The sequence below is a fragment of the Polyodon spathula genome, chromosome 3 (genome assembly GCF_017654505.1).
Source record: "Polyodon spathula isolate WHYD16114869_AA chromosome 3, ASM1765450v1, whole genome shotgun sequence".
NCBI lineage: Eukaryota > Metazoa > Chordata > Actinopteri > Acipenseriformes > Polyodontidae > Polyodon > Polyodon spathula.
This window is the reverse complement of record NC_054536.1, coordinates 87,680,921-87,825,099: the sequence shown is the minus strand read 5'-3', so window position 1 is coordinate 87,825,099 and position 144,179 is coordinate 87,680,921. Positions and strand designations below refer to the sequence as shown.

General features: G+C 37.4%; 3 protein-coding genes across 3 annotated transcripts; all 3 read right to left on the bottom strand.

Annotated features, from left to right (window-relative positions):
* Positions 1–69,205: 69,205 nt before the first annotated feature.
* On the bottom strand, positions 69,206–73,553 carry LOC121313583 (ADP-ribosylation factor-like protein 4A). Its single transcript, XM_041246269.1, has 2 exons — positions 73,251–73,553; positions 69,206–72,329 (listed from the first exon to the last, which is right to left on the bottom strand). Exon 2 carries the CDS (start codon positions 72,215–72,217, stop codon positions 71,615–71,617), a length of 603 nt encoding a protein of 200 aa, XP_041102203.1. The 5' UTR covers positions 72,218–72,329; positions 73,251–73,553; the 3' UTR covers positions 69,206–71,614.
* Positions 73,554–81,896: 8,343 nt separating this feature from the next.
* Positions 81,897–125,195, bottom strand: LOC121313578 (adseverin-like). The gene is made up of 16 exons (XM_041246264.1): positions 124,939–125,195; positions 119,478–119,632; positions 110,739–110,900; positions 108,152–108,301; positions 106,524–106,616; positions 105,788–105,920; positions 99,317–99,405; positions 93,165–93,380; positions 89,086–89,207; positions 87,135–87,225; positions 85,171–85,341; positions 84,588–84,762; positions 83,846–83,967; positions 83,578–83,655; positions 82,947–83,007; positions 81,897–82,544 (listed from the first exon to the last, which is right to left on the bottom strand). The coding sequence occupies exons 1-16, from the start codon at positions 125,129–125,131 to the stop codon at positions 82,372–82,374; spliced, it is 2,184 nt and encodes a 727-aa protein (XP_041102198.1). The 5' UTR covers positions 125,132–125,195; the 3' UTR covers positions 81,897–82,371.
* Positions 125,196–131,840: 6,645 nt separating this feature from the next.
* On the bottom strand, positions 131,841–140,763 carry LOC121313581. Its single transcript, XM_041246266.1, has 5 exons — positions 140,292–140,763; positions 140,078–140,162; positions 139,763–139,899; positions 132,323–132,400; positions 131,841–131,960 (listed from the first exon to the last, which is right to left on the bottom strand). The coding sequence occupies exons 1-5, from the start codon at positions 140,757–140,759 to the stop codon at positions 131,934–131,936; spliced, it is 795 nt and encodes a 264-aa protein (XP_041102200.1). The 5' UTR covers positions 140,760–140,763; the 3' UTR covers positions 131,841–131,933.
* Positions 140,764–144,179: the final 3,416 nt, after the last annotated feature.

Here is a 144,179-nt window from a genome sequence, read left to right as displayed (position 1 = left end):
TATTTAAAATGCCTGAGTAAAATCCATGCTGTAAAAAATATTTTTTATATTATATTTTTGTCATTATAATCAAATCAATCTACTAGGAGTTTGCTAGCTTTCCTAGATTCACGCCTCCACAGGTTAACTGTCAATTTTTAATTAATGCTGATAAAAAAAAAAAAAAAAAAAAACTTGAATCAACACTCAGTTCTCAGTCATTAAAAACTTAAAAGATAAGTTCTCAACATCTGTCAGATGATAACATTGATAACATTCACCTTAAGATGGCAGACTTCGGAAATATGTACTCAATTGAATGTCTCATCGCTATACCTGAGATTGAAAGGAAAGAGGTTTCCTCATTTCTGTAGAAAAGGACATTGTGCAATGCCCACAAAACAAAATGATTTCTTTTTATCCAGTGGCCATTAAGCAAGCGCCATCGCCATTCTTCTGGCTTATGTAATTTAGAAACCAATCCTTTAACCCTTCCGCTCCGGTGAACGTTCTGTTTGAGGCAAAACTTTTGTAGCAAACGTTTTGCTTTTTGTGGACGAGGAAAAAAATTACAAGAAATAGATGTCTTACAATTATTTATTTCAGCATTTTTTTTGCAAAACTCCAAAAATGTTATGAACTCAATCTCTAATCAAACAATCTGCTGGAGATACAACCTGTGGAAAATGCATAGCCAGTTCCAAAATGTATGATGCTTCCATTGATGTTTTGTTTGCCAGCTTCAATATTGCAGTAAGCTTCAAAACTCTGTCTCCAACTGGCATTCTCTTCTTGATTGCACTGATTGCATTTGAGTAGAATGTAGTAAAATCGACCATACACTCCTTGACAACTGATGAGTTATCCACTTTTTACAACTGTAGTCTAGTTTGAAACCTGTTAAATATGCTCTCCGTTGATTTAAAATTTAAACTGTCCAAGTGATCAAAACTCTGCAGTGAAAACTCTTCAACTGACAGAAGCACTTGTGGTCGTATGTAGCATCCCATTACAGTTTTCAACAGCTGATTTGCCTCTGAATACAAGTCAGGTAAAATTGGAGAATTTGACTGAAACAGTTTGTTAAATTGTGTAAACATTAGCAACACTGCTTGCAGAAATAAGAAATAACACTTCACTTCTGGATCTTGTAATTGAGTGCTAACTCTGTCCGCTGTAACCATGTGATCACCCTCATCACTTGACCGAAAATAGCTTGCAAGCGCATTGTATTGATTGACTATGCAATTGATACATTCAAGCAGTCTGAGTCATCTCGTTGAACACAACTGCAGAGTTCGTAGAGAGTTTGCTTCTATAAACTCCTGAAACTCTATGTACAGTCGCTTTCTTTTGCAACTGTGTACAATATGGTTGTGAATGTCTCTGCAAAGCTGCCCAATCAATTTTGGAAATGTCTTGCATGCATTAGCAGCACACAGAGCAGCAACGTGACAGATGCAATGTATATGAAAAATATTTGGTTGTGCATCCCTAAAATGTGAAAGCACGGAATTTCTGCCTCCAATCATTACATCAGCCCCATTTGGCTATTGGTATTCCACCCTCATCCAGGCATACCTTGATTGCAACAAAACTAGTTTCTGCTTTTGCTTCTTTCAAATCAAATAAACAATAAAATTTGTGTTGAACTTTACCAATATCACTGTTAAAATAAACTACAACCACGGCCATTTTCTCTCTTGTTGATATATCAGTTGACTTGACGACTAACAGTGCGAAGTTGCAGGATTTTGCCTTTGCGCACATGTCCTCTTTGTTCATTTTCCCTATAACATTCTTAATCATCATAGATCATTTTGTTCGCTAACAAATGAAATATTTCATGATTTTCGAATCAGGAAACCAATCTGCAACATTTTCTGAGATGTTGTCCATCAACCTTAATGGCAAGTTCTTTCTTGTGACAAAATTTGCCAGTTTCACTTCACATTCTCTAACCTTTTTGTTGTGAGCAGCTATTGCAGGATCTGTATTTTTGGCAAAAACTGCATAATTCCAAATGTAGATTTCCTCCCTGACAATATGCCGATATGTTTTGCGCTATTAGCGTGGCTGCAAATGTCTTGCACCCCACCAGATGCTATGCTAAACACCTCCTTACACAAACTTCATTTAGCATTGTGCATGCTTTCATTATCTATGCAAATCCAGCCTTTAAATTCAACATCTGTAGCCCAAAAGGACTGAAACATATGCTACTTTTGCTTTCCTAACAATAGGTTCATCCACCTTTTTGTCCACTTCGCGATTATCAGTATTATCACTTACATTTTTCTCAGTCGCCATTTTTGTGCACAATTACACAAGATGTGACTGATGTCGTTGAATGTTCATGGTTTTGTTTTGGCGAATTATTAAGGCGAAATAATTATGCATTCAACTGCTCTAGCAAAATAAACCATTATTTTAACGATGCGAAAACGCAGTTGGCATGACATGGCGGATAGTGCAATTTCCGGATTGATTAAAAGAAACACCAGATTTGAAACAGGATGTACCGTTTTTTAGCTTAATAATTTTGAGTGCGGTTTCTTAGTTTTTTTACGGCCATCTAAATATTTTTTCGCACTTTACAGACAAGTCATTTTGGACTGCTTTTTTATGGACTCTCTGTAAATTTACGGACTGTTGGTGACTCTGATTGCAAGAACAGAAAAACAGCACTTTAAAAGACGTTGTTGTGTTTACCATGTGTGGTGTGCAAAATTAAGTTTAACAAAGGACACCCGACAAACGTGTTTTCAAAATTAGTTTATTAATATGAACACTGGGGATGTTTAATATTCACCAACAAGTGACTCCAGACCCCTTTGAGAAACAAAGGTGGGCTGTACACTGAAACTAACTGGCAGTCTTTTCAGTTACCTGTAATATCCAGTGTTCTATACATACCTGGGAAACCTGTGGAAGGAAACAGCAGTTAATCCTGGGAATACAAAACACCTAAGGAAAGAAATAGAACTGAACTAGAACTCAACTGTGTGCAGTCCCCAGTGGTGAGGGATTGCAATACTTCTTCACCCAAAAGATCAGTGGATCAACAAAGTAGTTTCTTTTGCTCTATTTGAGAGCTGAATTAGCTAACCTCAAATGTTAGATAGATCTGAAGAAGTATAGATAGATATGTTTTCTTTAATGTTTTCTGCCTCCTTCCAGCCAGTCATTGTACACCACATCCTTATAAACATATATATTGTAACACAGACTCCCTGCTAAGGCTCGTTTGCACCTTTAAAATCAGCAGACACAGACACAGAATGATACTTTTTAGCACATTCGTGCACTTTTATTTTTACAGAAATAAAAGAAAAAAAACAAAACAAAAACCTAACTCCCACTGGAGTGCTAAGCTAATTTTTTCTCATGATCCTTGTACTATAAACCGAATGGCTAAGCCACTTACCAACTACACAAAAAACATTTTCACACAGTTTTCCAATTTATATAACACTAAGGTTCACACAGTACCTTTTATTTTGACCACACAGGTCTGTGATCCTTACACACAGAACTCAGCTTCACACAGACAGCCCTGAATAAACCTTTTGGCCTGTTTAAATACCTGCCTGCTAATCACAGGCAGGTGTCCCTCATTAAAATTAGAACCATGTGAACCTCCTCCTGCTCATTCCCATGGCATTCTGGGGAATGTAGTCCTGCAGCACCCTGCTGGACTACATCTAATTTCCTCTAACCCCTACTAACAACCCCTAAACAGGATTTTCATGTTCGGATATTCACTCATAATATAAATATTGGTTTGTTTTCGTAAAGTAATAAAAGCCATTATATTGCTTTGAACTCAGGCAGAGACAGTATAGCAGCAGGGGGCAGGGGCAGGGGGGCGTGGCCGTGGCCCCTGTGCGTGTGCCTTTATTTTACAGCAAGACATTACAATATGTAACAAGTTAAAATAGAAAAATATCCCAGGAGTAAACAATAAGCTGTGTAGGACTTACTTTACCCCAGTGAATTAACTACAAAACAAAGGATGCCAAATAGCAGTTCAAGTTAAACATTTTGTTTATTTTCGAAATAAATAGTACATTATATTGACACTGCATTTTTATATATATTATATATATATATATATATATATATATATATATATATATATATATATATATATATATATATTACTTTTTACAGTAAATAATAGCAAGACACGTTTTCATAAAGTAATAACAGGTTTACTTTGCGCACTGGTCTAGACAATCAAAAATCTTCATCTGCCACCAAAGTTATCACCTGAGCAGCCACTTGACTAATGCTTTTAAGGGCTGTCTCAACTTACTGAAGAACACATAAAAGCGAATACCTTAACAACTTTTTTGGACAGTATATTCATGATGTCATTTTTGCCATATGCCTTTTATTTTACAAACAGCAGAAACAGTGACATTATAAACATTACCAAAATTAAATAATTAGTTTGTGATTTTAGAAAATAAAAAGTTATTACATATTACATATTTATTAAAACCACAACACATCACAAATCACACATTGCTACAATATAAATGTGTGTAAAATCACATATACAGTATATTACATATATCTGTGACAGGTAACATGAATTGAAGAGCAGCTCCTGAAATCATAGCCAAAACACATTAACACAAAATCGACTAATAATGTACTAAAAAGTCAATTAGGTCCAAACAAGCCTTAGTTAATTATTGTGCTTTCCATCTTTCAACTCCGTTCATCATTTTATAAAAAAAGATTACATCAATTCACTTCTTCTTTTCCATAAAAAATAAGTCCTTAATTACTTTTCTTTAATACAAATCATGATGAAATTATAGATATTCAGGACCAGGTTTGCCAAACCTAAACTTTGAAACAAGGTTAACTTTTTTATTTTTTTTTCACAAGCATTGCAACTAAAACAAGGCTTAAATTTTCACACTAAACTTAGCTGACTCTCTAACAGAGGTCACAAAAGGTTAAACAAACCGATAATGTTACAGAATGATGATGAAAAATATGTTTTCATATCCGAGTGCTGCTTGGCTGCGTCATGCAAATCAGTTGTGCAGTTTGCATTTCAAACTGTTTTGTTCTACTTACAAATTGACAACCTCTACATTCAGCTCAGATGTTTAGTATACTTGACTGCTTGTAACATAGTGTTGCTCTATTCATGTTCTCTTAACACTCTGAAGTGCCAGACTTTACCTGCAAATCTGTAAACTGATCAGTATTCTAGTCACTGCATTTTGTAAGTCTTTTCTTTTTTCCCCCCACTAAGGTCTGATTAAATAATCATTTGAACTCCTTGGAGAGCCTATCTGAGATATTTCCCCAGATTTTCACCTTGGGGACATATTGTCCCTTGTCACTAAAACCTCAGGGACAGAAGGCTACGCCACAGGGTGGCACAGCAGGAAACTGAAATAGTGATGAAACAACACTCAGTTAATGAAGGCATGGCCCATGGCTCTCACTGCTATGCCATATGTTTCAAGAAATGCAAATTACCCAAATTCAAACAACTTTTTCATCTTGATATATGCAAATGTGTTTATAAATACTAGCTTATAAATATAGCATTACATAAAATAATTAAAAAAAAAATATTCAAACTCCCTATACTAATTTTTGGAACATATTAGTATAGCAGCTTTTGACCTACAGTTTTCCTAATTATACCCCATGAGAAACTGTGTAGTAATTTTTTGCAGGCATCAATACAATCAATTTGAAAGAGATTAAAATGGCTATTGCTTGATGCTACCTGTGTTGTGCAGCTACATTTGTAACTTGTTTTCCATTATATTTAAATTGTTAGTGTATGTGTTTACATTGTCTGTGCATCTGTGTATATTTGTATGTATTAATTTAGCAATTGTTTTTGCTATTTACATACACTTGTAAATAGATATACTTCACTTTAGGAACTATGTGAATGTCTTTGGACATTTTCCTGATGAAAACTCTAAAAATCTAAACATTATAATAATGGTGTGTATACTATTTATTTGAAATAATGAACTGCATTAAAATGTATTTTGATCAACTGAATAATTGCTTGTTTAAAGTCTCTATTACTGTAGTGTCTACTAGAGTAATATTTAATATAAAATATTGTACATGCATTCATAATTACATATATATATATATATATATATATATATATATATATATATATATAGAGAGAGAGAGAGAGAGAGAGAGAGAGAGAGAGAGAGAGAGAGAGAGAGAGGGAGAGAGAGTTGCATCTCATATTCAGCAAACCTTGCATGCTTGAAGTATGCTTTTTGTATTAAATGTTTTTTTTGTTGTTTTTTTCTAAACAACATCCATTAATGTTCAAGGTTCTAATTAATTCTGTACCATTTTATTTAAATCAGTGTAGTAAGCACATTTTTATTCTATGAAGATGTAACTGGAATTGGCCCACATATCACATTAGGGCTATAATTCATGCATATTTATCACGTCTCTTTCACTCTAGAGTTAATATTTAAAACCCCCAGCCATTTATTATGATGAAATGGGCATCAGTGCTGTTAAATGTTGAACTATTGTTATTATTACTATAAGGTTTATAGTAAGCTAATTAGCTCCTGAGATCCTGTAATAATTTCAAGGGCTATGAACTAGATGTTAATTAATCACACAGCTCCTAGATATTTGTAAAATACAGCGTGGCTGTGAGGTTGCATATAAATCAGGGTCAGACACAACGACTGAAGTGTTGTTTGTGGGAAAATACTGCACAGCAAGCAGCAAAGTGTTGCTGTAGTTATTGCCAAGGTCTAGGAAGATGTATTTTCACTTCTACAAACATTAAAAGGAGCCATGCATGTTTACATCATCATCTGTCTCAATACAGCAAGCCAGTGCGATGTTGTAAAACTATCTGTTGTTTAAACAGATGTACCGGTTAAATAGTCCAATATCACACTCATCATGTAAATAAGACAATTTTAAAACTTGTTGGCCCTCTGAACTTTATTTAATCTAAATCTAATATCAATATATATGGTTATATATATATAGATATATATATATATATAAATTATATAGTATATATATAGATATTCCGATATATATATATATATATATATATATAACTCTTACATGCCTGGTTTGATTGCCTTGCTTCCACTAGGTACGACAAAACTAGTCTTATTTCAATTTGAAATCACTTTTTAGCACACCGAGATGTTTCATCTTTTATTTTGTATTTCACGTTTATGGAGATGCCAGGCTGGTGGTTTATAATTCTGACATTTTTTATTTATGTATTTATTTTTTGTATAGGAATTATGGTTAGGAACTGATATATTCCTTTTATTGCTGTGAATATTGTGTTTGTCTGCAGCATGTGTTAGCAGTATAGCAGTTTCATGTAGATAAAAGTAGTAGGAAATGGCTACATCTTCATTCTAGAGTGGATATTTTGGTTGTCCTTGAACATTCAAATGAGCTGTTGTTAGTTTTCTAGAGCTTTTCACTTTTAATAAAATTATTATATAGGGCATATGGAAGTGTAAAATAAAACTGCTTAGCACTCACAACTATGAAGTAAAAAGTGCTGCTTCTACATTGCACTAGACAAGGGTTTAATTGACACTTTGGTTCATATTCAAGCCATGATATTTTTCTGAATTCCAATAGCATCCTCTGGTGGTAGAGAACGGTAAGTTTTCTACACTCAGCTAAATTAAATAGTCTGGGCAATTATGAACTTCCCAGACTGTACTTTCTGTATGTTCTTTTAATAATACTTTTTTGTATAAAAAATATTTTTTCTGCATTTTCTTTTAATAATACTTTTTGGACTAAAGTTTCTCAAGGTATTTGGATTAGTTTTATTATGGCACCAATATTCTTATAATATCTTTAAAAGACTACCATATGTTACAAAGTGGGAAATGTCTTTGGCTTACCAGTCACAGACTGTTGACTGTAGATTTCTGAACAGAGACCCAGACATTACAAGCACTCTCTTGTAATGAATCACCCAGTTTGAACCCTGTGGATTAAGTGGCTCAGTGTTCTAAATCCCTTAAATCAAAAGTGAAGTCACTGTGGTGATATCACTTCATTCCCTGGGGTGCAGCAGGCTATAATAAGCCATAACCTATTCTACAGTGCAGTACTTACTTGGGAACAACTTAAAATCAAGCTGCAGATGCCAGGTGACTAAATTATTATAAAACCTTGTATTTGTTGCATAAACAATTTTTGAAAAACGAAAAAGAAAACTGCTTATGTTACAGAACAAGCAATTTACAATTAAGGAAAGTGTAGGACTATTCCACTGTCGACAGTGGACAGGAGCTCCCAGGGGGGCAGCGCACAATTGTCTGAGCACCGCCTGGGGGGTGCTTAGGTCGGCCAGGGTGTCCTCGGCTCACTGTTCACCAGCAACCCTTGTACACAGGCAGGGCGCCTGCGAGCTTGCCTGTAAGCTGCCCAGAGTTGCATTGTCCTCCGACGCTGTAGCTCTGGATTGGCTGCATGGTGGGCCTGCAGAGTGAGAAGAAGTGGCCGGCTGATGGCACAGGCTTCGTGGCGGTTACTAAATTTCTTTAAAAAGAAAAGGAAAATAAAAATATATGTGTAGGAGCTCTTGAAAGAACCTGAGTGATTTATTTAAAGCTTTTTAACGTCTGTTTCGTTTCCTTTTGAGAGTAAAACTGGTATTAACTTTGCACTGTGGCAAATGCTTTGTTAGTGATTAGAAACAGAGTCCCAACACTGTGGTCCAGACTTCCAGACCAGCGGTGTGTTGCGGGTCTTTTTGATTGCAGCACTGATCTGAGTGCAGCTTCTGTGGGGACCAGTGGCAGTTGGTGGCCAAAAATAAAAATGCTGAGGCCAAAAAAAAGGCAGGGGGCTGCAGCAGTAGAATCCTATTACTGAGAGCACTTTTCATATCTTCTTAACATCTGTTTATATGACATTTGTCAGTACAAAATCTATTTTTTCTGCCAAGGATGAGCAGAGCCTGGGATACAAAAAACATTTGCATTACTTTGAGATATGCTCATGCATTGCCGTTTCCTATTCATTTATTCATCGCCATGATTTTATTGCAAACGTTCAGCATTATAAATGGAATGCACTTTTTAGACATCAAAACAGTATAAAACACCTAAACAAGAAACAGGTCAAATGAATATTTAATTAACAGAGTAGTTATTACTTTCCGTTCTGCCTACTTTTCATTGATATATTTGCTTATTGTTTAAATATGAGCTATATCCTTCCTCAAACGGTTCAAATGTAGAAGAATTTAAAATCATCAAAACATATAAATCCTTCACCGTTTTCCATACACTAGATATATGCATAATATGAATACAATACTAGTAATAATAATAGTATAAATTTGTAGGTCATTATATTTCAATATAAGATTTTTCAATTACATACTGTATTTCATTTTTTTTAAAAGCCCAATTACCTAAACACAACATACTTACTGTAATCTTCCTTAAAAAATGTCTGCACCAGACAAGCACCAAGGGTTAAAGACGATAAAACAGCTGTGTTTAAATATATTGTGTTTTGTATTATTCAAATATTCACTCATAATCGTGCATAGTAGGCCTACAGCAGTGTTTCAGCAGGAGGCGAGAGGGTTTGAGTTGCTCCTCCAATTAAAACCAGGGATCAGACTATGTCACATGCCATTGCTAGTACTGTAGGTGTTTATAATAGAGGCTTGTCTCCTTTGAGGAAAAAACTATCTCGCTCCTCCAGTTAAAACCCATGCTCAGATCACATAATCTGTTCCTGCTATAGCAGATAGGAGTTTATAACAGAGACTCGCCTCCTCTGAGGAGCCAGAACTGTTGTTAATATAGGAATGTTGAATCTAGGGTTTAGGTTCAAATGTAATTTTTTCTTGAATTTTAGACAATGTTTTTATTTTTTTGAACAATATTATATTATAATGCTACGCAACAAATTTTATATACAGTGTGTGTGTGTGTGTGTGTATATATATATATATATATATATATATATATATATATATATATATATATATATATATATATATATATATTTTTTTTTTTTTTCACTTTGAAATTTTGAGGAGGCACTGCCTCCCTTGCTTCCTCTAAGGAGCCTCCACTGGGGGTGATCTTGTCACAGAGGCTATGTACTCCAGTGGTTAAAGGAACGGGCTTGTTACCAAGAGATCCCCAGTTCAAATCCTGGCAAGTCACTTAACCTCCTTGTGTTCTGTCTTTTGGGTGAGACGTTGTTGTAAGTGACTCTGCAGCTGACACATAGTTCACACACCCTAGTCTATGTAAGTTGCCTTGGATAAGTAAACAAGTAATATAATATTTAATGGAGAACACCCTTTCTGTATGCATTAAGGTAGTCACTGTTATATAGGCAATATAGTTCCTGTAAAAATTGATGTATAGGTCGCATTGGCGTAAAAGTCACTCCCCCCTTTTGAAACTTCAAGTTTAGGAAAACACCTTTTTTTGTGTTTAAAATACTTTTTTTTTTTTTACAATTGATCATCTTTCCTACATGAACAATGCTGACAAATTAAAAGATACACAAGTTTAGTTTTGAAATAACCATTGTTTGAAATATTTTATTACATTAATAATTTTACAGTTCATGTTGTTCGTTTTTTGTTAAACTGCCACAAACTATTCAGTTTTTCAAAATTTCTACTATTGCTACTTAAACAATAGTTCCAGCTGCATTGGCTTTTACAAATTTGCTGTATTAATAACAGTTTAAAAGAAGGTATTAAACAGTGCTGCTTCCTCAATTAAAATGCAAATAAAAACAGGTATTTTTTAATTGACTTATACAATGTTTTTTAAGGTAATACCAATGTATACAATGTATGAGTGTGTCAGAGCGTGTGAGAGACATGAGGGAAGTTGGCACCACAGTACAATACAGTAAATAAATAAATAAATAAATAAATAAATTCAAAATAATTTGATGGTATATGCCATTAGACACTAAGGGGGTGATGTAAGTATAGGCGCAGTGAAAATAATTGTGGATGCAAAATTCTAGTTGGAGATTGCAAAAGCCTCAGCCAACATCAGTTGTGCTAGTATCTTTAAGAAATATGTATTGGCCTGCCCTTTTTAGCATGACATCCAGAAATTTGCCTAGCACTCTGGAAAAGGTGAATTAGGGTATCCCTCCAGATATTCCAACTGTGGTCTGAAAGGAACCAGAGACTAAATAGTGCAGAGAACACAGCACTTTCACATGTGCAGGGATAGCAGTCAATAGATTGATGCTGGGGTCTAGCTCATCCCTCAATACAGCTATGAGGTCAAGAATGACCTATTGAGTGAGACGATTTAGCACCGCATCCACCACCAACCCAAACAAAGTGACTCTGGGATTGAATATGAGGGTCTTCTTCGTCTTGCCCTTCGCCTCTGAACGTGTTCCTGCCTCTCCTCAACAAGAGCCAAGTGTGGCAGCATCAGGAAGTGTATCACAGCAGCCAAGCTGAAGCCAATGACAGGTAATTGCAGGTGTGTGCTTTTATACAGCTCTTAGTTGCTCACTTCTACAATGTTTTGCACCTTGTAGGAAGTGGTGTAAAGTTTTTGGATAGTCAGCAATTATAATGTTTGCGCTTGCTGAGTATCCTGCCCAATTCCAAGCTCTTTTCTTCATTTGAATGCATTTCAATGTCATTTTCATGGATTAATGATGGCAAAGTACAAATTTGATGGCGGTTGCAGAATGTCAGATGAAACCATTCTTTAGATGAGCCGCATTTTTAGCGTCCGGTAAAATCAAGCTTTATGGCTGCTAAACACAATTTACAGCTGGATTATGGGTAAATCTTTGAAGGAAATAAAATTCACAAAGCATAGCAGTTTGATCCATTACAGATTTTACTGGGAGCTTAATTAAACGCTTTTTACAGTATAGTTAAGCTTGGGCACTTTTTGAGTGATAACATACACTGAAGGGCACTCAGGTCAAATTATTTGTGGTTTAATAGACCAATATTGTTTTAGAAATTAAAAGGGTTTTTACATGTCATAACAGAATTAGAACAGCTGGGACAGAGCAGGTTTGTGTTGACACAGCACAGCAGTATCTTTTGCACATTATTCAAAAGTCAGTCCCTGAAATCTTCATTTACACTGCACAAATTAGCCTGCACACCAGGGTTGCCAGTTCTGCTTAAAACTAGCACAATTGGGTTTGGCTGTGCAGACAGTGACTGACAATTTTCCTTTGTCACTTTTAGCACATATTTTAGGTGGCTTCAGTTCCTGGTCGCTTATGTCAAAAAACCCCAAAAACATAACAAATGTTTGTTATCAATGCAGTGCAGCACAGACTATAGTCTTCCACGTCTGCACACTTATCAGCATCTGTCGCCTCCCCCAGTCCACTTCTCGTAGCACTGTCATGCCAACTTCTGTCCCTTGCTGAATTTTATACTGCTTTCAGATATGCGCATGCCTCATTGTTTTGTTGAAGTTTGACTGTGTGATTACTTAATTCATTCATTGTCGTGGTTTATGGTGAACTTCCGGTATTACAAATAACATTTACATTTTGGACGTTTCCATACAACAAACATTAATGTATTGATTAATCAACACCAACATCAGTGCACGTTATGTTTTATTATCATTATTATTAATGTATTTGCCTGATGCCTTAGTCCAATGCAACATAAATGAGTACAGTTTATACAATAGAAATACAAACACAGCATATTAAGTTACAAAACATATGCAAAAAGTAACAGGGCTTTAGGAAAAAGTAGAACATAACACACAATGTTCAGTTATATTTAATGTAACATATTTTGTACCTTCTAACATATTTATAGTTCTGAATATTGTTGGGGGACAAGAATCTGTACAAACGTTTTACCTGTGTCAGAGTCTTGGGTCTTCCAGCATAACACTGGGTTATTGTTAGTGTAGACTGCAAAAGGATTTCCCCACAAATTATCCTTAAACTTATCTACTATAGCCCATTTTAGCGCCAGTAGTTTCAACTTAAACAAGCTATAGTTAGAGTCGTTTTGTTCTGCAGGATGTAAGCTTTGGCTGGCATATGCAATTACCCTTTCTACACGCCTTTGCTTTTGCGCCAGTACTGCTCCCAGCCTTCCTTTGCTAGCATCAGTATACAGTATAAAAGGGGAAGACAAATCAGCATACGCTAGAACTGGTGCCTGGAGCAGTTCTTGTTTCAGCTGTTGGAATGCCCCCTCACATTTTTCTGTCCAGTCAACTGTCGGGAACTTCCGTCCTTGTCTGTGGCATGTGGAGTCGATTAAGGGGTTGAGCAATCTTTGCGAACCCTTCAATGAACCTCCTATAATAACCCACAAACCCCAGGAACATTCGTCCCTGTGTGATGGTCTTCGGGGTTTCCCAGTTCTGCACAGCCTTCAGCTTCTCTGGGTCGGTAGCTACCCCTCTGTTCCTGACCACATGTCCAAGGAACTTGACCTGGTGTTTGAACAACTGGCACTTATTAGGCTGGAGTTTCAGGCCATACTTCCACAACATCTCGATTACCGCCTCCAGATGGTTCGGGTGAGCTGTAAAATCAGGTGAATCAACAAATACATCATCAAGGTATATCAAGTCGGATTCGTTTACTTGTCCCCCCAAGCAATGCTGCATGAGTCTGAAATGTAGCTGGGGCATTGCATAACTCAAAGGGCATGTGTTCAAACTCGTACAGTCCAAGTGGTGTGGTAAAGGCGGTCTTTTCCCTGTCTCTGAGGTCGACTTCAACCTGCCAATAGCTGCTAGCCAAGTCCAGTGTATCATTGTGCTTGGGTCAGGCTGATCAGGGTTATCTCAATTAATGGGAGGGGGTGGGCATCTTTGTGGGTAACTCTGTTCAGCTTCCATTAGTCCACACAGAACCGCCAGCTTCCATTTTTCTTCTGAACTAAGACTATTGATGCGGCCTGTGGGCGACAGCTTTCCCGAACCACCTCTGCATCAAATATACCTTGCAGGAGTGTTCTGATCTCCTTATAAAGAGTCAGTGGGATAGCTCTGTACTTCTCTCAACCAGGTGGCACACATCCCATAGGGATTTGGTGTTGCACAGCCCCGGTCCATCCATAATCTTCCTCGTGGGTTGCAAACACTCGCTGCCATCGGTTCAAGAGCTCCTGTCACTCTTTCTGCTGCTCTGGAATCAATCCATCTCCCTGCAGAGACAGTTGGTGAAATGCACTCCCACTCCCTACAGCCTCTTCACCAGCTAAGCTGACTACCCCAACTTCGACCAAGTCTGGACCTACTTCATTTAGCCTCAGGTCTTGCTTCCCTTTCACGTCTTCAGGGTCAATCCTAGATATTTCAGCCAACTTCTGAAATCAATTTACAATAATTGGGCAAGTGCTCAAATTCTGCAGAAGAATCAGCACAAGTCCTTGACAGACCATACTTACTGACCAAGCCACCTCTATTCGTCCTTTTGTACCTTCAGGTTCCACCAGGGCACAATATTCAGCTACTTTTAAGTCATCTGCTACTCTAGCCCATACCAACTGTTCACTTCGTGCCGAAACAGTAACTGGCCGACGAGATGCTAGTCATGCGGTACTTGTATGGCCGACCCTTGGTATTGTGGCTTGGATCCTCTGGCAAAGGCAGTCTTCCATGCTTCTTCTATGAAGTGAAGCTAAGAAACAGAAGGGCAATCAGTAGCAGTTCTGGGAAATAAGAATTGCTCCCAACAAGCTTGAATTACATTAATTCCTAAAATTGTTTGCTGCGAACCCAAACAATCATCAAAATCATTAAAAGTAATCAATCACTAAAAGTTGCAGAGTTCACAACAATGAAGAAATAAATACAGAATTAAAATATAAAATAGTGTTAGTTCTGCCTCTAGTGCCACCATCTGGGATATACAGGCAGCCAGGATGTATTACCACTTTTTTTCCCACAATTTTGGTACCGTCCTAATTCAAACTTAAGTAGGATAGTAGAGCCAATTTCTTCCACAATGAGTTCTGGTTGTAAATCTCTCTTGACCTGTGAGGGTGCTAAATAGCAAAAGGAAAAGTATCTGGACAGGCTGGCCTGACAGTTAGTTTCCGAGGTCGGGAAGTCGGTCATCCTGGATGAAGCGAGTCTCTGTTGCAGGAACATATTGACCTGGAAGGTAAACCAGGTAGCAGCTGCAAGCAATAGATGCAGCTGGAATCTTTTACCAAGGGATCATGCAGGGTAGTATAAATATTTGTACATGTTAGTAATTGTCTTGTTTATTGTGTCACCAGACAGCTAAACACGTTCCGGAGCTGTCCTTGCCTTGTGTGTGTATGTGTATATATATATATATATATATATATAATAATATATATATATATATATATATATATATATATATATATAAAGGCAATATGAAGATAAGCACAAAAACAGATCATGTACCTGTAGCTAGTTCTAAGATACAAGTTGCTTTCCACTCCACACAAAATGGTTAAAAAGCAGGGCAACAGCTCTGACCACTCTCACCCTATGCAATATTCCAATTGCATCTGCAATACATCAGTAATACTTTTTCCCTCTTCATTTTGATTTACTACTGATGCAAGCCTTTTTTTTTTTTTTTTACTTTGTTCATATATCTTGCTTTCCACTAGATGGCAGTATATCAATCTGTTTCAACAGTTACTTTGTGCTTTTAAAAAACAAAATAGATCTTGGTGAGTCTTACTTTGGACTATACAGCAAAATTAGAGACAAATTGTCATAAATGTCATGCCATCATACTGGCCACCCAGGGTAAAGGTTCACACTACCTTACACAAAGAGCACAACAGAGCAGGCCATGAAGTGTATACTGTTACAGCTTAACAGTATTCACTCCCATCCATCCAGTGATTACTATTCATTGAACAAGCTAAATAAGTTAATTATAATAACATTCAAAATGTATGTATTTTCACAGTAGTACAATTATTGACAGCTGTATTTCCCTTTAACTAAAAAATGATGCAGTTCAGCCAGTTGTGGAAAACTGGTGAGATTCAAAGTTCCCAACGGTTGTGTTTTTCGGAGGTTCACGTTTCAAAAGAAGGGGCAACCCCATCACAGCTTTTTCCAAGGGGATGCTATCCCTAAGGGAATCATTTCTCCATTCAGCTGTGACCAGCCAATTTTCCAACTTAATCACTGGGTTACTAGGCCCCTTGGAGTAAATGCCTGTAAACCACATTTTACATTCCATAGCTTTAATATGACTGCTTTTGTTAGATTTAAATCAAAACATTGATTGGTTGAGACTTGCTTTGTCCAATTATGAATCTTAACCCACAGCGGCAGTTCATGCAGACAGCCTGGGTCAATAAAATTATCTAGGCCAGGAGGCAAATTTTTGCTTTTAACGATAGATCCAGCCCACCTGTCCCATTCAGTACGTTTATGAACCTGTCTTCCTGCCACTTGGGATGGGCATTAAACCACTGGTGCATGTGTGAGTTTGGTGTCCATTTAGTGTTGCTAAGCTACTGTTTCTCTGCTTTATTTGAGAGCCCCAAGGAGGAAAGAGTTTTTCAGCTTGCTGCTTAAGTTTTAAACAATATTAACTTAAACGATGAGTCATAGTGATTATCCAGGTATATTGAGTCCTAAGCAATTAAAAATAAAAACAGCAGCAACACTGAAATATATTGTATGATATACAGTTACAACTACTAAGATATACATGTTGATGTCATGAACAAATAAAACAAAAACTATGCAAAAAAATTAAAAAGAGCAGTGCCAAAGCAGGGTTATAAGTATATTATTTCAATTGAATTTACTTGAATTTAGAATTCAGGCCAGACAACCGTTTTAATGCTGACAAATATTCAAATGAACAAACATATGCTGAATGTGCAAATTTACACTTTATCATTTTATATTCTGAACTTGTCCAGCAAAAATGATTTTGTTTTTTTGGTAATTTGAAAATGTCCATGGTCTTAAAAAAAAAAAAAAAAAAAGCAAAATATACAAGATAAAGTAGGCTTTGGGCAATTAACTGTATTTTGAACCACATGTTTCTGTAGCACAAGCAATCATTGCTATTACTTGACTCATTCTCATTGGGTTAATTAATATATGGTCTAGTGAAACACATCACAAATTAGAAGTAATGATTAAAATATAATTTTTATAATCAAGTTTCCTTTAAATCTCACGACTCCATTGTAGTCATGCTCTGGTGATATTGTTTTTTTATTTCTGTGCTTATGTTCACTACTACATATGTTTGTTTTAAATGAAAATGTAATTTATATTTAATAAGGTCAATATCTTAGCCAAGAATAACTTCCATAAGATCAGAGAAGCAGGTCTTACAGAAGATTTAGGGCCGAATGTGGTTATTTTTTTTGTTTCCTGTTCTAAATTACATTTTAGGATGGCCAGATCTCTTTTACGCTATAGATTTGCATCAAGCATAGAGTGACTGCAAACATATGCATCTCTAAGGCCTGTTTTTCATTTTGAAAACATTTCATTTAAATTTTGAGTAGATGGCCAAAAATCTGTATTTATAGCATTTTCTTTAAGATCCAAATTTTATTTTTAGGTTTTTTTTTTTTGGTACTGACTAAAAGTAATAAAAATGGCATCCTGATAACTGATTAAAAAAAAAAAAAAACACTCACTCTCACTCACAATAGAAAGTTCCCTGTAAATACCCTTCATTAATAAGTATCACTGCAGGGCAAGTCCACAGCAATTGTGCACTTGTATGCTGACGGCGATGGCTGCGCTCCAGGAGACTAGCATTGACATCTTCAAGGGCCAGCACAATCACACATCCTTATCACAATGATTTTGAACAGCACATCCATCACCACTGTTCTTTGCCTACCACAAATTCCAATTGAAGTTGGAATTCTGGCACCTCTGGTTTCTATTCTAGATTTACAGAGCTGTGTCAATGGCCAGCAGCACTTTATTGAAATATGTTTAGATGTGTGGAAGGTGGACAAGAAACACACTGAGCAAAAACAGTGAAAAAAATTACAACTTGCCCTGAACAAGCTCCATTAAGCAGCTGCAGGCATCTTCTCAGTGCAAAATGTCACTATGTATTAAGACAAGGCACGCTTATTAAAACATGTTGTTTTATGAAGTGAGGCTTACATTTGTAATGTCATGCCTGTGCCTGACCAATGGAATACTTTCTTGTATATGCTGTGAAATGTGACCTCTCACTTTAATGTGAAGTTGTATAGAAAATTTCATTATGTCATTCTAGGCTAGCCATCCAGCACAGTTTGTTGGTGTTTAATAGCATAGGAGACTAAAGGAGATTGGAAAAGTTCTTGTTTCAGTCTGCTGGTAAACAAAACTTTACAGCATAAGGTCAGGCAAGGCAGACTTGCTGAATTGAGTTTCTAGTTTTTGAAACTTACTGCACTCTGCAATGGTTGATGGTTATGCAAGCTATTTCTTGTGGCTGGCATTCATGCCTTCACAAAGCTTGATTTTAACATTATAAGATGTTGTGTTTTCAGTTGGCTGTACTCTAGTTGTGGCTGTGAAGAGAAGCACAAGCGGAAACTATGTCAAAAATATGGAGGATATGCTGTGGCCCCCCAGAATCTTCCTTGTGTTGCATTTGAAAAACAATGACTTACATTCTTAATTACTGGACTGATACAGTACACCACATTAGGAAACATTACATTCAAATTCTGTGCAATAAAAAAAAAAAATATATACTATTTTGTATTACAATGATAAAATGTGATCCTGATGATTACCAATGAAACAAAGACTTACTTAATGTTCAACTTTTGGTATTTTTAATTTTTCAAGAATGCAAGTGCAACATGGCTGACAACAAGCTCCCAGATTAAGGTACAAATCAATGACAAATCATTAATAAAAGTAAACACAACAATCAAGTATGTCAAAATAAAGTAAAGCATTTACCAAATTCATCCTTTGAAAAAGTAGACTTCCAAAATCTGGAGTGGTGAAGCACAGACAGCTCACATACAAATGACCCATGTAAGTGACTTTTATAAAGTATGCCTGCTGCAGAGTCTTAAAATGTTTAGCATTTTCTAGGATTGTGAATAATTCATTATTCACAGCTGACCTTCTTTATATGATTAAAGAGACGTCCTGCTGCAATGCATTAACAACCATTTCTGCATGCTGCTTTAGAAGTCTCAGATAATTGTGTCTTAAACTGATTTGAAATGGGTACTGTATACTTTGACGGTATTTGGGTATCAATTCATTGCATATTGATGAATCGTGAAACTTTTTTTTTACATGATATGTTGTATCATAATAGTGGTATGTACAACATCGTTTGTACCATGATACAAGACCAGACGGACAACGTAGTTCATTGTCAATGTAGTTCAGTAAGTGGTTATTGAATGAAGAATAAGTGTGTTTTATAGCTGGCATGAATACATCCTCTACCTAAACTAATTTCACTCTTTGTCTTTTAACAAAATAGTGCATCTCTAAGTGATAATTTGATCTTATAATGCATCATGCAAGTAGTCCATCAGGCCCATCACAAGTATTGTGATACATCGTGGTGTGATGAAAACACAAAGTACATTAACCTTGAGTACAGAACAACAATTAGAAATGGATGCACTGTTCTATTATTCTCTTTTTTGTTCACTTGGTGTGCCTTGACTGTTTATCTAGTCATGCGGTATGTTTAATTTCATCAAACTTGCAGGAGAAGTATGAGAGACAGGAGTGCACATCAACAATTAACAAACTTTAACTGCAACATTGCCTTCAACATCTGTTTGAAGTTAAAAAGGACTTGCTATAAATATACTATTCAGCATTAAATCCATTTTACATAATGTTATAAGAAAAAGAATATTATGCTGTACTGGATATTATAATTCGCTGTGTTCCCATCGTTTACGTGGTATTGTATTTAAATGGTGCTGCTGAACATAAAGATGCAGGCCAGAGAAGTGTTGTCACATACTGTATATTCAAATTAAGATACCATATCTTATAGGTTGCCTGTGAGAGACACAATATCACGCTCACCTGGAAACCAAGCAAAATCTTAAGAGCCAAAGCTAAATTAAAAAAGTATAGCACTGTACACATAGTATACACCATAGTATAGATAAGTAGCAAGTACACGATTCCCATTCCCAGGAACATGCTGTGGCTCTGTGATAGCTTTGACACAATATGACATGCTTCCCTGTTTTCTTTCCAGATGCAAGTCAGTGTAACTCTTTGTTTTGGTTAAATACAGCATCCAAATAAATAAACAAATACTCTCACAAATATCAATAGGTTGCATTTGAAAATGTTTTAAATCAAATGTCTATTATGTCAATAGGAGTTTGTGATTTGCTTTTTTACTTTATGAAAATAAATATCAAACAAAGACTGATTAAAGAAAACAGACAGGCAGACCTAGTTTTGATGTCTCAGTTCATCCATAACCTGATTGCATGACCCCTAGGGCAGTACTGCACCTGCTTGAACGTCTTCCCATCCATCTGTAAATCCAGGACAAGCAGGACCCTGCTAGAAACTAATTGTAGCACATCAGCTGACCTACCTTGGATTAACAATGAAGATAAAATATTGGTTGGACTAGCGGTGGATCTAAATGCATTCATCGTTTAAATCCACCCCCCCCCCCCTGCCACTTTACATATTGTTTCAGACGGAAATGAACTAAGACTCACAGGCACGGTTGGATGTTTGATTTTCATAGCCTTTATATACACATTTTATTTATTTATTTTAATTTAGTGTGCCCCGAACATTGCCATTGCAGGATTTGTTTTGTGTGTTTTATTAACGCAAATGCTTTCACATCCTCATTCCCTAACTTTGATTTGGTCTGGCCCTAAGTTATAAAATGGCTCAATCGATGTCTTTCTTGTAATAATGTTAAACACCCAAATATAATGGAACAGATGATACTGCTTCTGTAAAGAAAAATTATGGGAAAATGGTCAGTAAAAAACATTCCTAAAAAAAAACACTTTACTGTGTTTAACAGCGTGAAGAATTTGTAAATGTATGGTATGCTATGGAATGTATGAGTAAATAATAGCTAATTACGACTAGGAAAACAACTCTGATAAAAACACATCCTCTGCTGTTTGGAAAGTTACATATCCTAATATTATTGAATCTGCTGTTGTGATGTGGAAATTCAGAGGTTCTCTGTACGTTATGTGTCAGCAAGCTGTTTGAAAAACAAATACAAACTTTTATCCTACAGCTGTGCCATGTACAGTGTGCCATCATTCCAATATCCCTGCAAATGAACTAGTGTAAACAAGAAGTACAAATTATTTCTGCCTTTACAATAATACAATTATATGTTTTAAGAAAGTTTTGTTATCACAATTACCAAAATTCTCTAAGATTATATAGAATTAGTGTTGAATTAGCGGATGAGGAATGAGAAGAAAATGTATATTAGTTTATGAATATTCAAAAGAAAAGAAATGTTTTGAAGTATACAAAAAGCAAAAATAGCAATCCATTTATGCAGCTTTTATACACGCTTTAATTAAAGAGACTGAAAAGCGCTGTGCTTTGCTGAACAGCCACTGTGTATTGCACTGTGTATTGCACTGTGTATTGGTGACTTTGTGCAACAGTACTGTCCATCGCTAAAACACGACCTAACGCCGACAATCTTAATCGTAAATATCTGACAGAAAATGGTAATGCTTTAGTTGGTAAACTTATAGAGCGCTTTGATGGAAATATCCAATGTGATTTTTGACGTGTCTCCCGATGGCTTGCACCACCCAGTTCTCTCAATTTTCTTTTCTTTTCATGATTTGAAGGCAAATAAACCTGGCTTTTGATGTAAAAGTACTAACTTCCGTTTTTTTGGACCGATGTCAAATACGACTACTGTACAAGTATGGAAGACATCTATGATAAAGGCAGTCGTGCACCAAACGGGTTTGTACCAGCGACTTTGAAAATGTTGCCTTGAACACTTTTACACCGGGGCACAGATTTTGCTAAAACGAAGTAATATGTAGGACATTAAACTTAATCAGAAACCAGAACTGCTACACATCATATTCAACTTGTAAAATGCGTATACTGAGATACTGGGAAAGTTTTTTATGGGTTGGGAGGGTTTCCCAAGTGTGTATATATATATATATATATATATATATATATATATATATATATATATATATATATATATATATATATATATATATATAGACTTCTGACTAATCACACTGCTCAGAGGAGAATAACCCCCCCCTCCCCTTGTGGAAGGAAACCTCTAGTGGTCCGGCGCAGAGATGGACCGCACTCCGGGCATACTAGCAATATTCTGTTTGAACGAATAGATATCAGAGAGTGACTGATATCTGATAAGGTACTAGTTACCATTTATGCTAGTTAAGATTTACATGATAAAACTCAGGTAATGACCCTGCCAAGGTTATTACTGCCGTTATAAACCAAAACTCAGATAATGACCCTGCCGAGGGTATTACTGCCGTTATAAACCAAAACTCAGATAATGACCCTGCCGAGGGTATTACTGCCGTTATAAACCAAAACTCAGATAATGACCCTGCTGAGGGTATTACTGCTGTTATAAACCAAAACTCAGATAAATACACTGCCGAGGGTATTACTGCTGTTATAAAACACACTTTTATAAAATTGCTTTCTTATCTTAGTGGGTTTAAATGTAACTTTAAAATTGCTGCTTTTGTATAAAATGTACAATGTTATTTATGTTATTTAAATATGCTCCACATTGGTATCCAACCCTAAAATCCGACAATGACTTCCCTTTTCTGGAGTTAAATAGAGCACATCTTGTATCTCGGGACTCCAGTAAACTGTCGTTATATACTGATCCTAACGGGGGTCCAACCATGTTCCCCCGTTACGTGTACTATAAAGTCACGGAAGCAATATGGAGTATTTGTATCGACAGCTGACGAACCTTTTTTTTTGGCTGATTTGCCATATCTGTTAACAACTATTGCTGCTCTTATTCTGGACAAAAATCCAGTTCATACAGGGTCAAATGGTCCCTTTTTTTTCTTTTAATCAATAGTTTATTATCTTGTTGTAGTGTTCTTGAATGCATGGGTGCGTCTACATCGACTGCGAACAATGCGAGCGGCCAGCCTGAGTGAAGCAAGCAAATCCACAGGAATAGAAATATGTTCTACTTTTCCCACCAGTTGTGAGTGACTGGAGTGAAATGGACCTAGCAGAATCACAGTCAGTTCCCAACCCACTCATCAAACCACATCTAGGATCATCTTCAGCCCTATTTCCAGGCACAGCCCATGGGTCAAGTCCCAAACCCTGTCCCAACTATAGTTCCAGGATAAGCCCCACCTGCAACAGCTTTAATGCAGTATGGACTGTTGGGACTGTGGGAGGGGGCAGACGAGAAAGGAAAATATAGTTGATTTTGTACTGTTTAAGAAAGTTTACAAACGAGAGGAGGCCATTCGGCCCATCTTGCTCGTTTGGTTGTTAGTAGCTTATTGATCCCAAAATCTCATCAAGCAGCTTCTTGAAGGATCCCAGGGTGTCAGCTTCAACAACATTACTGGGGAGTTGATTCCAGACCCTCACAATTCTCTGTGTAAAAAAGTGTCTCCTATTTTCTGTTCTGAATGCCCCTTTTACTAAACTCCATTTGTGACCCCTGGTCCTTGTTTCTTTTTTCAGGCTGAAAAAGTCCCTTGGGTCGACACTGTCAATACCTTTTAGAATTTTGAATGCTTGAATTAGGTCGCCACGTAGTCTTCTTTGTTCAAGACTGAACAGATTCAATTCTTTTAGCCTGTCTGCATATGACATGCCTTTTAAGCCCGGAATAATTCTGGTCGCTCTTCTTTGCACTCTTTCTAGAGCAGCAATATCTTTTTTATAGCGAGGTGACCAGAACTGCACACAATATTCAAGATGAGGTCTTACAAGTGCATTGTACAGTTTTAACATTACTTCCCTTGATTTAAATTCAACACTTTTCACAATGTATCCGAGCATCTTGTTAGCCTTTTTTATAGCTTCCCCACATTGCCTAGATGAAGACATTTCTGAGTCAACAAAAACTCCTAGGTCTTTTTCATAGATTCCTTCTCCAATTTCAATATCTCCCATATGATATTTATAATGTACATTTTTATTTCCTGCGTGCAGTACCTTACACTTTTCTCTATTAAATGTCATTTGCCATGTGTCTGCCCAGTTCTGAATCTTGTCTAGATCATTTTGAATGACCTTTGCTGCTGCAACAGTTGTTTGCCACTCCTCCTACTTTTGTGTCGTCTGCAAATTTAACAAGTTTGCTTACTATACCAGAATCTAAATCATTAATGTAGATTAGGAATAGCAGAGGACCTAATACTGATCCCTGTGGTACACCGCTGGTTACCACACTCCATTCTGAGGTTTTTCCTCTAATCAGTACTTTCTGTTTTCTACATGTTAACCACTCCCTAATCCATGTACATGTGTTTCCTTGAATCCCAACTGCGTTCAGTTTGAGAATTAATCTTTTGTGCGGGACTTTGTCAAAAGCTTTCTGGAAATCTAAATAAACCATGTCATATGCTTTGCAATTATCCATTATCGATGTTGCATCCTCAAAAAAATCAAGCAAGTTAGTTAGACACGATCTCCCTTTCCTAAAACCATGTTGACTGTCTCCCAGTACCCTGTTACCATATAGGTAATTTTCCATTTTGGATCTTATTATAGTTTCCATAAGTTTGCATATAATAGAAGTCAGGCTTACTGGTCTGTAGTTACCTGGTTCAGTTTTGTTTCCCTTTTTGTGGATCGGTATTACGTTTGCAATTTTCCAGTCTGTCGGTACCACCCCTGTGTCAAGAGACTGCTGCATGATCTTGGTTAGCGGTTTGTAAATTACTTCTTTCATTTCTTTGAGTACTACTGGGAGGATCTCATCCGGCCCAGGGGATTTGTTTATTTTAAGAGCTCCTAGTCCCTTTAACACTTCTGCCTCAGTTATGCTAAAGTTATTTAAAACTGGATAGGAACTGGATGACATGTGGGGCATGTTGTCAGTATCTTCCTTTGTAAAAACTTGTGAAAAGTAATCATTTAACATATTTGCTATTTTTTTTTCTTCCTCTATGATTTTGCCATTTGTATCTCTTAAACATTTAATCTCCTCTTTGAATGTTCTCTTGCTGTTGTAATATTGGAAAAACATTTTGGAATTGGTTTTAGCTCCCTTAGCAATGTTCATTTCTATTTCTCTCTTGGCCTTTCTAACTTCCTTTTTGACTTGCATTTGCAGTTCTGTGTACTCTTTCTGTGTACTTTCTTTTTGGTCCTTTTTTAATGCTCTGTAAAGTGCCTTTTTTCGCTGAATATTTTTTTTAATTGATCTATTAAACCATTTTGGCAATTTAGTTTTACATTTAGATTTGTCTACTTTAGGGATATAATTGTTTTGCGCCTCTAGTACTACGTTTTTGAAGAACAACCATCCTTCTTCTGTGGGTGTTTTCTCTATTTTACTCCAATCTACTTCTGTTAGTCTCTGTTTCATGCCTTCATAGTTTGCTTTTCTAAAATTGTAAACCTTAGCTTTAGTCTTTACTTTTGGGGATTTAAAAAACACTTCAAATGAGACCATGTTGTGGTCTGAGTTTGCCAGTGGTTCTCTGACCTCTGTTTTAGTTATTCTATCTTCGTTATTTGAAAAGACTAAATCAAGGCATGCCTCCCCTCTAGTGGGTGCCTTCACAAATTGTGTTAGGAAGCAGTCATTTGTCATTTCCACCATTTCTATTTCATCCTTCGCGCTACCCACCGGGTTTCCCCATTTTATTTGGGGGAAGTTGAAATCCCCCATTAGTATGGCTTCTCCTTTGCTACACACATTTCTAATGTCATTGTATAACAGATTATTGTGCTCACCGTCTGAATCTGGCGGTCTATAGCATGCTCCTATTATTATGCCTTTTGAATTTTTGTCTGTTATTCTGACCCATATTGATTCGGTTTTATTTTCTTTGTCCAGGTTTAACACCTGGGCTTCAAGACTGTTTCTTATGTATAGTGCTACCCCTCCTCCTCGTCTGTCCTGCCTGTCTTTCCTATACAGTGTATACCCACAAATATTATATTCGTCCCCATCACTCTCAGATAACCACGTTTCTGTAACACCTATCACATCATAGTTACCTGTTAGTGCAGTAGCTTCAAGTTCTAGAATTTTGTTTCTGATACTTCTAGCATTTAGATAAATACATTTAATGGTTGTCTTACCTGAGTTGTTGTTCTTGTTTTGATGCGGTCTCCCTTCTGTTTTTTTGTTGATTTCTCCCCCCTTCCTTTCTAGTTTAAATGGGTGTTTTGTGGGTGCCGGGTTTGTATTGTTCTATATTGCTTCGAGTGTGATTTACCTCTTTCCCCTGTCAGTGTGACCTCTCTCTCTCTGCTGGGTGTGTGATGACTTCGCTCTCCCTTTGCTTGCTTGTTCTGTAGTCTAAGTGCTGCATGAATGGTGCTGTGAATGGGCCACCTCTGTCTTGTGTGGGGTTATGTGGGAGAACAGCAAGAGGGATAAGGACAGGGTCACATGACAGTTTCTGCTAAAATATTCACTTTTAATGGAGATACAAAATTTGCTCGCATCACATCCATTGCTCGCTTCCAGTGTAGATCCACCTTTAAGGCTCCATTTAAAATGACAAGGACTCCATTCTCAGCAGATAAACTACAAAACAGATCCAAATCACTGTTGATGGAAAGCTGCTGTCGGTCTTTCTATGTGTCACCTAAATGGAAAGATGGTTAACTGGGGCAGAGGCTATCACTTCCTCCTGTAGTACTGCATCATTTCAGCATCATTTACACGTTACTGTATATCAAGCAGAACTGAAAATCAACATAGTATTTTTGTACACATTTTTTTAAACACATATAACGGTAAATATGTTGTATTATGTATTATAGAAACAATTTCATAGTTGTTTTTCAATTATCCAAACAATTCAATTATCTGAATACCCCCCTGGTCCCAGTTAGTTTGGATAACAGAGGTTTTACCGTAATGCAGTTTAAGAAAGGATAAGTTGTAAATGATCCTTAAAGCCTTGGAACGTATAATTGAAATTCTTCTTCATATGTTAATAAAAGGTAACCAATCAAATTGTTGAATCAGGCAGTGATTATTTTGTGTTTCCTGTCAGCGCTGATAAGGACTCATCAATGTTGGCTCAGTAAGTAGTGATTTGCTTATCTCTGCTCTCGGTCCAATTGGCAGAGGATCTTGTCACCTAACAATGTAAGCAATCTCTAACCAATTGAGAAAACAACCAAAACCCCAGATGTGATTGTTCATAGAAACCGAACTCAATTAAAGTTCCAGGAACCTACAAAAGTGAAATCACACTTCCTTTGTGAACAGCATTTTATGTCGTTCCCTTGCAACTTTATTGAAGGATCAGGATCTGACTGTGGGCGCCTGCTGAATTTTTACTTATCTACCCTATTGTAGATATGCCTTGACAAACTCGGACTGACAGTCTACTGTATTAGTTCATTCATGTTCCCTAGAGCATAACGAATAAGACATCAATTTCCATTTGACAATTAGTCCATCATTCAGTGGGAGCATGCCTTGGAAACCTCACTTTGATGTCACGGCCAGCAGGTGCACTGATACCCAAATTACATCTGAGTGCTCATTTCAACCTGAAGCTGACATTTCCTCAGCAACTCAGCAATCTGCTCTACAGTATGTGGACAGCTCTGTATAGGAATTAAGTAAGTGTTCTCTCAGAATAATAATAATAATAATAATAATAATAATAATAATAATAATAATAATAATAATAATAATTGTGCCAACTCTGTATTCTTTATCATCATAATCTTGAGACCCCAGCAGTAAACAAACAGAACAGAAAAGCTGTTCTTTAGGGTATAGGCTTTTGCAGTTTGGGCAAAAAGTGGGAAAAAGAATGGAGATACTGTTGTTTAAGAGCAAAACAAAATTCCCATAGATGAAAGAGGAAACATAAACAAATACTTCTCAAATTATTGCATGCATTATTATTATTATTATTATTATTATTATTATTATTATTATTATTATTATTATTATTATTATTAATAATAATAATAATAATAATAATAATAATAATAATAATAATAATAATAACAGGTGCATTAACTACACTACATCTAGTTACACTATAGTTACCATTTACTAATATTTACTACATGCACTTAACACACAATTTTGTGATTGTGAGGATGGAACATACATGCATTTAACAATGTGTAAGTGGACTGTAGCTGTATTTAATGTACCTGTATTTTGACACATATTCAAAAAACTATTCTACATATGTGAAAACAGACATAACTGCATATGGACACTGAGCAGACAGTCCTAAACCAGGATAAAGAGGAATGCTATAAAAAGTTGTATCATTTTGAAAAAATGTTCTGGTCAGCATTATATATTACAAGTTTTTTTTTTTATTTTTTATTATTATTATATGGTTGAACATTGAGCTCCAGAAATAATTTGGAATATTGTTTTAATTTAAGCCATCTTCAAGCCTCTTTAAAACCCATTATCCTACCTATAGTTAGCTTTGTTGACATTGTTACTGGTTACATATTTATGTATTACTTCCATCTCAGCTAGAGTCTGTCTCTAGTTGCACATACAGCTCCACTGCATTTCACACTTCACAGTATTATTATTATTCACCTGGATTTGAGACTCGAAGGTCACAGAGGTCCCATTCACCTTGCAACAGAGGAAATAATAAATACTATTGCATTAACAAAGAGAAGCTGAGTGCTAATGTATGTTAATGGAACACAACCCACAATCCCTTGTTATCCCACTTATAAAACTGACACAATAATACATATAAAAACAAATGTTTTTTTTTTTTTTTTTTTTTTATATATTTTATTTAAAATTAACAATTTTATTGTATATTCTTCCGCCTTTGGAGAAAAAAATAGTCCATCAGACATGGTTAAACTGGAGGTTTTCAACATTTCCAACAATAAATACAATACTAGAATAATATTTTATCCCAGCCGGGATCAAAATAATTAATTGTAGCTCTGACCAGCTACTAACCTCAAATGCCTGAAGCTAGTTAAAACGAGAGTACACGCAGCCGAGAACATGCTAGACCGTGACAGGGGATAACTAGCCAAAACTAGCCAAACGGCTAAAATAACATTAAAATCTGGCTAAAAACTTAGTGACTGTAAATATACTGTAAATATATATATAGAGAGAGAGACACACACACACACACACACATACAGTGCCCATAGAGAGTCTACACCCCCTTTCAAAATGTTCACCTTTTGTTGCCTTATAGCCTGGAATTAAAATGCATTAAAATATATATTTCTTTCAATTAATTAAAAATAAAAAACTCAAATAGCTTGGTTGGATAAGTGTCCACCCCGCTTGTAATAGCAATCCTACATTTGCTCAGGTGTAACCAATCGCCTTAAAAATCACACATCAAGTTAAGTGGCCTCCACCTGTGTTAAATTGTAATGATTCACATAATTTCAGGATAATTTCGCAGTTCTTGTAGCTTCCTCTGCTGGGTAGTGCATTTCGAAGCAAAGACTCAACCATGAGCACCAAAGCCCTTTGAAAAGAACTCCAGGACAAAGTTGTTGAAATCCACAGATCAGGGTATGGGTATAAAAAAATATCAATGTCCTTGAATATCCGGTGGAGGACGGTCAAGATGATTATTAAAAATTGGAAGGCGTATGGCACCACCAAGACCCTGCCTAGATCAGGCCGTCCCTCCAAACTGGATGACTGAGCAAGAAGGAGACTGATCAGAGAGGCTACCAAGAGGCCAATGGCAACTTTACAAGAGCTACAGGCTTTTATGGTGAAGACTGGTCAAAGTGTGCATGTGACAACAATATCTCAAGCACTTCACAAATCTGTCCTGTATTGTGGGGTGGCAAGAAGGAAGCCATTACTCAAGAAAGCCCACCTTGAACCCCGTTTGAAGTATGCAAAACAAAAAACCACTCAGGAGATTCTATAGCCATGTGGTAAAAAGTTCTGTGGTCTGACGAAACTAAAATGGAACTTTTTGGCCTAAATGCAAAGCGTTATGTTTGGTGCAAACCAAACAAAGCGCATCACCCAAAGAACACCATCCCTACTGTGAAGCATGGTGGTGGCAGCATCATGTTATGGGGATATTTCTCATTTACAGGAACTAGAACACTTGCCAGGATAGAAGGGAAAATGAATGGAGCAAAGTACAGAGAAGTCCTTGAGGAAAACCTGCTGCCCTCTGCAAGAAAGCTGAAATTGGAACATATGTTCACCTTTCAGCATGACCCAAAGCACATAGCCAGAGTTACGCTGGAGTGGCTAAGGGACAAAAAGGTAAATCTCCTTGAGTGGCCCAGTCAGAGCCCTGACCTAAATCCAATCAAAAATTTGTGGCATGACTTGAAGATTGCTGTCCATCATGCTCCCCAAGGAACGGTAAGTGGGAAAAAACCCTCATTTAAATCCATAAAACTCTGAGGCACTGACACAACAAAATGTGAAAAAAGTTCAAGGGGGTGTAGACTTTCTATAGGCACTGTACATTACCATTATTATATATTTTCATTCATCATTAGCTTTTTTGCTAACAAATATCTTATAAAGCAACTTTGGTATGGGACTGACATGTCAGAGGTATCTTCACTAATGTATTTCAATTGTTTAGATTCACTTTATATAGCATTTTCTGTTTCAGTCACTTCCTGTTGCTAAAACATGTCTTCTTGCTAAGTATTGGTTTACTAGCATGTATTTAGAAAGGAAAATATACAACTGGTATAATTACAGAAAGTGTGATCACTATAGCATAACACAGTGTAACAATTTTTTTTTTTTTTTGTTCCTGGGTTGATTATGCCTCAGAAGTATAGAAAATGGCTATTAATGGCATTTATTACAGTATAATCGTAAATTTCAAAAAACTACTCACTTCTAAATCTTTTGTAGTCATTTTTGTATTACTTTAGTATAAATACATGTTAATTTGGATTCATATGCCATTTTTTTCTGACTTTATGTGAACGAAAAGACACACATTTGCCCATTTTCCCATTGGAAATAGTGATATTTTGAAATATCACTGTCCTGGTCACAAAAGCAAAGTTTGTGGGGAATAATAGCCATTTTCTATACTTTTGAGGCATAAGCAATTAGGAAATAACACTTACTACCCAGGAACAAAAATTGTGTTCAAAGTGTAATTTGACCTTAAGTGATCATTGTAGCGCAGGTATTTCTTACATCTAATTGTGTTATCACAATGCAGGACAATTGCATCTTATCTCAAATGCAGATGTCAGCAAGCTACTAGATCCGGCATGTGTCTGCGTTGAGCTCACCAAGTTTCTAACCAGTAGAGACTACTGCCAGGGCACAGACCTCCCTGACTGAATGACTCACCCTGCACACCACACAGACCCTATGATTCATGTACTATTTGCATTATTTTATGTTTGCATTTTAGAAAACACAGTAGATAACAGTAAACACAGGCTAAAAGTGTTCTCACTGGTTATTTTGTGGTAACCAAAACTGGATAAAATGATTTACACCTGTTGCTGTTTAAGGTTTGTTGCACATACAGACAGTTTGTTTTTGTAACAGTTCACTGACACAACTGTTTATTGAACATTACACTGTATGCATTAATAATCATGTATTCCGTTGTCCTTGCCAGAGGTGCCAGTAATATCCTGTTAAGGAAGCACCTGCTTAAGTGGAAAACTGTTTGAATACAATGCAAGAAATAAAAACACTAGCAGTCCAGTCCAAATTTCATTTGGCACTTCTGATGTGTTTACCAGTTTACATTTTAAAATGAATTGTGCAAGAAGTGTACATAAAGGAGTGTTTTTTTATTCTGTATGTATGTTTGTGTATTTTATTCTAAAAAGCAGGTTCCTATTGACCTTTTAACATAACCAGCTCTCCTTTCATTAAACAAGAAATACAAATGTATTTGAAAATACAGTTACATAAGGTCCTAAGTAAGACAACTAGAAATAGGTCTTATTAAAAGCACTCCAGAAAGATTTTAAAAAATGTACAGAAATGAAATGGCAACTGAAGAATAAATCTAGACTGTTAAAATCTGCACATGATAGTTTGTAATTTCAAAGAAAGAACAACACAGGCTGGCCCTAGAGAATGTCTGAGTGGGTCAGACCGTATACATCCCATTGCATTGTATAAGTGAAAACGATGTATCTTGCTCAGTCTTGAAGTTATTTTGTTTTTTGTTTTTTTAGATTTTGGCTACTACAGCAAATCCTTTACCTATCTTGGTCAATCAATTAAAAAACAATAAATTATTATAATCGATTAAACAAATTAACAGTTTGTATTTAGGTAATATTGTTGTATGTTCATAACCTAAATCTGTATCATGTCACTGATATTCCCAGTGGCCGAATTTAACTTCAAAGCATCTGGTCTTGCAAAGTACCAGTGTCTTGAAGTGTGGATCAAATGACTGCTTAAAATGAAACAGAACATTTATAGTGAAAGTTTTGCTTTAAAGGATACTGTATCAAAAGAGGTAAACAAGTCCAGACTTTACATTTGTAAAAATAGATTTGTATTGTACTTGTTGTAGACGGTGTGCACATTTACTGTTTATATGAAAAGTCTTAAGAAATCAAAAGAACTGTAATATTCATAAATACAGTGTCCACAAAATTACAATGACATTCAGGAAGTGATAGTAAGCAAACGTTATAATCAAAAAAAGATGGGTTTTTGACCTTCCTTTATTAATCTGTGTTATGTTTAATGTCAATTAAAAGTAAAAGGAAAATATAAAAACAGGCATAAATAAAGTCGTTTCTTATACATCACTGTGTTTTATTTCCCCTGACACTAACACTTTGGCCTTGTCTATCCACAATGCCACAACTTTGTCATATTTGAAAACACTGCTGGTAGTTCTTTGAAATGTTTGAGCAGTCTGAGATGAAGGGAGATTCTTTTCATAACAAAGGACTTTTTTTTTTTTTTTTTTTTTTTTTTTTTTTACCATCCTACAGCAAGTAATTACTATACTTACATCCCTGAGAACATGGATCACGCTCTCTTGAATTTGATATAAACTCTGTATTTAAGAGGCAAGTTTGTATCTCATGCTTATGTCAGTCAAAGGTGCCGGAGCTGGCGACGGGGGATGGCAGGGGGGGCCATTCCCCCCTCACTTTTTGACAAAAAACATGTGCACAGTGGGGAAATAAAAGACATTTGTATAACTCACAATGTTTAGTTGTGGCTATACTCTGTGCCCTACATAAAAGCAAGGGGCTGATTAATTAAATCATACAAGAAACTACTGTACTATCCCAATGTCTAATGATAATGCTTAATGCATATTTCCGTGCCTTCGAAGGCTGAAAAAATACCTACGGTTATCCATGACTAAGGCTGGATTTTTTTCACGGTTATAGCAGTGTGGAAGAGGTGTGGGTAATTCACTGACTAGGAGACAGACAGGTGTACTTGAAAACACCACACGGGTGCCCAGTTTTATTTTCAGACAGTTTTTACTTTTTCCGGCAGAGGGCACTGTTGACCGTGGGCTGCCTATCAACGATGATAGACAGCACCACGGAAATACCACAGCTGGTACGTGAACAGGACGGGCACTCGCAGGTGCTCAAAGAAATAATAATGAAAACAGAAGGCGAAAAGAACAAGGGAAAATAAAACAGTAATAAAACTACAAATAAAAGGTGCTGCACTCGGCAGCGTTATCCCGGTCGCCGCTACCCGCACGACCCGGATCACCGTCCTACTCTATCGGCTATCTAGCCTGCTCTTTCACAATACGCCGGGGTCTGCCCAAGGATTCCTTGCTCTCTCTCTCTGTCTCGCTGTGATTCTTTATTTTTCTCCCGGCTGATTCCCGGTCCCGAATCAAAGCTTCCGCACTCTTAGCGTGTCTAAGTGGGCAGACCTGAGGAAACAACAGAGCGTTATTTTATAGGACCGACAATCACCCAAGACCCGCCTCTCGGCCATTCAGAGAGGGGGAAAGTCCACACACCCACTTTCCCACCTCCCCGTGTCACTGCCATGACTCACAGGCGGTTGTTGGGCGACTGCCGCCCTCTTCCTGCAGCCCGTGAACACGCCAGCAGAGTCAGCACAGATCTCTCCCTGTTACAAGCAGATTTCACAATTTCCATGAAGTTCCCAGTAAAAATTCCCATTTTTAAAATAATAGTGTAAATATACTGTAACAGGGGAGACCTGGACTAGCTGTCTGACGTATGCATGGTGCCGTGAGACAGAGAGGTGGGGAAGAGGGTGTGTGGGCTTTCCCTCTCTCTGAGTGGCTGGGAGGCGGGCCTTGGAGGGATTGCTGGGCCTATAAATCAATACCTTGTTGTTGCCTCAGATCTGCCCCTCTAAACGAATACGAGCCAGCGGAGGCGCTACGGATGGACCAAGAATGGCTGGAGAAAACCACCCATAAGGAGAAAAAGAAAGAAAAGATTCTTTTTTGCAGCGGGGAAAGAACTTGGGCAGACCCCGATTAGTGTATAAGGCAGTCAGGGAACTCAAGTGCGTAGGACGGAGACGTAGGCCGTGTGGGCAACGACGGTCGGGGTACACGTTGCAGAGTGCAGCACCTAGTTTTATTACTGTTTTATTTTCCCTTTTTCTTTCGCCTTTTGTCGTTTATGATTATTATTTCCAGAGCACCTGGGAGTACACCTGCACTGAACTGTGTACCTGGATTGGTATGTCTGTGGACTTGTTTACCGTCACCAGTACTCAAGCCACGGACTCAAGCCTCTGTGGGCTAAAGTAAGAATTAAAAAGAAGGAAAGCAATAAAACTGGGCACCTGTGTGGTGCTTTCAATTACATCTCCCATGTCAGTGAATACCCGCACCCTTCCACATATACAAATTTTTATCATTTAAAATAAATATAGCAAGCGTTTGCCTTACTGACACACTGCATGTTACACTGAATGTGTTAACCTGGCAGCTGGTTTAGTTTGCTTCATTGAAAGACACCAGTTGCAGCAATATTGGAAATATTTCTGCTAAAGATCGCTCTATCCAGTACAAAAAGGGGACATTTCTCATGTCTGTTGTTATTTTTACATTTTATGTTTTAATTTTGTCTGATAATTCACTGATGGTGAAAATAGAATGTCTTTAAAAGATGGACCTACACAACTAAACAGGTAATCATTTAAATATTTCAGAACAGTTGTTGTATAATAACTTTTTTTTGCTAACTATGTTTAGTCATGAAATATCTTGAAATCCCTGTATTTACACTGTGAAAGAAGCAATTTTTTATGGTCAAAATGAACAGCATTTAACCACCTCCTCTTCCTCCATATTCAGAACCATCTGACTCATTCTATAGATCTTATAAATCTTTTGCATAACTTTTCTGTTACCAGTGACACACGCCATAATCGTACAATCCAGTGTTAATGTTAAATTGTACATAGAGGCTTTACAAAAAAAGTGGTATTGTCAAAGCCTGTATACTGCAGATTACTGATAATAGGTTGTGCCTCTGTCTGTGTCTGAAGAGCAGAGTAAATTGTTTCAAGAGCAAACACTCCAAGATGAACTCTAGGGTTTCTCAAAACATTTCAGTGCTGTTTTTTTCTTATAAATATATTGGGAAAAAATCATTTTGGTTAATGACTCTTATCTGGAGAAAACATTCACCTCCTTAACGTTATTTCGGGATTTCCACCAAAGATTTGATTTGACCAATTCTTTATTGCATTTAACAGAAGGCCCATGAGAAACATAAGTTACTATTAGGCCTGGGCCTTGTCCATTGGAGCTTTAAAGCTGCCTTGTGTGCTGGCAGAGCTGTGGGGTAATAATTATTACTTGATGACAGCTATTGCCAGCGGGCAGGACAAGTGGCACTCTGGTTCACCTTCCCCTGCCACATGTGCTGGCTGAACTGTGAAGTAATGATTATTGATTGATGACAGTTATAGCCAGCGGTAGGATAAGTGGCACTCCGAGCAGATCCTCCTTTCAGGAACACAACACAGTTTCCATAGTACTACAGTACCAATAAGCATAATTTCTGGTAAAGTTTGAGGTTTTGTCTATTTATTCTTTTTTTTTTCTTTTTTACAAAATGAATATGTATGGATATGTGACAAAGTGGCGGCCCCGTGTCTATTTTTCTGTTATATGTTGCGTGTGATGTGTTAAATGTTGGTGTATAGGCATTGGAACATGGGATATAAACGGGTCTGTATTTCATGTGTGTTTAAAAATGTATAATTGTATTTAGGCACGGGATTATACATCACTTCACATGCATTTAAAGTAGTTAATATGTGAGCACGAGGTTGCACATCACGTGCTGGGATTCAAGTGAATAATTAATTGGTAATTGATATATATATAGATGCACGTTTTGGGACCAGCACGATACTTGTTTATTTAAAACTCAGTGTTTGTTAGTCTGTTCATCTGCTCACCGTGTTTGTTCAGTATAGTTTGTTTTGTGTGTCTTTTTGTTTTGGAGTAAAGTGCAGTGTCCTGCCTTTTTGTCTGTTTATACTGTTTATTTGCAATACACCGGCGCAAGCAAGAGTCCCCATCATTTCACTTCATCTGTTTTGTCTCAGTGTATTCCCTTCCTGGTTCTGACGTTTGGAGGTGCTGTTAGTCTCATGCAGGACACCACGTGTCACAAAGACGGTCGGAGTGGGTGACGTCAGAACCAGGAAGGGAATACAAAACAGATGACGAGAAATGATGGGGACTCTTGCTTGCTTTAAATGCACGTGAAGTGATGTACAATCCTGTGCCTAAATACAATTATACATTTTCTAAACACACGTGAAATACAGACTCGTTTATATCCCGTGTACCAATGCCTATACACCAACATTTAACACACCACAGGCAACATATAACAGAAAAATAAACACAGGGGCGGGCACTTTGTCACAGGATATTATTAACTCTTCATTATACTCTCCTCCAGCATAACCAAAGCTCGTCCTCAAGCGTAAACACAGGTGTGCATCCACCTCGGTTTAGGGAGTTTCAATGTTGGGCTCGTCACCTTGACCACCCGCCCTACCCCAGGATCCAGAGACACTTTAGAGAATCATCTGGTTCACAAGCCAACATATACTCTATAACGTATTGTAATGCAAAGAACATGGACATGTTTCCCGACTCAAGCCGTCACGACTCATCTCATCTCAACTGGCCGTACACAGTCTGGATTAATCGATATCTTCAGATTTGAAGACTGAACATGTTGAATCTTTTTCAGTCACAGTTTCGTTCAGATGTGATCAGTCTGTCTGTGTGCAGTGGTTGCCGACCAAGACTGAGTTAGACTGATTAGTCATAAGGGTGTCAACCAATGGTGAAGCTGGTTTAAGTGACGTGGCTTGTCATGTGACTTGTCATACAAGATGGTAGAATATTGGACAAAAGATCGTGAAGAAGAGCTTGTCCAAATGTGGATCAATAGTCCATGTTTGTACGATTGCAGTGCTAAAGCGTACTCGGATCGTAATTCCAAAACCTACGTGACAACAGAAATTGCAAAAGCGCTTGGAACTAGTAAGCTGGTATTTAGTTTTAATATCAGTGAAGTAGTAGCCTATATTTTTACTGCCCCACAGGGTCTAAAACAATAACTCAATAGAATCACAAAGCCCTAAGATAGAGCAACACAAAAAGCAATATAAGGCCAATGTCAAATAAAAATCAACAGGTTGAATTTTATTTACCACAGGCTAAAGTGTTGTAGACAAACTATACAAAAAGTCAAACACTGCCTGAAACATTTGCATGGTGTAAATGGTAAATAGCTAAATTAATAGGCTAAGTGCTTCTTTTTGGTAGCCTTGCAGTGCTCTCTCCGCTGTCAAATCAACATACGATGCCATGCATAATGTGAAGGTTGCTATGTTAGGCTAGCCTAATTGTAAACTTGGTTGCTTTTTTGCAAGGAGAATCTACCCCTTACCAATTGGTCATAAGCAAGCGCATAAAAGCTCTGTGTGTTATTCTTTCATGTCGCTTCTTTTTGTTTCCGCTGCTCAGTCAAGCGCTGGGAAGCAGAAACGAGTTGACCACTTAGAGCCTGGAGGAAGGGCTGCCCTTAGCCACAGATTTCCTGAGGTTTCCCCCTAAAAAAATAAAAATATATGTGAGTAGGGTTTTTTTCTTACTTGGGTGCTGCATGGTTTGTAATTAGTTCTGTGGGGTGAGTGGTCGGGTAGGAGAGGCTGGGCTCTCTCCCCCGGCGCAGTCATGCTCTGGGTGACGGACTGTATCTCAGCTGCTGATTTTCGATTAAATTCAATTTTGAGGAGATAGGTGGTAGGCGCCACTGTGGAGTGTGTTAATTATTTATTATTATTCTTCATTCATGGTTTGGTGGCCTCGTCTTTTTGAGGGGAGGTGGCCCATAGCCACTTCCTATCTGCAGCACTGGGATTGTTCATGTTTTTAACAGCCAGCTTTGCGCAGGTAGCTTTCGGGTACCCACGTATAAGCTCTCCGACCAAATCTATCGTTCTTTCGGGCCCTGAGTGCCCTTCACGGTCATCGGGCACTGAGTTCCCTCACAGTTCATAAATCATCTGCAATTGCAATCCTCATTATTCATTGCCATTCACTCATTGTGGATTCTGCATGCTTTATTGTAAACTTCGTTGCTTTTCTGCAAGGAGAATCCGCCCCTAACCAACACATCATCAGCTAGTGCATAAATGCTCTGCGTGTTATTCTTTCATATCGCTTCTTTTTGTTTCGGCCTCCATCCTTCCCAGCCACCACCTCGCAGTGTGCCTCATCCTGGTGGCCCATAGCCACTTCCTATCTGCTGCACTGGGATGCATGTAACTGTTCATGTTTTTTCTGGCCAGCCTTGCACAGGTAGCCATCGGGCACCCACAGACAAGGCCTTCGGCTAAATTTATCTTTCACTCAGGCCCTGAGTGCCCTCACAGTTCATAAATCCTCTGCAATTGCAATCCTCATCATTCAATCATTGTGGATTTTGCGTGCTGAATAAAGAAAATTGTACAGGGCAGTATTAATTAAATTTGCATACGTAGTAATCACCAGGATCTAGTTGTGGTCAGTCTACTTCAATCTTAGCAATGTACGACACCCAGTCGGGAAAAAATAAATTGTGACGTCAAACCAAAACTGAGCACAACTGATCACGGAATCCGTGCAAACTCAGTCGGGATGGCTTGAGTCGGACTGTGTGTGGCAGGCTTTATAAATATAAAGACATATATCCACCAGAAGCTTTGGTCATGTAAAACCAGGTTCTACCATTCCCTGCTGTGCTTCAGTGAATTATAATGTTTTGAATAAGCATTCAGTAACTTTTACTTCACTTATGTTTTTTTTGTTTGTTTTTTTTTTTATCACAGAATACAACACAATACTTTCTGTGTTAGACATAGCATAGTATTTGTCCAGTTGTACACATATAGAAACAATTAGATGGCAGGCTAATAATAAGACAAAGAAACACTCTTTGTTAGAGTTGAGGATAATGTTGCACAGTGTTTCCTTTGTACTTTACTTCAAGTACTGATTATCTTCCTGTCCCGGTACTGCACTCTTTCCTTCTATTCAGAAGTTTTCAATTACCTGCCAGACTATTGTGTTACTGCTAGCAACAGGGCCTTTTTTGTCCAGACTAGCATTTCCACATGAAACTGCTATAACATAAACAAGGCCTAATTCTTCAGTCCAAATTCTGTTCTGCGGAATTACAGACTGCAGAAATACTGAGATAAAATATTTCTGTGAAAATGGCAGAAAGTTCAATACTCAATATATTTTTCTTCTATTTAAATCTTTCAAAAGCAATGGGTACCAATTTGTTGGTTCTTCCTGGTACTTAATCACTTCGATCTGGCTGTGATCAACAGCAAGGGGTAGTCTTTATTCCCCCAGAAAATGTGATGCAGAAATTTCGCTTTTCCATGTGACTCATGTTATCAGTGGCATTATTTTATTAATTTCTTAAGTGCAAGCCAACATTTAATTTACTAAAATATACATGTATAAGCACACAGAAAGAAAAAAAAAAGTTCCCAGTATCACTGATATGATTGACTTGAAGGGGAATGTCTAAACTAGGATCTACTTATTAAATATACATCTTTGGAATTATTATTATTATTATTATTATTATTATTATTATTATTATTATTATTATTATTATTATTATTATTATTATTTTGTATTAAATATATTTAATAGGACTAAAGACTGACACATCTCAAGATATATACTGTACAACAAAAGGGTGATTCTTAGCTCTGATACTATGTGGATGGTATTAAGTTACAAGTCAGTTGACTAAATGCAGTAACTAATCTTTTGACAAAGACATCTCAAAAGGAACAAGTTTTTTTTTGATCTATCAATAGAGCCTCTCATTTTTGGAATGAGACCTAACAAGTTCCTTTATCTAAGAATGTTTTAGTCAAAAGCTGTTCTTGCAACGTGTAGTTTTGCATAATTATGGGCTTCATATTGTTTTGGTTCCACATCGGCTAGACAAAACAACAGATGCCCAAGCATGTATTTTGCCAGCCCTGTAAATATAAGAGTAAGAAAACCAGATGGTTAAGATAATCTGCATGTTCCTGGCTTTAAAAGCATTATCTGAAACTATAATTTAAACTCACTTCCCTGGACATGAACTTAATTCAGTTAGTTATAGTCCTAGAAAAAATATTGATTCAAATGAAGCTGCGTCATGTAAGAAATATCACTGAGCACAGCTGACTCCTGGCTACAGTCTCACAGTAATGATTTTGCCTGCGACTTTATATATGTCAACCTGGGAGACAAGTAACAACTGCTGAAATCAATACCTGCCATGTAATTTTTATTCCTTTAAACCACGTGGCACTGCACCTTCATTCTTCATCAGGTTTCTTTTGAGCTTCATTACACTAATTGTGCTAGTTGGATGTAGGCTTAGTAGAGATTCAAGCCAATTAAAATGTGTATTACTGTAGTAGAGAATACCGACTCCTTCTTTTTATGTTGTTGTACATACCAATTCTTACATAACAAACCAAAACCCATTTTAAATTAAAATGCATTCCTTGTTGAAGAAGAACCATACAATAGATTATGACCAATTATGCATGCAAATATAGGGTGTTTCATAAGCAAACTATTGTAAAACCAAAATCATTATTACTGATTTTTTCTTCATATGGTGCATTTATTAATTGCCCTATACAGAAATGAATTAATCTAGGAATGCACTTTTCAATAGAGGCTGTGTGTGTGTGTGTGTGTGTGTGTGTGTGTGTGTGTGTGTGTGTGTATATATACACACACACACACACACATACACACACACATATATATATATGATACTATGTGGATGATGTATATACACACACACACACACACACACACACACACACACACACACACACACACACACACACACACACACACACACTTCAGGTTTATCCCAGACATTTGTATTATTAATACTGAATCAAGAAGTGATCCTATGCTCTATATATCACATGTAAGGGATATCACTGTTTGGCAGAAAATATGCAACTCAACAGCAGTTGTGTTAATAAAAACAAAGCTGTTTTCTAGGTTATATATTACATCACTTTTGAGCAAATACTCAAAACCCACTGTTTATTTTCTTTAGTTTGTCTGTTTCTAAGTCATGTCATATCCAAACTGTATTTATCCACCTTTATTTACTCGTCTCTTTGATGTATGAGTTGTGTCGTGTGGCAAATGTCAAGTTTCTCTGGTGGTAGGCTGACTTTGTCTTTCCCATTCTCTCACATTTAATGTTTTCGCTTGGCTTTTCAAAGTAATACACTTCCTACTCTAACCACATTGGGGATTATAGACACATTGTTTCATTCTCTATTGCAGTGTCTTCTACAATCATTATTACTCATGTTTTATATCTACTAGTAATGGGTCTGTCTCAGAAGGGCAAGTTAGAATAGATCATCCTTTAGATTTGAAATACAACTTTGTCAAACGTTAACTAAAAAAGGTGTGTTGTTGCTTGGTATTTAACAGTTTTACTCTTTAAGCATTCTTTTACTTCTGTTACTAGTATGTAGTGTGAGATGGGTATATTGCAGAAAGGATTTATCTGTTATCCAGCACCCAGAAATCTAGTAGCCCTTGTAGGCATGTGTAACATGTGGTCCACAGATGCAGAATGACTGGCAATCAATTGTATCTCACTAATGAAAATGTACAGTCCAAGTCAAAAATGTTGAAAATAACAATTAGGATTATGTCATTTCCAATATGTTTTAGATGTGTGACATTTCTGCTGGTTAAAATGTAAGTTGTTTTCTTTGTTTAATAGTTTTATGATATACCAGTCCTGTACACAAACATCACACCAAGAAACATTTTCATTGTATTTGTTTCTTTCACCAGACTCAATTCACTGTTTTTGGTTGTTTTGTTTTTTAACAGGGAACTCACTGTATAGCACAGACAGAGTAAAAACAAAACTTTTGACTGCGTGACAAGCAACAAATGCTGTTCCTTAAACAATTGTGTTTACATTGCCTTCTTCCTGGTGTGCTGGTGACGTTCCTATAACACCAGCAGTGGAAACATTCCCTTCTCGGGTTTCACTCATATAAGAACAATAAATAAGCACATTACATGGAGGTTTCAATTTAAGCGTCTACCAGTCCAAAGTCCAAAAGATTATTCACCCATGGACAGGCATGGCTCCAAGTTCATAACGTGGGAGAGGGGGTATTTGTAGTCATTCCACAGTTAAGCAATGTCTTTCAGTATAACACAAACAAAATACAATAGACTCTAGAGGAGGGTGTTACACTTTCAACTGAAGTTCACCAGGTGGATAAACGTATGAGGTAGAGACCAACATACAGAGATGATTGTGATGGTGACGAAAGAGAGAGACAGAATGAAAAAACAACACAGACAAGAAAACTGAGCCATACTCCCTGGGTTTAGATAGGAAGATCAGTCAGTGGTGAAGGGGACAAAGAATCTAGGATATTGGCTTTGTGAGCATTTGAGCTGGTGATTACACCACAGTCTATAACAAATGTTCTTATTTTTTTTAAAGCAGCTATGAGGCACATCCTCATGTTTTATGGGCAGCTTAAAGAATAGATTGTTCCGTTGAGGGAAACCTGTTTGTTCACTAATGAAGCAATCAAAACAATTCTATTGCAGTTGTATTGTAGCCATTTTGTTTTAAAACACAAATGAGTTTGGTGACTATTCTGTTTTTTCAAAAAGAATAATGAGAAAAGTAAAAGACATTTGTGATTTAAATCATTTATAGAGCGTGGCCTAACCTATGAGCCTCGAGAACATCTCTTTCTCAGTCTTTTACCTTTGACGGTAAAAGGATTGTGATTAGTACTACGCCCAATGTTGAGAGCTAGGTCCTTGGGGTTGCGGTAGTGGACAAGGAGGTAATTGAGTACACGATTAGAAATATAACACAACATAGCTTATTTTATTTAAAGAACAGGGTAAAATAATCATAATGACAGTGCTGCCACAGACAATGAAATCTATTAGCAGCAGATATAAGTATTGCTACTCCTTATGGTGTTTACCCCCTGGTTAATGTCACTAAATAAAAATGTTATTAAGATCTGCCACAGAATAAATTATTACAATGGACCCCAATAACTTAATTTCTCCACTCCGTAAATTTATGTTCATTACTGTGTTTTCCCCTTGGGATTATTTATTGACCCACTTATTAACATTACTATGCTAAAAATAAACTGAAAAATCAGGTTTCAGGGGCAGCAGTATTTATATCCTCCACTGCTTTAGGCAAATAAATTAGTCAGTATCCTTAAGAACTGGTAGTCTTTCTTCTGACATTGAAGGGGGTGGGGTGGGGGGGGCATACAGTATACCGACTTTAAGAAATGTTTTTAAGCTGGTGAAAAAACATTCACAAACATGTAGTTATATGTATTTGCTAATTGAACTGGGTCCTAAATATGTCAATGTCTCTCTTGTTTCAAAATCCTTTGTTAGTGCCCTCTTTCATTCTCTACTGTAGTTTCTTCTCCAATCATTATCTAGCAGTAATGGATCTGTCTCAGCGAGGGCAAGTTAGAATAGATCATCCTTTAGATTTAAAATACAACTTTGTCAAATATTAACGAGAAAAGGTGTGTGTTCATATTAACAGCAATTTTGTGCCTTTGACGTGATATTTGTAGTCTCTGATAAACTGCTTTACACCATAGACAACCCATAGGATGTGGACCACTGGTGTGTGTTTTCATTAGTTACTGTTGTATATATTGTACCCAAATACTTGTGCCAATACAAGCCAATGCAAAACTATACAAATATTCACTTGAACTTTTAGGACTCAATATAGTTAAGAATTTAAGAAAACTAAAAGGTCACTGTGACAAAGTGGTTAATAGTGTGCAGGTGATCAAAAAAGAGACAGCCAATTGTAATCCAGGTGAAAAAGGTTTGTTTTATTTTATTCCTTATGTCCAGGGCCTGATGGCGAAATAAACAGTAAATAATAATGCTGGTAAGTAATACAGTGGCGTATATTACTTACATTTATAATCCCTGGGCTGGTCCCGAAATAATAATCCTGTTATTGTATCCCCACATTAAACACAAAACAAATACACAAGTCTGTTTAGTGTGTGGTATTAGTGATTGTGGTACAATACAGTTTACAGTGGTACAAGTAAAAAGCTGTCCCGGGTTTGTGCTGGCCTCTGGCGACAGCTTCAGAACGTGTTAGCCGTCTAGTGCTTACAAGCAACAATAGGCAGAACAAAACAAGCACTCACGATTATTCAGCACACAAATACAGGTCCTTCCAGGTCACTTATTAATAACCACAAACGAAGGAACAGATATCATTGCTTCGCCCCCTATTTATAACGTTACTCATGACGCCTTGGTAATCGATTGCAGCTGCTTTTTACGATTTGCAGCTGCCACATCATTTGCCCTCCGGGTCAATGAGTTAGTGTACCAAAGCGCCATCTCTTTTCTACATGACCGACTTCCTTTTAACCCTCAGAACGATGTGTCAGGTCACGTAGTCAGAGTATTCTGTTCCCGTTACTTAGCACAATCACAGGTCGAGAGGGAGATTTATCACCAAGAATCATTGTCTTTCTGTCACAGTCACACATAAAAACAACATGTGATGAGCAATATTATTATTGGGTTGGATTATTATTAGATTTAATTTACACATCATTACTGATGTCAACATCAGAAAAGTATGCACAAGAGGAGAGAAGTGAGCAAGTGGGAAATGCTGAGGAAGACATGCTGTGGGGACAGTGGCAACAGGAGGATCCGGTGCTAAGGGAGGAAAGGCCCTTCTTGATGACAAGGTAAAGAGAGCTGCTTCCTTACAGGTGCTACAGGAATGGAGCTGGTTGGCAAAGCAAGATGGAGACCTGGTGCAGGATGTGCTGCAGTCCAGGTGGAAGAGAGCCACCCCCAAATCTTGGTACCTCATGCCAAATATATGGGTGCGTGAAGAGTCGAACCACCCCTACCATCCACAGGCAAAGGGGCATGTGAGCGAATGAATCACACCTTGATCTCCCTGTTAAGTACATTGGAAGCTGATGAGCAACGGCACTGGGAAGACAGGTTGCCTGAGGTAATGCATGTCTACAATAATACAATACATAGTGGTACTGGATTGACCCCCTTTTTCATTGTGTTTGGTCGTCATGCTCGACTTCCAGTTGATTTGGCTTTAGGAGTGAAGTCGTAAATTGAGAAGGGGAACCTGTATCAATGGGTGCACGGGCATCAAAAGACACTGGCCCATGCTTATGACCAAGCGGGAAGGCAAACAAAAATTCATCAAGAAGCAGACAAGAGGCAATATGATCAGAATCAGAGTGCTGTCCCTCTCTTACCAGGAGAACGGGTCCTGGTCTGCAGTTTCCAGTGTATACACAAGGGAAGTTGGCAGATATATGGAGCAGGCTGCCCTATATAATTGTTGCCCCATTACCTTCTGGACATCCTGTGTACCACCTCTGCCCAGAAGGGAAGGTTGTACCAGAGCGCACCCTATATAGGAACCATCTTAAGATTTGTACCTTTGATCCGCAAATGCCTGAGTCTGTAAACTGCCCGGATTCCCAGAGGATTGAGTCAGAAGGAGGGGAATGGTTTGGTCAACCGTGGCAAATACAAATCCTTGCAACCAGAACTAGATGCCCCAGTAGGACCTGTCATTCCCCCACCCCTAGCTATTGCTAAAGTAGAAATAGCCCCACCCATGAATAACCTTTTTTCCGATGGTCACAGAGAGACAATTTGGGTAAGCCGGTCATCGATAGAGGGAATGAGAACTAGTCTATTATTGTCGGGACAAATGCAGTGTAATTATTATTATTATTATTATTATTATTATTATTATTATTATTATTATTATTATTATTATTATTATTATTATTGTAATTGGGTTGCTGTGTAAAACTTCACTGTATAATTTGTTATTAGATATATTTTTTGTGGTTTGTTGTGCATAATTCACTGTGTGATCTGTTGAAATACGTTTTATGCTTGAATTATTGTGCGGATTTGAGTGGTGCTTTATGTTTTTTTCTCTTTTTCACTGAGACATAGCTAATTGCCACTTGCTTTCCACATTGTTTGCAATGCAAATTCATCTGCGTTCGCCCTATTAACCTTATGAACCCTGATTGATATAAATATTGAATAGAAATCACAAACAATAGCCAGGGGAATGGAAGGAGATGGGACCTACATTTGCAAGCAGCGGCTGTTCGGAAAAGCTCCGGTAGTAGGATACCTGGAAATAGAAAGAAATTAACACAGACATGGACATTTGACAGCATCGACAAGCAAACAAAAAAGCACTGTCGCCCATGTTCATAGCATAATAACGGCAGAAATGTTTGTGCTATAGAGAAGTGCAGTTTTTTCTCTTTTCTGTTTGTTTACCTGTTCTCCAGTGGAACCTGATGCTATGGGATCATATTGCCAAAATATATATATATATTTTTTTTTAATTGTATTGTTGCACAAGTAGCTGAATAATTTAATGATGAAGAAGTACAATAAAGTGCACTTTTAAATAGCAACGTGAAACATAATGATGGCTGCTGCTTAGAATGGTTTCCTTGTTTTTTTTTTTTGCAAAGTGATTTTTTGAGATACACCAAGTGAATCAGGGAATGTTTTATCTATTTTTTTTTTTGAGGAGTGCTGCTGATTCGCTGACGGAGTCTGTTGGAAGGTGTGGTCATGGCTTATGGACTGGCTTGCTAGCCTGAATTACAAATTGCTCTGCTTTCTGAGCTGGAGGACACTGGAGACATGAGGGCTTCTGTGGACTGGCCTGAAGGGGGCAGACTTGGGACAGCTGAAAGTGACTTAAGTATCATATTCCGATAGAAAAACCTGAGTGGACTGTGTGTTTTATTATATATATATATATATATATATATATATATATATATATATATATATATATATATATATATATATATATATATATATATGTGTGTGTGTGTGTGTGTGTGTGTGTGTGTTTGGTGTATTTGTGCTTTGTTTGTTATGATTTTACATAAATTATTTGTTTTCTTATTTGGTGCCAGCTTAATTGTGATGTTTATTGTAGTAGGTAAAATAGGGACATTGTGAATGGAATTGGATTTCTCAAACAAATTATGAATATTTTTATACTTAGCGCCTGTGCTGATTTTGGGTGGTCCAGGTGGCAAATCTGAGTGGTAAGAACCTGTAAAGTGAAGTATAGGCGAAAGTTATTGGTGAATACTTACCTTAGATACTTATCTGTGTCATTATCATTCAAATTCCAGTGTGTGATACTTTAGCTGATGTGCTCTGTATTTTGTGCCAATTAAGCCAGGCATCATCTTGGTTTATCGTTATATTAAAATTCAAGTCAGCCTTGCTCAATAACACCAGAGTAATAAATATTAAAAAAGGGCCTGTACGTCAAAGCAGCATGTTTTATTAAACTTGAAGTGAAAAAAAAAAAAAAACTTGCTTTCTCCTAATAGTGTTAGTCTTACATAGGCTTATCTTTCCACTGAGGATTCAGTATGTATCCGCCCTCGTTGATAAACTACAGCTGACAAGTAGAACTAACAGAAGTACAAGATGTTCTTTTACAGGCTTCCTTTCCTCCTTCATAGTACAGTATGGATGTTTGGCACACAACAGCCAAAGGAAGTCCCTGAAGCAATGAGAATACCACGTGCATACAAGAGTGTAGGCCCCATATTACTAACAATAGGCATCGAAAAAAATGAATATATTTCTAATTAAAATCAATTGACATTTTGCACTGAAAAAAATTCTTAAGTACTTTTACACATTTTTAAAATACCTTCTTACCGCTATATGTTGTAATACATTAACTAACCCAACACACTGCATGTTTCAGTATAAATGTTTGTCCATAAGGAGAGAAGCAGACTGTGAAAATGGCAAAGCACATGAAACCCAAACTATTAAGAAATTCTGTAAATGTGTATGTTGCAATGTTGAACTGCATTGAATTTAGCCTGATAAAAAATTGCATAAAGCATGAGAACTGCCAGTGATTGAAAGGAACGGTAGTTCCTCGCACTGAAGCGCGAGAACTGCCAGTGACTGTCTATACCACACGGATACCATTTCCATTTTTAATTTGTAGTTCCAAATACACTCTGGTGAAATAGTAAAAAAAAAAACTATCATACAGTAATAGAAATAAGGTAAAAAAATGTCCTTCTCCTTTTTCTCCCAAGGTATTTTTTTTTCAGAACATGGGGGGAGGGGGGTAGTTAATAATGACCCCTCACAGCACTACACCACTGCTGAGAACAATGAACATATCCATGCGATGTCAACAATACAATTGAGGGGTTGCAGTCATGTGACCCTAGCAGGCTTCTTACTGGTGGTATTTGCAACCACAGAGTGTACTTCTTACCTCCAGTCACAGGAATTAGAAATATATAATTAATTATGTGCCAGATACTTGTAGAAGTGTTGATTGTAAAGCAAGATTGCAAACAAATCGAACTTGCATGAAAAACACAAGCAGTTAGTAGAAACAATCGGGACAACCTTGGCCCCCTTTGGTTTTACAGTTGTGCCTATTTGCATTGTGCTGGACTCAGTTACCCCAATGGGTTCTTGAAACTTGGCTTGTATTTTTGATAGCTCCACTTTAAATGGCTGCGCACTTTTGATAACTTGCAGTTTTATCACATTCCCAATGTGTTTTTGTTTCAGATTGATTATACAGGTCCATTCATATTCTCTTCTAAGTATTAAAAAGCCACCCGCTTTTTCTGAGCTCTAGTTTTGTGTTACTACATTCAATTGACTCTAAAGGGAGAAAAAATGTCTTCTACACCTGGCAATTATTGCAAGTCCTAGCGCAGATTATTTGCTACTCAGCCTAGTGTGAAAGTTAAAAGCAAGTCATTGCTCCCTTGCGTGTTTAAACCATCTAGAATGTATAGCATGCAGCACCACTACTGTGTTGAAAGGCACCTACATACTGAACCAACATGCCCTGAAGCAACTTTTACCTAGTTTTATACAAAACTATTTGCAAATGTGTGATACATCTCTGTTAATGTTTAACTAAAGTGCATATAGCATCCAAGCCAAACACGTAGCAGTTACTTTCAACTTAATATGAGCATTTTTCTGTTTAGTCTACGCTTGGCTTGTCAGCTATAAGTAAGAGCATGCCCATGAAACAATAAAAAAAGGGTCTGATTGTACATAAATCTGTATAAAGTTATAAATCTGTTTCTCTCAGTTCTCATTCATACATTTGTTGTGTGTTTAGTATAAACATAATGACATAGTTGATTTAACAAATGAAACCATGGGAGCATTTGGATTTTGCATGATCATATCTTTTTTGGAGACTGTAGTACTGAAAGATATAGAAACATGGGGGCAGTATATACATATACAGTATTGAGAGGAACAGTAGTTCCTCACACCAAGTTGTCAGCGAAAACTGCCAGACCCTTTATACAGCAAGGATAGTTTACATGTTTTCAGGGTATTGGCGCTGCAAAAGTAAATCAGCCAAAAGCACAATTTCCTGTTTAATTTGTAGTTCCCAACACTCTTCTGTGAAATGTAGAAAAACATGTCAATATCTGTCATACAGTAAGAGAAATAAGTCACCAAAGTAAGGTACAAATGTCCTTCTCTTTTTTTGCAGATTTTTGCAGACCCCAGGCACTTTTATCCACACATATGTATCTTAGAGGACAGCCGAGTTTAATGACAATTAACGTGTTTTGTCAACATGGAAATATACTAGGGAACACACTTATTGTGATGTCTATATAATGTATATTAAATTATTTATTTCTGTTTTAAAATGGAACATCTGCCTGCAAATTTTTTTTTATATATATAAGGTCTGGCATGCGTGGGATTTGAATGAAACCATAACAGTTTAATATACTCTCAGTGCTAGTTGAGAAAACAAGCAGTATGGCCAAAAAGGAACGTTAATTTCTGAGAATTTGCTACCCTGAAGGATAACCTATATATTTGGTAAAGGTCAAACCTAAATATATAAATACATGAATACATATTTAAATAAATGGACACATAAATCAATACACAGGTATTTCTTTCTTTCTTTATCTTGATGTTTACTATGAAACGAAAATAAATACTCAACAGAACTTGTTCAGTTGTGTATATAAGATTTTTGTACATAAAGGTCATCGTGCTTTTATATATATATTTACTTTCAAATTAAAAATATGTATTGTAATGACAATTGCTTTGTTGCAGGACTTGTTGTCTGGTCAGTTTGTCTCGTCTATCTTTTATGTTACATGTATTGTAAGGGAACGGGTCACAGCGTTACTTAGCATAGGAACGGGGTGCGAGTGAATGAGTCGGGAGAATGTGTTGCTGTTTTCGGGGGGTTGCAGAGGACGGATGTGACTGGTAGATGGGTCGGACAGCGGCGGGAAACGACGGGAGGTTACTTGAATGAGAAACTGTGGGTGCGACTGAGCGAGCGTGTGAATTGTGACCGGAGACAATATGCAGTGACAGTGTCAAGACAATGTAGGGTTTTTATCTTGGTGTCATGAATTCCAGCTCCTGACAGGAATTCTCTGTAGTTTCAAAGAAAAAAAAAAAAAAAAAAACATTTTGAGAATTAAACACCGTCTCCCTGAGTATTACTTCCTAAACATGAAAACCTTACAACATACTAAACGAACGGATTAAGCTTATTATGATAGTTTGCAAAATCAGATGAAAGCTTTCAATACAATCGGCATAATACATAATCATTACTTACAAAATTTTGTTTGTGTCGTTACGTAATAAAAACTGTAACTAAGTTACTGCTGTACTGCTTGCAAATACTGTAAGAAGGAAGTACAAACTTTTGGGCGTGAAAGCTAGGGGTCTGTATTACAAGCTACATTAGAAGCAGGTCTTGCTTGGGTTCGATTCCCATATAGGGTTTATATTGCAAACTTAAAAAAAAAAGTTAAATGTATTTTATTTATGTGTAATAAACACATTTTTAATGTAAACTTTCATTGAACATGCATACTTTTGCACACATAACTTTAACATGCACACACACACACACACACACACACACACACACACACACACATATATATATATATATATATATATATATATATATATATATATATATATATATATATATATATATATATATATAATTGTTTAGTTCTTGTACAATATCCCCCACTAAGTATTCGGGTATTCAAGTGTTCAGGCTTTAAAACAATTCAACCCCGGCAAAATTTTCTCAACCGCCTGGCTGGGCAAACAGACAAAAGTTTAAAAGCACTCAACAAGAACAGTGCATGTTTTTTATTGCTGTTCTGCTGCTGTCAAAGCATGACAGGATCTGTAAGAAGTTGTATATATATATATATATATATATATATATATATATATATATATATATATATATATATATATATATATAGTGCCTTGCAAAAGTATTCAAACCTTTCCTATTGTGTCCCGTTCTGTGAAATTACAAAATGATGTATACACTTTTTTTTATTTTTTTTTAAATAACATTTTATTCAAAACTTGAATGCTCAAACTGAAGACTTCTAAGGGTAAGATAAGTTACAATAAATGTCAGCAAAAACTAAAGAGAAAAAAAAACTGAAATATATTGATTGTATTCAGACCTGTCAACTCAATATTTGGTGGAAGCACCTTTGGCAGCAATTACAGCCGCAAGTCTTTCTGGGTTTCTACCAGCTTTGCACACCGGCTTGGTGCGTTCTGTGCTCATTCTTCTTGGCAGATTTGCTCAAGCTCTCTCAAGTTGCTTGGGGATCATTTATGGACAGCAGTTTCAAGTCTTTCCATCGATTCTCAATAGGATTCAAGTCAGGTCTTTGATTGGGCCAATCAACGACATTCATTTTCTTATTCTTAAGCCACTCCAATGTAGCTTTGGCCTTGTGCTTTGGATCATTGTCCTGCTGAAAGGTGAATTTTTGCCCCATTTTTAAGTCTTTAGCAGACTGAAACAAGTTTTACTCTAATATTTGCCTGCACTTTGCACCATTTTCCTTTAATCCTAACAAGTTTTCCAGTCCCTGCTGAGGAGAAGCATTCTCATAGCATGATGTTGCCACTACCATGCTTGACTGTAGGGATGGTGTTGACTGGGAGATGTGTTGTGTTGGGTCTGCGCCAAACGTATCATTTGGCATTTAGACCAAAAAGTTCCAATTTGGTCTCATCTGACCACAACACGTTTTGCCACATTTTTGCAGGATCACTCAGGTGCTTTGTTGCAAACTCCATGCAGGCTTTGAGATGACCTATTTTTAGTAATGGCTTCCTTCTTGCCACCCTGCCATACAGGCTACTTTTGTGACGTGTTCTGGAAATTGTTGACTGATGCACATTTTCTCCCATCTCAGCCATTGAACTCTGTAGCTCTTTCAAAGTTGCCGTTGGCTTCACAGTGGCATCCCTCACCAGTTTCCTCCTTGCCTGGTTGTTCTGTTTGGAGGTACGGCCTGATCTAGGCAGTGTCTGGGTGGTACATTGCACCTTCCATTTCTTGATGATTGGGTAGACTGTGCTCACAGGGATATTCAGAGACTTTGATATATTTGCACCCTTCTCCTGATCTGTGCTTTTCATTGACTTTATCCCTGACTTGCTTTGAAAGCTCCTTGGTCTTCATAGTTGAGTCTTTGCTCAAAATTCACCACCTGACCAAGAAAACTCACAGAGACAGGTGTTTTTATTCTGAAATCATGAGAACCACTAATATTGCACACAGACAGAGGCCATTCAACTAATTGTGTGGCTAGTTAAGGTGATTTTGTGCACCTGAATTAATTTAGGTTTGCCACAGCAAAGGGTTTGAATACTTATACAATCATGACTTTTCCATTTTTTTCATATTAATTATCTATTTACATTTTTCTTTTTCTTTTTGCTTTGAATGTGTGGAGTAGGTTGTCTATATAACACATATTAATTTCTACTTCAAAGTGTCATGACTGCAAGCTTTAAAGCAACAAAATGTGAACTGTGAGAGGGTCTGAATACTTTGGCAAGGCACTGTATATATATATAACTAATCATACTTTTACACCAACTACATAACCACTACTCTACACAGATTCACATCTTAACCCTTTCAACAGACGGCTGCTATCCTCTGTACGAATTAAAAAGGTGTGCTGATTTTTATATGAAAAATGAGAAAAAGCGGGTTGCTTAGTGGATTTATACTGGACCCTGACACACCCGATATATATCGAGTGTGTGTGTGTGTGTGTGTGTGTGTGTGTGTGTGTGTGTTTATATCACACTAAGCTGTTTTTCATTTACCATTTTTTGAAACTGTCACGCAAATAAAAAAAAAAAAAACTTGTTTATATTGTAAACAGTCAGAAGTAACTACCAACGCCTCAAAAGTGAGTGGGTGTTTGAAAGAAACTCATTATGTTACATGGTTATGTTACTACCTCACTTGTAAATATTGTCTCTTCTTCCTTATCTCACAAAGTGCTCAGGTGGACACTGTAGTTGGGTGGTGGAAGGAGTTTCCGTCACAAAACTTAATGTTTTAAAGTGGTCCAGTTGTACTTTTGTACTGTTAGCATTATTGTATAATTTAACTGAGTCACAAACTGAGTTTCAATGTTCTTTTCGTTTCAAATAATCAATAAATCCTCTGGCAGTCTGAATTTGTTACTTGGATAAAATAATTGGTTTAAATGAAATCTGTTACACTAAAGTAAATGTTATAAGCATAAATGTGTGTAATCAGCATTGACACCCATTCTTTATTATTTATTTATATAGCTTGGCTTGTTTTGACAAGCATTTACAATGTAAGCCTGGGGCATATGGTACTTTCTGCATTCATTGTGACAAATCTGTTTTAACAATTCAATACATTAAGACTTCAGTTATCAATAAACTGGAGTTTAGAGGTTTTCACCCCAGTCCAAAACATTTAATACAATTTGAATTACTTTTTTATTTTTTTAAACTCTATCATTTCTATTTAATCTTTTTGTATGTCACATATCTTATCACAGGAGATAAAGGGCCTGTCTATATGTCAGACTATAATGGAAAGTTTAATAAATAGCAAATTTTGTATGCTATTTTTCTAATCAGTTATTTCTAGACTTTACTTATTCTTAATATGTATACATTGTAGATCCTCTAAAAGTACATGAAGCAGAACCTAAGAGAAATACCAAACAGTAAAATTACAAAAACAAAATAGTCAATGTCTCATGTAAGCCAGCTGTAATCAGGAAGACAATAAGTGACACTTAATGACTTCTTATCATAGCCACAGTGTTACTTGGTCTAACAATATTCTTATTTGACCCTATCCAGGAGCAAAGCGTAATGATGGATTAGCAAGCCTCTAGGCAGGGTCACAACAAGGGTGGCCTTCCAAACCTAAACCCTTTCAGAAGAGCAACAGCTGTGGAAGAGGCTCTGACGTTATTATTATGATTTATCATCAAAGGCTATGGTCCCTATAGTTGGTTGTCTAGTTCAGTCAGGAAAGAAAATCAACAGATGAAGAAATCTGTAAATGAGGAATGTTCTTCCATTGTGAAGGTTTGTTTTTTCATAAGGCTGGATAAAAGGGCGTACCCATCGCTAAATTAAATAGGAGTATTCCAACAACAAAAAAGCATTTCAGACCATTTATATGGAGTTATCATTTACGACCTTTTGAAAATCCTGCCCACCTTGGCTTAAGTCATCCAGGAAGATCAACAATTATTATTATTACACTCAAAAAAAACATTGACATGTAAATATTTACACATTGACTTATTAGTACTCTATTGTGATGAGTATAACTGTATTAACATGTAGTTTATTTTATGTCAAACTAATTTTCATTTGATCTGCTCTGTCATCTATCATTCATAATATCATGACATGCTTAAATTCATGCATGTCTTGATATGCATTTTAGAGATAAATACTTACTATTGCACAAAAGTCAGATCTGTAGTAAATATCATTAGTTGCTGTCATTTTAACACACATGAAAACTACTTGAATTGATTTTGATTAATAAAATGAAGCATTGGTGTGTAAAGGCCAATACGGAATGTACATGTTGGTAAATTAATATTTGCACAATCATGCAATGCATTGCATTTCTACAAAGAAAAGGATACGGTGTGCAATGGCCATTACATTTGCTCTTAATAAAAACTATTTAACTTCAACTAAGTACATTTTTCAGAAATCTACTGCATTTTTCTCTCCTGTCACCCTGTGTAGTTTACTCTGTAACGATTCTGTGGATTGAAAGATGTATGGAATGTGAATGTATTGCAGTTCTAGGCCAGAGAGTGCAGAAGTTCTTCAAACAGGACAAGAGTTAATGAAAATGGTGCAGGCAACACAACCTACTCGTATTATAAAGATCCAGCACTGTGTTTCTCAACAATCTCAGCTACATTTTAGAATTCTTTTTTTTTTTTTTTAGAATTTTGTATTCCAAAAGGAAATTTTAATTTACACATGTGGCTTTTGCACGCAGGTCTTTTTTACACTTGAAAGAAAATATTCAAGACATTTGGTAATTAAAATAAGTCAATAGAAACTGCTAATTGTCACTGTTTAGGCACAGTAATCCTTGCAAAGGAAAAAGTCTCAAGTGAAAGTAAATGCTATTGTATTTTTCTAAAACTGAAACTTCATTCAAAGTCACTCAATAAGCCGATACTGCAGGGCATTGTTACATTTAGAATACGCTTTTTTTAAGCTAATTTAATTTGGCTGGCTTTTCTCTAAATGCAAATGTTTTACTGCTCAACGCAGAAGCATACAAACATTGATTATAATGCTAGCTTGCTACTAATTGCACTGTAACCATTAAAATGAAAGAGAAAATGCATGCCCTGTAACTGGCAGGCATCTGTAGCGGTAATTGGCATGTAAATTGAAACAGATTGGATGACCTGAACCATAGACTGCAATATAAATCCTACCCAATGTTAATCATTAAACTAATAAACATAGTTGCTTTTGTCTTTGCTTCTTTTGGGATTACCTCTATTATTCTTCCCAAAATATACTTTGTTCTTAATTGAATGCACACATGAGCCTCACTGAGGGATTGTGCCGCTCCTATACTGCTACCCTTGAAGAAAACATGCTGGTGGACAGGACAGTATGCCTCATGCTGTGTCCTAGGTTTAAATAAATCAAATGCAAGCCACCTATTGTTCTTGACTAACTTAATTTTAATTGAAATTTATATTAATGGTTTACATAGCCTGAGCTAGTGGAAAAGGTTCATTTGGCAATAAGGAATGATTTGTCACACACAGAAATGGGCTATGCTGTGTACTGACAGCCAACAATAACTCGAAATAATGTACTTACACTTTTGTTTTTTAAAGGGTTATGTGAAGTGTGAAATGTTTTTGTTTATATAAACTTCCTGAATATACAGACTTATCAATTTGTCCCAATTCCCCAGGAGAAGAGAAAGACACAAAGAGAAAGAAAGTGCAGTTTGAATTATTCATGTGTTCTGGAAATGTTTTTATTCAACAACCCTTAGCCTGACCCCCCTTAAAAACTACCTTGAAAGAGCCCTTTGGAATAAAACCTGTGTACCATTGTATAAGTAGTAATTGAGGTTTGATTGGAACCTTGTAAAGTTATAATTATTGATTGCTATAGGCAACATTAACTTATCAATAGGGGATGTATAATAAATATAAATAATCAGTAGCAGTTTTCTGATGCAATCAAAATGTCCCACATGGTATAAGGCTGGGGTGGCCAACCCTGGTCCTGGACAGCCACAATCCAGCCGGTTTCATAGCTAACCCTTAAATTATGAAGTTCTGAAGAATGTAAATTGCTGATCAATTTAGCAAGTTAATGTGTTCAATTAAATCAGGAGTGCTCAGCTCTGGTCCATGAGAGCTGCAGGGTGTTCAGGTTTTTGTTACAAATGATCTCTAAATTACTTAATTGAGCAAAGTACTGTAAAAACCGGAGTAGAAATCGCACCAGAATATGTCTACTCCCACCCTTTTTGAGATAACAATTACAGGAAAAAGCCTATAGGCCACACCGGTGTATAAGTTGCTCCTCCCTTTTTAGGACCCCTAAAATACCTAGAAAATAGACATTTTTTTTTACAGTTTTTACAGTACTACTTAAATTGAAAAGTAAAAACTGCTTAACTAGTCAAAATGAAATTGTTCCAAGTCTTTAGAAATTGATGATTAAGTAACCTATAAAACCTGCTGGATTGAGGCTCTTCAGGACCAGAATTGGCCACCACTGGTATAGGGTGTGCAATTTCAAATTTAAAGGATTCCTAATCTTGCTTTGAGCATAGCCAGGTGGCCAGGCAGTTTAATGGTATTTTTTTTTTACCAATTGCTTGACAGAAACTACAATTTAGGTCACAGGCACAGTTACAATCCTTGGTTTATCTCTGGTTTATGCCAGGATTGCTTATGCTAGTCATAAAATAATCTTCTATAGAAATGACATAGATTGCTTAGATGTCCATTAATAAATCAAGACACAGCCTAGCTTCCCCCATCTGACCTCGTACTTCAGGATTACCATCCATATGTTGGGCCTGCTCTTGCATACAGACAAAAGAGTCTTTAATTGACAAACACAAAAAAGCCTGGATTTATCAGCAATTGCAATCTAAATATGTTGTTTTGCATGAAAGTTGAATGCATCTGAGAAATGCAAATAGTTGATCTATCTGTCACTGTCTTCAAAATATTGTTTTCGATTACCTCATATTCTTTTATTCTGCAATTGTCATAATGGCCCAAATAATTTGTTGACTGTTTGGCTTTTCCTGAAAACCTGCAGTTGACGCTTTCACACTTACATGTCCAACCCGAGAACCTTTTCCAGGAGAAGCATCCAGATAAGCTGTAATGGAATTGTATCAGATGTCTGTCTATCAAACCCTCAGGGGGAAAACCCAACTCATCCAGTTAAGTCATCTGAAGATACTTTGCTTCAACCTTGGGTTTTCAGCAGCTAAGACATCAGAAAACAGACAGATTATATATAAACCAAACTCTGGCTTAGACTTTATTTCTGCATGTACGGCCTCCAAAGGTGTGTGTCTTTGTGGCTGTATGGAATCCAGTCAAGTTACATATTTGCATGCTGCAGCTGTGTGTTACAACGTCTGTTCCTGCAATGTCATCAGTGTTGCTTAGTTTAAATGCCTTAGTTGTGCCAATAATTGATCAAAAGTGCTGTCCATATATGTGAATTGCTTGCATGTGTGTGTGTGTGTCTATATATATATATATATATATATATATATATATATATATATATATATATATATATATATATATATATATATATATATAGTCATGTTCTTGAGCACTGCTGTGCATTTCACATATGTATTGTACATCCTGTCCCACCAAAATGTGTTTCAGCAGTAATTCTCTTGGGAAAGTATATGAGCACAGGAAACCAAATGGAAAAGCTAGTAACTGGCTTCCAGTAACATAATGGCATACCTGCTAGGATTATTCCTCTAAGATTATTAACAGAACAGGACAAGGATTCAAGTTTAAAACAGACTCATCCATCACAAAAACACAGTTTTATTCTTTAATTCTCAGCACATTTTTTAGGAGATTCCATTAACAGCTTTCTGTTTAAGTCCACTTTGTTTAATGATCAAGGTTTAACAAGATCAACTCCATTTAAGTAATATAATTATACTTGAATGATTCTGTGGTTTTAAACAGCAAACTTTGTAGTTCAACAAATGAAACAAATTGCACTGCTATCTGATTCCTTGTCATGGGAACACAGCAACTATCAGACTGGCATTACACTTGTTTTGTTTTGGTGTCTTTCCACCACTCAGAACTCAGATGTCTTGTTTAAGTGCAAATGCACTAATAGTTAATAGATAATAGGCCAGACCATAAGAAACAAAGTGATTTGGAACTTGCCCAAACAAACCCCTACCCCACCCAGCTATTCACAAATTCACCAATACAGCCACAGAAACAAAAGTTGTTTTTTCTTTTCTCAAATTGATCTGAACTACTCCCTGCCTCACAATGGTCAAAATAAGATAAGATCATATTATCAGTCTGAACTGAGTGTGACACATATCTGATTATTTTATTTTGGCCTGTGCTAGCCCTTGTCTGTTTTTCAGGGAACAGAAAAAAAGATACAGTTTCAAAAGTACATAGCTGTGATTTAAAATAAGTAGGCTTCAATTTAGATGCACTGCAGTTGGTTTTGCTGATACAGTACTAGATTTTCAATAGAGGATGTATTTTAATTCAGAACGATATGATTCTGAAAATATCACTTGCCAAAAGAGATGACACATGGACTGTGATATGGTACATACTTTAAAATTCAGTATGCATTGTAGCAGTATGTCAGATTCCCCATTAATGACCAAATAGCAAAATGAAATAAAAAAATGTTACCCATGCACAGAACTGCATAAAACATAAAAGGCAATGCAATTTAGCAAAAATGGAAAAAAAAAAAAAAAAAAACATTTTCCAGAATTAAATCAGTATCCAAAATCAGTATTCAAAATTGCAGAATATAGTGCTCGATAAGGCCCTAATGTTACAGTTCACTTGCAAATGAAAGCTCACAAAGACAACTAAAGATCACAATTTTGTTTTTGTTTTTTTTAAATACATCACAGTATGTAAAACTGTTTAATGATTAACTGTTTTACACTACAGTAGCTGGTCTAGTTCGCTTTGTTATTGCTGCATTTTTGTCAGGTGAAACTGGAGGAAGCACTGTCTAAGTGCACAATAAAGACAGACTGATTTGCACATGCAAGAAAAAAAAAAATGCGGGCCATGACGGATAATTTTTTTAGTACTTTTTAGTTTTTTTTTTTTTTCAATTTTATAGCAGTAAATGTATCACTAACAGCAGTGCTTCAGATCAACCCAAATCTTGCGTGTGTATAAATTACTGCACTGCTATCTGATTCCTTGTCATGGGAACACAGCAACTATCAGACTGGCATTACACTTGTTTTGTTTTGGTGTCTTTCCACCACTCAGAACTCAGATGTCTTGTTTAAGTGTAAATGCACTAATAGTTAATAGATAATAGGCCAGACCATAAGAAACAAAGTGATTTGGAACTTGCCCAAACAAACCCCTACCCCACCCAGCTATTCACAAATTCACCAATGCAGCCACAGAAACAAAAGTTGTTTTTTCTTTTCACAAATTGATCTGAACTACTCCCCGCCACACAATGGTCAAAATAAGATAATATTATCAGTCTGAACTGGAGCATTTTGTGGAAATTCCAATACTGGTTCAGTTCGATACTTTACTGTATAGATTTCACAGAGGGTAAAACAATGTGAGTGAATGTTATTCAGCTGTATGAACATGGGCTTAGTTTTTAAATAAATTCGATATTTTCTAAAAGGGAAAGATTATATATATATATATATATATATATATATATATATATATATATATATATATATATATATATATATATATATATTTCAAAAAACACACTGGAACTCTTTTAAAATAGGCTGTAGATATTTTATTTTAAATGTTTTTACATTTAGTTTTATGAGTTAATTTATGATTATATGTCCTGGTCATATCTTATAAAATAGCCACTTGTTCATATGGTGCTGTTCGTGTTTAATTTCTTTGGAACATTAGGAGTTCTATTCAGTTGTAATACAGAGGTAATGCAAAGTAATGCTAACCATGCTATACAAATGGTCTGTAAATGTAATGTTTTCTTTAGACACAAGACAGCAGTGACCAATGAAATCCTGCAGCTGCACGAGTGCTATGATTTTGCATATGGCCTAGAGATACAAAGACATTTTCAAAGATAAAAGTATCCCATTCAGTTAGCAGCTGGCACTGTTGAGGCTTGTTCAAAGATGCAAACAGAATCATCAATTGAATTAAACTGACTCTGTCTGAATGGACATCACCTTGACGATGAAGCTTCAAGTAATGATTCTTGGAACCATGCCACGGAGGGCTAGCAGGCACATACTAGCTGTCAACTCTGCAAGTCATAGACTTTGCAATTCAAGTTGGTATACACAGCTTTCCCCCTTGATACCCAGAAATAAAGCTTCAACTTCAGAATGTATAGATGAAACAAAATGTAAACATTTCACATGGCATTCCAAAGTACAGTGTATAGACCTCTGCCCCCATTGAGACAAGTACCTTATCACAGTGAGGTGGCTTGAAAGAAATCCAATGTTTTCTAAAATGAATGTGGTAATATATATATTTTCAATAAACACATTGGAAACAATGGAATATCATGGCAGAGAGAAAGAAGCTGGAAGGTAAGATTATGGAAAGCAAGTCACAGCACCTGACAGAAAGGTACAATGAGGCAAACCGGTGAGATCAGCAAGAACATACAAGAAGAAATACAAAGAGGACCTAACCACAGAAGCACGAGCAGCAGCTAAACAAAAAGAGCAGGATACTGTCTTTAAAGTCCCACGTCGACTCTGTGGAAGCCAATACACCACCTTTGCTCTAAGCAAGGTAAAGCATTAACATCAGAGAGGGAACAAGACAGAAGATGGTCTGAGCATTTCGAAGAAATCCTCAACAAAAAGGATCCAGAGGAACCTGAAGAAGTATAAGAGGCCTATGGTAATTTGAACATGAATACAGACTCTCCAACTAGGGAAGAGATTACAGGGTAATTTAAAAAGTACTGTAAAGAGCAACACCTGGTTAGAAAGCTAAATTATAGAATGATGTAAACATACAGAAATGTATGTTTTCCTGTAAAATTGACACTACAGCTTTAATACCCCAGAGTGTTCATAGCCTTGAAAACACTCCCCTGTTCTGTCCAACCGCAAGAGATCTACCTTAAAGTCATTCCATATTCCCACAGCAGTGGACTTGGATGAGGCTCCATCTGCCCTTCTTTTTAATTGTGGGGGTCAATTGTATTCAGACTGGGAGGATTATTTAGCTGTGGCTCTATACAATTATTGAAAAACATCAGTGACCTTTTTAAACAGGTCTCTCTGTGCTGCTCACCATAGGACTACTGGAATTCACATGCAAATAGCATGCCTTAGGAGTGACAGGAAGAGGGAAAATGGCTGTTGACACAACAGCCCCACATGTCTGCATAATCACAGCAATAGAAAAGGGGAGACTTACTGCACTATGCAGGGTCTGGCATTATTCATACCCATCACTTGTCACAGTTCTATTTAGACAGGGGGCTATCAATGATTCTGTCCAGCAACACCAAAGCATCATGAATAAGCAGTAGCACAGGAAGTTTTAGTTCAATAAGTAATTTCAATTAGCTGTTGCTTGCTGCTTTACAACAGGATTAGAGTTCGACACACTGCCTGTAAATTAGGCATTTGATAACCAAGATTCGTTTTTAGGAGATCTGTTATCTGTTATCTATATAAAAATAAGAATTACTGTATACTCAATTAAGAAACAGCTAATGCCGCATGACTTTTATTTAGGAAATATAATGTTATGCAAATGAAACAGACATCTAAATGTAAAATGGGATTATTTAAATATTGGGAATCATTGTTAAATACCATTGGTGCCATACCACTAAATACCATGAATGCCATTCATATTTTACAGTAATATATATATATATATATATATATATATATATATATATATATATATATATATATATATACATATATATATATATATATATTACAGCTATCAGAACTATAACATCCAGTCACTATTGTGCCATCTACAGTTTCTTTTTGTATTTAAATATTGCCAATAGTTAGCTTTTGACCATAATTTGATAATATATGAAGTACGCATAGGTTATCTAATGAAAATGAAATTGTGAGTTATGTAGTTTTTCCTGGACACTTCTCAGATGTAATGAACTGCGTTCCATTGATAACATAGCTATTGCTTAATCAGCTTTGAGCAAGTTATTTTTTTTCTCAGGAAATCTGAGGTGTGGTTAAAACAAATATCTATCGGCCCCTTCCTCTACAGACAAACCCACCCATCCTAGTTCAGCGAAAAAGGGAACAGAGAACCCTATCACTTATTTCAAGCTTGTCCTGCCACACCCCAGGTTATCGATAGGCATTTTGGGGGTATATGAAAACCTTTTCAAAATGTTCAAGTTGAAAGATACTCATTCACAAACTAAAAAGCAAAATGAATGCACACAGAAAGACTATTTTATCATTAAAACTATTTATTGTAGAATATATATATATATATAATATTATATATATATATATATATATATTATATATATATTATATCTATATAATATATATATTATATAACAATAACAAGATGTTTAACACTGAACATAGTGGGCTTCCAACCCCATAAGTATTCGGGTATTCAAGTGTTCAGGCTTTAAAACAATTCAACCCCGGCAAAATTTTCTCAACCGCCTGGCTGGGCAAACAGACAAAAGTTTAAAAGCACTCAACAAGAACAGTGCATGTTTTTTATTGCTGTTCTGCTGCTGTCAAAGCATGACAGGATCTGTAAGAAGTTATATTTAAAATTGTCCTTACTGGGAATGCTCTTCATTTAAACTGTAATAATATCTGCAGGAATATATATTATGTACTGACTTATATTCTCACCCAAACGACTTAAAAATAGCACTTGGAAAAAAAAAAAAAAAAAAAAAAAAAAAAAAAAACGATTAACAGCCAGATTGATTTAATGAGCCTTTTTTCTTTTTAATCCAGCAAATGAGGTGTTCTACACTTGAAATATTTGAACTCAAAGTTTTGTGTTCAAAGAGTCATATTTCTAACACTAAAACAGTAAGGAGAAACACAAGTAAATACATCACTTGTTCCTGCATCTCCCAATGAATGCTACAATGTGCGCGTGTATTTTACTGTCCCTTTCATATGTGATCGTCTTTTTCAAGTCATACAAAAGCACTAACAGGGTTATTTGACATCTCTATTGATAACCAATTTAATTCCCAATCAATACTCTGCAAACACAGTAAACCAGATGTATTTTTTTGAGTGTATAGCTAGAAAAATGGTTTAACAATGCTAATTACAGCTTTAAAAGAAGCAGAGGGCAGAAATAAATGTCGAATAAACTTTTATGTAGCTTACTAAAGTAGGTTATTTTGAAAAAAGTGCAAAGTTTCTAGTTTCATTTTAGACAAAACTGCAGACACTTAAATCTGAATCGATTAGTATTTGCTTCTCACAATAATATCAATTACATTAATTATAGAACTGTAAGGTCTACAGAAAAAAAAAATGTACATGATTAAATAAAATCTGGTGTTTTATTCATTTTCTGTTATGTAGATCGGTACTGGCCAAATCCACTTAAGAAACTGTCATGTTCCCTTCTGATACAGTTTAAAAAATCATTATATATATTAATCTTGATTTTTATATAGATACAAAGATACAAGACTAGGGTGTGAGAACTATGCATTTACTGCGGAGTCACTTACAAGAATGTCTCATCCAAAAGGACAGAGAACAAGGAGGGTAAGTGACTTGTTTGGGATCACACAATGAGTCAGTGCCTAAGCTAGGATTTGAACCAGGTACCTCCTAGTTCCAACCTATTTCTTTAACCACTGGACTACACATTCCACACTAATGGTACCATTTTGTGTTTATAAAATAAACTTACTATGAATCGTCGACATAGGAACCTCTAGCAGTTGGATCAGTGGAGTTTCACTATCCCTAGTGAATATAGATGACCTGGTCTATATATATATATATATATATATATATATATATATATATATATATATATATATATATATATATATATATATATAGAGAGAGAGAGAGAGAGAGAGAGAGAGAGAGAGAGAGAGAGAGAGAGAGAGAGAGAGAGAGAGAGATTTTTTTTTTGTATTTCAATTATACAGTTTCTTCCAATTGGGACCCAATACTGGTCCACAACTTTCTGAAAGGTTGTAAAGACATAGTAACAAAAAGATAAATACGAACAATTAAACTCAGAAAAATACAGCAAAAATACAATATATTACAAAAATAAACAAGAAGATATGTATTTAAAGCAGAGTTAAACAAAAAAAAAAAAACTATTAAAAACAAGTGTTTGACATTTGTTCTTGACACAATAGAAAGGGTTGTATCAACACATCATACACCACCATCATCAAAATGTGAGGAATGCCAATAGGGGAAATATATGTAGCAGGTTTGGGGATATTTCAGATAAGTGAAATAGGAAGCCTTTAACAATCTGCAGAAGTGGCTAAATTATTTGGCAATTAAAAATAGGCTATCTTTCCTGCTTTACAATCACGTAACCCTAGCATCATGGTGTAGGCTAAACCTTTCCTTCTTGACAAAAGAAACTTTAAAAAACAAAACACCTCTAGCATACCTTTGACTTGGAACGATCAGTGGGCAACTGTATTTAAAGAATTCAGTTTAAAGATCACAAAACAATGAAGAATTGTTTTAAAGTTCAAAGCACAGTCTTCTTCCTGAATACCTCCATTGGCATTTATGTTGTGAAAATAATGTGCAACACTCTCAGACCCATTAGCTACTGAGATGGGGGTGACTACAAAGGGAATATTGAATGAGTAGCCCTGCGTTAATCGGAGTTACATAAGACAATTGTGTCTCTACTCTCCCAGGTTTTCAAATAGATCCATACACAAGCTTTGAAGTAGATTTTTTCAAAAGTAAATCATTTGTATCGAAACTGATGTTCACATCTAAAACTAATATTAGGTTAAGGAGATAAAGAATCAAAAGACATACTGTAAGGTCTGCTGTTCACTGAGGTTCCGAATAGACACTGTAACTATTCAACTTGGCAATAAATCCACCTGAATGAAACAATCAGTTTTTAAAAAGGTAAACATTATTATTATTATTATTATTATTATTATATTATTATTATTATTATTATTATTATTACAATGTACAATACCTTGTTTTGTGTATATAAACATACTTCAGAGGTCATCCTCTAGTTGTAGCTGTATTCAATTATTACTTTACTTTCATTCATAACTTCAAACAACAAAAAAAAATACTTTTCAAACATTCCCAGTTATGCTTAATATTTAGATAGTAGCTTTAGAGATGATTCTTAGTGCTTCAGGAGTGTATTTTCTAAACCTTATACACTGGGTATGGATGGAACAAGGTCACTGCACTGTCACAGTACTTTGTATGCTTTGAGCTGATTAGCCATTGGAAATCAGGCCAAATCAGGACTGTAATGAAGACAGAGAGCGATGTACTTAATTTGTATCTCATAAATGTCATTACAGTAAAAGGCACTGTTTGCTTAGCTGTTTTTACTTTTTTTTCTTTTTTTTTTGGTCTTTTTTTACTGATAGAGTCATGCTAATTCATTTCAAAAACCTGCTTAACTGCATACAGTTTAACTTCTGTTGTGGTTTCAAGTTACTTATCTATACAGGAATCTGCACTGCCAAAGAGATCAGGGATGGACCAGACTTTCAGGGACCCTGGTATTAGAATTCTGGAAGGACTGGAAATGTTTTTTGGCAGCTTTTTCAGAAATTAATGGAATTAAGAAACACTTTGATTTATACCTAATGGAAACATGTACAACAAAACACTGAAGGGTGAATTCAATACAAATAATATAAATTATGTTATTTAACTTTTTATGGCACTATTCAAATAAACGTCAAGGAAAATAGTTATACAAAAACAAAAACTGTCACATTCTAGAACCCAGTACTTTAAAACACATGTATACCATGCATCTAGAATACAGCCAAATACAGTAAATGGAAAGGAGCTCGCTACTATATATATATATATATATATATATATATATATATATATATATATATAATATATATATCTTTATCTATATCTAGAGAGAGAGAGAGAGAGCCTTCCAAAAGTATTTGGGTCAGTGAAGTCTAAACTGTGATTTTCACTATGAACTCTAATAATAATAATTTCTCGTGAAAAAACATGACTGATAAGTACAACTCCTAAGTGTTTTATTTTTAATAAAGTCAATTCAGTTCTACCCCCTTGGCTCAATTAAACAAATTGAGTGTTGAACTTCTTTATTTTGAAGGAGCAAAAGTATTGGGAAAATTGGCTGACAGGTGTATCTTGTTGGGTAATTAGGCACTCATTAAAGAGCTGTGAACATCCTATCAACGTGACTCGCTTTGACATCAGTGTTTGCAGTCCGTAGTCGAAAATCAATATGAAAACCAAACAACTTTCTGTTAAAGAAACGCAGGCAATTAAAAAAAAAAGCTGAAAGAAAAATTCAATCAGAACCATAGCACGAAACTAGGCATACCAAAATCAACAATTTTGAATATACTGAAGAAGAAAGAAACCACAGGTATAATTGCCAATCAGCCAAGACCAGGTCGACCAAGAACAACATCTGCAGTTGATGACAGGAAAAATTATCAGAGCTGTCAAGGAAAAGCCTAAAACAACTGTCAGTGAAATCACCAACAACCTCCAGAGTGCAAGGGTGAAGAATTTAAGTAAAAACAAAAAAAACCCAAACAATTATTATTATTATTATTATTATTATTATTATTATTATTATTATTATTATTATATATAATAATAATAAATCGCTACCAACCTTTAGCCATCTAAAAAAAAAAAAAAAAAAAAAAGATTCCACTTAACTTTTTAACACCATGCTTCAATCATTTCTATTTCTGGTCTCTTAAAAAAAAAAAAAAAATTATAATCCTAATTATTATCCTAATTATTTGGAACTATTGAAAGGAAAAGTCTATAATACGATACAGTACAAGTATCACTCAATTCAAAGCAAACCACTGGTTTCTGAACCTCCTTCTGCACAATCCTAACCTATAAAAAGGCTGACAGACAGTACATCCATATGCATAAGCATCTTGTCCTAACCCTGCCGGGTGTCAGGTAAATACACATTCAATTGAATAAAGACAATCTGAAGGGTTTCGATGTCTGTCAGTAAGACCCGACACAAATATATAATGTGCACTATGGCTATCTAAGCACCTACAGTACATAAGTAAGCCACCCACTGCCAACACTCCCAACCCCATATGGAACTGAAGATTAACTACCTTTCACAATGTACCTGTTTTAAAGTTTTACAGTACATAATACTTGCTAATAAAAACTGCTAAAATGGATAGTACTTTATAGTAAAAATAAACCTTAATTTAATGACACTTCTTAGACATGTAAAGAAGATTGTGAGATAATTGGGTAAAACAGTAAATATTACACAGTTTTAACAATACCCTATGATTGCATGTGTGTGTTGCGGGTGCCAAGGGATGTGAAGAACTCAGTTCAGTGAGCCAACATTACATTTTTTGAAACTATGTAAAACAATAAATATAGCTACTTCCTATGTAGATTGTTACATGTTTGTAACATTACAAGAAAATGTCCAAATTGCATGTGTGTGAAATACATATTACATAGCAAGGCACATGACTGTATTTACTTGCCAAGAGTAAATTGTTCAATAATCAAAGGAAAACAGACATATCGTTCAGTTTATTTGTATAGTTGTTTATTAAGATTCAACTTTTTTTTTCTAATTTATATAAATATAAACATTACTCATTCAGTGACTTCAATGCCACTAGTGCAGGTGGTAGCAACATATAACTAATTTATACATCTTACACAAGCTCTTTAAATACAAATGATCATACTCTATATAAATGGTTACTATGGAGAAAACAGAGCACTAAGTGCATTGTTAATATCTTTGTAGAATGTGGAAGTAGGGATGGGTCAGTGTAGTCGCATACATGATTACACGAAAATAATAATAAAAATTAATTAAAAAAAAACTAATCGAATAGCACATTACATATTCAAGTACACACACAAAAAAAGACTTATGTTAGCTGCTAGTAGAAGCAAACACATTTTTTTGTTTTTTTTTTAATGCTGACGCTTGACTAGTGTTCAAAATCAGTGTTAAACCCTGTGAGTTCATGTGAATGAGGCGTATTAAACATAAGGACCCTAATTAATCATGCAATGCTTGTAACAGTAAAATTCTACAGAAAAACGTATTCTGTTTGAAATTATTGTAATTTTGGTGCCTTGCTTTCAGCTAATGTTAACAGATCCCGCGCTTGAGTTACCCTGTAATGGCTGTACACAGCCGCTGTTGCTAGGCAGTCGTGAAACAGCTTCCGGGAGCACGGCCCCGGCTAACTTTAAATTTGTAAACAAATAGAAGTAGCAAGTACTAAAAAGGAAGCCTAACTTTATTAAAATTGAAATTAGAACCCTAATTTAGCTATATGTTGAATATAAAGATATACTAAATGCTAAGCAGAACATCGCAACGACCAAGAAAACAGCGTGGAAGTAGTTTTATTTATTTATTTATTTTTTTTAACTCTGTGGACTGCAGTACAATGTACAACATCTGTTAACTTTCTGTGAATGGATGGAGTAACGTCAACATTTGCACTGACCATAAAAGTACAACCTGGTATGTTTACTTTTTTTATTATTATTTACAGGTTACTGAATAAACCAAGTAACTTGAACAAAGACATCTCATCTTGTACATTGTTTGCACTCTTCGTAAACCCGGGCAGCTCCTCCTAAGAGTGAAATTAAACTTTAGCGGCTTACACTTCTTGTCTGCTGTAGTACACATACGCATTTGCCTTGTATTCTTTATTTCGCGTATTGTCATCCTATGTGGAAGCATATTTACAATACAGCTGTTTTGAATGGGTACAGGCGTACAAATAAACCATCTTGAGAATGAGCAGTACAATACCCGTCCTAATCCATTTCTGAAGGAAGCAAGTGGAAATACACAGGGTGAAAGCATAAACAGAAAAGCAATTAGCACGTAAAGTATGTTTAAGTACAAATAAAACTTCATTAAGCACAATTTTCATGGCTCAACGTCAGGTAGTCAAATAGGAATAGATTTTTGTAAGCAAAAACCAAGTAGCTGTACTTTTGCTTTGCTTTTTAAAAAATAAGTATATTGATATGTTAATTGGTTAAGACTTACACCCCCTTTTATTGATCAGCTCAGTTAGAAAAGGATACAGCATGGAACTATTTTAGCTTTTTACACCCACAGTGGCCAAAAGTCCAGTTTAGTACAACTTTGTATTGCAAAAGACCAGTCTGTTACCTAGTAATCAGGAGAATGTATGCGCTTTATTTGCAGCTAGGAATATTGACCTTGTTAAAAATAAAATAGAACCATAAAAAAAAAAATAAATAAAAAATGTCTGCTGTTTTATCCCTTCAGATTTACCTTATACCTGTACCTTTAGCTTCAGAAAAATACGATTCTCATTCAAAGTTTTTATTATGGATTCATACAATTCCAAAAAAAATCTCACAACAGACACACAAATGTGTCAATATACTATCTATTTAAATGATCTAATGATCAATGGGTAGCAGCAAGGCTTTTTAATAATCAATAACGAGGGCTTCTGGTAGATACCAGTGCTCAGTGAGAAGTCAAAAGGCATATTAATTTGAAAGAGAATCAACACACACAAAAAAAAAAGTGTCAAGCTTTTTGTCCTCATAAAATAGGACCACTATACCTTCACCTTTTACTTTTTCAATTCGGCCTTATTTGAAAATAACATTCTTTCCATCTAATGAAACACTCAACAGGTATATTGTTTAATGCTTTCATGTATAACCTTCATATTTTCTAAAATGGTTCCTGACAGTATTTGTTCTATGAGCTAATGATAATGAGTAGAACTAACAGTTTCTGGACAGCTTTCATGCATCTATACAACTTGCACAGCACTGAACTGAGCTTTAGCTGCAACCATTAATTGCGGGCATGACTTCAGTCAACTGACAAAAACAGTGACCCTGGATCCACATTTGGCAAATAACACCATCAGAAATACAGCTTCACTTGCAAACTGCAGTTTGTTTCCTGGGAATCATCTCTTCTTTTTCTGCTGCCTTAACATCTTTCTCCGTTTTATAATCATTTCATAAAGTTTCTCCAGTCCTTCTCTGAGTCCATCCCCTATGATTGCACATGTGGGTTGCAGGTGCCAAGGGGTGGAGGAACTTAGTTCACGTAGTGCTAACATTTTTTCAATCTCTGAAAGAGTTAATGAATTCCTTAGGTCCTGTTTGTTCGCGATTACTAGAATGGGCACGCCTTGGTTTTCAGATATCTTTGTTATTTTATGCAATTCTGTTTTGACTTCTTCCATCCTTTCTGCATCCACAGAGTCTACTACAAAAATGATGCCATCAGTGCATCGTGTGTATGATTTCCACAGAGGTCTTAACTTCTCTTGGCCGCCCACATCCCAGAAGTGGAAAGTCACTGTTCTGGAACTTCCCAGTGTTACTTTGATCTTCTCCGTGTTAAATCCTTTTGTCGGGACAGTGTTAACAAATTCATTGAACTGTAGTCGATACAAAACTGTGGTTTTCCCTGCACAGTCCAAGCCCAGAATAGCAATATGAAAAGCCTGAAAAGATGGAAAACTTGACAAAATTGGACTCTGTTCTGATAATCCATTCCCCATATTGAAGATTCAGTTCAAACATGAGCAGTTTAAAACAGAAAAAGCAACTTCACACTCTTTTCTGTGCGTTCAATAATTCTCAAGAATCTTCAGTGGGTAAAAGCATCAATACCTACCCAGGCACAATGAGAAGAAAATCAAAACATAAATTAGTTTTATAAGCATCAAAGTGTAAGAAACTCACTAACTTTGTAATTAAATCAGTAATTAAATTGTACCTTAGGGTTTGTAAACAAATACTTTAAAATGTAATACAGGTGTATGTGAAATACATTTCCTTGTACATTTGCTCTTAATACAGTACTTGCAATACACACTACTACAACTCCTAGTAACACAAGTCACATACACATATTTCAGACTGTGCAGCAGTACGATACACATAGGTATACTGTAATGTCTGACGCCTTTTTTCTTTTTTTTTTTTTTTTAAATGGGCACAGACAGCCAACTACCCACGGTTTGTTATGCTAATTACGTTACATATCTCAAAATCTAAAACTCCTCCTTGCCCACCTAAATACTGAAAATAACTATTCATTCAACCTGAACTTAATAAGTTAATTTACGTACATTTGATTTGCTACTGAATGTTTTCGTACGCATACAGTAACTTTGAACATACCAAAACATGGCATTATTAATGTATAGCTTTAGTTTATAATTTACTTTATATAAATTGAAATGTTACAGTATCAACCAAAAGGAGCAGATACATGGCTATATTACATGTGTCATATAGTTTTAAAGCAATAGACCTACGTTATTCCAATACGTAACGTCAAATTGTCATTTTATGGAATACATATACTACGACATGATTGTACTGAAGAAGAAAAAAATATATAGAAAACCCAATGAAGTAAAATAGGGCATACATTTTTTTTTTTTTTTTTTTTAAATATAATTTTACTTTTACTGTATACTGTGGAAAACCAAAACTAAGCATGCAAACATCCCCTTTGCAGTTTCTGATAAACTCCAATTGCAGTGTAACATACAATGGTTACATCTAGCACTAGTTTAAACGTACCTTAACCCTGTTAAAATGAAGTGGGTTACATCCTAGTTTATTAGCATTACTTAAAATATCTGCAATAATTCATTATCCACTTGTCCACTCAGCGTTGCTACATCCATTACGATCCCCTTCAATGCGCTGTGTAAAAAAACAAAACTCGTTTCTGGTCATTTCCACCCGCAAGATCAGCCCCACCCCCAACAAATGCAAACGTCGATTGGCTGCCTTCTCAGACGAGGCTGCAGTTTTCCCCATGTCTGATTCGTAGATTTATCTGTCACACAAATGTGTCTTCACATTTACTCCACCTGTCGCCACAAGTAAAACAGACCTCTCCCTGTTTTCATCGTGTTATAAAATTCCAACCGCACTGGCACCGACTGGACAATTAGTACTTTATAATCAGAATTCGTTTTAATGTATCTGTTTCTTTTTTTACATTTTTTAAATGTTTTATTAGTGAGTTACGTGTGCAGCTATAGCATCATTTTTGCATGACCTAGAATTTTAGGATTGTGGCATAATTCAACAGTATATAAATATATGAACACAATTTAGATATTTTATTTAACAACGTGTAACAGGGGCATCACTTGCTATAGGACAGGGGGAGCAGTTTCAGTAGGCTCTTGTGTAGGATTGTGCTGCATAGCTGCTCCATAATGTATTTTTCACAGTGGATCGGAAAGTTATATTTAAATTAAGGTGGTACACTACATAAAGAACATAAGAAGGTTTACAAACGAGATGAGGCAATTTGGCCCATCTTGCTGGTTTGGTTGTTAGTAGTTTATTGATCCCAGAATCTCATCAAGCAGCTTCTTGAAAGATCCCAGGGTGTCAAATTCAACAACATTATTGGGGAGTTGGTTCCAGACAATCACAATTCTCTGTGTAAAAAAGTGCCTCCTATTTTTTTGTTCTGAATGCCCCTTTATTTAATCTCCATTTGTGACCCCTGGTCCTTGTTTCTTTTTTTCAGGTTGAAAAAGTCTCTTGGGTCGACATTGCCAGTACCTTTTAGCATTTTCACTACAATACACTCTTTTTCAAACGTACTGTTATAATTACTGTTTGAAAATGTTACATTGCTTAAATCTGCATTTATATGGAAATAAATTATTAGGCAATAATACATGAAAATCAAGGGATTTCTTTTTCTAACAGATTTTTGCCGTATGCAGATGTTAGTTCGGCAAATGAAAGGTTCTTTTCATGCATGAAAAGGGTCAAAACATATATGCGTACAGCAACTGGGGATGAGCAATTGAGCTACCTTTTGGTTATTGCGAGCTAATCCGACAAGCAAAAACATCAGACTTACAAACACAGGCTGCTGCTGATAAATTTACCAAGATGAAAGGGAGACACCACCCTGTTTTATTTTAGTTTATTCCTGATTATCTGTGTGAACATGTTTTTTAAAAAGTTGCTACATATTTCTGCTTTTGACATTCACAGGGATGTGGTGCTTATTTAGTAGTTAATATTCATTGGTTTAAGCAGGTGAAATGTATCAAACTTAATTCGTGGTTGTAAGCATTTATCAAATTGTGTGAGATGTATTAGGATGGACGCTCTAAAATAAAGAGTTAAACTGCATTCTTACCCCTGGCTATTTTTATAAAGCCCATGTATGACAATGATTTGAGAGTCACCTAATGTCTTTAGCTACTACTGTAAAATGATAATAAAAATAAAACGTTGTACCACTGTTTGTATAGCAATGTGGATGCCCTGTCCCGAGTGGGTAAGTTCCACCACTGCAGCTGTTTCACCTCTGCCCGGGGTTGAAAGCACTGGTAGCTACAAGTGTGCAGTACCACACATGGACAGACTCGGGGAGACCATTTTGAGAGGCCAGCTGAGCCGCTCCCATGCTCCGCTCCAACAGTGCAAGATGGGAGGGGCCAGACCAGAGCACCGCCACCTGTGCAGAGGTAATTCTGGATGACATATTCAGCTGGTTTGGGGTGCCCGAGGAGCTACATAAGTGACCAGGGTGTGCAACTTTGAGGCGCAGGTGTTCGGAGACGTCTGTCAACGAATGGGTATACGGAAAACCAGGACAACAAGCTCCACCAAGCCGTCACTCTGTCGATGGAGTGGTGTTGTTCAACCGGACCACTCGCCATTTGGACTTCCCAGCACTAGGGGGTGGGAGGTTACTTTGCATCAGGACCGGCTGGACCCCTATCGGCCTGTCCTGGGCAATACTGAGCCTGGTGGGGAACTTGTGACTGCAGAAAGGATGGGCTCTCTTTCATCTGCCACAGACACTGGGTCCCCAGGTGGAGCCAGCCTCCAACGGACACAGCCTTCACCTCAGCACACCAGCGTTCACGTCGCCTGCCCCAAGGTCTCAGTGACTTTGTTGCGGACACAGGACAGAAGGCCGACGGGACATTTGGACCTGAGGTAGGGGCATTGTAATGAGCACGGATGGTATTAATCTCTGCTTCCGCCTGTTGGCGTGAACCGGTGCTGCAGCCAATAGCTAATTTGTATATAGAGGCACAAAAGACACTGGGACTGCAGGATTTTGGGGAACATGTCTATTGTCTGTTAAATTACTGTTAATTATTGTGGTATTGTTATGGGTTTTTGCTGTTGTTATATTGAGTGTTCTTCATGCATTATTGAATGTTGTTCCTGGATTTGTTATGTCACCATCACAGGTGGTAGGGGCTGCAGGAGTGAGGGGAGTGGCTGGTTCCTGCAGTCTAGAGAGCTAGAGTGGGTATCGCTATTGGAAGAGCTATTGCCTATTGCCTGTTGCCTGTTGCTGTCTGTTTAGAAATAAACAGTTCTACATCCATGCATACATTGTCAGTTTCAATAATACATTGCATGTATGTTTTATGAATACATATAAAAACTTTAACATACTATGTTGAGGTGACAATGTCCACATTATGATTCAGCAGAACTCTGAATGTATTTTGAAGCTGTGAATTGTGAGAAATAATTTGTATCTGCACACTGTACTGTTTGGGTTTGGATATGGCAATGAAATAACTCATATCAATAATTCAGCTGGATGCAGATGTAGTCCAATCTTACAGTGTTACTGCAGCTCACACATTGTAAAGTGTTTCCAACTGCTCAACCCAGCTCTCTTCCTGGTTTGTCAATAAAGCTTGAATATAACCTTTCAATAACTTTATACAATCAATTAGAAGGCAAACACTACGCTACTGCAAAGCAGTACTGTACAGCAAGTTTAAAGTTAACAGGTGAGTTTAACCAATTCACTTCTTAGCCTTTTAACAGAAAGTATTTATTTATTATAATTATTATTTTATTAATCTTAATGCTGACGCTGTTTTAATATTTTTAATATTTTTTATGCAAATTACCAATTTTGTAAATTATAAAGGTTAACCTAACTTTAAAATGGTCCTGAATTCATTAGTCGTAAACAATAACACAAATAGTCTTACAACACTATAAAAGTTTTTTTTTCAGCACACTCCAGTCACAAGTCACTGAATGAGTGCATTCTATTATGTAGGTCCACATAATAGATGCTGAATGGTCAGTAGCAATATCTTTTCACACTGCCCTCCTTCTGAAAGATTTTTTCTATTTGTAGAAAAAGTAGTGAATGATTGACATTATTACAAAATATACTGCGGAAACCCAGGGTTAGGGTTACAAAGATAAATAAATAAATAGGTCATTCTGGGTGTTTTTTCAGTTGTTATCAGTTATATATTCTGGCAAAGTAGGGTCAGGAAATAATGAAAATGTAGTCCTGGAGAAATAGGTAACAGCACTACATTCTCCAAAATGCCTTGGGGTTAGAAATCGAGCCAGTATTGGAAGTACTTGGCTTTAATGAAATGAGGGACACCTGCCTGTGATTAAACAGGCAGGTATAAAAGCAGGTCAAATGTAGCCTGAATAGCGTGATATTTACATATTTTTTTTTTTTTTTTTTTTTTTTTTTTTTAAGTATAGTGGCATTAGCAAATACATATATAGAAATTGAAAACACAATTTAGTTCATATGACATATACTGCCGTACTGCAGGACTCATTAAGGATTGTTGTCCTTTTAATAAAATAACAATTAAATGGGTGTTACTTTTCCATCTGGCTTTTCAGATGGATGCTCAATATGTTTTTGATGTTCACTAATCTTACAAAACACATATGTTTCTTAATCCGCATAACAGATTACTTTGAGGCAGTAGTGAGTCTTAGATTGGGTCATCTTTGTGTGCACTTATAGGTCACTTACACCTATAAAAAACACTGAACATATGCAAAGCATGGCTTGTAAATAATTCAGACACCAATCAAAACCATGAGCTTGCTTACCGATTTACAGCTCTAGTTGCTAGCTGTAATCCTAATTAAATGTTTTAGTAGCACTTACTCCATCTAGTGATCATTTGGCTTACTTCAGTTTTTAAGCATTGTTTTTTATCTGCTGGTGTTATCTGTTTTCTGTTTCAGAATATTCAGTATTATTCAGTATATATTCAGTAAAATAATTTGAATATACAGTTGAATAATACTAAATGTGCTTGTTTTTTTTTCTTCTGAAATATAATAAATGTAATTTTATACAAATAATTATAATAACAATAATAATAATAATAATAATAATAATGTAAGTGTGTACACATGTTATTGATTCCATTTGAATCCATACTAGCAGGCAGCACCTTTGTTTTGTTTGTCAATATTACAAACCATAGAATGCAAAAATGAACCAAGACCAGGTTTACAATGTGTACCTTACTTCCAAGCCCCCTCTATTCAATATTTATTGGATTCTCACCTATGACTTTTTCTGCAAACAACTAAGGATTTCTGCACTATTTACTTGATCCAATAAAATGGAGTTAGCCACAAGTTGACAGCTTCAGCAAATGCATTATTGAAAAAGAACAGCCTTTGATGTGTGCATGAATTGAATGTATCTGACAACACCCCAGACTGAAGATTTAAACTTCAGTGCAATTTGTTCATAAATTTGAGAAATAAACACACGCACACACACACACAAAATGTTTCCAGTCAGGCCAATGATAACTCACATGTCAGTGTGCTGTGTAGTTACCTTTTTTATTACTAGTGCATTGTTTAGAAATACCCTATAAATTCATAATTTTTATTGATGAAGTTTTTTTTTTTTTTTTAGAAGTCAATTATTAAATACAAACATAAGTTAAGCAATCATCACCAGCCTATGTGGACTACTTACTACGTGCTTCTAAAGAATCATATAAAAGTTGAATGCATCTACTGACTGCATCGATAACTGTCCCAAAGACTCACTGATGTCTTTTAATTGGCTCACAACCAATCACCTTTGGCAGCCAGCCCCCCCCCCCCCTCCATTAGCTCATCACAAGCTGTGAAAAGTCTTATTTCATTCTACTCTTAGTTTTCAGCATCACATTTCAACTTATTATCACTTGCAGAATATATCTCAAGTCTGTTTGTATCTTGAAGAATCTGACGTAGAAATTTTAATTTCTACGTCAGTTTGTTTCACCCCGTCTGGACTACTGTAACTCCCTATCGGCTGGTCTACCTTGTAAACTTATCAATCGCTTACAGCAGGTTCAGAATACAGCTGCACGAATTCTGAGAGGTACAAAAACATTTGAACATATTACACCTGTTCTTGCCCGCTTGCATTGGCTTCCGGTGAAGTACAGTTATTTTTAAAATGTTATTAATGACATTTAAGGCTGTCTCTGGAAATGGCCTTGCTTACGTTAATGATATGCTTTTACCTTCTGTCCCTGGATGCCAGTTGAGATCTGCTGATGCTGGGCTCCTGGTGACTACAATGATAAAACGCAGCTCTTGTGGTGGAAGAGCCTTTAGTCATTATGCACCTGTATTATGGAACAATCTTCCAATTGAAATCTGTAAAACTGACTCAATAAATGCATTTAAATCAAAGCTTAAAACACATCTTTATGCAGAGGCCTTTTTGTAGATTGGGAGGGCCTATTTTAGAATTATGTTAAAGTATTTTATTTATTTATTTTTTCCATTTGTTTTTGATATTTTGTTGTATATTATACTATATTATTGTATAGTATATTTATTTGTAATGTAAAGCGCTTTGGGATGCCTTGGCATGAAAGGCGCTATACAAAATAAATTTGATTGATGATTAATAACACCGTGGGATCCTGTAAGAAGCTGCTTGATGAGATTTTGGGATCAATAAGCTACTAACAACCAAACGAGCAAGATGGGCCGAATGGCCTCCTCTTGTTTGTAAACTTTCTTATGTTCTTATGTTCTTATGATAACTTACTCTTAAATGGGTGCTTCCCATGATCGCAGAAGAACAATCATGATGTAGTAGACTGTACTGATTGCAAATACATGTTATTAATGAACATTGTAAACCTCATTGGTCACCTGAGTCAATCACGCTTCCTAAAAAACAGTCCAAAATATAACTTAAAAACACATAAAAATGTCTTCATACAAAAAATAGCATCAATATAATTTTAATAGCATCAATCTTCTCTGCTGCAGTCTTTGATTATGTGCCCTCTCCTCTGCAACTGCCACCCGAATGCACAACCAAGCGCAGTGCTTATGGGCCAAGCAATCCCCCAAAGCCCACCTCTCAGCCACTCAGAGAGAGGGAAAGTCCACACACCCTCTTCCCCACCTCTCCATGTCATCACCATGACTGGCAGGGGATCTTACAGGGGTGCCACTCTCGTCCTGCAGTACCAAGCATGCGCACGACAGTCAGCACAAATATCCCTGTTACAACTCCATTATTCACACAGTAACACAATACAATAAGTAATGAAGAAACTGAGATATACAATCATTAACGAAAGAGAACATTAGCATATTCATTCTAGTCCTCAAATATTAATACTGTCAAAGGATGTCTAAATTTCTGCTTTTCAGTGAACAGTGAAATATTGCACATACAGTACGAGTGCCTTCCAACCATATGATCATAAGGGGAAACCAAAGAAACAGGTTCCAGAGAGAAACCAGGTTAATTAAGTGTGCAATTGCCAATGCTGTCATTCTAAAGATCAGCATTATCTGGAAAAATAAGCAAGTAGGGCAGCAGCCTATTGTATTAATGTAGGTGTGGTTGCAGTGCCATCTGTTGGAGATGGGATGCACTATAGTTGCCTTTTAGTTACCTAATTTTCATGCAGTGTGATGGAACCAATACTGGTGGCTGATATTTAGAACATAAGAACATAAGAAAGTTTACAAACGAGATGAGGCCATTCGGCCCATCTTGCTCGTTTGGTTGTTTGTAGCTTATTGATTCCAGAATCTCATCAAGCAGCTTCTTGAAGGATCCCAGGGTGTCAGCTTCAATAACGTTACTGGGGAGTTGGTTCCAGACTCCCACAATTCTCTGTGTAAAAAAATGCCTCCTATTTTCTGTTCTGAATGCCCCTTTATCTAATCTCCATTTGTGACCCCTGGTCCTTGTTTCTTTTTTCTGGTCGAAAAAGTTTCTTGAGTCAATGTTGTCAACACCTTTTAGAATTTTGAATACTTGAATCAGATCATCGCATAGTCTTCTATGTTCAAGACTGAAGAGATTAAATTATTTTAGCCTGTCTGCATATGATATGCCTTTTAAACCAGGAATAATTCTGGTCCCTTTTCTTTGCACTCTTTCTAGAACAGCAAGATCCATTTTGTAGCGAGGTGACAACAACTAAACACAATATTCTAGATATCTAAATATTCTTACTAATGCATTGTAGAGTTTTAACATTGCTTCCCTTGATTTAAATTCAACACTTTTCACTATATGTCCGAGCACATTGTCTAGATGAAGAACTTTCTGTGTCAACATAAACTCCTAGATCTTTTTCATAGATTCCTTCTTAAATTTCAGTGTCTCCTTATGGTATTTATAATGCACACGTTATAGCCAGCTTGCAGTATTTCTATATTAAATGTAATTTGCCTTGTGTCTGCTGTTCTGAATGCTGTCTAGATCATTTTTTAATGACCTTTGCTGCTGCAACAGTGTTTGCCACTCCTATTTTTGTGTTGTCTATAAATTTAACAAGTTTGCTTACTATACCAGAATCCAACTCAATTAATGTAGATTAGGAAGAGCAGAGAACCTCGTACTCCATAGCAGCTCCATTTTGAAGTTTCTCCTCTAATCAGTACTTTCTGTTTTCTACATGTTAACCACTCCCTAATCCATGTCCATGCATTTCCTTGAATCCCTACTGTGTTGAGTTGGACAATTAATCTTTTATGCAGGACTTTGTCAGAAGCTTTCTAGAAATATAAATAAACCATGTCACATGCTTTGTCATTGTCGATGTTGCATCCTCAAAAAAATCAAGGTGGTTAGTTAGACACGACGTCCCTTTCCTAAAACCTGTCTCCCAGCATAACTATTGCCATATAGGTAATTTTCCATTTTGGATCTTATCATAGTTTCCATAAGATTACATGTAATAGAAGTCAGGCTTATTGGTCTGTAGTTATCTAGTTCGATTTTGTCTCCCTTTTGGTGATCGGTATTATACTTGCAAATCTCCAGTCTGTCGGTACAACCCGTGTCTCAAGAGACTTTTGCATGATCTTGGTCAGCGGTTTGTAAATAACTGCTTTCATTTCTTTGAGTTACAACTATACTATAATATAAGACAATACTAACCATTAAGTAATGCATTTACTTTTATTGTCAGATGTGCTTTTTGTCACATTACCTTCAAAATCAGCAGTTAAAAGCAGAGTGAAAACAAAATAAATAAATAAAATCTACTTGCTTGTTGGCAAAGGAAGCATTATATAACGCTTGTTACATGATTTTGTTTTATGCACACACATATTGTATTTTGTTTTATATTAAAGATCAGTATCTAGTATTTCTTATTGCTTTTAAGATAAACTAAATAAAATAAAAAAATAAAAAATAGAGCCTGCATTAAATCCTGTACAGAGACCTGCTCACATAGTTACAACCCTGTAATTCATATGTATATTTTTTCTTACCTCTGCACAGTTCACATAATATTTAATGATTTATATTTATTGCATTTTTATCTTTACCTAAAGAAGACATTCAATTCTAAAAAGCGTACACACAGCATGTTTATTTCCGCAGCCTACAGCAGTACCACCTAACAGTATTCTAGGCCACTCTTAGAGAAGTCATGGCTCTAGCAATGGGGTCGGTATCCCATTTGGAAGTGTCCCAAGCCAGGAACCAGCCAGTAAAGGTAGGTGGTTCATGTGCTTGTTTCACAATGACGACTGGGGTTCCCTCGTCTCTCTTGGTTGGATCGGTCTGTATGTAGCGCTTTGCTGGAATAATGAATAAGGACAATCATTGCATACAAACTTCTGCTGGACTAATTAAGATCACATTTGCCATCAGCAGTCTTCAAATCACATTAAGAAATGACACTTAACACTTCGGTAATTCCCAGTTGAATGGAATTCTAATGCCAATTAAATACATCATTTTTTTTTTTATCTCATATGAAATGTAATTCAATTACAAACCCAAAATACAACCACCGTTTGTAATATACTGTTCTACATTAGTTTTTATTTTACTAATCTGTGTCCATTATGTATTGAAAGACATTATGTTTTTAAATGATTGGTTTAGAATTGTGGTTATTTATTTTTATTTTTTTCATTGAAAAACTAAAAGTGGTAATAAATGTTGAAGTAAAAAAAAAAAAATGTGACTTTTCATACCTGATTTTATAGATTCTGTTTTCTCAACTTCATTTGCGTCTTTGCCAATCCAAATGAAGACCTTCAGAAATATAAAAGTGCTTTCATTACAAAAAGAAGATCAGCTTTAATAGATGGCAGGATCACTTTAAGGGTTTTGTAATTGCTTGCCACTGTAGCATGTCATTTGCTTGCATGTTGCATTGGCTCCCACTACCATGGCACCTTGTGAAGTCTATGACATCCTACTGCTTTTTCAGAATTGATGCAGAATAGTTGCACATAACACTTACCTCCTTTACTGTATACAGGTAGGTCTAGCCGATCACATAGCAGTTCACATGACCACATCAATTTGAAAACACTGCAGACTAGGAGATGTTAATATTTTACTTGTACTCAATTTTTGTGGTTGACCAGTCAGAGCATAAACATTATAGAGACCTACGTTATTACATTGTGCAATCTTGGCAAGAGAACTGCAAAGCAAAGCTGCTCAAACTGTGCAAGATTTCTAGTTTAACAAGAGACATACTGCACAGAACATATTTTATTATAAATCAATATGGTATTCATTAACAAGATAAGAAGTACTGGAATTTTGATTAACTCTTAAGGGGGTCATTTCTCAGACGTGATTTATAAATTGTACCTGATCCCAGACATCCAACAACATAACATCATCTTCAGCTAAATCATCCTGTGTGAATTCTCCGGGTACCTCTTCAATCTGTACAAAAAATGAAAACATGTTGGACATAAGCAATTAACATATATGGCATTATTGCAGAATTAAAAACATGTTTCTTTTATGCAAAATAACAAAAACAACATCTTAGAGACAAGTGTTCCTGTAAATAGAAAAGCCCTGGAGCGGTGAATCAGGATTGGTACACAGGTCTAGCGCCAGCATTACTCACAATAAATCTGCCAGTCTTATTGGAGCAGGCATACAGTCGTGGGGGATGCTCCATAGTTTTGCTTTCTAGCAGAACTGAAGTTTGGTAATCTTTCTTTCCACCCAGGGCATCCCAAAACTCAGCTGCAAAAAAAGAGGGGAAAATAATGGTCTGATCTTTCTTAGTGTGCTGATGCTCATTGTAATGCTCTGCAGTGGTGGTCTGTACAGTTCCTTGGAGCATATGTAATATTTTCCAAGATACTAGCTTATGTGTTATTGTATAGGTAATGGGAGATACACACCAACTTGTGTTAAATGTTCATTCTTATCCCCCACGCTTAAATCATCTTATAAATGTGCCATGTTACTTTGATTTACTATAGGAAAAGGTGATTTATTTTTTAAGATGGCATGGGAGCATTCTTTTGTGAATGCAGCCGTTTTGTTATACAGGATATTATTATTATTAATTTCTTAGCAGACACCCTTACAGTTGTATACAAAAAATACATATCAAGAATTACAATATAATTAAGAGCATATTACAGCCTTGTACAGACTGGTAATTTATTGATGTGATGCATTGAGCTATGCCATAGTTGATAATTGTGGACTTCACAAAGCAGTTAAAAAGAAAGGCATCCTTTACAAGGAAATGAAGAGATGAATGAAGACCATAAAATAACATTTTGCTGCTAGAAATAAGCTCAATAAATATCAATATAGTAATAGATGCTATGCTTAAATACATTTCAACAGACCTGGTTCTTCTCCTTCCACAATCCTGTTTGCTTTGAAGTGCAGTACTTCAGTCAAGTAGTTTGCTCCTTTCTCCTCCTCTCCACTTGCCCCCTTGCCTACCCAGATATATCCAATGTTTTTTAGTTTTAGAACATAGGCATCATTTGAGTTCAGAGACTTTGCATCCAAATCAACCTAGCAACAACAAAACACGCAAGCCTTTTACTAAACAGTGAATAAAAAAGCCCAGTTTGGACCGTTAGGGTTGATGAAACCAGAAACAACTCTGCCTGCTGTTGTTGTATGTTTTGGCTAAACTTGCATGTTTAAGTTCAGGTCTTGTAACTGAATGACATAGTGATGTCGTTAAACATGCTTTAAATACATATTAAATATAGGTGCCCAGCTTCACAGATCTTTTAGCACTATTATTGAATTACTTCATTTTGGAAACAAGCTGTTTATGTGATTCAATTTAACTCCAAGGCTACATGCCTCAGGTATGCAATTGTTCTTCATGAAATGTTCCAGTGGCGTTTAATTAGGAGAATGAAGAGAAGTAAACAAAGTGAATAAAAACGCCTTTTACTACTCCGTCTTTACCTCTGAAATTCGAGTGATGGTTTCTAGGTTTCTTCGCACTTGAAAAAGGCGCGTGGGGGGTGAAGGGGCCTGTCCCCCTTTTCTTGAGGTTCCATTTTTGTAAACAATGAGAGGTTTTTCTTGGAACAAACTTAGCAAGTGTGGTGGCTCCTTGCCTTGTGACACTCTGACCTTTAAAAACAAAATCAACAGAAAGCAATCCAATTAACTTTTTAGTTGAAGCCGTGGATTCCAAGCACATGCTATTTCTGAATCGTTAATATAAACCCAGGAAATCCTTAGGATCATAACAAAACAATGTCGATGAGGTTTAATCACTATTAGCATAAATTAGATGTGGTGCAGTACGATATAAGAAAAGTCATTTTAAGCTGTCACATTAACATATAACAAAGAATGAGTTTTGTAAATTACATTGCATCAAAAGTAATCCATATTCACACTACATAATTATGGAGGAAAAATATGAATATAATTTTAGAAAAACAGATGTCAACTACCATGTTTTTAAAATATTAAAGGATATACAGTGTTTATATATATATATATATATATATATATATATATATATATATATATATATATATATATATATATTATATATATATAATATATATAATATATATGAAATACATGGTCACACTGAAATACAGTCTGCTTCCAGCCTACTGTATGGTTAAAACTAGGACTTTTGACTAATGCTTTCTGCAGTTGATGTATTCTATTCTGTGCTATAGTCATTGTTCACGTGTTACAGTTGCAATTTAATCCATTCTAGATACCTGCATATTGGTGGCAACTATTATAAAGCAATGCATAATGATGTCTATAATTACCAGGGAGTGATATTAGTATACACATGCTGTAGGTGGCAGTATAACAACTTTATTAACCAGAGTGTTCATTTCACAAAGGAGCTGAGAATGTGCATCTTCTGATTTACAATTATTTGCAGTAGAAATTAATATGTTTTAGAACTGGTAAACATTCTGCTTCAAACTCATTACAATGTAGATAATCTGTTCAAATGGAATATTATACTGTACATATAAAAGATGCACTATTTCCTAAGAAAATGTTGTGCAATGCTTATCTTGCAGTTCACACAGCAGTTTAACAGATGACAGTCTATGATTGTATGTATTTATATAATGGTATTAATTTGCTTTTCATCTGCTCTAAAATAAAAGGTTGTCAATGTCAGAAATCAATTTGAAACATATTTCCACACATTCGACTTATTTTTCAGTATTGTTTTGTTTACCAAAATAGACCCCAAGTTTAACACTAGCACCGCCATAGCCGGTTTTTGAATGGCTTTTGCAATTCAAATTTAAATATCTCCATGTATGTGAATATATTGTGCATATCCGTTCTTAATTGTTACAAAATATTTGAATTAAATACCCTTACAGTGTTTCAGTTGCAGAATCGTAAAAAATGAATAAGTTATAAGCACCCTCTTCTGCAACCGCCAGACCTGCAGTTTATGCGGCACATTGAAATCAATACAATACAGCTGACAATTTAGTCTGGGCTTTGTAATAAAATCAAAGTCATTGTGAAAGAACGTATTATACACTCCTGTCGAGTGCTGAAACACTAATGAAAGTCATTCTACATATTATTATTATTATTATTATTATTTGATTATTATTATTATTATTATTATTATTATTATTATTATTTATTATTATATTATTATATAATAATAATAATAATAATAATAATAATAATAATAATAATAATAATAATAATATTTATTTTATTAGCTGTTGTTACATATTATACACATTGACTCACAATACAGTGTGATATACCTACGCTACTTTCTCATCTGCCTGTCCTCTGGATCAGCTCGCAAGTTTGTAACTGTCCCTCTGCACTCTACTTCACTCCTCAGGCAGAACGACTGTGCCACCCTGAGTGTGTACAGGTGCACAAATCATATCACAGAATCATACCTGAACTGCATGGCCACCAAGAGACCGATCAAGCTGAACTGTCATGAATGCTGACGCAGTGAGTTCATCTCTAGTTGCACTGGAACCTTGCCTGCAGAATGGATGTATGCTCAGAGTTAACACAGAAACAGACTTTGAATACATTCATCTCTGAAATTGGACATCATTACCAAAAAAGTACATCTTCAGGAAATGATATACCTATAGGGTGACTGTGATACTGTACATGGTCATCAAAGTTTTACATCTACAGAATGTAAAATTAGTACATCACAACAAATGCCCAACATGAGATGGTTCTTCAGTAACCCAGACAACACTAATACAGGTTTTGCATTGTTCATGTAAAACTTACATTACTAGCCATGTTCCACTTTTACAAGTTTACTGTGGTACACCACAGAGTTTGTTTTGTGGTTTTGTCTTTTGTAAATAAAATGTAGTGCATTTTTAATATTCTTTTGGATAATTTCTCAGAGAGAGGGTTAAGTAACACGAGACTACCTTCTGTTTTAACAGTGCTTGTTTTGCATTTTTTTTGTAAAACATTATGTGCAAGCCATAGCCCTGTTGAAGATCAACATGACCCTTTTTACACATGGTAAATACAAAGCAACCTTTAGTGAAGCATAATGAAAGCATGGTGAAGAAATATTACGATATAGCATAGTAAATAACTTGACAAGCTGCAAATGACACTTCGATATGCTTTAGAAGTACCGGTAATTTTACTTTTGCTTCATATAGATTTGTTTGCTTTTTGCTACACTGTTAGAGAAGTACTTCAACACTTATTTTAACCGTGGTTGAGAGATTTTATGCGTGATATTCTTCCTGTTAAAAAAAAACAAAAAACACACAATTGTTGTTGTTCTGATTGATACTTGTACAGTACATAACCTTTTACAGGGATATAAATAACTCATATTACATAGTAATTTAACCTATTCCAGGATTTACTATGAACTTGATTTAGCAGTGTTTAGGTATAAAACTCAGGCATGTCTTATTAGACTCATAGTAAAACCAAGAATGGAGCAAACTGCTATGCAATGGGAATCTTATTCCAATCTTGTTTTAGCCAGGTTTCTTTTTTAAATATCATGTCTATTATTAACTTAATTTTACAAAAACTACATTTAAAAATTAATGGTTTATCTTTTGGGAAAACAAAATAAACTTATTAAACACATTTGCAACAGCAACATTTTTCCATTGTGCCTCTGGCAGCATTTTTGTTACTTGGTAATAGTACCAAATGTTCAAATTATAGTAGCTGCTCCAAGCTATTTAGATATTTTAATGACACTGGCGATGGCATCGTCCTGGACATTGTGCTTGTCTTATGTGTATTGTAAGGGTACAGGGCATGCCATTAGTGTGTGTGTGTGTGCGTAGGGGGGGCGGGGGCATCACAGATAGCCATTCACTCTAGTTAAGTCTAAACGCGCCCCACTCAAGGCTCTTTCCCCTCCCCCTCCCCCGAGGCTATAAGTGTGTGGGAGGGGGAGGGAAGAGCCTCGAGTGGGGCGCGTTTAGACTTAAGTGGAGTGAATGGCTATCTGTTAAGCAGTAAGAGCCCAGAGTGAGTCAGAAGAACAGAGAACGAGAGCGAGTGAGAGTGTTGGAGAAAAGAAAGAGAAGAGGAAAGTGAGAGGAAGAGTAGTGGGGGGGGGGGATTTTTATTAATTGATTTGACTGGCCCAAACAGGGATTCGCTGTTATTTTATTTTGTGCAGTAATTAAAAGCAGCAAATTTGGAATTCCATCTGATCTCTCAGAGTATTGTTTCAATATCAAAGGAGCAGTTCATTACAATATTATAGTGACACAGATAAGCTTGGAAACTGGACCCTTTTAAAAATGCACTGTTTTAGTGAATAATGCTGCCTTTTAAATCACATGCAGTACACTACATTAAAAACAAGAGCTTAAAAAAAGGTCAACCTACCAGGTGTAGATGATCTGGCCATTTTTATAAGTATACAGGATGATGTAGCAATCCCCTCCATAGAACTGGCCATATGTATTTGGGTCAACAGGGGTCCTACCATTGCTTTCAACACGCCATATCTGTACATAGAAATATAAAGATATTCAATTATATCACTATTGGCTACTGTTCCATGAGAAACAGTGTGGGAGTATAAGAGTAGCACCCAAAGTCGCATAAAGACAATTCTGTTATAGTGTTTGTACAGCTCCTGGGCAAATGAAAGATTAAATACACTGCGCTTGATTAGATAAGCTTACTAAGGATATGCCAAAAATCAGCTTACAGTATGTGAAATTGTATACAGTATGTACTGTATGAATACTTTATTTTAGTGCCACTACTGCTGCATGGTTGCGGTTGTGGTTTTACTCCTGTTTGTCAAAAACATCCATGCAACGTTAACAGATGAGTGGAAAGTATTTTGTTGTGTAAAATGTGCCGTATTATGTATATAGTAAAAGGCATAGAAAAATTGATACTGTACCACTCACAATATAAAGTAAATATAGAAAGTTGTAATCAACAAACATACTGTATCAGTGGTGGGATGCATGCAGCCCATTGGGGGTGCAATGAAGGCCTTCACCACTGCCAAGCTTTATACTACTCCAAGCTTATACAATAAAAAACAGTGTATTTGAATACAGAGCCGCGTACTCTGTAGAGCTGTGGAACAGATCCGTACAGAAAATCAAGCTGTTGAAGGCAAACATTGTAACCTTTCAGTGGAAGAAAATGCTCCAATTCATGTGTTTCTGCCCTAGTCCCATTATAATTTATGCAGCAGAGTTGAACAAAAGAACCATGGGGGGAGGTCTCTTTTTAGCTCTGGGATTCAGAGGGTGTAACTTTACTATACCAAACCACTGTGGAAAAAAATGTAAATGTATTATATATATATATATATATAATATATATATATATATATATATATATATATATATTATAAGATTTTGACAACTGTTGTCCTCGTATTATGAATGGCGGTAACCATAAATTATAAAAACAGAACTACAAGGGCATCGCTGCTGCATTATCATTTTTAAATAATCACACACATTAACACAAAAAAATGTTGTGGACCATATGTTGTCTTAACTTCTTTGGTGGAAAAATGACGCTACGATATTCTGTTTTCTTATCAATTAGTGCAAGTGTGGTCAGATTATTAATATATAATATATAAACAAGTGTCCTTCTCTCAAGGAAATTCATGGTTAAATTTATTTTAATATAAGCATTTTCCAGATATTTAATTCAGACTCTTGTCTGTGTGTCATGCTGTGGGGAATCAATTGTTTCTTCAAAGCTGATTAGATAAGACAGAGGCCACAAACTGTATTAACTCTTTGAAGCTCCCCTTCCACAATGTTATATGATTGTCTCTCTTAAGGTGTCATAAAACTTGCGAAATACAGTGCAGTTGTTCCATTATTGTGTTAAAAGTTAGTTACAATGCTTTAAGAATAATTTTTAATTACATAACTTGTGTACACAAGTTTAATACTTATTTTAAGTAAGTTTCCCAATAAATCTGGTGTTTGTTGTGTTTTAAATGAATATTATAAACTAATAACTATTTTTAAATATTATCCTTTGTTTGTATTATGATGTGTTTCATATGCTTGTAATTATAATTTTGTATAAAGAATGCAACTGAAATGTGTATGCTTCTCCAATGAATGTAACAGAAGTTATATTGAATAGGAGGTTTAAATGATAAATGTAAAATCTTTTGATAACAAATTAGGTGGATACATTCCATTTCTAACACACCCTGTTTTTGTGACACGCAACTGTTTATCAAATACTGTGAACCAATGGAAGGACCGACAAGGACCTGTTTACAGTACAAGAGAACGCCTATACATCAAGTTATTTAAACTCAAAACAAGGATTTTCACTCTCTCAGCTAGTCTCTGCTCTTCTCTCTGGACACTGGAATCTCTCTGGACTCTCCCTAGACTTGCTCTTTCTTCAAAACATCTCATCGCACTCAACTCAAACTCTAAAGTTCTTCAACAAAGACGCAATAATGTAATCTTTATTTGTTATCTTTAAAACTACATGTTTTAATAGTCAAGTCTCACTGTGACAATGACTACCGTGTGATGGGTTGCTGCAACATCTGTTGCTAGGAGATGGACGTTTAATTTATGCAACACTTTTACTGCAATGAAAATGGGAAGAGAAGGAGTTAGCGATAGCAAAGAGATTTTAAAATGGATACTTTTGTTATGAGAGTCAAGCATGTCAGCTGCTTCAGAAAGTGATGAGGGCAACGTAATAAATAAGCGAAAAATTAGCAAAAGACTGACTGAGGGAAATCTCTTTGCTGAGGTACGATGTGCTTGCACCAGCCTTACGTCTGACTTTAAAAAGCTGGTGGAAACTATCGTCTCCCAAAAGTTACATTAATGGTACAAACTGTACATGTATTACCAATAATTAGGCTTCCAAGCTGGGTTGGAAAGCCTATTGTTGGCAGCCTGATGCATTTTTTGGAAAAGCATTTCAAAATCTTTTTCTTGGGAACTGTTGAACTAATTGATCTGAAACATTGCATGCTTCATCAGTAGCCAAACCCGCTGGCACCAAATTCTCCAAAACGCATCCAAACATCAAACTGCTTCTGTTTGCAAACCATTTTGACACATTAAAAGCCCTGCAGCAATCATTTTGCGGTTTTTGTTACTCATATAACACACATGGGGCTGCGCATTCATGTACCTTTCTGTCCGTATGTATTAAATACTCACAAAAAATGGTATTTGTGCAAAAACCAAGATGGCCACATGACGCAATTCTTTAAAAACTTTTTCAAAATCATCTTCTTGGGAACCGGTGAACCGAATGATCTGAAACATCGCATATGTCATCAACAATTAAACACGCTTGCAGTTGCAATGATAAATGTTAATATCAAAATGGCTGCCAGCTCACTGAAATGCGCTCCAAAGATGAAACTGCTTCTGTTTGAAAACCGTTTAACTTGGTAGCATCATCCTAGGGACAATGAAATTCAAATAGGGAAAAAATTTGTTCTTTTGTAAAACAAGATGACTGCCAACCGCTTCAGTTGAAAAATTGTTTATTTGATTGAATCCAAAGTTGACAAGCATCATCCCTGTGTCGATACAATTGACTTTTTCAAAAATGATGTTTGTGCATAAACCAATATGGCCAGATGACGCATTTCTTTAAAAACTTTTCAAAATCTTCGGTCAATTGTAAAACTAGCTTATAACTCCTTAGAGTGTATATAAGTTAATGGTTACTATAGAACACATATAAGAACCCATCTATGCTCTATTCAAAAATGACCTTGATCATGACCTCTGACCTCTCCTTAAGGTTAAATGTAAAATTAGCTTCTAACTCCTTACAGGGTATAGATAGGGTCATGGTTATTGTGGTGTTTAAAATTATAAAGCATTGTGAGATAATGAACTAATGCTGTATTTTGATTTGAAACGGCTTCATAAAACTGATCTGTTGCTGACACTTACACAGCTTACCAATATTTTCAAGTGGTACTGAGCTTGGAAGCTGTAAAACTGCCTGGCAGTTCTATTCATATTTGTTATTCAATTGAAATTGTAACATTGCTCATATTTTAGGCAGTGAATGCAATTTTGATGATTTCTTTGCCTATGTATTTTAATTTGCGGTTTCTGGCATTTGGATGTGTTGTTGGCTCTGATGACCCTCAAGGCTGTTTTAGGCTGCAAATGCAGCCCTTTCATTCATTTCAGTTAACCACTACTGCACTAGATGCTACAAGTGCCAAAGGTAAATCAGGCCTTTAAATTCTATCAGATTTCCCTGTAGTTTGGTGAAATAAGCCAGATTGGACAAATGTCTGAAATTATTCTTTGTACTTGGTACTAGGACTTAATTTGTGCTAATATTGTTGATAAGAAGACATATCTTTTAAAATTAACGTTTCTCCTGGTCCCTCACAATGCTGAGCTTCAACGTAGAAATGTTTTGGAATAACTGGCTGCTGACATTGTGAAAGAAAACTTTAGTACCTCTGTTTTTCCTGTGCCGTCGTCTACCATATTGTATTGTGCTGCCATGTGACGGGATTGGTGGAGCTTGGAGGCATCAAATTGCACCTGTTCAATATTTGCAATCCTTTCTGTGACAAACACCTTCCCAAAGCCTTCACTCTGATTCTTCTCTTTCCAGTCCTTGAAAAACTGTTTGAAGATTGGAGTCTCACCACCTTCCGGAAGAACTTGGACCTAGAGTTAAACACAGTACATTATTAGACCAGCCTCATTGCTGTGATATCTTATTATCGATGGTGTACATTTTGATTAGTAAGTCCCTGTTAACTAAGCACTTGTTACGGAAGGAATAGACAGCACAGAATTGCCTAGAACAAATTTTATATATATACAGAAAAACAAATTGGCTAACAAATACCACACAACCACTCCCTCATTTTATTGGGGGCGTCAGGGTCCAATATAAGTCCTCTATGCAACCCGCTTTTTTTCATTTTTCATATAAAAAGCAGCACACCATTTTGATTTGTACTGCGGAGGGTAATTGCCTCTCATCAACTTCAGTCTCCAATGAATTTCACCATGTTAGCTAAAATATTTTTGGCCAAGTCGTTCATAAGTAATTAATTTAAACGAAACACAATAACACATTACACACACCTATATAACAGTACGATAATATGGGCCCCGCGCTATATATCTTATCCGCAGTATAGCGAGGGGTGGTGTGTGTATATATATATATATTATATATTATATATAGATATATATATATATATATATATTATATATATTTAAACACTAGGCGTGAGATAGAGATAGGGCAGGCGAAGCAGAAGGGAGCGGTTACTAGGACAAAGTGCCGGCTAGAAAGGACCGGACCTAGGATAGAAGAGCAGGCGAGGCCCACTCTAGTAGCAGACCAGCGAAGCTAGACATAGAAGCTAGGACAGAAAGTGGTCACTGACTGAGGGCGGCGATGCCGACACGAGCCCAGGGGTGAAGGACCCAGCAACCGAAGACAGGATACAGAAAGTGGTCACTGACTGAGGGCGGCGATGCCGACACGAGCCCAGGGGTGAAGGACCCAGCAACCGAAGACAGGATACAGAAAGTGGTCACTGACTGAGGGCGGCGATGCCGACACAAGCTCAGGGCCGAAGACCTAGCAACCGGAAACGGGATACAAACGTGGTCACTGACTGAGGGCGGCGATGCAGACACGCTCAGGGCCGACGAACCTAGCAACCGAAAACATATATGAGGGTTATGACTCGTGGAGCCGCCCCTCAGAGGAAGATGGTCCCGGAAGACTGGGACACGAAAGGAGATAGAGAGGGAGAGGTACCCAGCATCTGAGACTTCTGTAAAGGAGCGCTCGTTAGACCCCCAATTGGCTGAGACTTCACGCTGCCTGGGACCTAAGATAAGAACAAGGCATAGAGGTTAGTATGGGACTCGAGCATGAGTAGCCACGTCCCGAACTGAGACAGAATATAGAACGCCTTGAGTGAGGCAAGATAAGCGCAGGAGCTGAGAAAGAACAGAGTGTGGTTGGGGGTCCACAATGACTCACACGGTGAGAACCCCCCTGAAGGTCAAGGGTTAGCTGAAGCCATGCCCTGAGGTCGGGGAAGTGAGATCACTTGCCCCCCAAAGGATGGACCCCCGGCACTCCACCAAATCACCCACACCTTGAGACAAACAAAAGAGCACATGCCAGCGCATAACATAAACAAAAGACTAGAAAGACAAACGGGACAAATGGGAGAATGGTTAGTAAATTTAGTAGAATATGACTATGTGTATATCTGCTGCTCATTGGAGAGGAAAAAACCCCTTGAAGCTAATTAGGGGAAAACCTCTAGTGCCTCCGGCAGACAGGTAGCCCCCACTTCAGGCATACTAGCAATTTTGGAATGGGCAGCAACTATGTCAGAGGGAGATGAATGAACATAAGAATCCACTGCAGAACAGAACCATGCCCCATGGTCTTGATCAGGCTCTGATTGATGCTGGCCCTTGCAGCAGAGGTGGCTGCACTGATATGGAAGGAATGGGGTAAATAGCTGAGGAGGGAGGCCTGTCCTGGAGAGGAGGGTGGAGAGGTGGGTTGAGAACCAGAGACAAGTGATGATGGGTTTGGAAGAATTGATGAATAGAGGGTCCGGGAAGGGGGGGCAGGGTTTCCTGCAGGAGAGATACCTTGACATTGCTGAAAAGGGGAGAGAGCAGACTTGGTCCTTGAAAGCTGAATGAATTGACCGCACCGGAGTTGGTCTTTCTTTGAAGTGCACAGCCGAATAAGAAAATAGGAGTTGGAAATAGAAGAGAGGAGAGGGTGGAGAGGAGGGAGGCCTGCTCGGAGGGGAGGGTGGAGAGGAGGGAGGTCTGCTCAGAGGAGAGGGTGGAGAGGAGGGAACCATGCAAGGAGGCGAGGAGGGAGGCCTGCTCTGGAGGCGAGGGTGGAGTTGAGGAGGGAGGCCTACTCACGAGGCGAGGGTGGACAGGAAGGAGGCCTGCTTGGGGGGCAAGGGCGGAGGAATGGAGGGAGGTCTGTTTGAGACGAGGCAAGTGATGATAGGAGTGAGATGAATCAATGAACAGATGATCTGAGGGGGAAGTGGAGGGGGGGTGGGTTCCTGCTGTGGAGATGCCTTGAAAAGGGGGATAGGGAACTTGATACTTGATGTGTGAGTGGACAGACTGCGCTGAATTAATTCGTCCTGAGGTATGCAGCCAAGTGATGGAGTAAGCATGGAAGGTGGCTGAGAGGCAGCTGATCTCCATGGGTAAATCATTGTAGGGGGAGAAGTGGCTTTTCGGAAGAGTGGAAATTAACAAATGGAGAATATATTTTGATATAGACAGATGGGAAGGTGAGGCAGGGGGAAAGCTCTTAAGAATCCCACAGAGGGTCAGACAGAATGCTGAATATGAAGAGACAGGAGGCAGTTGGAGACCATGAGAGCCAGGTTTTGATTGAAGGGCTATGATTATTCGAATCTGGGCGCAGGGGATTGAAGACGCTGAGCAGGCTGTAGAATAGGAGCTTGAACAAGGTTGAGGGCTGCAGACATGTAATGCTGAGCAGATTGAAGGGGGTTATGGAGAGTAGGTTTCAGTTAAATAGTATCTGGAGAAGCTGAGGATTCTGGATGGGGGTTGTGGAATCAAATGGGACCAACTGACTGAACTTGGATACCGAAAGTAGAGGCAGAAGAAGAGCTGGAACTGAGGGCTGAGGTGGCAGCTGGACTGAACGAACATGAATCGGCTACTGGGGAAGCACGGCTCCTTTGCGCCCCATATTCTAGAAATGAGGGTAAAGATGAGATGCCGCCTTTCTTTGTGTTAGTTAATACAGGATCGATCAGTGGTTTGCTACTATCATGTCTGCTTGAAATGGAAAAGGAAAACTCACATTCAGAGATTTGGGTTTCGCAACATCAGTTATTCTCTTAATAGTGGAAATCCTTAACTCATAATCAAGACAGACTTCTAGTCTCATACCACATCTCAAACCAAGTATTAATGCTGTAACGTTTGGGAGGAATAGGATTGCTGAAGAAGTGCCCCGTATTTTGATTAGATGGAGATTAGCGTTAGCCTTGATTGTGGGAATACTGCCACGATTTGCGTATTGGAGGAAGGCTGGAGCATTTTTGGCTCTGGAGAAGTACATCTGCAGACTTCAACAGTAAACTATAGCAACTTTGCAGCTGTGGTAGTGAACAGATCTGAAGAGGGAACATTGATAAATCGTAGGACATGGTTCCATGACTGACTAGCGGCTCGCTTTGATGAAATGATGACTTTTTGATGAAGCTGGTCAGACTGGAGGAGCAGCGCCAAATGAGGAAACACGAATCTAGGAACAGGAATAAGTCACAGGAATGGATGCGTGATGCATGAAAGCTGGACGTTACTATGATGGTAGATACTGAGCATCTCAAAGGCGGAGTAAGGTTGCTTCATGACTAGGTCCTTGAAGAGGGGAACTGTTGAAATTGGAGAATGTCAGTTGCCACAAAAGGTTGAGGAGGGGGTCTCCTATAAATCCCTCGGAATGACGACAAACTGCGGGATGTGTAGAAAAGCTGGAGCATGCGAGCTTCACAGTGATAGCAAACCAGCTTAGAGACTGTATAAAATTTGTGGCGTTACACTGCCATCTAACGGTTATGATTAGAATTAACCATTGGCTTGAATGAAGCCGGGTAGAATATTTGGTTATTGTGATTAAGATCCTTGTCGGTGTAGAACAACAATTGCGTACTCTTTTAGATTTTAATATCTTCGTTACATGTTTTAGGACAGTCAGTCATGTATATGAATACGTTAACGCGGTATTTAAATGTCACAATTCGACGAGGTGAACGAGCCCTCGCAGGTTGTAAAAGCCCAGTGGCAAGCAAGCCAGAAAATTGCAGTACTGAGGTACGGAGCTCGCAGTGCAGATTAAGCTGCCTGGTCACCATGGTTACTTGCCACTCCCCGCAGTCACGCAATGAGGGCGTTGCCGTGGTAGCCACGAACTGAGAAGCGCTGGTGGAAGAGTTGCAGAACAGCAGTGTTGTTGAATGTTGTTGTGACGAGTCGAAAGCACAAACCGCGACACGGTGAAACGGAGCATGAAACTGAATGGACAGGTTCCTAAAACGTTGAACGTAGCCAATAGAAGTTCAGGGCAGGATCCTATGAAGGAACGGTAATTTTGCTGGCTCTGGGAGCAGAGGAGGGGCGCTTAATTGCAAGCGAAAAGTAAAGGAATGTTCAGCTGACAGATTTTTATGGTGGATTAAATAGAGGAGCAATGGCAAGGCAAACGCTGACGACGGGAATGTCGATGTCGTTGAAGGAGCTTTAGAGATTTTAGTGGAGGGCCAGTTTGCCTAATAAAGACGCGGACGAGATGAGAAATGAAGCTGCAGTTTGAACGGTGCTGTTGCTAGGCTGGAGGCTGGAAAGAGCAGGAAAGACTAACGCTGGAGCTCCTGCAGCCGAATGGAGAAGCTGAATGATGAGAAACAGCACCGGAGCAGGTAGGAAAATATTTGATAATATCTTGGTAGCGCTGCGTAGAGAATTGACCAGTGCCAGTGCCTCCAGTGAAAGGCAACGAAGTGTAGAGTAGCGGAGAAATACGAAAAGACGGCGTCTGAATGTGTGCTACAACGCTAGACAGCAAAGGTGCAAGTGATCAGGGCTTAAATAGTAAATAGGAACTAATTGACAGGAAATTGGAAACCCCCTTGTTACACGCCTCCTGAAGTTACGCAAGCTAACATATAGACACACACACACACACAAAATGTAATTATTCTTCTAGAGGAAAACATACTTGAACTTTGACCCATTCGACTCCGAGACCATCACTTTCAATTCATATACAAAATATCTTGTTTTCAATCACTCTACAACTCCCACAGTACAGAAATGTTCATTAATGATCAACAAAATGAGAATACATTAAAAAAAAAAAAAAAAGTTAAGCTGGTGCATTCCTATCTCACAGAAACTGGAGAAACAGATAATGACATTGAACGTCTGTACAGCACTGAAACACAATGTTTAAAAAACCAAACTGTACTGCTGAACCTCGTCTTCTTTAATTTTAGCATCACAAGGGTATCCATGTGTTATAAAAAAAAAAAAATAGATGGGCCTCTTCAGTGAGTTACAGGAAAATAATTCCATCTCTGATTTCTGTGACAGTTTATAAATGACTTGACCTTCGGTCTCGTAATTTATGACATTACAGAGACCCTAGATGAAATTATTTTCCTGTAACTCACAGAAGCCCATCTATTATTCTCTCTCTCTCTATCTCTCTCTCACTAACTAACTTGGGAAACGACAGCTGGAGCGCGCGTCCTCCGAAAAGTGCTCCCACCAATCCGTCTATTTTTTGCACTACAGATCCACAGCGAGCCCACCAGACCTATAGTGCCGGAGAACAACACAGATCTGGTGGCTCCACTGAAGAACCACAGGCGCCCTATCGGCCTATCACTGGTGCGCGGTGAACCGTGGATTCCCTTGCCTACCTAAGCCCTCCCTACCAGGGCGTTTTTTTTTTTCTTTAAAGAATCTGACAGCTGAGAGTACACTGAGTTTCGACTGAAGGTGAAAAATGTGACAGTGGTTTTAAGGGACAATACAATCACCTGGGTATTCTGGGGGTATCCCATCTGTTTAAGAAATCCTTCAGCTGTTTTCATTGCTGTCTTTCTCTCTTCAGGGTTAGCATTTTTACCTATACAAATGAAACAAAAAATAATCAGTTAGTCAATTAGAATAAAATGTATTTATTTAAAGATGTTGAGATACTGAGAAGTAACATCTCATTTTCATAGATCTCTCATGCCTGTTTACAGGTGGATAGGAAATTAAAGACTTGTTCAGGAAATATACCATCTAGAAGTGACACATCCATTGGAAATTAGAAAATGCTTCAGAGTTTCACCAGGATTTTGGTTTAATCACTTTTCCAAATGATGGCTCTATTAACGGTTCCAAGTTCTGAACCACTTCAAGCAGCCAACATTCAAAATGTTTGTAACACGCATTTTCCCAGTCTTGGCGCTGATAGGATTTGTGAACTCATGGTGTATATTTAGGAATTATCATGACATAAGAAACTGTCCTTTTCACTGCTCATGTTCACTGGACATTAGATAAGAGATATTAACTACTTAAACTCAAGTACTATGCCAGAGATCAAGTTAAAAATCACAATAAGCCCCTGTAACAGGGAGAGATCTGTGCTGACTCTGCTGGTGTGTTCACGGGCTGCAGGAAGAGGGCGGCAGTCCCCCAACAACCGCCTGTGAGTCATGGCAGTGACACGGGGAGGTGGGAAAGTGTGAGTGTGGACTTTCCCCCTCTCTGAATGGCCGAGAGGCGGGTCTTGGGTGATTGTCGGTCCTATAAAATAACGCTCTGTTGTTTCCTCAGGTCTGCCCACTTAGACGCGCTAAGGGTGCGGACACTTTGATTCGGGACCGGGAATCAGCGAGACAGAGAGAGAGAGCGGGGAACCCTTGGGCAGACCCCGGCGTATTGTGAAAAAGCAGGCGAGATAGCCGAGAGAGTAGGACGGTGATCCGGGTCGTGCGGGTAGCGGCGACCGGGATAACGCTGCCGAGTGCAGCACCTTTTATTTGTAGTTTTATTACTGTTTTATTTTCCCTTGTTCTTTTCGCCTTCTGTTTTCATTATTATTTCTTTGAGCACCTGCGAGTGCATTTGCAGGTCGTGTACCAGCTGTGGTATTTCCGTGGTGCTGTCTATCATCGTTGATAGGCAGCCCACGGTCAACAGTGCCCTCTACCGGAGAGAAAAATACGAGAGAAAAAAAAAAAAGAGCCGGCCTAAAATAAAACTGGGCACCTGTGTGGTGTTTCCCAAATACACCTGTCTGTCTCCTTGTCAGTGAATTACCCACACCCCTTCCACACGTGGTGTCAGAAGTGGGATTCACTGGCACTGCCCCAAGCAGTGCAGCTATAGAAGGAGCAGACGAGCCATGGATGCTACGCAGTTTGCGGCGATGATGGACCTCCTGCGCCAGACGCTCACCGCAGCAGTGCAGGGGGCCGCAAGACCCGCAGCTCCAGACCCCCAGTTGCAACGCCCCACAAAAATGACGGCCGAGGATCGACCTGACGCCTATTTGGAGGTGTTTGAAGCTATGGCGACCTCGGCCGGGTGGGATCCAGCCCGGTGGGCTAGTTACCTGCTTCCTCAGCTCACGGGGGAGGCGTAAGCAGCAGCGAGAACGCTGTCCCCGGAACGGATGATGGATTCCGAGAGGAGCAGTTTGCGGTAGGGGAGCACCCACGAGCCATCGCCCACCGTCTGAAGGATTACGCACTGGGTTGGTTGAACCCGGAGCTGAACACCAAAGCCAGGGTGGTGGAGATGATCGTGGTGGAGCGCTTCCTGGAATGTCTAGCCCCGGAACCTCGGCTGTGGGTCCAGCGGCAGGCACCAGACACGCTGGACCGGGCGGTCGAGCTTGCCGAGCGGTACCAGGCAGCAGAACCAACGCCCGCGAAACTGCCCGGGAGGAGTGCGGCTACTGGATCGCCACCTCAACTGGCCCCAGAAAGGGCGAAGGGACTGGGGGGTAGGGGTAGTCCAGGATTTGGTCGGGGGGTGTCGGCGAGAGCTCCCGGCCCGGGTACTGGGGCAGGGTGGGGATACCCACGGGCTGCTGCAGTGTCGGACCGGGGTCTCGCGCGGACGCCTTATCGGCGAGCCCCTTTTATGGCTCCTGTGTTTCCCCCTCTTTTCAAAACTTCGGGGAGAGAAGCCAGCCCACCGAGGTGTTGGACGTGCAGGGAGGTGGGCCACCTTTCCCGGGACTGCCCCGTGATGGAGTGTGATCTCAGCCGACCAGGTAGGCACGTTCAATTACCTCAGTCACTTCAGCACACAGGTTTTGTTATTCCTGTGACAGTGGATGGTACAAAAACCCAGGCTCTCCTGGACTCAGGGTGTAGTCAGTCTCTGGTACAGGAGAGCCTAATCTCACCGGGGCATAAACGTATATTGGGACGGGTGCATATTAAATGTATTCATGGGGATGTCCGCTCCTATCCCAAGATAAATGTGTGTATGACTATTGGCCAGCAGGTGACGCAGGTGCAGGTAGGATTATGTCCTCGATTGCCGGTACCAGTAGTTCTGGGACGGGACTGTGAGCAGTTTAAAGATTGGTTGGCTGCTCTGACAGCCCCGTCTTCTTTATTGGCTAAGAAAGAGGAAGTAATTGGAGAGATTTTTCCCTTTCGCGATCCAGAATTGTTTTGCCATAGATTTAAACCCCGTAAAACTAAACGGGAGCGTCGGATCGCTAAGAATGAGGGCTGGCAATGGAGGGAGTCGGAGAAGTTCCAGGTGGGGGCGGTTGGTGAAGAGTCCGGGGGGGAGGTCGCGGAGCCAGCGCAGGCGTCTGGCTCGGCTGCCTCTGCTCGGGACCGACCTGACCCCGAGTTGGAAGCCATGGGAGCTGATTTCTTAGCTCGCTCCCGTGACTTCCGACTCGAGCAAGGGCGTGACGACGTGCTGGGCAGGCTCTTTGACCAAGCAGCGGTGGTTAATGGTCGGGTGGTCGAGCCCAGACGCGCCGCCACGTACCCCCACTTTGAAATTGATCGAGACCTACTGTACCGTGTTGATAAATTACCCCAGACCGGTGAAGTGCGTCATCAGTTGCTCATTCCTCAGCCCTTTAAGGAGGATTTGTTGCAGCTGGCTCACGCTATTCCCCTGTCTGGTCATTTGGGAAGGGATAAAACTAAAGCAAGGCTTGTGTCACGGTTCTTCTGGCTGGGGCTGGATGGCGATGTTAAGCGGTTTTGTGAGCGTTGTGGGGAATGTCAGAAGGCCAGCCCTAGAGCCGTTCCACGAGCCCCTCTGGTGCCTTTGCCCCTAGTGGAAGCTCCGTTTGAGCGTATTGGGATGGACATAGTTGGGCCACTAGAAAGGAGTGCGGCAGGATACACCCACCTACTTGTCATTCTGGATTACGCTACGCGTTATCCAGAGGCAATTCCCCTCCGATCTATGTCCGCTAAGTCTGTTGCCAACGAGCTTGTGAAGGTTTTCTCCCGGGTGGGGATTCCCAAAGAGATACTAACCGATCAAGGCACCAATTTTATGTCCCGACTAATCCGCGGAACATGTAAGCTTTTGGGAATTAAGACCATTAGGACCTCTGTGTTTCATCCTCAGACAGACGGTTTGGTGGAACGCTTTAATAAGACCCTTAAGAACATGTTGCGCAGATTTATTCGTAGTGATGTGCGTTACTGGGACCAGCTGATTCCTCCCCTTCTCTTTGCGATCAGAGAGGTTCCCCAGGCTTCCACGGGGTTTTCACCATTCGAGCTGCTGTATGGGCGGAGACCCCGGGGCGTGCTCGATCTGGTCAGAGAGATGTGGGAGGAGCAGCAGGACAATTCGACCAATACCGTCCGGTATGTGTTGGACCTGCGCAAACGTCTTGAGTCTGTTGGGAAATGGGCGCATGACAATTTGCAGCAGGCGCAGCACAGACAGGAGACACAATATAACCGAGGAGCCCGGTTGCGCACATTTCAGCCGGGGGATAAGGTACTTCTTTTATTACCCAGTTCTGAGTCGAAACTCTTGGCTAAGTGGCAAGGACCCTTTGAGGTTACACGCCAGGTTGGGAAGGTGGACTATGAGATCTGCCAGCCGGAGCGACGGACAGAGAAACACATTTACCATATCAATCTCTTAAAGCCTTGGTTACAGCCAGAGGCGTTGTTAGTGGCGCATGCAGATGACGTCACGGACCTGGGACCTGATCTTTCTGTGTTGGCAAGAAAAGGATCGGTACAGATTGCTGAGAATCTGACACCAACGCAGAAATGTCAGGCTCGCGGTCTGGTGGCGGAGTTTCCTGACGTGTTCTCTTCAGTCCCGGGGCAGACTCGAGTAGCCCATCATCACATTGATATTGAGCCGGGGGCGCTAGTTCGCCAGAGGCCGTACCGTATACCTGAGCGTAAAAGACAGGTAATAAAAGCGGAAATTGACGAAATGCTGAGACTGGGGGTAATAGAAGAGTCCCAAAGTGACTGGAACAGTCCGATCGTTTTAGTCGATAAGCCAGACGGGTCAACTCGATTTTGCATTGATTTCAGACGAATCAATGAGAAATCGAAATTTGACGCTTATCCGATGCCCCGAGTAGATGAGTTGCTGGAGCGTCTAGGCACGGCTCATTTTATGACGACACTGGATTTAACGAAGGGGTACTGGCAGATACCCCTGACTCCGGAATCTAGAGAGAGGACGGCGTTTTCGACTCCCTTCGGGTTGTACCAATTCAGGACCATGCCCTTTGGGTTGCACGGAGCCCCCGCCACTTTCCAGCGGATGATGGATCGCATCTTGCGGCCCCATCAGCAGTACGCCGCTGCTTACATAGATGACGTGGTTATCCACAGTGAGGATTGGCCGAGTCATCTGTGTAAGGTAGCGGCGGTGCTGCAATCCTTGCGGGAGGCGGGGCTCACTGCTAACCCAAAGAAGTGTGCCATTGGGAAGAGTGAGTCGGAGTATTTGGGGTATCGAGTAGGGGGCGGCCAGATCAGACCGCTAGTTGCTAAGGTGAAAGCCTTGGCTGACTGGCCGGTTCCTACAACCAAAACCCAGGTGCGCTCTTTCTTGGGACTAGCGGGCTATTATAGAAAGTTCATCCCGAGTTTCGCTACGCTCGCTGCTCCCTTGACAGACCTCACCCGGAAGGCTGCCCCAAATACGGTTCAGTGGACGGAGTCGTGCCAGAGGGCCTTTCTCGCCTTGAAGCGGAGGCTGTGTAGTAAGCCAGTACTATGCAGCCCGGATTTTGGTAAGAGGTTCACCCTGCAGACGGATGCGTCAGAGACAGGTCTCGGGGCAGTGTTGTCGCAGGAGGTTCGGGGAAGCGAGCACCCAGTCCTGTATATCAGCAGGAAGCTCCTTCCCCGCGAGAAAAATTATAGCACCATCGAGAAGGAGTGTCTCGCGGTAAAATGGGCAGTCGAGTCACTCCGGTACTACCTCCTGGGGCGACACTTCACCCTGGTTACAGATCATGCCCCCTTAGCATGGCTTCACCGGATGAAAGATAGCAATGCCAGAATCACACGGTGGTACTTGGCCTTGCAGCCCTATGCCTTCAGGGTAGTCCACCGAGCAGGAAAGCTGCATCAAAACGCAGACTTTTTCTCTCGGGAAGGCATGGGGGTGTAAGATTTTCGAATGAACCGGTGGTGTCATTCTGAGGGGAAGGATATGTAACAGGGAGAGATCTGTGCTGACTCTGCTGGCGTGTTCACGGGCTGCAGGAAGAGGGCGGCAGTCGCCCAACAACCGCCTGTGAGTCATGGCAGTGACACGGGGAGGTGGGAAAGTGTGAGTGTGGACTTTTCCCCTCTCTGAATGGCCGAGAGGCGGGTCTTGGGTGATTGTCGGTCCTATAAAATAACGTTCTGTTGTTTCCTCAGGTCTGCCCACTTAGACGCGCTAAGGGTGCGGACACTTTGATTCGGGACCGGGAATCAGCGAGACAGAGAGAGAGAGCGGGGAACCCTTGGGCAGACCCCGGCGTATTGTGAAAGAACAGGCTAGATAGCCGAGAGAGTAGGACGGTGATCCGGGTCGTGCGGGTAGCGGCGACCGGGATAACGCTGCCGAGTGCAGCACCTTTTATTTGTAGTTTTATTACTGTTTTATTTTCCCTTGTTCTTTTCGCCTTCTGTTTTCATTATTATTTCTTTGAGCACCTGCGAGTGCATTTGCAGGTCGTGTACCAGCTGTGGTATTTCCGTGGTGCTGTCTATCATCGTTGATAGGCAGCCCACGGTCAACAGTGCCCTCTACCGGAGAGAAAAATACGAGGAAAAAAAAAAAGAGCCGGCCTAAAATAAAACTGGGCACCTGTGTGGTGTTTCCCAAATACACCTGTCTGTCTCCTTGTCAGTGAATTACCCACACCCCTTCCACAGCCCCATTTTATTTTGTTCCCTGTATATCTATGTCATGTTAAATGGTACAGTACTTCCTCAGGTGGGAAAGCTTTTATGTTTGGCAAGAAGGGTATACAGATAAAGCCGTACCTTTCCATACAAATATCCTCCTGTTTGTTCCATTGTCCAGGATAAAACATTCTTCAGAAAGAAGCAGGCTTTGGTTAAAGGGGTTTTCTTCTGATACTAGTGTCACCTGCATTGTTCCACTTTCATCAGAAACCTAAAATGACGCCAATGGTTGGAACACTTCAAGACAGAAAGAAAGCTTTGACCAATCAAAGTGACCACATGTCAAATGGTTACATTTATGTAGACCCAGCTGTGACAAACTACAGAAAGAGAAAAAAAAAGGCTATGAGTGTTCTTTAGTAACATTTGAGGGACCATGTATTTTTTATTTCTAATTTAAGTCCATAAAACTATGATTCACATTTAATTACTGTTATTTATTTTTGTATCATGCTGTTTGTATTCCAAATGGTAATGGTGTTCTAGTACTGAGACTTGTATAATTTTTTCTTCAGAAATTATGTCATAAAACTTATGCTGAGATGTCACAATTTCACAAGATTTCCCAAGATCAGAAACCAAAAACAAAACAACCCAGGTCTGCAAACAAGATGGCAACCATTTAGAATGAGAGGGAGACAAAGGGGACAAAAATGTTAATTTTAGAGCACCTGGACTCCAAACGATTCAGAATTATTACAAACACTGTACACATGTAAGGGAGGGTTTAAAAATAAAGACAAACTCCATTTAAAAAACTATTGAAATTACATTTGTCTATATCGAATTGCATTACAATGATGAATATACATACCATGTACAGTTTTGCCAGTTTCCTGTTGGAGACATCTGCCACCTCATCATCATTGTCATCCCCTTCTGGGAGCATCGGTTTTTGACCCAAAACCTACCAAACATAAGAACATAAGGACATAAACTGATTTGAAGCCTATTTTTGAGATTTGTTGCACACAGTTGCAATGCTCCATATGGCATATGATTAGAAGAATAACCATTATGAATTTTAACTGAATAATTCTCAGTAAGTCCCAATGGCAAGGGTTAGTCCCTTTTCTAATTATGAACCACCAAACATGTATTATGCTATGTAACCTCTTTAATTCTATCGAATATGGTTGTGATCTGTAAGATATTATTCATGGAATATGATCATTATTACTTGCTTAATGCATTGAATGTTATTTCGAACAAATTTTACAGGAATATCTCAATGGTTAATTACTTACTAATAGAACACATAGGCTGTGGACACACTGAGCACAGTTAACACATTTTGAATTTATTTCAATTGTAAAGATCTTTCTCTGATATACTAGTAACCAAGTTGAAAATGTGTGGCCCAGATTAAGATGTCACAAAACAGGAAATTGGTCAGAGTAGCAATAACACTTTCCATGAGTGAAATGAGTATGAAGCCTTTGTGGTAAGACTTTTCTTGTCTAATATGTTATGTGTCTCGTACACGTTAGCAAACAGTCAAACAAACAACATTATGTATTTTTTAACTTTAAAATGGTCCTGCCATTATGTTAGAAACGGCCAATGGCCAAAATATAAGAAGAGGATATTAGCTGTAGAACATCCTGAAGAAAAGAAAAACCTTGAAAAGCACACTATGCAAATGTTTCCTCAAGTAAATAATGTAACTTTGATCTCGTCTTTACTTATTTATTACTGGCAGGCAGCACACAGTCTTACTAAATGAATGACGAAAAACAATTATGCAAATCCCCCAAGGCATATTCTTTAATGCATAAACCTGTAATCTATGACAAATCAAACCTTTTTTTTATTTATTTATACCCCCACCCCCTTTTTTAAGTTACAGTAATTCTAAAGCATGGTCTAAATGACATAATATAGGTATAATATACTTAATTTCCATATATTGTACTTGGTAAATAAACAAAATACTCTGTGAATGTTCATGGAGTTCTGTGGTTATTTTACTAGTGGCTATTTATTTAGCTTTCCACATTTATCCCCTTGTCAAGTTTACACATGGACGTTACAAAGCTTCAAATAAATCAGAAGTTTACATTACTGTAAAGGTTCCTACAAGTATCTTCATTTTTTTCTTGCCATTTCTGTCACATAGCAGTTATTTTTCAACAGACTGCAAACGCAATACTGAGGGAAATCCCAGTGAATAGAGTGCCTTGTCTCTTAATGCTGAGCTGCATGTTGCTTTCCTCTGTCTTTATTTGAAATATAAGAAATGTCTCTTGTTGCAGTAAAATAGAGTGATTAAGGGAGAGATGGATAAAGCTAGTCAAATGTGCAATTCATACAAATTGCAGGGCAAAACGGTTAAAAAAAAACAGGTATTGAAGGAAACAACTTAACATCTGTAGTGTTGAAGAAGAAGTTATTGATTTTAGATGTGGATGAGGGCCTAATTTATTCCCCATCTCTGATTACCTTGTTCATTTCTTCAGGTTCACTTCCTTCTTCCACAACAATCAGCTGAGCTCTTCCGTTTCTCTCATTGTCTCGAATACCAGCTGCCACCTGAGCGGCCTTCAGGCGTTCAAACTTGTTGCACATTGAGCCACACCACTGATAAACAACCTAGATAAACAAAAGGCCAAATGGAAGTTTTAGGCCCCTTTACAAATTTAATGGGTTTAAAAATAATAACACAGTTGCAATTATAAAACATATTTTTCTGCCAATATATTTCAGTTGAATATTGATTAACCCTTCTTTTAGAAAATGTTGAATCTAATATTGTGTGTGTGTGTTAGGCATCTCTAATTATCCCCCACTGGAAATTAAATAAGTTATTGAGAATATGAGATATTGGGGATATATGGTCTCAGTCATATGGAGAATCAAATCTTATCAAAGTGGAAATAATCACATAATTGCTTATTCTACACTATTCTGTATATACTGTTGACAGTAAATATGACGATATAAATGATAAGATGCATTGGGAATTTGAAAAATATGTAATGACTGACTGATTTCTCATATACAATGTATCATATTTTAAGAGCATTTCCCAAAGCACTGTTGCACAACAGTTTAAAGGTCATATTCATATATATTCTCTATTGCCACATGCTGAATCAAGTTGTTCCTGTTACAAGTAAGCAATCTTTTTTGCTGTTAAAGCAATTGTTGCTAATCATCACTCATAACCCCCTTAGTGTCTCTTCTTACTTGCTATTTTAAAACAAAAAGATACCATTCATTATTTTCATCTGATCAAAGTGTAAGTACAGTGCAGTTTTACAGTGTCCAGGTTTACAGTTTTATTAGGTACCATGAAGAACCATGTACTGCATATATATAAAACCATTGTTGTGTGTTCTATTTCTTATACACTCATATTGTACTTACTTGTTTGATTAGTAATGTTGGCTGCTGTTTTAATAAACAAATTAACAAAGAAACATTATGACAGACATAAGTGTAACTTACATGATCAGCTGTACCTAAAACAGTATGTACCGTATTAGTCAAAGTGTGCAATGAGTAACGAGCTTCACACAAAAAAAAAATAATTAAAACAAACATCAGTGTTTACTGTGAAATACCACAGAGCTATATTAACAGCAAATTAAAAGTCAGTTTGACACCAGATAATGAAACTGACTTGGTTATATTTATATAGCAAGCTTCAGCCATCCCTGGCTAGGCAATATGCCTGTACCACTTACTATCTATACATATAAAAACAGAATTGGGAATTTAACTAAGAAATTAGATGTTTAAACTAAATAAATGCTTGTGCCACAGGTACCTCTTTAACAAAGGCTTTTTTTAAATTCCATAAACCAGCAATATTTTCATTAGAGTTTCCTGGGCCATATTCATAAAGTATTTACCAGTGTGTTAAGTCTGCACCCTTTTTCAGTAAATGTGATAACAAACTTCTAATGATAACTAGCAAGATACAATTAATATGCATTTCGCATTTCCAGTATTAACTTTTTATTCTAGCAATGTTTTGTTTTCTTGTAAAAAAAAAAAAAAAAAAAAAAGTAAATACTTAATGAACATAAACTTAATGAGTAATTTGTTACTGTCTGAGAGAAAGCTTCTTATTTTATTTTACTAGCCCTTACTAACAACATGGAAGACACAGAGCATTCACCCCTGTCATTTTGAAAGAGTTAATATTCCTAAGAAATTCAGAGAACTAGAAGCAAACAGCTAAATTATACAATTCAAGGTCTCTTAAGCACTAACACTGTTTCTCATTTTGTAACATTACCATGGAAACTTCTGCTTTATATTAAATAAATATAAATTAACCTTTAAAATATGGCTTGTACATATGTTTTTGGTTGGTCTTTAGCATTTTATGTATACCTAATTAACTTTTTTTTGGGGGAATCCACTGCTCCAGTAAACTTTGTTCTTTAGTTTAGTTTTTGGAGTGTTCATGTAACCTCTGTTGTGAATTACGTTTTAAAAACAAATCATAACAAGTTTTAACCCATAGATTGTATCCTTGTTTTATAGTTATTTTTATTTTATCCTGTTTATGGTAGAAATTATAAACAAGTTTGATCAAACAAACAAAAAATAATAATTAAAAGGCATGCTATGACCATCATATATTCTTGCTTGCTATTCTGATGTATTGGCAAATTGTGCTTGTTTTGTTCATTACCTACCACACAGTAATATGAGGAAGAAGATCTATCATAATGTTTGAATAAAATTTACCAGCTGTGTATAGCTTTCTGCAAGACTAAATAGATTGTGCTTGTGTTTTCCCATATAATGCACACCTCGTGTGTATTACCCTAGAAAAAAACACCACGTTATTAACATGTAGTCTGTAGGCAGATATTCTTTAAAAACTGAAAGAGTGTGTTTCACATTAGTAAAAATTACGATAAATCATTCTACATTATGGATAAACTCCAGACTGCTTCTAATAGTTATAATTATTGAAGTATTTATTAACTTATGTACAGTTTGTTTTCGATTCTTTATCATCTTCTCTTTTTTGAATTAAGAATCCAGATTTTACTTATTGAAAACTTACTGCTCCGAGATCAACGATAAAGCAGTCCCCTTTGTTGAAACTGGACCAGCAGAGGGGGACTTCAGTTGCTCTGACCACTCGCCTTCCTTTGATGTGAAGAAGTCTTTCAGCCGACAAGTCATTGGTAACAACATGCTGAAATCCAGATGCAACACCTCCAGCCTATAAAAGACAAAAATCACTTATTTTGATCCTTAACCATTTTTACCATCAACCCACCTACAGGAATACTACAGTCAGTGTTCAAACTCCTTTTGTAAAAGAAAAAGTTAATAATCCCTTTGATTATTATTGCCCTTTAGATATATAACAATGTATGATATCTTTATATCGTACCTTTGGGATTTGAACTGTTGACCTTCTGGTTACAAGCGCTGGATTTTAACAACGGGACAACAGTGCATACTATCATATGCAGTAAGAAGTATGATTATAGTAATATACTTGCTGAATCTACTGTAATAAACTCTGTTTTCCAGACAAAAACTTAACTGGCTTGACGGTATAGTGGAACTCCTCCAGCGAAGCTACAAATACAACCAACACAATGTCCCTGTCCCTACAGGTAACGCATATTCTAGGAGTGGCTAATTGGGCAGCAGACCTCCTGATGAGGGAGAGTATGCATCCATCGGAAGGGTGGCTCCACCCTCAAGTGGTGGAGCGCATTTGGGAACGCTTCGGGAAGGTGCAGGTCAATCTGTACGCCTCAGTGGAGACGACACACTGGAGATTGTCTCTCCATTGTCATGAGAATGTGACGCACATGAAACAGTTCTTTATTAACTACTGAGATCTGCTGGAAGTAGCCCTGGCAAATAGAAAAACAACATTCTACCGGCACAAGCCTTACACTGTCCCTGCAGAATTCAGAATCAGGTATATTATTATAATAATAATAATAATAATAATAATAATAATAATAATAATAATAATAATTGGAAATGTAGGTGAGTAGGGTAGCCTATTATATTTTTAGTGCCAGTATTTTGAAAATGTACCGTACTAAACATTTTGACTGGATGTTTTTTATATCATTAACCTTAAGTGCCGGACTGTAGCTCCCTTCTTAGACTACTGTCACGTTCACGCACTTTTTAAAATTATCTAGTACAGTGGTCTAGATTGGCAGGCCTGTCAAGGTAGATGGCGAGAGTTTGCAATGCTATCTTTTTGGAAATTCCTGCTGGTGCCAATGAAAAGCTGTTGAGGAGTCACTTGGCAACCAAGGCAACCCCACCCAAGTTTAAATTGAGAAAAGTGCGGGATGCAGGTCATATTACAGTAAACACAGTGTTATGATTATTATTTTTTTGTTAATTCTGAATGTTTTATTGTTTTGCACCATGGATGGTCCAAAAAAGAAATGGAAAACCTATCATTTTTATTCAGAATGGGAAAACGATTTGCTTTTTACAATGTTAAAGGACAAATGTGTGTGTGTCTGATTTGCAACTCAAATGTAACGATATGCAAACGGGGTTACTTGGAAAGACATCCTAATACAGTACATGGGAAGTTCAAACCGGAGTTTCCACAAAATAGTGAGGCCCCTGCAAAAAAGAGTAGCTGAACTGAAATCAGCCTTGCAGTTTTTTAAGCAACCGACTTTCAAGGTTAATCATTTACTTGCAACACACAGGAAGCCGTTCACGGATGGTGCTCTAATTAAGTATCTAATTAATACTAATTAAGCTATTTGTATCACTGCAAAAAGCTTGTTTAAAGATTTTAGAAAATCTGTCATTAAATATGTGTCAACAACTAGATATTGCATGCTGCGAGCACTCCTCTCATTGAATGGACAAGCCCATGGACATAACAGACACGGCTCAGCTTCTAATTTTTGTTAGAATGGTATTTAGTGACAGGCCAACTAACGAAGCTTACCTTAAATGAGAGAGATAGCGGGGAAGATATCTACAGGACATTCAAGACATTTGTTGCAAATCCATTGATGCAAATCCATTGCAAAAGCTAGTTAATTACAACAGATGGGGCTCCGGCGATGGTAGGAGTTAAATCTGGCTTTATTAGTTTCTAGAAAACAGAACTCGAAATTCCTGCATTCATTAACTACCATTGCGTCATTCTGTGGGAAAGTTATAAATTTCAGCCTGTTTAGCAGGTGGTTGTAAAGATCATTAACTCAATTTGAACCACAGCCCTTCAGAACCGTTTGATCAACAGTTTGCTCGAAGAACTTGATTCAGTTTATGTTGAACTGATCTTGCACTCTCATGTAAGGTGGTTAAGTAGAGGTAAAATGTTGCAAAAATATTTTGAAATAAAGCAGTTTCTTGAGTGGAAATAAATGCAAAGAATTATCTTATGGTAAGTGGCTGCTTAATTTGGCATTTCTCACCGCTATAACATCACAATTAAACATATTCAATTAGGAGCCACAGGAGAAAGAAATATAGTTATACAGGTACAGTGAAAGCCTTGAAACTCCAGTTAAGATTGTGGATTTCTAAGATGAAGATACTTTCACTGCAGCATTTTCCTAAAAACTGAACAGTGTTGAAGAATGAATTTGACCGAAGCTTTCAAGAGCTTGTTCATATTGAGCCAGTTATGTTGCTTATATAAAATCCATTTGCTGAAGTGAATATAAGTGACACAGCGCAAACATTTCAGAACTAATTTCACTCATCGCGTGCGCTTCAGGAAGTCCCAGAGACCGTGAGATACCCACTCCAGGGTGGCGGCCCAGTGCGACCACATGACTCACTGGCTCAACCCCCTCCAGAAAACAGGAGTACAGATGGGGGAACAGTTGTGTCATGTGGTCGGCACTGAGACCCAGGCGTGGGTATGGCGCCACAATCCAGACACCCGGAAGCCTCCATCAAGCTGGTGGAGGACTACGAGGACTCCCTGACTTCATCCAGAGCCAGACTACTCACCTCTGTAGTACCACAGAGCAATCAGGGACTGGATTCACACCTCACATCACCACAACCCACTACACCACTCACACCGGGATCCGGACCCCTACCTCCCAGATCACTGACCCCAATGTGCAGCCTCACCTCCCTACCATGGAGGTAAAAGCTGGCCCCCAACTAGGGTAGATTCAATGCTCCTGACCCACTGCCTTATCAGCAACGGGACTGATATGTAACCCAAGTGCCCCCTGCCCCTCCTATCTGTTCCAGATGCCATCACACAGGACATATCACCAGGCTGTGCTTCTCAGCAATAAAGTGCAACATGGCGGCATGTTATTTGACATCGGAAGTAGGTAAGAGATGGGGAAATGGTCGGGAGTGGCCTTGTATTGTTGATGTGATTGTCGGTAATGTGAGTACCCATGCATTAATGGACTCAGGGTGTGAGCAAACCTTAATTTGGACAGCTGTCTTGGGCAGTGTGTCGTGGTAAGGTGGCGATCTTCTGTATCCATGGAGACACGGCGCCATACCCCACACTAAAAAAAACGCATATATATATATATATATATATATATATATATATATATATATATATATATATATATATATATCACCTCGTAGTGGTGGTGGTGGAAAGGCTACCACATCCAGTAATTCTGGGCCGGGACTGGCCACAGTATAAATGATTAATTAAAAATACAGTCCATTTATGAGAGGGCGAGGTTATTGGGCCATCCAAGGCATATGTTACTCCAGCCCCTCTCAATATATCGGACATGTGGGATCAAAGCATGGACCTAGTGTGGGGCCAGAGCAACAACCCCATACTGGTGCAAGCTTGGGGACAGGTCCAGTCTGTTGAAGGTAAGGATGTTGAAGGCGCTGGGGTGCTAGGATATCTGCACTTTATTATCAAGTGGCAATTGCTGTATAGGATAAACCCTGCCCCGGGCCCAAGGTCATGAGGCTGGCGCATGATATCCCTTTTGCAGGGCATCTCGGAGCTGATATTATGAGAGAACGCATATTGGCTTGATTTTATTGGGTAGGGCTTCATAATGAAGTGTCAAAATATGTAGTCACATGCCCAGACTGCCAGCGAGTAGCGCTGGGCCGAGTGCGCCCCACCCCTTTGGTCCCACTGCCAATCATTTCCACTCCCTTTGAACGCATTGCAATGGACATAGTGGGCTTCTGATTTCGGGTATACACATATATTAGTGGTGGCAGATTATGCATAACAATGTAACCATAACAATGCAATCCGTTCCTTTGTTATGGTTACGAAAGAACCTGTAAAGGAGTGAAGCGAAAAAGAACCATGCATGTTTTGTGCTGTTTTGTTTTGTCATATTAACTAATATTTGTTTGTCATTATTAGATGGCTAAACTATCAAGGAGCTGCCGCTACAAAGCTAGTATTAAACCCGGACTGCACTGCACCATTGTTCACTATAAACTTGTATTGCACCACCTGCACAAAGAGCACTCACAACTGGATTAAGTGATCATGTCTGTATTTGTTTTATTTCGGGACTGAACCCTGTGGTTTAATTGAGCGATACACATTAGTGTGTAGAGCCAGTTATTATTATTTATCAGCCAATAAAGAGCTGTTTAACCATGAACTATGTTTCAATCATTCCTGAGCACTGCATCACCTCTGCACCTGTGCACTGCAAACCACTTTGCCACATAGCTGTTTTAAACGGTATAAACTTTTTACTTGTTCATGTATGTATAAATGATTAAGGTTGAAAGTCTCAATTTTTGAGAACTAATGGAAATTGTACAATTTAGAGATGTCGGTAAATTGCTGAATGACTTGATTATAATGAATTATCTAATTGAATTGGTATATGTATGTATGTAACTACAGCTGTAATTGAAGTCATTGTGAACCTAATTAAGACCTGCTGTGTTGAAACGCATAGTTCTACCATTCTTTTGTTTTTTTGCTCATTTTATTAAAAACATGTTTTAACTAATAAAATGAAGAAAATCTTTTTTAAAAGACTACAGTAAATCCTGTCCTATTTTTGATTGTGGGACCAGTTGGTCTCTGGGACTTCAATCTACAAACTAAGATCGGTGTACCTATTTGAGAAGTGAACGTAATCCCAAACAGACTTTCTTTTGTTTTAATATGCAATCACCTACATAATTATAATTTAAATATGTTAATAATTCAAATGTACACATTGTACTGTTATGCCAACACAAAAACAGACTGTCTCGGGTAAAGTCGATAATGGTATTGAAATGTGTTTTCTTAAATTATACATTAAATAATAATGACAAAAAATGAAAACATATGTGGAAACTTTATATGCATAAAGAATGTCAAATGGCCATACTCTTCTACAGTTCCATATTTATAGGTTACAAAATAATACTTTTTTTTTTTTTTTTTTTTACTTGTATAGTAGAGAATCACAATTTCATAGTCTGAACTGTTTAAAAAAAATAATACACCTAATTTTAAGAAAGTAATTTAGTGGGTATTTTCCCCTTTTTATAATACACTGGAAAATTGTGCTTTTTAATTTTACTTTTTGAATGGTGGTTTTATTTGCAGACTATTTCAAAAAGAATTGAGAACCGTTAGTTGCAGTTTTTTATTACAGAAAACAAATAGCTTGAAATGTATTGAAAGAAAGACAGGTGCTTTATATTTTGTATTTTGGTGTTGTTTCTAAGCACATTAGTATTTAAATGTATAAATAAAGCATAAGGAGGATAAATAAGCTTGAAGACCGATTTGGAGACCAGGTTGGTCCAGGAGGTCCCCAGTTCAAATCTCAACTCAGCTGACTGACCCTGAGCAAGTCACTTAACCTTGTGCTCCGTCCTTTGGGTGAGACGTTGTTGTAAGTGATTCTACAGCTGGTGCATAGCTCACACACCCTAGTCTCATATCTTTTAAAGCACCTTGTAATGAAAGTTGGTGATTTCCTCAGTGTCACAATAGGTCTTCATTCTTGCTAGAACCTTGCTCTTTTTATAACACTCTATAGCTTCCTTGTGTTGCAGACCATATGCCACAGAGAATAAAAGACTTAACACAAGTTATATGTATTTGTATTCACTTGCAAAACTAGTTACAAAATAACTGCTACTATTGTGATAATCTGCGTATTGTGAAATAGTGGGCTCACAACTATTTGTATCATGGAAATTTGCTATCGTTTCATCTCTACTTTAAGTTTTTGTCAATACCAGAAGTAGATATTGCTACTAAAAAGTTGGAGGCCACTGCACTAGTAGAATCAGAACAGACAAACAAGTGGACAAATCAATTGCATAAATTCCTATAATGCATTGTTCATGTACTGGCTTACAGGTTTTCACATACACAGAAAACAGTTAATCAAGAATAATCACACAGACCCGGTGATGCAAAGTGTAATGAATCAGAGTATATATTCACTCCTTCGGTTTATTAATGCTTACATGGATCAAGTGATTGCAGATCTACTTCAAATTCTAGCTCATAGACAGTCCAGGCAGTCTCATGTTTTTTGCAAACTAACAGCATTAATAATACAGTATATAAAGCAATTTGGTTACAATACACACCTTCAGGCAGTATAAGGTATTTACACTAATGCATACAATATAACAACATCTTTAAAGCTAATAATAATCATATCCTATAGTATCATATTTCAATATAGGTGAGATATAAATTCAAGATTATGCTTACCAAACTAGAGGTTCTAGTACAACAACAGCAGTCAGATTCACAGTGAGGTCTTCAAAAAATGGACCAGTCAATTATGTGTTAACAAACTCAACTGATACCTAATTGTAATTTTGCTCCCATATTTGTAGGACTTTTTCTCTCCCTTCATGCATCAGAAGGCATAATTAAACCTAAACTTATTTTTTGTTAGACAGCCTTTATTGCTAAATTTAAAAATATACTTTCTGGTACTAGGCTACTCCTTAAAACTAATAATATGCAGTACCAGGCTTTCTCCCACCTTTCCAAGATAAGAATATATTTATCTAAAACTATATATTGTACCTCTCACTTATTAAGATAAAAAATAGAAAAGCTATAGACCCTTGAATTAGAACACCTGGTCTGCCAGGTTGTTAAAACATATACTTCTGCTACCATGAGAATCCTAGTACTCCCACAAGATAAGAATAAAAAGCGAGAGCCTCTCCTGTTCTAAGTTGCAGCTGCTGATAAGCAACTCATCCGCACTGCAAGAGGCCCCATCAAGGTTATTGAATTAGGTCAGTGTTTTATAGTTTCACGGAGTCTCTCATTTAGGCTAACACAGATGTCTGCAATAATATTTCTGCTTGTAGCTTTTTAACATTTTCTAAACCAATACTGCGTTTTACAATAATATTATTGCTCTTAATGGTTCTAATGGTCTTTTGAACATAGTATCCAGTTCACGTCCAGGATATTGGAGTGCTCCCAGCAGGATTGAAAATCCTTTTCTGGTTCTGTTCTTAAAGGTTGCTTAAAAGCCACCATAGGGTATGGTATCCAGTGCTGGGCATCACAAGTGTGTGTAACAGACTAAAATACCTGATACCTGCAGGATACCTGAACTCTGGAAGCAGGTTTCCCATCTTTGCATTCTAACTTTCGCAAATGACCCCATCTCACCTGGGAAAAGGATAATCCTTGTGGATCATCAGGACCACACTCAAACATTATCCTACAGTGCTTTACCATATGGGTACATGCAGTACACGGTATTGGTTCTGCTAGAGACAACCCAGTTCTGCATCTTAGACATCCGCATATTAGTCTGGACACATGTCGGTCTGTCCCCCTTTTCAGAGAAAGTTTCCCACAGAGAGTAATGGTTCTGGACTATTTCGTTTATGCATTTCAATTTGATCACAGAGGGCTGTTTTTTTAGGTATCTGAGTTGGGCAGAATTCACTATTTTTCATATCAGAGGGTTTCCAAGCCTCATTATTGTTTCCATCATCTGTGGGGAAACCCCTAGAAATTAAGTTGGTGCAATCGAAGGACCAGTTTCTTTGGCTACATAGGCCTTCCATTCAAAAGGAACTAATACCTTAAACAGGAGAGAAGGGGTTTGAGGGTCACTTGTGACACTATCATAAGGGTCAGAATTGCTGAATTTATAGTTCTGTAAAACTTGCATATATTATATATGTACATGTATAATAGGTTTATAATAAATATATATGCAGTCAAACAATGTTTAGCAAATAATACATGGATACTACACATAGTATAGTACTCACTATAACACTGTGTGCAGTATCCATGTATTATAACACTGTAACAATATGTTTCAAAGAAAACTGCATGGAAACCCTAATGACCCGAAAAGGTTCTACCAAAATAGAGTGAGTAAATTTTTTTTTTTTTTTTTTTTTCATGAAAACCCTGCCTTTATCACAATTATTTAAATTTAAAAATAAACTTTTATCTAAAATGTGTGGGTCCTTCCAACTAGTACTGTGAGTTACAGTATTCAAACTTGCAAATGTGATTGCGGGAGAAGTGGTGTGAAGTATACAGTAGCTGAATAATTTTGCACCCAAAGTTTGACTACAAATATAGTCTTAAACCAAGAAAGGTAAGGCTAGTGTACAAACTTAAAGAACAAACTTATATTTATATATTTTGTTGAAATATTGTTATAATATAAAGGACTGTATATTTACCACTAATGTATGTCAAATGAGATCATGTCTAAACAACAAATAAATCTTGAAAAACGTCATACATAAAGCATGGTCAACACATCTTCATGTTTTTTTTTTTATATTGATGTAATAGTATTATCTATAGAAATCTCATGAACATGGCAAGACATATAGTTAAAAATAGTACCTTATATTTAATTCCTCCTTTGAAATAGCCAGTAAATGCAGTAGACTCATATCCCTGCAGTTCTCTGTATTGCACGGGTTTCCCCCCCAAATAGTCATCCATCTGCACAGTGAAGATAGCTGCCGCGGTGCTTTCATCCTGGCTGCATTCTTTGCCTGATGAAATGAAAAGGCAAATACAGTTCACATGTGTGAATACAATCAAATTATAAAAGGGGATCTGTGTGGTCCAGTGGTTAAAGAAACTGGCTTCTAACCAGGAGGTACCCGGTTCAGCTTAGTCACCGACTCATTATGTGACCCCAAGTAAGTCACTTGATCGCCTTGTGCTCCATCTTTCTTGTAAATCATTCCACAGCTGAGTTCACACACCTTAGTCTTATATCTTATAAAACACTTTGTAATGGTGGTCCACTATGAAAGGCACTGTATTATTATTATAAGAAAGATGTAATATTTACAAAAGGAGACTGTGACAGAGAAAGAATGAATCTTGGTTATAAATCTCCCTTCCAACCTGTGAGGGCACTGTGTAAAGGGAACAGAGTGCTTCAAGCTGGATGGTCTGACAATTAATTCCAGGGAAAGGTGGAAGAATGAAACACTGTGTTAATATGAAAAATAAGTTCATACTGTTGGCCCACAACACACTTGAAAATGCTTTAAACTGTTTAAAGAGCAACAATGAAATCAATACAAAAGCTGGCTTGCAAAATCAAAGCAAAAGTGACTAATTTGTTTTTATAAAGTGTACTTTGATAAGTAAGAACACTGGAAAAGGAGCAAAATCCGAATACTAATTGCTAGACTTAAATGTACAAAATACTATTAAAAAACACATACAAATACACTAAATAACCCTGTTAATATTAGAAAACAAGTTTGTATTTTACTTACTTTCAGCTCGCTTAAAAAAGCTTCACAACTGGTTTTAAAATGAATAACATCACTAAAAAAAAGCATTATGAGTACCGTTTAAAATAAATTAAATTCAGTTTTCTTATCATTCATCCTGAGCCTCAGGGTCTCTTCATCACTGTTTAACAACAAATTGGTAAGCTCGCTGTACAGCCATGTGTGTATATTGGCTGGAACATTCAGTATGACACCCATTATATTATTATTCATAACCCGGTGCTTATTAGAGACCCAGCGAGTATTGGAGACGCCGATTATTTGATGTTTTACGGTACATAATTCTAACAAACCAACATTCAATAGTGTCCGATTACAACATTGCACGGAACATAAATCTACCATGCAATTGTATTCAAGGATTACAGATAATAGCATATATTTGCCTTATAATATAATATTTAACCTGCAATATAGTAATAATAAAACATAACCAATTTGCTTACACTAGCATAACTGATGTTGGCTGTGGCTTTTCCAAACAACTCTGTTATGTGCTGAGTGACCTCAACCGTAAGGACGCTCAGCTCCTTCACAGAAAACCTTTTTTTTTTTCTTTTCCATGCGCCAACAGGACTTTGCTGCCCTTCCTTTTTTTGGTTTGCGTCTTCATGCACCACAAATGTCCTAACTGCAAGTGCGGCCGCTAAATAGACCAATGCGTCATTATCATAATTGCGGATCATTATTTCTGTGTGTTGAGTAATTTGCATTGTTCTTAAGCTTACAATTATTGGTCTGTAATAGTTATGTAATTAATGCTTTGGGGATGTTTCTTTACCTTAAACCACTGCAGGAACACATCAGGCTGGCCTGAATTCTAAAGTCTGAATTCGGGTTGGAGGAAAAAGAGTATAACAAGACATTTTGGCTTGTATTATATTTGGAGAATTCAGACCAATTTGAGTGCACTTGAATCAACTCGAGTTGGCTGTCCATGGCTGCCTAGTAGAAAACACTAGTGGAGCTTTCCTGGAGTATTCATTTAAAGAGATACTGTACTATAATGAACATTTACTAGTTATCTATGGTAAAGTATATATTATAGTTTTTATTGATGAAATAAATCACACATGCATATTTTAATGACAATACATTATGACCAAAGAAAAACAGAAATAGTACTTCCCATTTCCTCACAATAGAATTTACACTAGACAGTCCAAGCAGAGAATAAGTAACCAAGTATATCTGATTAAAGTCCAAATACAGTACAGTACTCAAGCCTCCTCTTTAAAAACTGCTAAATGTTTTGTGTTTTTTATGGTGACCTTGTTAAATATTCTTCAGAAGAGAGGCTAAATGTAATAATGTCTAAGAATTATTCTGATGTTAAAAAAAAAAAAAACACCATCAAATCCTACCTCTGCCACTAACTGACTGACTCACTGTATGACCCTGTGCAACTGACTTAATCTCCTCGTGCTACATCCTGTGGATGAGATGTTAAATCAGTGTCCTATTGTAAGTGACTCTGCATATAATGCACAGTTCACAGCCTACCTCTGTAAAGTGCTTTGTGACTGCAGTCCACTACGAAAGATACTATATAAAAATAAATATTATTATTATTATTATATTATTATTATTATTATTATTTATTATTTTATTATTATTATTATTATTATTAAGCAACTTCATTGTACACTGCTGTGCAAAAGTCTTTGAGTAAATTGTTGATGCTCATAATGCATCAAAGTAGAAAAATACAACATGTCTAAGACTTTTGCACAGCAGTGTACATCTATAATAGACATCTCTATTCTGAGCCTTTACATATGTGAATCAGTTAATCAAGCAATATTGTCAACAAAAAAAAATATATAAGAAGTGTACATAATACTACATGTAACGTTAAAAATGTGATGTATTGCTCTTGAGAAAGTAAATCAGGTATCAGGGTTATAAATGACACCTGATGTGAACTTTGAGATCATGCAGCACTGGAAATAAACGGCTACATCCTGGTACCTTTGCTGTAGATCACAGTTCTGATTGAGAGATCATTGTGCTAAGATTGAACTACAGCACATGAAGTGATTAGGTACCTGGAAACAGCTGTAACTTTTCATCTTTAGCTTTGTGTTTGAAATATTTGCATGTTCCATTTTGAAGGATACAATACAAACTACAAACTCTCCTAGATAATGAAATACCTTTTTTTCTGATCAAATGGTCTTTTTCTCTGGTTTTAAGCTTGCAACAATAAGAAATACAAATACAAATATTACACAAACTGCAACACTTGTAATGTGGCTAACTCTGGCTATAGTTTCTATTATCCATGGTGGTGGTGAGTGTTTTATAACAAAAATAAAACTCATTGGCTCCTGTTAATTATGTTCAGAAGGTTTATAAAAATAATATAAAAACCTAAAACGCTTGTGGCAGAAAGATGATTGATTAGAAGATGATGGGGAGGCGTGTTCATTGACAGGAGATAGAGACAGGGATTGACTTGCCCCGCAGGTGGTACAGACATACAGGAACCCCACGTGACGCTACCAGCAATGGTAGCTCATGGCAGACATACGGCCCAGCATACAAAAAGCTAATGATTTCCATTACATGAGAGTAGATGTTAAACTTCATGTTAATTTGAACTCGGCTCTCGCCAACACAAGCACCAACTAAGACGTACCTTTATAGTAAACTAATATGATCGATCTGCATCTCCATCCATTTCCGTTGCTTTCCATCTGATGATGTAGATATCCTTCTGTCTGGTGTTGAATGCTGAAGTGTAATGCTGGTTCCAGGGATCAGCTTATTGTGCCTCCCCAGCGCATCAGCACACACAACGGCTGCGATGCTGGCTCCAGGGATCAACCCAGTGTGATCTCCCCAGCGCATCAGCATGACAACCGTCTGGATTGAGCTAAATAGGGTCTTCAAGTGGGCACCTTCCATCCTCGGTGTTTCGTCGACTAGCCCACGACACCTCAAAAGGGCTCAACAGTGATTATGGCGTCCCAGCATCACCCCCCTCCGTCCCCCACTCAGCTCAGCCCAGCTTATTTACCTGTACATCAGCATTGCTTTCTTTCTATTGTGCTTGAGATCCCCATCCAGAATCTTTCTGTCTCAGCCACAGCCAGTTGCTGCTCCTTTCTGCTGTTCAGATAAGTTCTTCACTGTGTGACGCAAATCTTGGCCACTGAACACGACATCTCTGAGAAACCTAGTTGTAGAGTGTGCCACAAATCCTCGACAACCCATCTCCACTGGATAAACTCGGACTCTCCATTCTCGCTATTCTGCTTCAGCAGCTAGTTGAGCATATCAAAGTTTCTTCCTCTCATAGGCTTCATCCACAGCATCTTCCCATGGCACTGTTAACTCTACCAGATGAACAAGGCATGCTGATCCAGACCAGAAGACAATGTCTGGTAGAAGGTTAGTGGTGGCAATCTCAGGAGGAAAAATAAGCCATTGACCAATATCTGCCAGCATGTTCCAGTCTCTAGAATCTTCCAGTTGTCCTGGGCGAGGCTTGGTTTTAACACCTTCTCTTGGTGGTTTCTCTCCTGGATGGAGGAATACTGTCTTTTGTGTGTAATGCTTTGATGGAACTGGTGGCAACTTATTGGTCAGGTTACGCTTGTCTTCCAGTGCTAAGGTCAAACATCGCAGCAACTGGTCATAGCACCAAGTAAACCGTCCTTGGCTAAGACCCACCTTACATCCGGTCAAAATGTGCCTTAATGTTGCAGGTGATGAACACAAAGGACATGAGGGATCCTCACCCACCCAGAGGATGTCAAGAAAGAGATAGAGCTTCTCGAAGTATAACATTTGACTTTATTTTTCACACAAGACACTGACCAAAATAACAAGTTTAAACAATTTCCAGGTCTCAGTCCCTTTTTTCCAGACTAACCCCTATGCCCAGCTCCCAGCCCCTTTTATAGGTGCAATTACTCTTTCACACGGGGCATTGGGTGTTGCATAACTTTCTTTAACAAATAATTTAAATAAGTATCAAAATTTTGTGTTATTTGTTCACTCAGAGTCCCTTTCATCTAATATTAGATTGTGTTTGAAGATCTGATAACATTCAGTGTCAAAAATCTGCAAAAATGCAGAAAATCAGACAGAGGGCAAATACTTTTTCATATCATGATATATATATATATTATATATATATAATATATATATAGAATAGTATGATAATATCATATATATGCACACACACACACACCAGTAAATCATTTTATACACAACAAAAAGGCTTTGCAAGAAAACGTTCTGAAATATATATTTTTATATATATTTTTTTTGTGTCCATAAAATTTTGTTTTTCTATACTTTCATTTTTGTACACTGCAGTTTTACTATATATAAATATATATATATATATATATATATATATATCCTATCTCTATATATATATATATATATATATAGTATATTATATCTATCAGTGTTTGCCCTCTGTCAGTTTTCTGCATATATATATCCCTGGAGATAAAATAAGTCATTCATTCAGATTTACCCAGTTTTGACTTTACATAGCAATTACATATAAATAGAAAATAAACACTCACCCAGCCAGAAGTGCAGATTGTAAAAACAAGCCTCCTTCTGCTTGATGGTATACAGGACAAGGTAGGCATCACCTACAAAGAAATTGCCCTGTAAACTATCTGGTACTGGAGCAAGTTCCATTTTCTCAATTCTCCAGATCTGAAGACCAGGTGCCTTGCCTGCCTGTTCAAACTCTTTGTGGTACAGCACCATCTTTTACTAAGTTTTAGTTTACTTCAAAAGTTAAGCAGTAAACTCAGTAGGTCTACACAGTGCTTTTCTGAATCACTGGAAAAAAAACTAGTGTGCAGGCAGCACATAAGTGTACGTCTGAGGGTGTGTCTTGCCAAAGTACACATTAACTGCTTGCTCTAGCATCAGCTTTGCCTCCTCCTGTTTTATTTAAACCACTTCAAATACAAACAGTGTTTCATTAAAATAACATTTAGAACAGTTTAAATTAAATAAAGATGGATATGTTAAAGCTGCATTGTCCCACATTCAGGTTCAATGTTATACTAAATTATGAAAACTAATTGATGGTTTAATTTGTCTGTAATAATATTAGAAACCAGACATCACTGTTTTCCTACACTACATTCTGTAGTTTGAGCTGTGGGGACTGTGCATGTTTGCTCTCTGTCAGAAGCCATCCTTTTTTTCTTTAATTTAAACAGTATCTGCAGTAGTTGCTGGTTATTGGTGTCATATTCAACAGGGTTTTTGTTATTCTGATATATTTGAGTTAATAATGTAACAACCACACGCTAACATATTGTGAAAGAAATATATATATATATATATATATATATATATATATATATATATATATATATATATATATATATTATATATTATGGTATGGTCGCCTGCACGTCGTACACATCGGACAGTTGCAGCCTTGTGTAGCATTACAACCTGGAAAAACAAAGATGTTAAACAATATTTTATTTAATTTTATATATATATATATATATATATATATATATATATATATATATATATATATATATATGAGTTTCCTGTTATATGAACATAATTTGTAGAGAGTAGTTATTCTGCCTGTGCAGCTACTGGTAATTTTGAATACAGTATTTAGTATCAAGTTATATTGCCATCTGTTGGATTGTATCTGTAATAGCATCTGTAAATCAAACATCATTTGAAAACTTGCATTAGGCTTTTAACACCTCATCCACCAAATGACCACTGAAATGACCACTAAGTGAACATGTCTTCCTTACATTCACAAAGTACTTTCAACCACATACTGATTTCAATTTCTGATTTATAACTTCAACTTCAAGCAAATATAGGTTACTGTATCCAGAAAAGTGTGGTTTGGTAATGGCAATCCTATCTGTAGAATACCGGATATCTAGGGGTCAATGTTGGTGTTACACACATTAGCTTCCTGCTCTGTTCTGTAGTGTGAAGGTCATTAATAAAGTGAATGAGCAACATTAGCGAGTCCCTGTGGTTGTTCATAATGCAAACACTGCACTATCCTCTTGTAGTTTCTATCTGTGTAAAAACATTTGTACAAAAAAAACCCAAAAAACAACCAAGTTATCATAAAGGGTCCAGCCATATAAACTATCTACAAATGGGGCAAAGATATATACACAAAAAAGGACATGACAAAATTGGGTCAACATGAATTGGAGTAGGAACTAGCAGCAACGTGAATAGACCAGAGGGGTTATGAGATTATTACATAATGCTAATGTATTTAAATAAACACTGAGAAAACATATAACATAATTAATACAGTTGGTACAGAGTTCAAACACTGCAGTTGCAGTCTATATTTTTGGCTGCCTGTCTCTCCTAATATGCCCACATGTATTATATGTTTTTGTGTGATGTTAAAGTGTTTAGAGCTGTCGAGAATGTATGTAACTAATGGTGTGTATGTGCAGACAGGCTAACCAACCACAAATACAAATACACTCAGGTGACATGTTTCCATCTGCCACCGGGCTATAGTTGAAAGTGCTTTGGTATCAGTCCTTTTAGTTTCCATTGACAGCAGTCCGAGACCAAACTGGTTTGAGATGTGACTTTGATAGGGAAGCAACCCAAAGCTGAGCCTCTATCGGTACTTTATTTGCAAATACAGTCTGGTTTAAATGCACACATTTTCCTTCTGTAAGTTTAATTCTTACCATTATTTCATCATTTATGCTCTTTATTAGTAAGTTTGATGTTTGCTCTCAATATTCTGTAGTTCCAGCTCTGGGCGCGGTTTCAATTTCAACAGCATCTTCTGTAACAATGAGAGTGCCACATTCATAAATAGCTGAACAGTGGACATAATGCTCCATTTAATCACTTACAAAAATTTCCTGCAATACATCTGCCAGGTCATTTTTGACTATGTCTATACTGTACAGTAACGTTTATATTTGTAAACCATATTGTTCATGCCTCCCCTTACATTAGCCTTGCCTTTACTAGTCCAGAGTTTAGAACAGTTTTTAATTAATAATTAACTGTTTAAAGTTATAATGACGCATTTTTTGATTGGAGAAAAAATTACATTTTACCAGCCTTTCAAAGCTGTTGCCACAACTTACACAGCCCTGATTCAGCGTTAATGACACTGAAAGAAAGCATTGATATTTTTTCTTTCAAGAGGATCGAGTTGCTTGAGCGTCTTTCCTAATCATTTACCAGAAACTGGAAACAATTGTAAAACAATAATTCTTGGTAGCAGTGCTGATAACACCCAGGAATGATAACGCAGCGTTGGTTCTGTATGCTGCTCTTATAAAACAGGTTTTTCCTCTGTCTTGGGCACAGTCACAAACGACAGCCTGCAAGGAAGCTGACCAGTATGTACAGCTTTTATAGGGAACCTCCAGCTGCTTTGTACAACAAGGAGTCTTATTTTATTTTAAAAAAAAATCATGTAGATGGTGTTGGAGGGAGCACATTTTTTTTAACCAGGATCTCTAAAAACATGTCATTGAGTTGCTCTCATGAACATTGTTGAAATTTTTTACAGGTTACCTGGTAACTCCTAACACTGGGCTTGCTTTTCTTTGCATGGGTATGTGACCATTTTCAACACTGTTGTATATATCACATTGTTTTGATTGTGATAAATGCTGTTTATTCAGCCTCTGCACTTTTGTTTAACAACACCTGAAAAACTAATTTATCTGCAACCTTTGAATAAATTTATATCGGTAAATACATATATATACTTGCAATATGCCCAGCTAGTTTCTAATGTTCTTGTATGTTTTTTTTTTTTTTCCATTAAAATATTATTCATCTAGAATTATTCACAGAAATGCAGCTTTATAGTATAGTGAATAGGTGTAGGTGTGGTGAGTATACAAGTCAACAGTACCTACTGCATATGGTCGGGACAGTCCCAATTTCCTAGCAAATGTCCCCCGTCCCGATGCATAGGAAGAAAGACCCGATATTTCCCCATAGAAAAAAAATCATTTATTCTGTACAGTAGAGTTAGTGAAAAACACACACTGTGCAATTCGTGCGGCTGACACACCTGCTGATCACCCGGTATATAAAGGGAAGAATGCTTCATTGTGTCTATATTTATTGTCATGATGGTTGTGTCGTGAACAGTGTCCAAATCTTGGCAAGTATGGGTGAGGCCATTAATATATTAATACTCAAATAGACTTATAAAATTCTATGACAAACTGTGACAGAATGGTCGAGTGATGACGTCACAGACTAGCAAGTTGGCACACACAAGGTGCTACAGGCTGAGACGCAAATGCGCCCTTATGTATTTAAACAAAACAAAACGCTCTTACACAAAAACAAAAGGCAAACCAAAACAAATACTAATAAACAGAGACAAAAAAAACACCTATTGTGCTGGTCCTAATCCAGCACTAGTAGCAGGTGTTTTTATATATTTAGTTCTTACTTTCTCTGTTTTCTTTCTCCAAAACTCTCTCCTACCAACCAACCCCCATGAGCGACTGATCCGCTCTTTATATATACTTGGTCATCTCCAAATTGGTAATCGCTTAATTAATTTGGAGATGACTACAATAGGCAAGTGTTTAGCTAGATGGGGAATTTTAACAATATCCGTGCTGTAAAACAATAATAACAGAACATCGTTTTAAACAAACACAAAACAGTACATTTCAATAATAATATTACCAAATAAACACAGGGGCACGGTGTACTAGAACTCTTTCTCAAAGTCTTCAATGTTTCTCATAAAAGGTTTGATTAACATAATAAAATTTTTAAAATCATCTGTATATATTTTGTATTATGTGATAGTTTAAAATTACAAGTAACTCCCTGTGGCAGTGTGACAGGGTGAGAGTAGTTAGTTGAGAGTAGTGATGGTGAAGGCATGGTGCGGTGTTGGTCTGTGTTGTGTGTTTGTAAATGGAAATGGAAATAAATGCACGAGGGTGCTTAAACTGCAGCATTTTGGTCTCTGAGTCTCCTTGCCGTCGTTACTGCGTCACATGGTATCAGGCGGGATAGCATCCTTGAGACTCATAGACAGAAGGGGAGATTTAAAAAAAAAAAAAATTAAAAATGTATTACAGTATGTTGGCTGCCATGCTGAACGCCTGGGACCAGCACAGGAGGAGAGCGGAGATAGAGGCAAGATGTTGGGACGTGCAGCGGCAGGAGGAGAGGGGGCAGCAGTGTGCTATCCTCATGGGGAGGGTGAGGGAGATGTGCAATCTAGCGTTGCCACTGTCAGAGTGCCCCGTGCTGAGATCAGCATTGCCTATGCCAGCGCCACCACTGCCAGAGTGCCCCGTGCTGAGATCAGCATTGCCTATGCCAGCGCCACCACTGCCAGAGTGCCCCGTGCTGAGATCAGCATTGCCAATGCCAGCGCCACCACTGCCAGAGTGCCCCGTGCTGAGATCAGCATTGCCGATGCCAGCGCCACCACTGCCAGAGTGCCCCGTGCGGAGATCAGCATTGTATCTCATATACAGTAACTTGTTATAGCATCTACAATGTAATTGCAACAACTTGGAGAACAACAAAAAAGAAGACCTTCTAAAAATGAGTTCCAATATTTACCGTTCTTATATGGCCCTTCAATTTTCAATCAGTAATTGGAAATGATTACTAACTGCAGTACACTTTAATGAAAGCATTTGCTAACTCTCGATTTTAAAACTTAACTATGGTTCACTAACATTACACAGTGGAATGACCACAGTATCATTTAGTAATTGTAAGACAGTATTGACACATGTGAAAACTTTAACAGTAAAATCAAAACTAAAACTTTAGCTTTAAATTTAAACTGGTTAATAGATTAGCAAGCACTGGCAAAATCAACTCTTTCTATATGGTGCATAACTAATTCATTTTAATATATTGGTTAGGGACTTTGCAATACCTGCACGATGGGTGTCTAAATAGTAGTATACATGTATAGACAATAACAATCCAAAGCAAATTTGCACCATTGTTACAGACTTTCTAATAAGTCTGGCATAAACAATTTTGGCTGCTACTTAATTAACCCCTTGTAAAAAAAAAAAAAAAATGAACAGTCCTACAGGTATCACAGTAGCAGACACAGTTTACCCAGCCTCATAGTTTGTGATCGCATCATAAATTCTAGATTTCCTAAATCCATTGATGGAAATGTCCGGTCTGCTTATAAATTTTTTTAAGCAAACTGGCTTCATCACTCACGGCCATTCTCATATTCACTTTGACATCCGACAACTTGTCCAGTGAGCGCTTCTACCACCAGTCTGTCAGAGGGCATGATCGCACACTGTCATGCCACACTTTAATTGGTGGAAGTATTATTGGTGATCCAATCCAAACCAAAATTAAAGTCAAAATAAATTCCACTCCAAAATATCCCGTTACATGGTTTGTCAAAGAAAATATTAAAGGAATGTTGGTGTTTATATGTTTAACAAACGGACATTAGGGAGGCCGTGTTTGTTAATTCCTGCCACCCAGACACAGATGCCAATTCCCAAACTGTCAGGGTTTGACGCGGCAGGTGGCAACACTAGGTTAGAGTTCCCAGTTTTTGTGCCTTTTTCCTCAGGAAATCTGTTACACTTGCAGTTCCTAGGTCATTTCTACAGTGAATGATACTAACTTTCTTGTTTTTGCATAGCGGTGCATGAAAAGGTTTAAAATGTATTGACTGGTTGGATCTGGTCATCCAATTAGTTTACTTGTGATACTTCAGTCACTCTCAAATGTGTTTTAAGAAGAAACAATTTGAACAACTGCTCAATTCCTTGGGTTAATCAGTGTCATTTTCAAGAAACTTCTGTGAACTTGATTTGGGTGGTTAAATGATGAGCAACGGTCATTGTTCCCCCCTGCAGACTCTGAGATAGTGAACAGGAAATTTCTTTAAAAAAATGAATAAATAAATAAAACATTCCATTATACAAGCAGAAACAACAACATAACATGACAGAGAACACACATAATATGTACTGGAATTCCTTTAATGCAGATTTACAATAAAAGATGGTGAGTTTACAGATTTACTATAAAACTTTTTTTGCAAATATAATATATATATATATCTATATATATATATATATATAATATATGATAGATAATAGATATATATATATATAATAGCCTGCTAGATGTAGATTAAGTCACAATTGTACATTTAATTCAGTATACATTTAGTAATTAATCTAGCTTAAGTCTAATATCTAGTAACAGTTGTGGATAAAGTACTTTCACATTTTAGCATACTGTCAAGTTATAATTAATTCATGTTGATTAAAGGTTTAATGTGAAAACCTAAGACATTTTCTATTAAATATTTACTTACAAAATTAATTATGCAGTTTTTTTTTTTTTCTTGGATGTATACCTAAAAATGATTATACACCATTAATTTTCAACTTAATTAAATTAAATTGGAGTGTGTTTTGAAACTTATCAGCAGCGAGATATACATATATATATACACACACACACACACACACACACATTCACACAAGAAACATATTTTGCCAAACACACATGTCTTCTTTTGTTCCTAATTCTGTTTTCGAACCGGTTCATCCTAAAATAAATATAAATAATACTTTACAATACTTTTTTTCAGTCGCATGCAAATCTTTCAGACTTTAACTCTGGTTGAACCCACTTTTATATTTTTACATATTGTATAATAGGTTCATGATATTTGTTTTTAAATAATATGTATTTGGAAATATTCCTCTGCTGGACAATAACCGAATTTGATGTACTCTGACTGTATTTAGTTGAATGTTCAAATGCAGGGTTTTTGATATGTAAATTTCTGCTTGCAAGCATAAAGATCACAAATGGAATTTTTCCAGATATTTTTCAAATCTTTAATGTATCATCAGTATATAATACCGTATAATTTGTCTGAGAAAAGTATGGTAGTTTTTTTCACACCTTTTCCAAAACGTTAGCAAGCTTGTCTTCCACCCGACCCATCAATGCACTGTAGACCCCACGTCTCCGTCTATGTCTCTGTAAACAACATTAACATCGCTGGTAAGATTTTTAAATAAGTATCCTATTTCACTGACAATTGTTTTTTCAATTGGGAAGTATTGATCTAACAGTATTTAATAGGTTTCTCTTATAATCCCATATTCATTGTGCAAATCTACACAATGTTTAAATCAGTAATAAATATCAGTTACCCCAGATACTAAGCACGTTTTCTTTTATTGGTCTTGGAATTTCTCCTTTTTGTTTGCATGACATTATCAATTTGGATGCCATTATGTCTTTACATTTTATGTGTTATCCAACTATTTCTGTTTAAGCAAGCTGAGCCCAGCCTCCAGGTCACTACTGCAGATTATGGGAGGGTTGTGTCGTAATGCGGTTAATTCCAAGGTTGGGTGCTCAGCACTCTCAGGGACATCGAGTTTGTAAAGATTGCAACATAAAGAGATGGTCCACCTTTTTCTAAGGCCCGACATATAGAAGGGGGGTCCCTGCCATTTGGGGGACCAGACTCACAGGGAATATCCCCTGCGCATAAAACAGAGACTTGAGAATCTGAAAGGAAGAAAGAATCCGATGGACACTCACCACCTGTCTTGAAGATCTGGATTACGCAGGCGACATCAGCCTGCTCTAAAGTCAGCATAAAGACATGCAGGATAAGACCATCTGAATGAGTGAGTCAGCCCAAAAGCTTGGACTACAAATAAACATCAACAAATCATAACTGATGCGAATGAACAAAGAAAAATAATTCCATCATCAATAACAACAAGGCCGTAGAAGAAGTGAGTGGATTCACCTACCTGGAGAGTAGAGTAGATGGGGACACAAAGAGGGATGATAACACAAGAATAAGTAAAGCCAGCCTAGCATTCTCTATGCTAAACAGCACCTGAAGTCAAAACAAGAGGGTACAAAAACAAAACTGAAGATCTTTAACAGCAATATCCTCAGTGTGCTGTCATATGGAGCAGAGTGCCGGAAAATCAAATCAAGAACAGCCGACAAGCTGAACACCCTCCAAATCAAATGTCTGCGGAAGAGTTTTCTGGTCAAGAACAATTTCATATCAAGAGCTCCACCAAAAAACAAATACAAGGCCTCTAGCCTTAGCTGTTAAGAGAAGAAGATGGAGGTGACTTCTGCACATATCGAATGACACCAGGTGCACTACATAGAGCTGCCTTACGGTGGATACCAGACGGAAGACAGAAAAGGGGTCATCCAAAGGAAACATAGACGACAGTGGAGAAAGAGATGAGGGCATGTGGACTGACATGGGATACCATCATCAGACAGGGTGCAGAACGACAGCGGTAGGTCTCTGTCAGATGAGGTCCAGCGCCCTGTATTTTTTATTAGATGCTGGTTAATCTTTGCTCTTGCTGCTGATGTGGCTGTCCCAATTCTGAATGAATGAGGAGTATAGAATTGAGGGGGAAGTCCTGCTCTGAAAACCAATGAAGACAGATGAGATGTGAACCAATGTCTGGATATAACAGCTTGAATCAATGAACAGGGGGTCAGACTTTGAACTAGGTTTGTGTTCTGCAATATATTTCTACATGGAAGCACATGGGCATAGAGGAGTGTCCATTTTTGAAAGTTGAATAAATTAACCTTGCCCAAGCTGATCTGTTTTGGAAATGCGCAGGAAGAGGATAAAGTGGGAATCTAAGATGAGCATGAGATCACTTTCAAATTGTTCAGAATATCTATAGAGATAGGCAGATACAGGAGAAGCGGTCTGAGAGCTGTCAGAGATTCCACTCAGGAGGAGACAGACAGCTGGTATTGATAGAGTTGGGGAGGTAATAGTCATCAAGCAAAATTGGTATTGTATTGCTGACAGAAAGGATTTGATTGTAGCTGGTGCAACATATTAAGTCCTTTGTGTGCACTATAAAATCCATAACCCAATCCTGATTGAATGGGGTCAGATTTATCCTGCTTTGGGAGCAGAAAGCCAAATAGGTGGTCCAGCAGCTGGGATAAGAGGATCTGGTGGAATGAGTGAGTGCTGCAGCCATGTATGCTTGTGCTGTATTAAGTAGTCCACTGATTGTTGCATTTAGTTGAAAATTAAACTGGTTGAACTGGGGTGTCACTGCTGAAGTTAGCAGAGCTGTAGAGACCAGATGGTGAAATCTGGAAATCTGTAAACAAGAAAGAGTGTCAGCTGCATTATTATAAATGCCCAGTAGATGGCGGGCTTGGATTAGAAAATTATTTGCTACTGCAATCCATATTAGTCGCCACAGTAGTTGCATAATAAGAGGTGAACAGGAACAGCCTTTGTTGTTAATATGAACTGTAGATTTGTTGTCGAAAAGGAATAGTACTGATTTTTTTTTTGACCTTATAGATATGCTGCCACGACTATTGGGTACATTTCAAGAAGAGCTGTGGATTTCTGATGCACTGATAGGTTTTCAATTTCTAGTGGCCATGCACTAGAAAACCATTGATTGTTTATCTCATGAATCTCATGAATGAAGTGTCCGTAAATAAAGCCAGATTGTCTAGAGCTGAAATGAAATCATCACAGAACACAAACAGGCCATTCCAATGCTGTATCAGAGCAGACCACACTTTACTGTCTTCCCTAGCTTCTGATGAAATATTGATGTAGGAGTCCAAGTTTTTTGCTGTCGATGAAAGAGCAATTAATGGGTGATAATGTGAATTGCAAAATTGAAATGTCCCAGCAAAGAGAGCAGAGCATGTTTCCTGATCATTTTGCTGATCTGAAAGTTATGTATACGAGAATGAATACGGTCGAGTTTAGATACAGGAAGGTCTGACTACAAACTTTTCTGTGTCCAGTATGATTCCTAGAAATTCCAGTGAATTATTTTTTCTTCTGAAAGCGGGGCACCAACCTCTGAAAATAAACTATTAAGATTAGTGATCGCTTCTGCTGGAGGATCTGAGGAAGGCGATATCAAGAGAAAATCGTCAAGTAGGTGGAGCAGAAATGGAACTTAGAAAATAGAATTTATGTTCCCAGCATATCCCGAACAGGTGACAAAGAGAAGGATGGATTGCCATTACTTTAAATGTGTCTGAATATCTGCTTTTGCAAAACAGGAGCCGCGACCTACCAATTTAATTGAATGAACTGCATCCGATATGGTATTGTACTGTAGAGAAATTTGATCATGAGGAATGAACGAGTTGATGCTACTGGTGCTTGATCCACATGGTGCTGACAAGTCAATGATGAGACACTTTCTTCCTGACATTTTCCAAGTGCTGATCCCTATGGGATTAATCCTGAATATTGGAAATGGGGGCGCTGCAAACAGACCAACCATAAATCCTTTTTTAATCTCTTTTTGAATAAGAGACTGTACTGCTTTGGAAGGACGAGCGAGGGATTTAACTGACGCTCTTGTCTGGATGATTCAGAAGTTTTTGTTTTAAAATGGGAATATTTATGGGAGTGGAGGCTATTAGTGTTAGTGAGAGTCACTTTGGAGCTACTGGGCAGATAGCTTTTGAATGAGCATCCCTGTAGAAACTGTATATATGGATGTTTTTGAATTGAAATTGAAATTGTTACAAATTTGCTTTCCTCCTGCTTATCTGATTCTTTACCCGAATTTGTCTTCTCTTGTCGTTTGCTCAAGTTGGGGATCGAGATTCTGTTAGAGAAATGGGGATGAGTGTTGCAGACTGTTAATCTGGAAGTTGATGCTATGGATGCTTTCGTGCACAAAAAGGTGGACTGGCTGGTGGAAACACAGGTCCTGCATGCGTTAAATGTTAAATAGGTCTAAATCAGGTTGTGCCCAGTCAATGATGTGGTTATCTGATGCCAAAATTGCTGCTGCTTTTGCTGAAAAGGATTTGTGGTAGTTGAAAAACATGGCCCATCCATACCTGACAGACAGCTCCACGACATAGAAATCATAGGAATCCAGTTCTTGCCTGTGGTTCGGGTATATAGAACATAGTACATCTCTAAATATAAAGATTGCAAGAACCAATTCCTCCAGGGTAATATTCTTCAGTAATCTGGGGTCTCTGAATTTCAGCATGACTGATACAGTGCTGAGAAAAAGTTTGTGAACCCCAATGATAAATATGGAAATTCCATAGTATTTTTTAAAATATCCAATAGGGTTTATATTAACCAATTCCATGTCTTTTGAAACAAAATGATGTATGAATTAGACAAACAATGAGTAATTAAGATTCAGGGTATGTGAAGAAGTAAGTGAACCCCTGGTTTTATCAGCTCAATTAAGGGGATAATTAGAATCAGGTGTTTAAATAATTAGGTAGATCTTCAGAGTTTGGGAGGCCCCACTCTATATAAAGATCAGAAACTTTGTATGTTTGTTCTTCACTATACAGGTGTGTGAAAACACATCATGCCACGATCAAAAGAAATTTCTGAGGACCTCAGAAAAACAGTTATTGATGCTCATCAGTTTAGAAAGGGTTACAAAACTATTTTTAAGGATTTGGGGCTCCACCAATCCACTGTCAGACAAATGGAGAAAGTTCAAGACCACAGTCACTCTACCCAGGAGCGGTCTTCCTACCAAAATCTCTCCAAGAACAAACCGGAAAATCATCAAGGAAGTCACAAAGAACCCTCGAGTAACATCCAAGGATCTTCAGGCCACTCTTGCCTTGGCTAATGTGAGTGTTCATCAACTATCAAAAAAAGACTGAATAAGAATGGAGTTTATGGAAGCCTGTCTGGAACAAGACTTCTGGAACAATGTTCTCTGGACAGATGAGTCAAAGGTAGAACTTTTTGGCCTCAATGAGAAATGTTATGTTTGGCGAAAACCAAACACTGCGTTCAAACAGAAGAACCTCATCCCAACCGTCAAGGATGGTGGTGGGAGTGTGATAGTTTGGGGCTGCTTTGCTGCCTCAGGACCTAGACGGCTTGCCATCATTGACACAACCATGAATTCTGTATTGTATCAGAATATTCTAGAGGAGAATGTCAGGTCATCCGTCCGTGAGCTGAAGCTGAACTGAAAGTGGGTCATGCAGCAAGATAATGATCCTGAACATACAAGCAGATCTACAAAAGAATGGCTGCAGAAGAAGAAATTCCGCATTTTAGAATGGCCTAGTCAAAGTCCAGACCTAAACCCCATCGAAATGTTGTGGCAGGACCTGAAGTGAGCTCTCCATGGAAGGAAGCCCTCATATGTCACTGAGTTGAAGCAGTTCTGTAAGAAGGAATGGGCCAAAAGTCCTCAAAACCAATGCAAGAGACTGACCAACAGTTACAGGAAACACTTAGTTGAAGTCATTGCTGCTCAATGGGGTGCCACCAGTTACTGAATCTAAAGGTTCACATACTTTTTCACACATGGATATTGAATGTTGAATCATTTGTGGATAAATACATGTTGAAAAAGTATCATGTTTTTGTGTCATTTGTTTAATCAGGTTATCTTTATCTATTATTAGTACTTAGTTTAAGAACTTAGATCTAATAACATTTTAGGTTTGAAATATGTGAAAATCCTAAGGGGTTCACAAACTTTTTCTCAGCACTGTAAGTCTCCACAATCCACTACTCTATGGTCCAGAAATTCTGATGTAGCCATCAATAGAGAACCCAAAGTAGCGCCCTTAACTTTAATTATGCTGCACAGAATCTGCTGGGTTATTGAGTGACAGCAGGCATTGGTTGAGGCAGCGGAACCATATGCTGTTGCAGATGCAAGGTTGTAGACCGGAGGTTCTATTGTAGGGATGGGGGTTGGTGTAAAATCAAACGTGACTGTAGCTATTGAAGTGGCTGTGTTTATGGCAGGAATGGAAGAGAATGTTGAAACTGTGGAACCTTGTTTATCTTGCTCGATGTTGAACACCTGTTTATCCAGATTGCTAAGTTTGGTGTTAATTAAGGATAAGGTATCTGCGAATGGTTGCATAAATGCTTTTATTTAATTGAAAATGCAAGAATGTTCCTACTGAGTTTCACTGGCTGGAGTGGCTGCCTGTTGGCGTGATGACGTGCTGGCAGTGGGGGTAGCTTGCTCTGAGACGGTCTGCCTGCTGTCTGACCTGTGCTGCTGAATAGCTGAGCGTGGTTGGGGAGTTTTCTTGGGTGGACATATAGGTTTTGCTGAGATTGATTCACAATAGAAAATGAAAAGGGATTTCGCTGCCGTTTTTGAGGACGGTCTTTATAAACTTGTTGAAAATGCAGTCCTTGCAGTACAGATGCTCAAGAGAGATATCCTGAGTTTGGAGGCCTGCTCGGAAGGCACTTGTTCGGATGTTGCATGGAAGCCTGATAGAGGAAAGCGCGGTGGGCTGATCAGCCCCGGGTTGAAGCTGTCAGACAGTGCTCTGATACAGACATGAAGTGATCTTTGAAAACCTCGAATCTCAGGAAAGGGGTGCGGTAAGTACTCCATACTTACATTTTTTCTTTAATACTTTACTCAGAAAGAAATTGCTGGGGTCTTGCAATCCGCATAGGTTCACAACCAAAAACAAACATTTGCAAGACAGAAATATAGGGTGTGGCTAATGGTTAAATAGGGAGTAGATTTGATTGAATATAGGAGATCAAAGGATAATGAGGGGCTTATCCCCCCCCCCGAACCACATTGAATAGGTAAACATTTGTTTAACAAGAACAACCTAAAAACCTGGAAGGACCGAGGGTTAATTTTGGATCATGATATATTGTAGTTGCCCAAGTCCTCTTGTACAAAACCTTTGGCAAATTAGTTCAGTCCTGGTCTATCTTTTAGTACTTTCTGTCTAGCATTAAGTCAGTGTCTCCATATGCAGAAAATGGATTCTGCCTTCTTGCCCAGTAGAAGCAGGTTGAACTGCCATTTCAGGTTCACTGTTTTCACTTTCAGAGGTGTTTGACACCAGATCAACATTGGGGAGCTATAAATCTTGAATAGGAATCACTAGAAAATGTCACTATCATCTGGATGTTTTAGATGTTGTTCATCTTTTCCTAAACTTGTGTTGCTAGGAGTCTTACCTCTAACAACATTGACACTAACGGCATTCAATGTCAAATACGCTTTTCAAATTCAAGTCAAAGACAAGCGTACCAGAGAGGTTTATAGTATGTATGTCTTTGAATCGTAATAATTCTAGGAGAGCTAATTGTCTTCTATTGTATGAGATTACAATGCTGTAGGTATAATCTTGTATTAGACTGTAAACTAAAGAAAACTGTCCTTGAGGTTTTAGGATTTCATACACGTTTAGAGAATGTCATGATTATATTTTTAAAAGGAGTGAAAATCATCCCGTGGTTGTCCTAGGGTTTAACTAAATATTGGTAACTGACAATAAAGGTTAGAATGCATGCTTTCCGATCTTAAATGCCGGGGACAACATTAGTTGCATTATACTTACTGTATAGGAAGCAGATTTTGGAGGCCAAGACTTCTTTGGAAGTATTAACTTTGAATCCCATTTAAGTTCCTGAGGTTTATATGTGTCAAATCTTTGAACACTGGTTTTCTCTTGTGAAGGCTTTACTGGTTCGAGACCTTGGAGAAGATATAAGAGCAATTTATGCAACAATTTATGAAACTATAGGCAGTGATATAACATAATTACTAGAAATTAAGTGTATATATGACAACCCCATAATGAACATTGTCCCTATCATTGCAGCTACATTGGGCCCATCCGGGACTAAATTATTTTCTATAGAAAAAGACTTACTTGCAATTATCTGCTGAGATTTGAAATTCAGATTCCAAGAATCTCGCTCATAACTGGTATTAAAGTCTGGTATATTCTCTTCATACTAGAAACAAATAGATAATAATAACCTTCATTATTTTTGGTAGTTAGGAGGATATTAGACTTGACAAGTAATGTTATTGTTAGGGTTAGGGTTAGGGTTAATAAGACTAACTTTAATAAGGCTGTTTACCTGTCTGAAATCATGTGGCTTAGGGTCTTTAAATTCAGCAGTAGGGTATTTTCCAGTCTTCACAAACATTATCCTGGCTTCCTGAGGGTCAGGAGGTTTAAATTTTGCAATGAATTTAGGAGATTCTTTTTTCTGGACTATTTCAGGTAGAATTGTAGTTTTAATTTCCTCTACAATGTTCAGTTTCCCAGAAGAGTTGGTCATTTTAGACACAGCCTGCTTGCTTTCCTGTGTATTCCTGGGTAAGTTAAGTGATCTGTACAGCTTTGGGGTGAAATCAGGTGCTTTTCTTGACCATATATTATTATCTGGCACAGTTTCAGGGTAGACAAAGCTCTTACTTCTTATATCTGCCAAGCTTTTACTTGCTGAGAAGGTTGTTTTTCTGTCAAATCGAAACGAAGGTTCACTGTGGGAAATCATTTTGGAAAACTCCATGTTTCCCAAGTCTTCACTTCGTGTAACCATACCTGCTGACATAAAAAGAAAATTGATGTTTTTACATGTCTGCATAAATACAATTTATAGGGGTTAAAAATCATAGTGAGTTTTTTTTTTTTTTTTTTTTTTTTTTTTTTTTATCAAATGTGTTATTCTTGTTGTTAAGAATTTCTCATCAGCTGAACCAATCCAAAACATTTTAAAATACAGTATTTATCTTTATTTAACTAGGTAGGAAAACAGGGGTTTTATTTATACTGTGGTGATGGCCTGGGGAATAGAGTAGGGCAGGAAGAACTGAGCAAGGTCACAGTTACATTGACCTTGACTAGGATGTACCCATGGCAACGAGGTTAGCACCATTTTTTTAATACCAGAAAGTGACAGCTGCACTTTGAATAAACAGGTTTTGCTGTAGATGTAGAGTGGAACTGTTTTTATGTTGCGGTTATCTTTGGTTTGTAAAGGACAATCTTATTAACTTTGTAATAGGCTTTCTCTGGTAAACCACATATAAATAAATTACTAAAAGCTAGGCTTGCCCAGAAAACGCATTTCTCAAGCAGTGTGATGAGCAAGTCACTTTATACAATAAACTTCAGGCCAGAGCTAGCTCACCAGGACTGATTACGTGTAGAACCAATGTTTTTTTGTTTTTTTTTTTTTTTCTTCAAAATAGCAAACAAATTAAGATGTATTGGCTACCATCTTTTATTCTTGTAATTTATACTATTTACAATATTTTTGATGACTTATCGTGATACATTTTTTGTAGTGCAATGACTCCTGATGACAGAAAAGTGTAAACAAAAATAGTCTTCTTTAAGGCATTGATTTGCCAGTTAACATTGGAAACGAAACTGAAGGAAAAGCAGTAAATGCCACTTCCTATTTTCGTATTTAATAAACAAATAGCAGATTATAAAAAAATTTGTAATGTCTTTTTTTTTATGACATGACATGAAGTAGTTTTTGATGATTGTATCGTAAAGATGAAAGTTTTATATTGAATTTCTGACCTCATTTACACGACACAATCAAATTAATAAGAAACTTTATTAATAAGACAAATTAATAAAAATTTATATATTTGAAAGACGTGAATAACATCACGATACTAATTCCAATATAACACTAGGAATTAAACTAGTGAAGAAATATCGGACACTACTCTGTAGACTGTATGTATGTAATATGACATTCTGGAAACCAGTCCTGAATCCAAAATAAAAGCAAAAGGTATACAGCAATATTTTAAAATGCAACCACTCATCACTTAAGTTACTAAACTCAACATTAGTAAAACAATACATTCTGTTTTTCAGTATCTTGAAACAGGAAGCAGAGCAAGAGTTGAAAATGCATCTTTCCTCACCAACTAACTAAGCTAAATAAATAAATAAATAAATCACTTACCTGTTTGTGTGCTTATTTCCATCTACTGTACTTAATGTTCATTATTAAGCTGTTTTTTTACTTGTGTACTTTTGAAACATATATTTAGACTTCAGCTTGCTCTGTTTCAGAGAAGTCTGAAGTGGTGGCATGCAGTAAAGAAAGGTTGCTAAGCAACGGGACTCTTGCTACTTTACCTAAAGAATAAGAGAAGACTGCCTACCAAGAGGGCCAGCAGAAAAAAAAAAAAAAACATTTCTTAGCAACAGAGTACAAAGAACATTTCCAGGAATACTTCAGCACTAATCTCGTGAGCACTAAAGTGTCTCAGATAAAGCAGGCCATGTGAGCAGTTTAGAAAAGTTATACACCAAGATTTTGTTTACTTTAGCAGAAGCAGTGCAATGAATACAAGTTTTATTGACAATGATAAAAACAGGCTTTAGGTTGCAAAATTATGCTGAAAAAGATTCCACATTTTCAGCATCTTTGCATAGGTACCTTTTTATCCACTCTACTTCATCAGAAACCAGTCCTCATTAACTGACCATTTTGTTTACATTCAGGTTGTTCCACCTGCAGGCAGGCTTATACGCTTTATCCCTTCTTAAAACCATGTCCTTCTATTACCTGCAATAGTAGGTGGTAATATATTTGGCCTGTAAGCTTATCTGTTCTACACCTGAGGGAAGCAAAATAAAATATGAACTATAACAAATGTTTTTGTAACAATTTTAGAGAAACCCCCCCTGTTCTTAAAAACAACTTTAATATGAACTTTAATATAAATTAACATACTGTCTAGTTCTTCCTTCTCTTCTCTATTCCCAAGGCTATCACCATAGTATACATTTAAAACAAATGTACTACCCAGTTAAATAAATATGCATATTGTTTACTAAGAACGTCACAAAAGCTTGGCACTCAGTGGTAGACTATGTAGTAAAACTAAAAGCAATTCAGATAATAATAAAAATAAAAAAAATTGACAGACGTTTTCTCGATGTCTTCAATTTAGTGTAGACAGAAAAGAGCTTGACTATGTGCTTTGAATATGAACTGGTTATGACAACCAAAGCCATGAGTTTGTTACACGTACTACACACAAACCAACTATCATGCCATCGTTGCCTTGGTACTGTCAGTGAAGCCTCTTATTACTAGGTGACCCAAAAAATAGACAAATGCTCCAACTGGCATTTTATTTTTCCTTTTCCTAGCTTTTCCTTTTCCTAGAAAGCCAGTGATATAAAAAAATGTACAAGGTTTTACTGAATTCCTTCACTATCCCGTTAAAAAAAAAAAAAAAAAAAACATGTTATGGGTAAGGAGGGTAATCCATTACTTTTCCAGTCAGCTCATGTAACATTCGTATTAAACACAAGGTGATTTTGTTTATTTGCAAAAGGCAGGTCTGTTTAACTCTCAACTAGGTGCTAGTGAAATAACAAATAATCTAAGGTCTTGTTCTTGTTGCTGCCCCCAGAAGATAGAAAGAAATACCACATTTGTTCAATGTGCTGTTTCTTATTGATGGTTCTTACATCCACTAGGACCAGAGTTTTGCAGGGGGACATGTTAATGGTAATGCTTAAAATTGGTAAGTTAAAAATGGCAGTATAAAATTGGATTTATTACAGTTTTACCAGGTTGAGAAAAGCGGCTCTATAAAAAAAAAAGTAATAATAATCTACATTTATATAAAGCAACAAGGAGTATGAACTTTTTACTTTGGTAAGCTACAGGAGGTAGGAGCAGTAGATCTCCAGTATTGTTCAGCATGACCAAAATGGCTTGAAAGAGAGAGAGGGTGGATTTTGTGCCTTCACTTGAAAATGCTGATAATATTTGTGAACGAAATGGAAAGCCAGTTTATGGTTTCTGATGAAGTGCACAGAAGGATAAGAACATAATCAATCTTCAATCTTTATTTTATATAGCACCTTTCATAGTGGAACACCATCACAATGTGCTTTTGAAATAAGAAAGATTGCAAACGAGAGGAGGTCATTCAGCCCATCTTGCTCATTTGGTTGTTAGTAGCTAATTGAT

Coding starts and splice junctions, on each gene's coding strand:
- LOC121313583 (XM_041246269.1), bottom strand. CDS start 72,217: ATGGGGAATGGATTATCAGAACAGAGTCCAATTTTGTCAAGTTTTCCA.
- LOC121313578 (XM_041246264.1), bottom strand. CDS start 125,131: ATGGTGCTGTACCACAAAGAGTTTGAACAGGCAGGCAAGGCACCTGGT. Junction 119,633..124,938: donor CAATCTGCACTTCTGGCTGG/GTGAGTGTTTAT, acceptor TCATTTCATCAG/GCAAAGAATGCAGCCAGGAT. Junction 108,302..110,738: donor TTATCGTTGATCTCGGAGCA/GTAAGTTTTCAA, acceptor TTGTTTATCTAG/GTTGTTTATCAGTGGTGTGG.
- LOC121313581 (XM_041246266.1), bottom strand. CDS start 140,759: ATGGTTACACGAAGTGAAGACTTGGGAAACATGGAGTTTTCCAAAATG. Junction 140,163..140,291: donor AGCCACATGATTTCAGACAG/GTAAACAGCCTT, acceptor ATTTGTTTCTAG/TATGAAGAGAATATACCAGA. Junction 139,900..140,077: donor ATCTCAGCAGATAATTGCAA/GTAAGTCTTTTT, acceptor ATCTTCTCCAAG/GTCTCGAACCAGTAAAGCCT.